This window comes from Diospyros lotus, chromosome 5, assembly GCF_014633365.1.
Source record: "Diospyros lotus cultivar Yz01 chromosome 5, ASM1463336v1, whole genome shotgun sequence".
Taxonomy (NCBI): Eukaryota; Viridiplantae; Streptophyta; class Magnoliopsida; order Ericales; family Ebenaceae; genus Diospyros; species Diospyros lotus.
The window spans coordinates 26,291,982-26,435,262 of record NC_068342.1 but is presented as its reverse complement, the minus strand read 5'-3'; the positions used below and the strand labels follow the sequence as shown (position 1 = coordinate 26,435,262).

At 38.1% G+C, this 143,281-nt stretch overlaps 2 protein-coding genes across 7 annotated transcripts; one reads left to right on the top strand and one right to left on the bottom strand.

Annotated features, from left to right (window-relative positions):
- The first annotated feature begins 62,390 nt into the window (after positions 1–62,390).
- On the top strand, positions 62,391–66,551 carry LOC127802452 (probable protein phosphatase 2C 34). 3 transcript variants are annotated; one of them, XM_052338284.1, is made up of 6 exons: positions 62,393–62,590; positions 63,063–63,117; positions 63,215–63,485; positions 63,604–63,918; positions 65,760–65,877; positions 65,993–66,551. In XM_052338284.1, exons 3-6 carry the CDS (start codon positions 63,243–63,245, stop codon positions 66,424–66,426), a joined length of 1,110 nt encoding a protein of 369 aa, XP_052194244.1. In that variant the 5' UTR covers positions 62,393–62,590; positions 63,063–63,117; positions 63,215–63,242; the 3' UTR covers positions 66,427–66,551. The 3 variants fall into 3 exon arrangements, with proteins under 3 accessions (XP_052194245.1, XP_052194244.1, XP_052194243.1); XM_052338285.1 differs by lacking the exon at positions 63,063–63,117 and having other exon boundaries at positions 62,391–62,590; positions 63,727–63,918; XM_052338283.1 differs by lacking the exon at positions 63,063–63,117 and having other exon boundaries at positions 62,394–62,590.
- A 128-nt stretch (positions 66,552–66,679) lies between these two features.
- Positions 66,680–137,875, bottom strand: LOC127802451 (phospholipase D zeta 1-like). Of its 4 annotated transcripts, XM_052338279.1 has the most exons (20): positions 137,561–137,871; positions 133,160–133,261; positions 132,815–132,930; positions 132,582–132,723; positions 129,970–130,131; positions 120,001–120,174; positions 117,771–118,013; positions 117,566–117,682; positions 116,897–117,036; positions 116,597–116,746; positions 107,480–107,636; positions 106,864–107,400; positions 101,085–101,195; positions 76,061–76,207; positions 75,766–75,963; positions 75,267–75,368; positions 68,231–68,362; positions 67,933–67,998; positions 67,482–67,543; positions 66,680–67,323 (listed from the first exon to the last, which is right to left on the bottom strand). In XM_052338279.1, the coding sequence occupies exons 1-20, from the start codon at positions 137,756–137,758 to the stop codon at positions 67,074–67,076; spliced, it is 3,306 nt and encodes a 1,101-aa protein (XP_052194239.1). In that variant the 5' UTR covers positions 137,759–137,871; the 3' UTR covers positions 66,680–67,073. The 4 variants fall into 4 exon arrangements, 3 of the variants coding, with proteins under 3 accessions (XP_052194239.1, XP_052194240.1, XP_052194241.1); XM_052338280.1 differs by lacking the exon at positions 101,085–101,195 and having other exon boundaries at positions 137,561–137,872; XR_008023286.1 differs by lacking the exons at positions 66,680–67,323; positions 67,482–67,543 and having other exon boundaries at positions 68,231–68,352; positions 137,561–137,875.
- Between the last annotated feature and the right edge of the window lie 5,406 nt (positions 137,876–143,281).

The following is a 143,281-nucleotide window of genomic DNA, read 5'->3' as shown; positions in this document are numbered from 1 at the left end:
CTATACTTTGGTCGAGAGAATTAGCGCTTGGGAGAGTTTGTTTTTTCCGTTGAGGGTTTTAGGAAATCTTGTTATTATCACTTGTACACATTAATGAATTTATTAACTAGAAATATTTTCGTCAAGCGAAAGATAAAGTCATTGCATAAACATTCTAATACCTAACTTAGACACTAAAATTTTGAAGGCCATATTGAAATTAATATCAGAGACATATCTTTTTTGAATAAAGGTTCATTTATTTATAAAGGAGTATGAAGGTTTCTCAAATCCTTTTGTGTTAGAATTCTTCTAAATAATGTTTATCCTAATATTTTAAGATTCACTATGATTAGGATTTTTATAGCTAACATTTATTCTAACATTCTGAGATCCACTCGAATTAATTTTTTTATAAATAATGTTTATCTTGATATTTTGGGGTCCACTATAATTAGAGAGAATATGTTTTTTCCATTGAGGGTTTTGAGAAATTTTTTTGTCGTCGCTTGTACACAATAATGAGTTTATTAGTTGGAAATGTCATCGTTAAGCTACTTGAACTCTGCAAGAAAGAGAATGATTAGATGGCGCAGGGAAATTCTCGTAAATATTCTAATACTTAAATTAGATATTAAATACTTGAAGGTCGTATTGGAATTAGTATCAAAGACGTATTTTTTTTGAAATGGGGGTTTATTGTCAAGACCCTAGGGTTTACTAGGGTTTGAATAGGAAATTGAAGAAGAAAGAACAAAATTGGAGAAAGAAAACATAATAGAAAGAAGGAGAAATGGAGAAGGAAATAAAGGTTTTAGACGTATAAAGGGAGAGAGAATAGTAAGGGAAAAATTGAATGTTTTATTTAATCATTTGATGATCCTTCCTATTATTATTGTAGGTCTCTTATAGAGCCTTTAGCAACAACCCTAATAGTACCTCTAATAATATAACAACACTCCTAACTAATATAACAACAACATCCCTAACTAACATAACAACAAGGCAATACTATTAGTTAACTCCCTAACCTCTTAACCCCTAACTAGATAACAACTAATGGCTACTATCGGTTCATTTTACTAATTTATCCTTAGGGTCGTTACAATTTCCATCCCTTTAAACAATTCTTATCCCTAAGAATTGACAGCTGCTAACCATGTTCTTCATCAAGTTCTAGCATTCACAATTTGAATTCTTCTTTGCCTTTTTTTGTTCTTTTTTCTTACTTGCCTTTGCCACTTTTTCTTTCTCTTTCTTGGTTTTATCTAATGAATGAGAGATAATGCATCTCGATGTTCAACAAGTATTTCAAGCTCTCTTGAAGTCCCTCATTTCTTTTCCTCTAGTAAAATCAACACCAACTTCGTTGCATTAATCCAACAATTGATTTTCTTGGTAGTGTCTAAAAGACCAACAAAATCTTTTGCCACACATTGACATTGTTTAATTGTTTTTTCCTCTTCTTCTTTGGCTCTATTCTATAGATCCTCAAAAATTAACTTTGTATTGTCATTAATACTAGTACCCCCTTTTTAAAGAGAAACAGACTTGAAATCTTCAAAATCACAGTTGTTGTGATCATATCCCTTCTCGAATTCACAACCTCTTTTACTTCCTCATCTTCCATAAAGATCTCCTTATTGGGATTATCGTTTAATTCTTGAATTTCCTATTCCATTGCGGAAAATTTATTAACTTCTTGTTGTAAAGTGGGGGTAGTCATAGAATTACCTTTGTTTTGCTAGCTGCTCTTAAGAAAACTTTTAAGCGGCAACCCATATTTTCTACAAATGGCTTCTAATGTCAATTCTTGCAGGCTCTCCTTCTTCGTCACTTGTTCCACCGTAGTAGGACATTAACATATTCACCATAAACCTTAGCCTATCATTAAGACCATTAATGAATATTGATACGAAATAAGACTCATTCAAGGTTGGATGGGAATGGAGCGCCCGTGCTTTCAGTTTCTCAAACTTGACCAAATACTCCATAACTGAGTCTTTGTGTTTTAGCTTTTTAAACTCATCGTTGTAACTCTTGTCTCCAACCTGATTGTTCTTGGTAGACTTAATAAAAAATTCTTCTAAATTACTTAATAAACCTTTTCAATTTGTTGTCAATACTATCCCAAGTATATGCAATTCATGTATCCATCTTCTCGGTTCAAATCCTTGCAAATTCGCCTCCAAACAGCATTTCGTCCTTGCTTCAGAATCACACCTTCAAGATTGCATGGAATCACCCAATCATCGTCCAATTTCTGGAATCACTGAAATTTGCTTGTCCGACTTCTGCCAAAATCCTCTTTTGATCACCACCACAGTCCTTTCAAGTCCAAGTTGAGAATCTCAATTGGAATAACAGCAATTGAGATTCACCATTTGTCAGAATTTGTTTCAGGAATAGCTAAACTTCTCAACTAAGAAGCACCGGTCTTGAACTTCAATCAAGATCAATTCTTGAACCTTTGCCTATTCCCTACTTTCAATCAAAAGCGATTCTTGCTTCGGAATCACTCATTCAAGATCATCTGGCCTACTTCCACTTTGCCTTCAACTTCTGAGCCGTGCTTTCCTTCTTGCCTTGGTCACATGCAATGACTATTGATTTGGTTCAAATAGTCACTCACTATGCTACGACTTCAATTCCAAGCCGTCGTTTGGGGAATTAGCTTCGCTTTCAATTTTGACCCAATCTCATCGGAATTTACTCGGGTATTAAATGTAATTGACTCCCAAGAAACGTTGTGTCAACTGAGGGAATTCCGATTGCATTTCAAGAAAGAAATGAATCTAGAAAGACAGATAGAATGAGGTAGGGAGAAATAAAGAACAAGAGAGAGAGAGAGAGACATAAATGAAAGAAAGACTTTTATATTATTCTCCAATCCCCTTTCTCATACTGTTGTAGGTCTCTTATAGAACCTCCTGTAATTATAGCAGCATTCCAACACTATAACAACTAACTAACATAACAACCGAAATAGTAAGCTAATTCCCTAACCACTTAAGTCTCTTAACCTCTATCTAGTTAGCAACTAATAGCACATACAAGTAGTTTTTAACGACCATTTACTGATTGACTCCTAGGGTCGTGACAATCTCTACCCCTTCAAACAATTATTGTCCCCAAGAATTAACATCAAAGGCTATGATTCAACCAATCCCTACCTTTAATACTTGTTTCCTTCTTATGTTCTTCTTACCGTTTTACTTTTCCCTTTTGAGTAGTAGAAGTGTAGCAGCGTCTGTCACTGGTTGTTCCGCTACTGCTTCAACCTTTCTTTCAAACACTAATCTGTATAGAATGCAGCTCTGATTCCTCTTCGATGATCACCCTGCACTCACCTATTTCCTCATGGGAAACATCTTCTTCTTCTTCCCATCATAACCTTCCATATTCATCAGCTACCTCTTACTTTGATGGCCAGGGTTATATTTGTCGTCACACCTAAAGCATAGCCCTAGTTGTCTCATACGCTCTATCAAATTACCCTTTGTGCCATTATTATAGGACTGTGCTTTGGTTGCCTCTTGATTATGCCTTGCAAGCAAAAGCCTAGAATTACCACCTCCATACTGCCCGACCAATAAACTCGGCTTGTAGGGAAGATTATGCTTCTTGAAAATACCTCTAGGGTCATTTCTTGCAACCTAGCTTTTTTCATAGCTTGCCTCACGGACGAGGGTGTCATCATTTTCATCATGGGATGCAGCTCCTCCTTCAATCCACTAATAAAATTGGATACCAAGTATTGTTCAGTAAGCTCTAGTTGCACAATACATACCATGGATTTTAACTCCTCAAATTGAGTTTGGTACTCCATTACAGTCCCTTTCTGATTTAGCTTACTGAATTCTTCTACAACACTTACCATATTCTTCTCCCCAAAGCGCTCACATAGTCCTTTCGAAAAATCTGTCCAATGCTCTTGCAACCCTTCATCTTGGACCCACCCCTAGTACCAAGAATCTGTTACTTCTTTAAATAGACTATCACTAGAGTCACTTTTTGATCCTCGGGAGTTTGGTAGAGTTGAAAGAATCATTCACATTGCCTTAGCCACCATCTTGGGCTCCTTCCCTTGAATATGGGTATCTCCAGCTTTGGTATGGGTGCATGGCTGTGCGCCACCGGTTGCACATTCCTTCCTTGATTTTCTAGAACTAACTATTACCCCACCTCCTCTAGAACTCTTTTCGACCCCGATCGATTGCCTTGATGCGACAAGTTCGACTCCGACGCCTTCCTTGGCGGAAATTCCAATGGCAATCGGAACTGAGGCAGAGATGCCAACATATTTAACATACTGTTGATCTTCTGCCCTTGTTATTCCACAATTTCCTGACACCTTTGGACCAATTCTTGACACCTTTGGACATATTCTTGTCATCTTTCGACTGTTTCTTGTTACTTTTCCGATGCTGCTTGCATGACTTCCTTCCACTTAGCCAATTCTTCCCTTATTTAGCGCATGGCCTCTTGGGTGTGATTCATGCCAAACTCCATGGTTTCCAACCTCCCCTCCAATTGCCTCAAGTGTGTTCCATTAGCCATCGCTTCTTGTTCCTCAATCACACTAGGCCCCGCAATTGTTGGCTCTTTCCTTTCACACCAAAGCGGCAATTGATTGCTGTTGTCGCCACTTCCATTGCCGGACCAACTGGCTCTACTTCTTCTTCCCTTGCTGGAATTACAATTGTGGGCCGAAAATTCCAAAATTCACTGTTGTGAGACTACCTCCTGCTCTGTTTTCTGCTTTCGACCCTCAAGATCGTCTGGCTTTGCTCGGGTCTCCTTACCCAATCACCGACCTTCTTGAAATTAGCAGAATCTTGAATCCGCCAGCTTTGTAATTTTTGTAATCACCAGAATTCATTACTTTTTGAGTTGCCACCTGTAACTGGTTCAATTTGGCACCCAAGAACTTTTGACTTTGCCTACACACACTCTGCTGAGACTTCAATTTTGAGCCGTCCTCTGTAGAATTAACTTTGTTGGCCTGCTTCTTGTGGCTCAGTCACTCCTGACACTACTGGTTTTGTGTCAGATCAAACCCTCAATGCACTGCTTAAGGGTTTTTCCCAAATTGAAAAATTTACAGCTAAAGATTGCATGGCTCTGATACCACTTTGTTAAGCCCTTAGATTATAGGCTATAATATTGAGGGAATTTTGATTGCATTCTGAGGAAGAAATGAATGTAGGAAGACAGATAGACTGAGAGAGGGAGAGAGAGAGAGAGAGAGAGAGAGAGACTTTTGTATTATTCTCCAATCCCCTTTCTCATACTACGGTAGGTCACTTATAGAGCCTCCAACAATCATAACAACATTCCAACAATATAACTAACATACATAACAGCCAAAACAATAAGCTAATTCCCTAACCACTTAAGTCTTAACCCCTATCTAGTTAGCAAGTAACGGTACATACAAGTAGTTATTAACGACCATTTACTAATTCACCCCTAGGGTCGTGACACGTTGGAATTTAATTTGTAACAATTGGCCTTCCGAAGCTCCTGCTAGCATAGGAGATCCGTGAGAGAGTCGTCAAATATGAGGTATAGAAGCACAATCTAACAAAAGCCAACCATAACCCTAACTATATATGTATGCATCATCATGACATTACAACATTTCTCTCAGGCTTAACCACCCATACATTACAAAATATTAGAAGGGGTACATAAATTACAAAATAAAACTCATCATCATGCCCTCAAAACAACCTCCAAGGATCTTCAAGTTGGGAAGACATCTGTACACATGTCTAATACCAGATTCACCAGCGGCTAGGTTCGTCACCTTCCTTAGTTTTCCCCTTTTGCCTCGACTCGGAATGGCACAATAAACAATATGAGCCACAAGGCTCAATAAGTCTATAAAACAAGTACGAATCACAACACAATGAGCAGTATACAACAACCATAGGTACATAAGATCATCTCACCGAGGAGGAAACCACAGTGGCCAACAATATATACAAGATCAATTAAGAATTCTCCTATTGTGCGTGAAGATACCCACGGACACATATCATATGCAAGCTAACTCGCCTACACTCACCACTAAGTCCATGCTAGGTGGCATTAAGAGTCGGATCCCCACAATTGGTCATAAGAATACAGTACACGGACTCACTGTCATTAGAGATACACAGACCCATCATCATTAGAGATGCATGGACCCACCGTCATTAGAGACGCATGAACTCACTATCATTAGAGATGCACAAACTCACCGTTGTTATGAACTAATGGGTGCACACGCACCTGCCCACACACCACACATTTCCACGCATACCCACAGGTTTATTCCCATCATTCGCTTCAAGAGTGTTTTATGCAGGCACTACCCTCTTCATATCCTCCTACATCCATAGCCCCCAACACTCCATTTCATAGGGTATTTATACAAGTGCACACATAGCTGAACAACCCTTTTCCCCACCCTCCAAAGATGATAACAAGGTTAAAGCATATGGAGGGGCTTGCTAGAAGATTGGATAATAGAATGAGGGCACATGGGAAGCATAAAATAAAGAATCAGACAACCATGGGAAGCAAACTGTCGACAGATGGAAGGAAGCTGTCGACTACCAGAAGCCATGCTTCAAACTATCGACAAATGGACCCTTATTTGTCGATCGATTGCCCCTCATAAGACCCAATCTATTAACAGATGTCTTGCATTTGTCGACTAACAAAATACTATTTTGCTATCTGTTGACTGATCCACCCCATTTAGTCGACAGACAGCCTTTCCAACTCTAACATCAACTCATGAAAGACCCAAAACTCATGCAAGCAACACCAAATTATTGCATGCAACTACATCCTTGCATCAAATACGCCATTCTTTTTTGAAATACGGGGTGAATCAAGTCCCCTCTCAGATAATAGGCATAGTTTACCAAAAGTACAAGAAAAACAACACGAGCTACAAACAATCAAGTTATACAAAGCCCCCTTCCAACGAAGGGTTTTATGAAATCTTTACTTGAAAATAAATGACTCAGGATTCACGAAAGAAGAAGAGAATCAAGGCATGCATCAACAAGAATCCAAAAGAGAACATGTCATGAAAAAGAGATAGAATAAGAACTTAGGAGAAGGAAGGAATTGAAGAGAATTTTCACAAGGCCTTCTTTTATACTTCTCATTCTTCCCATTTTACCCTTGCACTTGCAAGAATTTACAAGGCAGCCACTCCCTTTTCTCATTCTTTAAATTAAATAGAAATAGCTTATATACATACACCCTCACACACACAACCGGCAATCCCCATTTCCTTCCCAATCTCAAGGCCCAATTTTGACTTTTCCACTGCATTTGACCTTCTTCCCAATTCCATTTCCTTGGACTTTGAATATTCAACACATTTGCTTCTCATTTAATTTTCATCTTTCACAACACTTGAAATATTTTAACCCTCTAAATCAATCACACCAAAGTGTAATACACACACCAAACAAGGTCGACATACTCTAGACCCTACTATTGGGTTGTTTCATAATTGGCCCCAAGAATCGCCTCCACTAAATCTGCTAAAATTTGGGTCCACTATTGGATTTTGTCGTCAAAATCATTTGCTGGAATTAATTGGATCCACAGCTAAGAACCATTGGCTCTAATACCACTTATCACGACCCCAGGGTTTACTAGAGTTTGAATAGGAAATTGAAGAAGAAAGAACATAATTGGAGGGAGAAGACATAATAGAAAGAAGGAGAAATTGATAAGGAAATGGAGGTTTTAGACGTGGGAGAGAGAACGAGGGGGGGAAACTGAATGTTTTATTCAATCAATTGATGATCCTTCCAATTACTATCGTAGGTCTCTTATAGAGCCTTTAGCAACAACCCTAACAGTAAGTCTAACAATATAACACCACCCCTAACTAACATAACAATAAGGCAGTACTGTTAGCTAACTCCCTAACCTCCTAACCCCAGCTGGATAACAACTAATGGCTATTATCATCCCCTTTACTGATTTACACTTCGGGTCATGACACTCATCTATTTATAGAGGAACATTGAGCTTTCACAAATCCCTTAGTATTATTATTCTTCCAAATAATGTTTATCCTAATATTTTGAGGTCCGTTAAGATTTTGGATTCTTATGGATAATGTTCCTGATGATATTCTAGGATATACATACTAGAATTAGTATTATTATGGATAATGTTTATCTTAACATTTCATGATCTATTAAAATTAGGGTTTATATGAATAATACTTATCTTGATATTCTGTTATTCACTAATAATTAGGATTTTTATGGTTAATGTCTATTCTTTTTATAAGACTCTCAAAGAGATTTTCAGATATTAGAACTATTATGTTTGCGCTTTATTCGGAACACCCCCTAATTCCCCTAATCAAGGGAATTTTACATCATTTTAACTCAAAAAGTTAGTTTGGGCTTTTGGTCTTTTCTTGAACTTTTAATGGGCTTTTGCCTATGAAACATCAATTGTTTCACATTCTTTCATTTGATTTTCTTGGAGGGAAGAATAAACTGTGTTACAGCCTACCTTTATTTCTCTCCACTTCTTTTTTTTTTTGGTTAGAAGAGAAGTATTACATTCAATCCCCAATCCTTTGTGGTTGATGAACCCCAAATCGTTCTCACACTTTTATATTTTTTGTTTTAATTCAGTCTCATGCATTTTGTGCGTTTGACTCATGGTTATTCTAGATTATTCTTATGTATTAATTGCTTTTGATTTTGCATTATTTTAGACCATTCTTGTGCTTTTGCGTTTTCGGTTTTTAATCTGATCTCACTTATTTTGCACTTGATGCTAGGTTTTTCCTATATTATTCTTGCGATTTTTGTATTTTTAATTTTTGGATTGTTTTCACGCTTTATGCGCTTCTATATTTAGACCGTCCTTACACTTTTGTTATTTGATTTTTAGATCGTTTTCATGCTTTTGCCTTTGATTTTTACACTAGTGCCCTCACGCTTCTATGCTTCTAATTTTAGATCATTCTCACACTTTTTGCATTTTTTATGCTAGATCATTCTTACTCTTTTTATGTTTCTGATTTCAGATCATTCTCACACTTCATGTGTTTTTTATTCTAGATCATTCTCACGCATTTTGCGTGTCTGACTCCAGATCATTCTCACTTTTTATGCATTTCTGATTCTGAGTCATTCTCATGAAAATAGGAATAATCATTCATCCAATTACGCCGGTCCATAATCGATAATCATTTATAATAATTTAATCACATACATCACGAGCAATTAAATTATTTTACTTGATTAACAATTAATCAAAGGATTAATTTGACATAAAGTCAATTTATAAATCCTAAACAATTTAAGATTTATGTTTTTCTAAAATAAAATTTCAACTTAATCAAACACTTTGATTATATATCAAACTCCTTTGATTTTGAAGTTTTAATTTTAGAAAAATTGAGGCATAGATAAAAATAAAAACCATAACTTATTAAAGAAAAGAAAATAGATTTTTATTTTTTAATATTTATTTTATTTTTTGGTGCAATGATTACATCGAGGTTGCCCTTGGCCTTAAGTGTCCAAAAACTTGTTGGGTTGCTGCTTGCACACTAGTGAAATGCCCATTTTGACTACAATTATAGCATTTTACTTTTGAGATGTCCTTCTTCTCGCCTCGCTTGCCTTTTTGGCGCGAGTTGGCCTTAGGTTTATTCTCGTCCAGTTTTTAAGCCTTCTTGCCTTAAGAACGTTTTCCTTTCCACTTTTTTTTTGTGAAATGACTTCTTAGAGCTTGATTCGGCATTAGGAATTCTAGCAACCTGTAGGCGCTTATCTTCCAACTCCAAATGACGTGTTATATCATCAAAAGTTTTGATGTTATCATTATGTGTTATATTTACTTTCATATGTTCCCTAGTAGTAAGGAGATATCTTGTAATAGCCTGAACCTACTGCTTGTCTAAGTTGTGCCCCGCTGATTGGAGTTCTCTAATCATATTTGATGAGTCTAGATCTGTTATCCCTTCCCACTATCCCTTTGGTTGTCTCTCTAATCAAATTATGCCACCTTACCAAATCAATACACATCACCAAATAATAATATGTATTAAAAATGATAGAATATTTAATGTTCTTCTAAAATTCTTTTTGTAGTTAACAGGAAAAAAACTCATCTCTTCTAGATGAAGAAATGGATTTTTTGGGGGACATAATTCTTCCAGATAGGTATTCTATTTGGAAAAAATCTATTTCTTAATCTAAAAAAGATGAGTTTTTTCATGTTAATTATAGAATGAATTTTAGAAGAAGATTATTAATTTTTTTATCGTTATTAATAAACATTATTATTTGGTGATGTGTACTAATTTGGTGAGGTGACATAATTTGATTGGAGAGATAGCTAAGGGGATAAGGGGAAGGGATAGTAGATCTTAGCTCATTTGACATCGCCCTGAGATGTTTTCTCATGTCATAATTTGGACACATCTTGTAAGTGTCAAATTTGATTGTAAAATTCCTCTGCCTTGACAGTGAGGTATTGCCAGATCTTTCTCTTATGGCATTTCACATATCTTTAGTAGATTCATGATGTTCAAATTGACAAAGGGTCGGCCAAGATGATTAATGACTCAAGAGAAGAAGGCGACCATGGTGAGCAAAAGGCAAAATGGTTGTGACCATGGCGAACATATTAAGCAATGGCTGTCGGCAATGGGCGAAGGCAGCTGATCATCGGTGACAGTGAGCAACAAAAAAAAAAAAAACCCGACGGCGACGACAAGCAATATCGACTACTCGATGCCCACAGCCATGGTCGATTTCTAGTCATGCCTGATTTCTAGTCATGTGATCACAACCTTGGTCGGTGACGCCACGTGGTCACAACGGACACCAACAATCACAATCACGCCGCCCCACATTTAGCAACGACATCAACTCCATGGTGAGAAAGACCCATGAGTAATCAATATGTCTTATCAGTCGTGATGCACACGATCGCTGATGACACAACCTCGGCCATGACTAGGCATAAGGCCATAGCTGAAGAATGCCAAGCAAACACAAAAAATAAACAATTCCTTGTAAAAAAAAAAAAAAAATCACGAGTTTCTAAAATTTGGCTTTGATACCATTTGTTAGTTATTCTATACATAAATTATAAATATCACAAAGATAAATACCTAATCAACAACAAAAATTTTGGATCTTTGAAATTTATCATGCCATGAGCCTCCTCAAACTTTTAGATCAAGTGCACAATCACATTATGAAAAGTGTACTCAAGTCACAACCCAAATACCCACTCTTCTCTAAGAATACTCACAATATATTATGCTCGAGGATTTTCTATTTGTCCCAAATCTTACGCAATGACCTCTATTTAGAGAGGAGAAAACCTTAACTGATAAGGTTTAGGAGATGGAGATTAATTGGAATTCTAATTCTGAAATTATCTCACTTAGAGATGATTTTATTTTAGGATGAGAACTTATCTCATCTTATTTTATTACTGATTAAATTGATTAATTTTAATCATTTTTTAATATTAATTAATTATTATTAATTATAATATTTATCTACACGAGGAAGATCAGAAAGAAGCAACCACATGCACCATCGTAGCTTGTCCTCGTTATCATTAGTCACTATCGTCGGCATTGATGGGGGTGGTCACCATTGTTATTAGAGTCGCTTTACAGGGCCCAACGGGCCTACAGAGCGGCTCACAGAGAAGGGGCAAAATGATGATTTTGCCCTCACCTGCTTTGCAAATTTGCAAAGCGAGCCACTGCCTCCCCCCGCTTTATGCCTTCCTTGCCTGCCATGGCCACCGCTCGCCTCTCCGCCGTGCCTCGCTGCAGTCGCCTCACCTCGCTGCTATCGCCACCTCGCCTTGCCGACAATCGCTGCATCAACTGTCGGCGAGATGAGGTGAGGCGGCGAGGCGAGGCTGGGCGACTGCAGCGAGGTGTGACGGAGAGGCGAGCGGCGGCCATGGCAGGCAGGGGAGGCGCAAAGCAGGGGGGGAATCCATGGGAGGGGGAGAGTAGGGCGTGGGGGCAAAATGGTCTTTTTGCCCCCTTTCGGTAAACCCGTTGGGCTCTCTAACATTTTCCTTGTTATTAAAGCTACCAACATAGAAAGGGCAACTAGCATTTTCATAGTGTCATCATACTGGATTCCTATGATATAGCCATCAGTGCCTAGGCAAATTATTACCACCAGTGATCATCTCAAGCTCTATCACTGTTGCACAACCATTGGCACTAGCAGAGAAGCAGTCACCACCACCATCACTGTTACCAACGTTAGAAGGCCAAATGTCACCATCGTTGCACCACTAACATTGTTACAGGTTCCTACATTGCAGTCACCTACACTAGGGAAAGGTGGACTTCACCACTAACACAATTGTTAGTGAAGGAGAGCGCGATTGTTGTCAACATCATTGCTACAATACTGTCCTCCAGCTTCTCCACCACTACTCACATTAGGGTCTAGGAAAAAGGCAGCGACAATCACTTTGACCTTTAGCCTCCTCGTAGCCAGCGCCATCCACACCAACATCGATAGACTCCACCGCCATCGAAGAACCATCATAGTGACTACTTGGAATTGCCTGTACAAACGCCTGCAATCACCATTGTCGTTGCAATTAACTGACATAATCCATGTTACAACTGCCGCTAGCGAGCCCATAAACCCAATACTTGTTGTTGTGATCCAAATCCAACCATGATAAATATTACCTGGACCAGCGATGTCCTCGACATACTGGTGAAGGATCATGAACGAGGAAACAAAGCACGCAGCGGAAGCGGTTTAAAATCAAAATCGTTCCTCGTATTGATAAGAATCTAAGAGACTTACTTTTGCGGCGGATTACCGGACGGAATGGAGCGATGGGAGCTTCCTCGCGTTGTGGAGACGACGGCTGTCCTGCTAGCCTTCGACTTCGTCGCATCAGAACTCAAACGCACCCTTTCGATCTTCCGGAGTATGACTCGAACTCGTGGCCTTTCTTCGGTGAAGAAGAATGAAAAACGACTTAGATGAAAAAACAACTAAAGAGAGATATATATAGGGAGAACCCTAGGGTTAAAACCCTAGTGGGCCAAACCCTAATGGGCCAAGACCTTTTAATTAATTTTCTAATTGGGTTAGCCCAATTAATTAATTAAAAACCCTAATGAACTATTATTTTATTCTAGCCCAATGGACCATTCTGAATAAAATAATTCTCTCTCAATGTAATTCATCCAACAAGCCAAATGTATTAAAAAATACATGAGTTACATCGAGCTACCCCGGGGACCAAAAGACAAATTATTCACGGCTACTAAAATGACCAAAATATCCCTGCTACCTAGTAGCTATATTTTGTCATTCTAAGTGTTCCAATTATCACCATATGGTAACACTGACCCCACGAATAATTTTGCATATGCCATGTCTTTGACCTACTAGTGTAATGACAAAAATACCCCTCTGCGTAACACCCATCATTTAGAAAGGAATAATGTACTAACACCTTTCTAAATGACTTCTACCATCCTTAGATCACTAGTCCAATAATCCGTGACTACTCGAATGTACTTGCTTATCACTGGGAGCTACCCAGAAGCACACACTCTTAAGTCACGTTCCCAGGGCCCTGGATTATTCGATTATTCTTGGACAATCACAAGGGGGTGAATCACAGAAACTATCTTGTAGTAGTCTGTCTTAGCTAATTAGAAACCATACTCCCAACTCAAAAGGATATTGATCTTTGACAGACCTCACCTACAATGAATCTAAGAATATAGCTCTAGGTTCACTAGACCACCAACTAATACTCAAGTATTAGAGTACTCGTCCACGTAGTAGCAGTGATAGACTAGCTCCATGATAATTAGTACTTTGTCATTAGCTTCTATCACAGGTCCACTCTACGCATTCCAAATGCGCTTATACAATTAGAGCAAACGGACTGTTTACTGGCTAAGGCAAGCCATCCTCCATTAGGATCTATTGCACAATGATCTTATCATGATAGAATGCCCAGTTCTATCAAAAGATCAAGAGTTATATTTTCTTGCTTATTAAGTACCCATGATTCATGCCTAACTGTGAAGAACGACCCATCACATGAATCACTTACTTAATAGCATGGACACCTTTCCAACAATTAAATGCAAATAATATATGTGCCATAAACTGAATAAAAGAAACATCATTACCATAAATTAAACAAAACGTGTCTTTAGGGCATACATTTCCAACAACTGGTACCCAAATGTTGCATCCCTTGAAACCCATTTTTGGTGTTATCTTAGCAAAGATTTGGCTTTCGACAACGATTCATCTTTCAGCAGGTGATTTAAAGTAGTTATGACAACTTTACCTCTTTTTCATCCACTCCTTTTACAAACAACAAACTATACAAAACATATGAATGTATATTTGTATTAAACAAAAATCAATGCACAAATTTAACATACATACAATGTCTCATATAAAAATTTGAGACCACATCCTCTAATACCAATGAAGGGAACTTAATTGCGAAACCTAACAAATATAAAGTGGAATACCTATGAAGAGAACTGAAATGCAAAACCAAAAAATATAAAGTGAAATACCTATTCTTCAGATCTTTTTACTTCTCATCTCACTAATTTGTGGATGCAATCACCACTAGAAAGAAACTTGATTTTCACTGCTCAAATACCATTGCTCAGACTCAAAAGGGGAAACAAGAACATGAAAACAAAAACTTTCCCTATCGGATGCTTCACAATAATCACAACAATAGCCATGGGATCATCATGTGGAGTGATGATGTCCCCTTTGTCAGTTGGCGTGAACACGATGCACTCCTCATTTTCTTGCACCTCCGTTACCAAATTAACTTGATAGGCCTAACGAGCATAGGCCTTTTGGGTGGTTGATGAATCTCTAGCTAAAGTATTGCCTCCCAAAATAATTGTGAATGGCCAAGTGGGTTGGTTCGTTATCTGGGAGAGGAGCTTGTTTGCCATCTTTCCTTCTTTTGTTCGGCCTCTGATCATGTCTCTCTTGTTTTTATACCTTCCTTCCCTTTTTCGAGGCTCCCTATCATCCCTTTCTTTTATCTTCACGTGTCTTCTCAGATCTTCTTGGATGGGTGCCTCGATTTGGTTTTTTAGCTCTCAACATTAGTTAGTGGTGTAACCACGAGTTCCGTGGTATCTATAGTATGCCTCCATGTGTTAGTGTAGGTGCTCTAGACCCAATCAAATTGAGAAAATTGTACACTGACATTTGTAATCATATTTATTATTGAATAAAGAGTTATTTAATTTTACAATAAATCGTTCTATTAGTTTCTTGTTATTAATGTAATGATCGGATGAAACTAGATAGAAGTCCATATGATGTATAATGTGATTAATTTATAAAGATGTGAGATAATGTATCATAGTTTCTATACATCATTAAATGTCCCAAGTCATAGTAATGTCAAGAATAGATATCGACAATTGCGGTAAGACTTGTATGTGCTGTGTTTTAGCTATGTGATAGTAATGGGAGTCTCACACCCATAGGCGTGGAGATGCCTAGATAAATACATAGATGACCAATGTTGGAGAACGTGTCACTAGACATGATTCATCATGAGAACCTATTTTGATTATATGTTGATGGTATTCTTATACGAGATAACTGTAACTGATCCTTGGACCTGAGGTTGTCACGGTTATCTCATAAGAAGACCGGTACGCTTTGACATCGTTTCGATGGGCCTAGACAAAGGTTGCACATGTGCGATCGTTGGGCATATCGTGAGGCTTATGGAGATTGGTGCATAATCAAGATGGGACTCGTCTATCCCTTGATAGAGGATGATGTATCTAAGGTTCCTTCGGTGGATATTCATTTTAAATCCATGGCCATGGTGAAAAAAGATCAATAAGGAGTTATTGATTCACTTTTTATTAAGTGAAGATATCCGAATGACTGAAAAAAACTCATGTGATTATAATCAAGCAACACATCGCCAGACTTGAGATCACATAAGATACATTGACGAGAGGATCGAATTACGCGGTAACCATGCTCGTGAAAGGTTCTTTACGGATTATGAATCTTTCTGAATAATTGGGTAGGCATGATGCCTTGCTAGAGACCAATCTTGTCTTATGTGTTCATATTGACACATTGCCAGCATATTCAGAAGCCTAATGAGTCATACGCAAAAGGTACGATCCCTGACTTAAACTAGGAGAGCGGATGTATGGTTAAGTGGGACACTTCAACAAAAAGTTGTGCCATCGTAGGTTCTTACGAAAAAGGAACAAATAGACGTAATGATGTCGATATGACAGGGTGTCGTCAAAAAGAAAAGAGTTTCCTAAAATGACAATTGATTAAATTAGAAAATAGTTTCTAATTTAATAATTTTCTATTTGTTGGAATGGCAAATAAGAAATAAAATATATTTGGGTTTAAATTAATATTTGGGCTAAATAAAGTATTTTGGCCAAATATTAAGTTAAATATTATATTTGGGCTTGAATTAGATTTAGGCCAAATATTTTATTTAAACTTATAATTGAATTTGGGCCATTAATTAAGTTTCTAGTTGGACTAGGATAAACCCACTTAAGATCGTAGTTGGATTAGGATAAATGGGCTGGCTCATGTCCATTAGGGTTGTAACACCTTGTACTGGCATAAGGTTGCCACGTAATTTTGAGGAGATTGGGATACCAAAAAGTGAGTTTGACGGTAAAATAAATCGCCGAATCAGCTGTAGGGAGTACCCCGAGACTTAGATGCCTAAAGAAAATGGTACATCAGTATCGAGTATTCCGAGATATGATTTATGGCATGGAAAGAAATCAGATTTGAAACGGTTTTCGGTACAGCTAGGATTTAGGCTGAGAAATCGAATTCCCGGGAAGTCAACAAGACCCCGAATAGGGCGATATTAAATATAAGAAACAACCCTTAAAAGGTTTCGAGAAGAAACATAAAGATTTTCGGTCAACATATGATCCTACGTATAATCGGGTTTAAGTGTAATTTATTAATTTTGGTGGATGGAGGTCTAAACGATGGTTTTTTTTTGTTTTCGAGGGTGGAATGAAGAGTTTAGATCTTATGGGGCTTAGTGGGATAGTTGGATAATTCAGGGGCTTGAGGATAAGGGCCAAAATGTAAAAGAAAGTTTCAAAGGGGGCTAAAATGCAATTTTCAAAAATCTGCTCAAGCATGGCAGATCTGGTCGCGATTCTGGCCGAAAAATCTAGAGAAATGGCAGCCCAATCTCGTCAGGGCATGGCCAATGATGGTCCAAGAGGCGTGTGGGAGAAGGTATGGCCGAAGATTGGCCACGTGGGGGTTGGTTTTGGTTTATAAATAGCGAAGGTTTTTGGCCGATTTTGGAGCAGCAAATTGCTCGAGTTTGAGGGCGAATCAAAGGAAGCCGATAAGGGGCTTTTGATTCTTGAGGGAAGAGGAGCGTTTCTGGAGATTTTGAAACATTTTGGAGTGTGTTTGAAAGGTGTTCGAGGGTTACCGAAAAGTTGCGTGCAGTGGCCGGGGTGGGTCTGATTTTGCTCGATTTGGAGGCTCTCCCGTGGTTGGTTCGGGCACCCAAGGGTACCCCCGTGATCAACTTGGAGAAGGCTTTCTGGTGGTGTGATCGAGGGAGGATTCCGGCACCGGCCGGCAAACTGCTCGTTGGAGAAGACGACGTGCGTGCAGTGCACGCACTGGCTTCACTCGCAGAGACGCGCCTAGGCATGTGGGGGCGCGTGCAGGTGAGTTATTTTCCAAATTTTTTTGTATTATTCCTGGAAAATTGTTTTAGGAATTGTTGTACAAAAATATTTGGTGAAAAAGGTTTGTAGATATTTATTTCGGATTATTAGTGAGGAAAAATGAGAGAAAAAATAGGAAAATGTGAGGAAATTAAGGAAAAATTATATCTTGACGATTATTGGATAAATATGATGATCAGGGCACCTTGTGGCTTAAGGTGAAGTGATTTGTCCAAAGTTTTAGGTTGGTACACAAATCGAGGAATTACACGCTTTTTAAGAAAATTTGAGTTGCGTTAAAGGTGAGTAATTCTACCGAAAAAACTTGTTTGTGGCATGTGAATGATTTACTATGAGTTGTTCAATCCAATTCTTGTGCATATTCTTGTTACTTTGATCACTTTTGATTTATTGTAAGCGGTTGGTTTTGTCCAATGGTTCGTCCAAACGATTATTTACACATGCATTGAATTTCGTACGATAAATTGCATACATTGAAATGTTGATTTTATGTTATGCATATTATGATTTTCGGCATTGGTATGCTATGTGTTATCCATGTAGGACGTGAGTTGTTAACTTGTAACGTGGCCTTTGAGTGACAACACTCGGGATGAGTGCCAAGGGTTAATTCTATGTGACCCACTTGAGACGGGGCTGAGACAGACTTCACCCTATGGTACTCAAGTGGCGGGGCTGAGAGTGGACACCACCCCAGTTGTTGGCTCAAGTGGTGAGGTTGAGAGTGGACACCACCCCAGGTTCCTTTGAGCAATAGCATTAATACCGAGATGTCGTTGATTCTGGGGATAGTGCTGAGGTGATACTCTTGGGGCTAGGGTTGCGTTGGGTTTTGGAATGCTTTTGAGTAGGAGCGTAATGCTTAACAATGACAATGGGGTGATTCCCAGGTTCATATGTCGAGGTGGTCCCTCTTAAGCAAGATTGTGTTTACCAACGGGTCGATGTGGTCGTGTTGCCTTTAGAGAAATTGCATTTTCCCCGGTTAGGGCTAAGTGCTATGTGGGATTCTCTTAGGCTGGGGCATGTCAGGATTTGTTGTTTTTATATATGATTTTGCATATATTCATGAAAATATTTTTAAACTCTTACTTAGATGATTCAGCATCTAATTTAGACTATATCTCTAGAATATTCAAACGTTCCAGGTGAAAGCAGTGGCGCCAGGGGAAAGGATGTCGTCGAGATGTAGCTACTATGTTTAGTTTTCGTAGGTTATGTAATATTTTGATATTTTCATGTGAAACATCGATTTGGTTATTTAATTGTAAAAGGAATATATCATTGAGGTTTCGATCCTTGCTTCTGCTGATGTGATTGTTAATACCTGTCTTAGTCTATTAATTTTTAAATTTTGATATGCTGAGAAGGTATAATCGGATTGTCGAGAAATGATTATGATGAGGGTATGTATATCGAGGAGCTTATGTCGTGTGTATGATGTTGAAAAAAAAAATATTCTCGAAATCTCGAGGTAACTCACGTTCAGGGAAAATAGGGCGTTACAAGGGTTTAGAAAACCCTAGGAGGTTTGATCCTCTATAAATACCCCTTTAAGGGTTGACTAAATTAAGGTTTTATTTTATAGTTTTCAAGAGTTGAAAAATTATTATTTTTTCGTCTATACACAAGCCATGATAGGAGAAGGAGCTAGCATTCATATTCCGCTCTTCTCGCCAAAGGATGCGTGCCGTGTATCATAAGTTAGAGGTTGGACGCTTGAACGGCTTAAATCTACGAACGACTCGAAAAATCTAAATATTAGATTTATTTTATTTTGTATGTGAATGTTATAATTTTGACGTTGATCCAATCGCCGGGATCGAGGTAAGGTTCAAATTTTTTTTTTGAACTAGGCTACTTGCCCCGTAACAATCTTGCTAAACTTTCACCATGTTCTTCCCCATGGGTTGCTCAACCTTCTCTATTCGAGTGAAAGAATAAGCATCACTCGATTGATACCTTAAAAAATCACAGTAGCTTGATCAAATACTATTGTATTCAATAAGCTCTAAATTATTTTAAATACTTGAATACTTTTGCTTATCAAGCAACAAACATTTAACTTTGTAAGTTCTTCAAGATGTCTTTCTTGAATTTCAAGACTTGAGAACTTTAGGAATTCGATATTAAATATCAAATTATTAAACCACAAATATTAAGAATATATGTGTGTGTGTGTGTGTGTGTGAGTGAGAGAGAGAGAGAGAGAGAGAGAGAGAGACAGATTGCTTCTCAAGAAATGCTACCACATATTTTGAACACTCAAACTACCATAAGCTCCACATGATACTCATGTCTTATGGATATTTAGAATATCTTTTGAAATCCTGGAACAATCTCTTTATAGATAAAACATATTAACATATGAGAACATTAAAATTTTGGCATAAAATAGTCATTATCAAAACGTTTTAACAACAAACTCAACAAGTACTTATTCAAGCTTGCTTTACTCTTCGGTTGGAGATTGATATAGTTGGCTTTGAGTTGGGCACAAGAGGAGCTGCAGAGAAAGCTCAAGGCTTCTCGATAACAGCAAGTGGAAGACCGAGGCTGTTAGGGAGTTTCAGCTCTCCTACAACTATTTTGAGAGGAAAAAAGGATACATTGGCAGTTTTGTGAAGCTTCTCTTTTATTTAGTGCGCTCTTTCCTTGAGGCCTGGAAAGTCCTTTGATGGTTTAATTTTCTCTTTTGAGGCTACCCTATACGCAAATTCTCTAAACTAGCAAAAATATAAGCCAGGTGTTGAGAACCCTAACACTTTTCTCAACTCTTCTTTAATGGATAACTTAGAGAATCTGACAGGTCCTTAGGAGCCATATGAAGGTAATCTAGGAGTTCTAGAGCAGATTAGTGCCCTCTCGGGTTTTGATATTGATGTGATTGATGACTCAACTCATTCTTTAGTAGCCTTGGATCTTTCTCCTCTTCTAGTTGCGAATCCCTCAATGATGCCATTGATTCCTAAGCCTTCTTTATTTTCTTGGATTTTTGTTTCTTTTGTAAAAATATTTATCTTTTTGTGTATTTAACATTTTTGTTTGTAAAAAAACTCCCATATTGTAATGATTTTGTTGTTTTGGTGATGTTGCTATCTTTTTGCTTTGCTTATTTCGCTTTTACTGTGATGCACAACAAATTATTTATAATAATTATCCATTTATAAATTTTTTATTTTACCCTTAGCTTTATCACACTCAACTTATAACACAAGCCCTCTTTAGACTTTTCATAACTCATTCTTTTTTATTAAATAAATTTCACAAATTTTATGCACATGAGTCCAATGCCCATTTCACTAGCCTAACTCAAAGGACCAACAAATCCTTAGGCCTAATGGGCTTCACAACTATACTTCAAATAAAACACCATAAACTTTACCCTTGGCCTCAACTCAAATTTCAAGGCCTAATCCATTAAATTAGACCTAAGACAATATCATATGAAGTTAAACCCAATTGGCAACACGAAATATTTTTCCCTTAAAAAAAATAATTATTAGTATAATATATATATTGCATATTTATCTATGTAATTATCACCTAGCATGTGCCAATTTTCATCCACATAATTTTTGAATTTGCCTTCCCTAGAGACATCATTTGCTCCACTTTAAATCTTTACTTGGCCACAAAACAATTGAACAAATCTCCAATTTGAGACTTTTCAAGCATAATCATGAGCTTGCCAATTTTCAAGTGTAATCATCAGTTTTGACTTTGCATACACAAGCATCCATAAAATATTAATTTATTTTATATACATATATATTGCATATATACTTATGCACACTATTGCACGACACTCCTACTTTCAATTCCTCCCACTCTTCTTCACTTTATTATTTGTTTTCCTTCTCACTTACAAACATAATAAATTCAATATTCTCAATTAATTTCCTTAAAACTATGAATTCTAATTAAATCATAAATAAATCACCTCAAATATCATAATTAATAATTATTATTTATTTTCAAAATTCTGGGATGTTACAATGACAGAGCATTACTCGACTGACTCACAAGCCACATAGACTTTGCATTAAGCACTCAATTACTTGGCTAGGCTTACTCGACTAACAGAATGATATACTCGAATATAGATAACTGATACTCAATTGAAATTAATCAAGAAGACTTAGCCATATTCTATCAAATCTTTACTCGATTAAAACATATAAATACTCGATTATAATAACACATTAGTCGATTAAGAGAAAGATATATTCGATTAAGGAGATTCTTGGAGTTTTGATACTAGGAGCATACTCAATTGAAAATATTCCTTCATTGACTAATTTTGAAATACAAAGGGTTTGCATAAAATACTCGAGTAGGAAATTTTAATAGTCAATTGTGTTAGAACGGGAGATGCTATGGCTCACACCAAGAGGGGGGTGAATTGGTATAATTAAAAAGACTTGATAGAAACTTGAAAACTTTTTAACCCAATTGAGGTTTTAGTGACTTAAAACATTGAATATATGAGATGATAAATGTAAAGTAAGAAGAATAAAAGACACAAAGGATTTATAGTGGTTCGGCTTAAACCAAGCCTAATCCACCACCTTAGCTCCCACTAAGGATTTTAAACCAATTCACTCAAACCTCTTACTTACACAAGTAGGCCCTCTAGCTACACAAGCTAGGAAATACAACCTCCCAATTTAATGGGCCCTCTAGCTATTGTTAGGAAAAATACAGCCTCCCAATTTAATGGGCCCTCTAGCTACACAAGCTAGGAAAATAGAAACGATACAAATGAAAGAGATAAGCTAAGAGTTAACACTCTTAGTTACAAGTTCTCTCACAATGAAAAACAAGGTTTAACAATAAATTTACAATGATAGAACAGCCAAGCCTTGGAGAGAAAAATAAAACAATGAAAGCCCAAACACTGTAAGCTCGAATAAAATTATTTGCAATTGCTAGATCATCTCGTTTCCGTCCATTCGCCTTCTCTTGATCATCTATGACATGTATATATAAGTGTCCCACAAAGTTGAAGAGAAATATAGCCGTTTGGAGTCGTTGGGATTTGAAAAAATAGCCGTTGGAGCTTTCTGTAAAAAGAAATAGTCGACAGAAGAAATGCATAGTTGACTATTTTTACAAGTAAAGCAAGAAATAGTCGACAGACAAAACGAATAGTCGACTATCTTATAACACAAAATTTACAATAGTCGACAGACACATTTGAATAGTCGACAGATGCAAAAATGTGAAGAAAATTTTGAAACTTCTGAATAAAAATAGTCGACAGACCAAAAGGCATAGTCGACTATCCTTACTCGATAGTCGACATATGGTAAAAATAGTCGACAGATGCCTTGAATAGTCGACAGAACAACCAAAATAGTCGACTATTTTGAGGCATAGTCAACAGAATGAAAAATATAGTCGACTATCCTTTTGAAAAGATTGAAAATTTATCAAATCCTTATTTGATTCTTTTGAATCCTCATTTTGATTATTTTGAAAGCAAGTTGAGATCATCAAAAGTATATTTTGAAACAAATCACTCTCAACCATACTCAATATTTCTTCTATAAGTTTTCATATCTTGCTTCAAAACTTATATACTAAAAATTCATTTTCTCATTCATATAATCCACATAGTAGAAATTGATTTTCATATAGTCATTTATCAAAACCATTCATTACCAAGAGATATTAGATATCAAAATACTAGGAGATAGTTTTCTAAAATGAACACTTTCTAAAATGAACACACTTTCAAAAACATGTTCTAGTTGGTCTTTTGCCTTAGAATTATTTTGACCAATGATTTCAAGCAGATTCTTTTTAGATCTTAAAACTTGTTTATGCTAATCTCCAACTAATATAAAAGATCATAGATCATTTTAACAAAGCACTTTGAAATTGATTTTTGTTTCCAAACCATATGCTTTGATTGAGAAAAAAATACATTTGAAATTTTTCATCATCAAAACTAAACACAAAAGATCATAGATCATTTTAATAAAGCACTTTGAAATTGATTTTTGTTTCCAAACCATATGCTTTGATTGAGAAAAAAATACATTTGAAATTTTTCATCATCAAAACTAAACACAAGAGTAAAATATCAATGTCCCCCTTTTTGATGATGACAAAACTTAAAATCAATTTCAACATATATCTCTCCCCCTTTTTGTCATAAATCAAAAAGGTAAGTCTTTTGAAAAAATTGGACTCTTCCTGGAATCAAAAGATAATCTCTCTCCCCCTTCTAAACTCTCCCCCAACGATTGTTTGAAAAACTTCATATTTAAATAAAAATATTTCAAACGATTTCACAAATCTTAAAATAAATAATCTCCCCCTTAAACCAAAATCTTTTCAATAGAAATGAATCATAATCAAGTAAAGATAGTTTTAAGAACTAAAGATAACTCCCCCTTAAGATGACATTATTAATATCAAACATAATTTTTGAGCACGTCATATATATATATATATAAACTTTTTCATGAGATGCAAAAAAAAATTTCATACCATTTTGGGAACTCGTGATCATATCAGAGCCAATCTATATCTTTCAAAGTAATCACTCATATTTAAACAATCAAAGCACTAGATCAAATGCATAGCCATTCATCATATAAGAGGCATATACATTAAATGATCAATATAGGAGTGAAATAGATCATTTCAAGCAAATTGAAAGACTCTTTTTGAAAAAGACTCCCCTTTAAACTTATACGGGAGTTTTTAAGATATAGAGACATTTTTCATATAAAAATAGAATAGCAATTTGTCTCAATTCAAATGATTTTCGCAAGAGTAAAATATGACAATGATCATAAATTTGAGAAATGAACCACATGCACTCATATATATATATATGTTCAAAGAATAAGTAGTCATCCAAAAGTATAAATCTAAACAAGTTATGGCAGATTTAATGCAAGACATATTAAGGATAAGCTTTAAGAACATACATTTATCTTTTAATAATCTTAGCCATACTTGTAATCACATAGGATCATTACATATAGATAACTTCAAGAAGCAAGATGATCCTTTAGCAAATAAAGCATGATTTCATACTCAAGTATTCATTTGTCACACAAAGATAATCAAGTTATTTCATACAAGAAAAATAGCATTATAAATGATTCAAGACATGAATACTATATGCCATCAAGAATATATCATTTATCAATTTTATTTGAGATCTAAGAAATTGGCGGCCAAGCCCTTTGATTTAACCAATGATAGATTTGAGAGACATGAAGGATCAAAATTTCTTCAGATAAAATCACTTGAACACAAGGATTGATAGGGATTTATCTAAATTTTGATTTCCAATAGATTTGGACATGATACCAATTGATATTTTCTTTTTGAGCAAGATTCCTTTAATTTTTGCTAGGGCTATAGCATTTGTATTGGCACATTTGATTTAGAATATTGTGGGGATTTATGCCATAGTCTTTTTATTCCATCCATAAGATTTGAGCAACTACATATTCACCTTTAGTGAAAGAGAATAAAATGAAAATTCACTTTCTTCTAAACAAAGACACTAGGAATTTTCTTAAAACTTGATATGGATCACTAGTGTTCTTTTTAGCTATTTTTCCTCCAAGATGGAATTCATTAGGATTGGATTGAAGTCTAGCTCATAGGTAAACATTAAACATGATGTTCATCCTAGTAGCTATCAAATGTAGCAATAGTCCAATCATATATCTATATAGCTCATTTTCCACCATTTGGCTTTTCCATAAATGTCTAGGCTTGATGAACTGCTCTTTTGAGAGGTTGGAAATATTAAATTTCTTAAGAAGATGTATTTTTCTTAGACATGAGGATTATATTCATCTCAAGTTCCCTTTGCATTAGATTGGCAAATTGATTCCATAGGAATTTATTTGAAGATGCTGCATAAATCATTTGTAAATTCATAAAATGTCCTTATTATGAGGCTTAGAAACAATGTTTTATCTATTTGTCCTCTTTTAGATTCTTCCTCTAGAATAAACTTGCTAGGACTTTCATGTTATGACTTAGAGGCTTGTTTTCAACAATATAGTGCCTTGGAGAGTTTGAGCACATGATTCTCATATTTAGGATTCTTAAGATTGGGAGTTTGTTCCGCATATACTTCCTCATTTATAACCACGTAAAGACACTCTTGACATTCTCTTGATGAGCTTAAAGGATTTGTGGCATGCTAATGCCAACAACATTCTTATGGTTTCTAAACTTACTACGGGAGCTTAGGTTTCATCATAGTCTTTTCCTTTTTCTTGACTATACCCTTAAGCTACTAATCTAGCTCTATTCCTCTTTTATCCATTAGAGCTTCCTTAATATTTTTAGGTTCTATTTGAGAAATGACAAGCTACATATTTTCTCTTTTCATGAGCTACATTTTCTTCATTAAGCATTTAAACAAAATATCATTTGATAGATTTGATTCCTTTGATCTAATGAGAAATTTTCAGATCTTTATCCTAATTCTTTATCACCACCTTCCTTGGGTTTTGGAACTTCAACCCTCATATAATTAACTATAACTAGAATAGATTCTTCTACTGTTAGAGTTCTATAATTAAATACTCTATATGCTTTACTTTGAGTAGAATATCTTAAGAAAATTCTTTCATCACTCTAAACATCAAATCTTTCCTAAAGAATTTTTACCATTGTTAAGAATAAAGCATGTACTACCAAAAATATGAAAATATGAAATATTTGGTTTATAACTCATAGGGGTTTTCTTTAAGATAGGCTTTATAGAAATCCTATTCAACATATAGCATGAGGTGTTGATGGCTTAGACAAAAAAAAAGGAATTTTATCACATAGCACAATTCTAGCCATTTATTGTAAAGATCTATCTTTCTTTTCAACTACCTCATTTTGTTCTAGCACTAGAAAATTATGGTCAATACCATTTTTATCACAATAGTGCTTGAATTGTTCATTTCAAAATATCCCCATGATCACTTGAAATTTTTGAAATATATATATATATATATTCATTTATTAGAAGATTTCAAATTTGTCTAGACATTTGACTCTTAGAAGCAAGAAATATTATCAAGTGAACCTAGAGTAATCATTCATAATAACTAGCACATATTATTTTTCACCTAAGTTTAGAGTTCTCATAGGACCACAAATATCTAAATGAAGTAAACTTAGAGGCCTAAGGGTTGAACCACAAATGTGGTTTCTTTCATATTTGTTCTTAGGCAATCTCTCAACAAAATCACGTTGGATAGATAGTCAACAACATTCATGCTCACATGACCTAGTCTTTTATGACATAGCCAAGTTTTGAAGGCTTAAATGATATACTTATTTGTTAGCCTTTCATGCATGCCTCACAAATATTTTTCATATTTAAGCTTTAGGCAATTTCTCAACAAGATCATGTTTGGATAGATTATAGAAGCATATTCATATTTGCATGACTTAGTCTATTATGCCATAGATAAATATTTGAGATATGGATTATACTGGGCATTTCTCTTATACTAGACAAGAATAAGTCTATGCACAAATTCTATCCTATTTTCTATGATCTTCATTTTATTTGTGACAAGATATTTTCACATGAATTATCATTAAAGCATACTTTATATCTTTATCACATAATTGACTTATGCTAGCTAGGTTATGCATAGGAGCATTTATCAAGAAAGTATTTCTAGCATATATCAACAAACTTCGTTCTTCCCTCACTCAATGCACATATCAAAGCATAATAGAGTGCAAGCATATCATTCATTTTTATCAAAAACTAATAAGCATAGGGAGTTAAGGGATAGAAGCATACCACCAAGATTTTGATTAATAAAATCTTTCTTACACTTGGTTGGCAAAATGAGGAGTGATCTTCTTGTCCACTTCCTCCTTCCTTCATGCTTGATCCATCCATAAAGATTTCTCTTTAAAGTTCATTTGGATGTCAAGCAACCTACATAAACACTATCCATAAGTTTTTGGTGCCCAAACCACCTTGGGTTCACCCATGTTAGCATAGAGCTCCTCCTTAGGAACCCAAACTTGTTTTAGCTTATGTGGATGTTTTGTTATGAAACCTTTATGTTCAAAATGATACCAATGACTAGGATGTGTAGCAAAGGGTTTTTGTTTGAAATTCATTTTCCTTTTATCCTTATGCACATTCCTCTTAAAATGATCATTTTTAGGTTTCAAAACATACTTGGATCCTTGGGGTTTAATATAGGAAGTATTAGATACTTTAGTTCCCTTAGGAATCCATTTCATTTTAGGACCACTAGATGATTTCCTCCTAAAAGGACAACTAGATACAATGTGGCCTAACTTGTAACAATGAAAACATTTAATATCATGAAAGGTGTGTATAGATGAGCTTTTGAAATTTGCTCTTTGATTATAAAAGTTTTTAACACCTTTAACATGATCACAAGAATTTGAAATCTTCCTATTTAAAATAGGTTTCTCATTTAAAGGAACATTAGGAGATTTCAATTGATTTTCATTCAAATCATTTTTCATTGATAGTTCATTATTGGAAGCAAGCAAATATTCATTTTTAGATTTTAAAGCTTCCAATTCATTTGACAACAAGTCTAATTGATCTTGAAGAGTTTTGTTTTTCAAACATAGTTTTTCAAAGTTGGCATGTAAATCATTAAAAGCATTTAACAACTCTTCATTTGAAAAAGTATCATGATCATCATTTTTATCATTCAAAGAACTAGATTCATGATCATTTTCAATATCAATAACAAGAGTAGAAGTAGAGGTTACCTCCTCTTCTTCATTTACCATGAAGCACACGTTTGAGCTTTATCACTAGAGACATGGGAGCTTTCTTTCTCCTCTATTTGTTGATGGTTCAAAGGATTTTCAATCTGTATACTTTCATCAACATTCTCACAACATTTGTTAGAAAGATATAATGAATCAAGAGTGTTTAGAATATCTTTAGCATTGGAGCATTTAGAAACTTTAACATAAATATCATCATCACTTAGGGCATGCTGTAAAATATGCATAGCTCTAATATTTAAAGAAAAATTCATTTTATCACGATCATCCCATTCCATCTTTGGTTTTAAAACAAAACCCTTTTCCACTATATACCACAGATAACAATCGATGGATGTCATGAATACACAAATTCTTTTTCTCCAAAAATCATAATAAGAGCCATCAAAATAAGGTGCCACATTAGTAGGATACCCTTCCTTAAGAACCATAGATCTCTCATCAGGTTGTTAGACCTTGAATTAAGGAGTTAGGCTCTGATACCAATTGTTAGAACGGGAGATGCTATGGCACACACCAAGAGGGGGGGTGAATTGGTATAATTAAAAAGACTTGATAGAAACTTGAAAACTTTTTGACCCAATTGAGGTTTTAGTGACTTAAAACATTGACTATATGAGATGATAAATGTAAAGCAAGAAGAATAAAAGACACAAAGGATTTATAGTGGTTCGGCTTAAACTAAGCCTAATCCACTACCTTAGCTCCCACTAAGGATTTTAAACCAATTCACTCAAACCTCCTACTTACACAAGTAGGCCCTCTAGCTACACAAGCTAGGAAATACAACCTCCCAATTTAATGGGTCTTCTAGCTACTGCTAGGAAAAATACAACCTCCCAATTTAATGAGCCCTCTAGCTACACAAGCTAGGAAAATAGAAACGATACAAATGCAAGAAATAAGTTAAGAGTTAACACTCTTAGTTACAAGTTCTCTCACAATGAAAAACAAGACTTAACAATAAATTTACAATGATAGAACAGCCAAGCCTTGGAGAGAAAAATAAAACAATGAAAGCCCAAACACTATAAGCTCGAATAAAATTATTTGCAATTGCTAGATCATCTCATTTCCATCCATTCGCCTTCTCTTGATCATCTATGACATGTATATATAAGTGTCCTACAAAGTTGAAGAGAAATATAGCCGTTTGGAGCCGTTGGGATTTGAAAAAATAGCTGTTGGAGCTTTCTGCAAAAAGAAATAGTCGACAGAAGAAATGCATAGTTGACTATTTTTACAAGTAAAGCAAGAAATAGTCGACAGACAAAACGAATAGTCCACTATCTTATAACACAAAATTTACAATAGTCGACAGACACATTTGAATAGTCGACAGATGCAAAAATGTGAAGAAAATTTTGAAACTTATGAACAAAAATAGTCGACAGACCAAAATGCATAGTCGACTATCCTTACTCGATAGTCGACAAATGGTAAAAATAGTCGACAGATGCCTTGAATAGTCGACAGAACAACCAAAATAGTCGACTATTTTGAGGCATAGTCAACAGAATGAAAAACATAGTCGACTATCCTTTTGAAAAGATTGAAAATTTATCAAATCCTCATTTAATTCTTTTGAATCCTCATTTTGATTATTTTGAAAGCAAGTTGAGATCATCAAAAGTATATTTTGAAATAAATCACTCTCAACAAGCAAGTTTTTCAAATCACTCTCAACCATACTCAATATTTCTTCTATAAGTTTTCATATCTTGCTTCAAAACTTATATACTAAAAATTCATTTTCTCATTCATATAATCCACATAGTAGAAATTGATTTTCATATAGTCATTTATCAAAACCATTCATTATCAAGAGATATTAGATATCAAAATACTAGAAGATAGTTTTCTAAAATAAACACACTTTCAAAAACATGTTCTAGTTGGTCTTTTGCCTTAGAATTATTTTGACCAACGATTTCAAGGAGATTCTTTTTAGATCTTAAAACTTGTTTATGCTAATCTCTAACTAATATAAAAGATCATAGATCATTTTAACAAAGCACTTTGAAATTGATTTTTGTTTCCAAACCATATGCTTTGATTGAGAAAAAAATACATTTGAAATTTTTCATCATCAAAACTAAACACAAGAGTAAAATATCAAATTGAAAGAACGATTTGGTAAAATATATAATCGACTGTTTTTGAAAATAACACAAAGCAATAAAACTCGGTTAAAATTATGCTCAGATTTTAGTTTCTATAAAGATACTTGATTATGTAAATACCATACTTGATTGAGTTTAAGGAAAGCATAGGTTTTTGCAAAATATGCTCAAGTAGGTTTTTATGAAACACATGATTGAATATATTGAAAATTATACTGAGCAATACATAATTAACAAAGCTATTTTTGATCGAAGGAAGTGAAGAAGATTTAAAAAAAATATTTGAATACTTTACCTTCAAAAGTTTCAAAATACATATACTTAGTTTAACAAAATGGTTTTTATACTTAGCCAAACTTTTCAAAATATTTTTTCAAACATTTTACATCAAACTCAAACATTGTAAAACCATGTTTTTATGTCTTAAAGAATAGAAGAATATATGAGTATGAAGTTCTCTAATTTAAAGAAATATATTTTTATAAGCTTCATACTTTATCAATCAAAAAACATATTTAGGTATTTTGAAAGACATATATAACTATATGAATATGAGGTTTTTTCAATATACATATATAAAATGACTTTTATAAAATATTTTGTAAATCATCTATAAACCAATTTTACTAAAAATATGTTTTTCAATATTATTTTCTCCATAAATCAAAATACAAATTTCTCAACAAAATCATTCAAGTGTTCAATTGTTCTATACTTTTTCTCTCAAAGGCTTTATATTTAAGTTGTATCATTTAATTTCAAGGCTTGTATTTGATTTTTTAAAGATCTTGTAACTGAGAAGATTTATCTCTCAACTTCTCTCTTATCGTAAAATTCTTGTATTTGCTTAGCAAGATTGTTAGAAGGTCTACTTGGATAGTAGTAGGTTGTATTTCCTAGTCTTGGGGACTAGAGGGCCTACCTATGATCAAGTAGAAGGATTTAATGGATGTTGAAAAATCCTTAGTGAGTAGGTAAGGGAATGGATTAGGCTATGTGTAGCTGACCTATTATAAATTGCTTGTGCCTCACTTGCATTTATTTTGGTTTTGCTTCTTTATTTTCATATTTCTCTTTCAAAATCACCACAAAGTTTTAAAATTTTAAAACAACCAATTCCCCCATCCCTTTCTCTTGGGTTGTGGTGCCATTGCTAGAAAAATCTATCAATTGGTATCAGAACCAAGTTCTCTCTTTTTCAAAGGTCTAAGAACCTAGGGTAAAAGATCCACTTAATGGCACACATTTTTGGTTCATCCCAATTTTAGGGTCAAAGCACCTCTCATCCTCCTTTCTTTGACGGTTCTAATTATGGATATGGGAAGAAATGTATGTCTTATTTTCTTATGCAGGACATCAATATTTTGCAGTCCATTAATAAGGAAACAAAACTCTCAGATATGGAGAAAACGAAGGAGTGGATGAAAAAGGACAAGCGAACTGCAGAGACAAATACAAGAACCATGAATACTTTGTTTTGTGCTCTATGCCCCGAGGAGTTCAACTGGGTCTCTACATGCAAGATAGCTAAAGAAATATGGGACAAACTAGAGGTAACACATGAAGGTACAAAATAGGAAAATGAAACTAAAATAAATTTACTTATTCATGATTATGAGTTGTTTAGTATGAAAGAAAATGAATTTATGAAGGAAATGTTCACTAGATTCAATGACATTATCACTAGTTTGGATTCATTAGGAAAAACATATACAAATGGTGAAAAAGTAAGAAAAGTTAGAGAAGTCTCCCTAGGGCTTGGGATCCTAAAGTCACAGTTATAACCAAAGCAAAAGATTTGGATCATTTATCATTTGATAATTTGTTAGGGTCATTAATGACTCATGAAATTATGATGAAAAGAGATGAATGGGAGGATTCAAAGAAAAACAAAAATGTAGCATTCAAAGTTGAGAAAGAAGAAAAAGAGTCACAAGATAGTGATGAGGATGATTTTGCCATGCTTGCTAGGAGATTTAGTAAATTTTTGAAAAATGGTAGATTTAATCAAAGAAGAAATTTTAAGAAAGATAAAGAATAAAAAGAAGGTACTAATGAAGTTCGATGTTTTGAGTGCAAAAAGTTAGGTCATATAAGGACTGAGTGTCCTTTGTTGAAAAAGAATGCAAGAAAAGGAAAGAAGAAAGCCCTTGTCGCATGGAGTGAAGATGATTCATCATCGAATGATGAATCTCAAGGGGAAGAAGTGGTCAATCCATGTGTAATGGCCAAGGAAGAAGATGAGGTAAATTTTTGCTCTAATCTTTTTGAGGAGAATAACGCATGGGAAGGGCCAGGGTGGCTTGTGGAAACGTGGGCTTTCGAGAGGAATAGCTCTCGGGAAGGGCCAATATGGCTCACGAAAGCATGAAAGAGGCCTGCATGGCTCATGGATCTTCAGAAGGAACAGCATATGAGAGGTACCTACATAGCTCACGAAAGTGTGGATCTTTGAGAGGAATGGCACGTGGAAGGTGCCCATGTGGCTCATGGAAGTGTGGATCTTTGAGAGGAACGACACGCTGGAGGTGAAAGCTGGTGCGCAGAAGGGGTAGCTCTGGGAGATACCTCACAAGGGGGTTTGGGAGATGATGTGCGCACTGGCGTGAAACAAGTGTGGTAGGGACCTTCGGGTGATGGTGTGCACAATTGTAGGAGATGTTTCACACGACAGGGAGCTTGTGCAACCTGCTGCTTCTAAGAGATGCTTGCTGCTGGGAGAAGCTTGTGACATATAAGAACTCCAGGTGAAACTACATGCATAAAAATAGGTTAGAAGACATGCAGAGGTCCCTCACATGAGTATGCCCTCCAATGTTTAAGTTAATCTGGGAAGAAAAACAAAAAAGAAAGTAGAAAATGTGATAAATATTGCTTGAGCGTGGAAATGTCCAAAATTCCCTTTCCCAAAGCAAGAGGGGTTATTTATAGGTGCTTGTACCACGGTAGTCGAACATGGACACATGTTAAACAAACATGATGACGATTGTCCCAGTCAAGCTCGTAAGGGCTTTAGAGGTGTAACGTCCCATTTCTCAAATATGCAATGATACCAAATATAAGCCAATATCACTTACGAGTGTTATGGAAATCCTTACTACTAGAAGTGAAGGATCAAACCTAAAAGCTAACTGAAGCCACATATCAAGGATTTCCACTACATGTATATATTGATACAAGTACAATCGTGGTACACAACCTCAAAGTAACAAAACCCATAAAGGTAGCCCCCTTTGTTACAACATCTAATTCTAAGAAACGACAGAAACACCCAACGATTTACAATAGTATTTTATACAAAAATTTTAAGTACACAAACAACAGAAGGTAAGTTATGCTTTGACCACCTCTTTGCCTTTTCTCTCACTTGGCTCTGGGGTGCCTGGCACGTTTGATATACCTTGGACGTTGAATATCTCAGGGGTATGAAACACCCAAGTTAGATAATTACATCTAAGTAAGATGGTTTAGAAAAGAAGATACATGCGTGCAAATGCAATATCCAATATGTCATGAAATCCTTCCCCTCTGTGGAAGCCCTAACTAGGATGTTGCAATCACCCTCGCACCAACATGTCCAAACACCTCAGCCCACCACACGGCCACATGGTCCCTAACCACACATGTTGGCTCACAAGCTTGCCACAACCACAAATGTTATGATGCATGGAAATTTGAAAGGAAATGCTAGAAACAAAGGAAACATGAGATGTAAGCCACAAACCACACATGAATGAACCCAAGAATGATCAAGATGAAGCAAGAAGCATGCATGAACCACTCATATTGATTGTTCACCTTACAAGAGCACTGTTCACAGTAGCAGGGTTAAGTTTCTCACAGAAAACACAAGTTCCCAAACATCAAATATATTTACATAATATTGTTTCACATGTTTTGACTTACCTGTGTGAGAAATTTCAAGGAAAACCAAGGCCACATGTGCCTTTATGCGCTCCGAGAAGTGGGTTCACAAGCGTAAGACAGACTGGCGCGTGCACTACACTCTCCGGTTGTTTTTTCTGGCCACGGTGGACACGAACTCCCTGTAGCCTCAGTTTTTCCATGATTTCTCCCTCATTTTAACTTCAATTCGACCCATGTTTGAACCTATGACTTCCTCTTTTCCCCCTCTACAGGATTATAGGCTTAGATTGGGCTTACCTCGTTGTTTTCTATCAGTTTTGGCCTAAACTCCAATAAAGCTTCAAAAACCCTAGTGAAACTCGTTTCTTCCTTGTTTCACCACCGAATTCCTTCCTTCTTCTTGCAAAACCTCCCCCTCTTCCTCAAGAACTTACTTCTCTCCTTACAACCCCTCAACCCAACATAATTTTGGCTTAATCTCCTCAGTATGGCTTGGGGTGCAATTCTTGGCTTATTTATAGAACTTTCCAACCAACCACTTTACACCACATGCCATACCACCTAAGGCCTCATTTATAAGGATTCATGATTACCTCTAATGGAAAATTTGGTCGATTCATTCCTTTAACGAGTTCATTTTGGGTTTCCAAAAATTACACTTTGGCCCAAAGTTTCATGTATTTACACTTTGACCCCCTGGATCTTTTCGGATTTTGGCTATTCACAAGGCTCCTTCTTTCGATCCCAAATGTCCTTAAGACGAGGTTTCTTATGTCTTCTATCGACCTGTAAATAGCTTTCCAATATTTTTAAGAAATCACATCTTTTCCTGAACCTTTCTAAAATTGTATTTTTATCCTTGAATTCTTGTGATTCCTTGGACATATCTTACTTCGTCAAATGCATGAGTGTCATAAAAATCTCGGGTATTACACTCTCCCCCCCTTAAAAAATAATTTCGTCCTCAAAATTTCATCTCACAACTCTGTATTGTTGAAAAATGATGGGTATTTCTTACATATTTCTTTCTTACTTCTCAAGGTAATTTCCTCATAATCACGATGACTTCATAACACATTTACAAGGGATATCGTCCCATTCCTCAAATCCATATATAGTGTGGTAACACCAGGATGGATAATGTACCTGGCTTGGTGTGTGTCATCTAGTATGGTTTGTCCTAGTCTTTTAGCTTTAAGCACATAAATTTGATTCAGAAATCAAAGTATTCCATCTGATCCAAAGGTCAGGATTTTTTACCTACCTTCGGTTGCCAACCCATGGCCTCACCTTCGAGTCTTCTTAGAGTAGCTTGTCGGATCTATTCCAACAGATGAGAGTGAATCGTCAAGCCAGTGATGTAAACAGACGTTTCCTTATGAATCACATATACTATCAACAGGCTAAAAACCACCACTAATCCCCACTCCTGGGCCATCAGATCGGCTATCAAAGCAAGCTTATCCTTGCATAAGCCACCACATTTGGCTATTAGAGTAGGCTCATCCCTGCATCAGCCACTGCACATTTGCTCTACCAAAATGGTACTAGATCGAACAATCGCAATCCTTCAAAAACTCCATTCACCGCCACTGCCTCATACTCAAGTCTCTTTGAAGGAACATGTACCTCAAGCTTTCACGATCTGCAAAGACCTCAAATCTTTCCCCCATACAAACAGTGTTGCCAAAGTTTCTAGGCAAACTCAACTGCTACCAACTCTAATTCAAAGGTGATAAAACGTTGTTCACAATTTTCAGTTGCCAAAACCCATACATCTCCCTGAGGACACACCCTTAGCTTAGTTTTGAAAGTATCAGCATGAATCGTGAGTCCACCCTGTTCCACGAGGCATTACTAAAATATGAGTATAGGTAAATTTCCATTTCATTTATTAAAGTCATGCTCACCTTGCCTCGTTTTGCTCAAACTTGGCTTCTTCCCATTTCTTTGAAACTAATCCTTGCTCCCAAGTGTACCAAAGTAAGCCTACTACTGCACCAACATTTATATTAATAGAGGGGACAATCAGACCAGAACTAGCTCCTCCTGATTACTAGGGTGTACAACTGTCTGCATGCTAAACCAAAGGTCAAGTTAGTAATCAAAATAAATTTTCTCCTCTCCAAAGGCCAAATATGGGAAGTAGAATCCCACTACTTGCTATTCTGGGAAAACACATTTCCTAACCAAACCCACAACGCATTGCATGCCTATATCGGGGAAACATACCACTCATAGTTACGACTTTTTTCCCGACACATGTATGCAACCCTAGTTTCATCACCCCCTCAACTTAGCTTCCTTTTTGCGTTAATTAGGTAAATGGCAAAGCATGGCTAAGAAAGCTTTCAATATATCTCATAGTAACATGCCAGACTCACAAAAATTTCGTACCTTAGTTATCGTTCAAGGCTGCTTTCAATTTCTTATTTCCTCAACCTTCATGGCTAACCTATTTTTCAATGCAACAAAACTTAGAAAAGGTACATGAGTTAGCCAAGACTTGCATTTTGAAAACTTAGCATAAGGTTGATATTCCCGCAATGCCCTTAGAACAAATCCTCAGGTGTTGCTCAAGTTCTTCTTCCTGTTGATTGAGTAAATCAGTATATAATCAACAATCATAAATTAATCCAAGTATCCTTTGAACATTCTTCTCATCAATTCCACAAGGGCTACAAGTGAGTTTGGTTAACCCAAATGACATCACCAGCTACTCATAATATCTATAACAGGACCTAAGGTAATCTTGCTTCATCCTTTCTTTTAACTCCCAATTTGTAGTATCCTAACCTCAAGTCATCTTTCGAGAATATCCTCACTTGAATTTCTTAAAGTCACAAATCTTCAATAAATCATTTTCACATCCAAGGTTTCATTTAACACACGTTGGCCTATAACATTCCTAAACCCATAATTATAGACAACCAATAAACCATCATAATCCCATAATCTTCTGAATATTTGCAGTCCCTAAATACAATAAATCATCTCAAGCAGGATAATTTCACAAAAACCATCATAAATGAAATATCGCATATTCTTTTTGTAATTCCACACATATCCACTGGTAAATAACTAATCATCTTAATTACCCAATTCACTACTTGGCATTCCATCTCTTGCCAAGTTGACATGCCATGTCATCATTTTCCAGTAAAATCCACCGACTCAAAGATCACCTTGTCGAATTGCTAGGGTATTCCCCTTAAATGTAACAAATTTAAGTTCTCTTTAATTTTCTCGAGCCACTAATTATAAATTACACCTTAAATACATAATTGATCACCATACTATTTTTCCAAAAATTCGGGTCATTACAACCTTGCCCTTGAAATCTTTCCCACCTCTTCTAAGTACACATAGTCATCTTACAATTCTACTACTTTGCTTGACCGTTAATCCTAGCATTATATCTGGATAGGAAGTCCATTCCTAAGATTATGTCAAAATCTTAAATCTCTAGTGTTGTAAGTTCAACTGTAAATCCACTATTCCTCAACATTATTTTCCCCATCTTTATAACCCGTGTAGGTTTTCACTTGTTTTCCCCCAAAAGGGTAGCCACCATCATTGGGCAATCTAACTTTTACAATTTCAATTCTATGCAACATGCTAATGCATGTAATATAAATGAATGGGTAGGTCCAGGGTCTATCAATACTCGTACTGGAAGAAAAATCTATGTACCTTGTATGATCGTCGGGTTGGCATTGGCATTTTCTCTTATTAGATTGAAAACACGACCCTATTGCGGTTCTTGACCTCTTTGGTTTGTTCAGGATTGATTGACTTCTCTTCTTTGCGGGCAATCCTTAGAGAGATGGCCAATCAGCTGGTAGTTAAAACACATTAGCCCTTTGAGGTCGTTTTCTCCACAAGTATAACGTCCTTGGTTTCCTTCTTTACACAGTTTTCTAGGATGAAATTTTTAACATCTAGGACAGTTACCTTTTGGCTTGAAATTCCTTCATCGAGTCCCCAAGCCGTATCTTTTCCTAGACTCTTGAGAATGTTTGATATTCACCATCTAGAATAATCATACTCAAAATTATAAGGTTAGTGTTCAAACCGTAGCAGTAAAATAATCCCAAAATATTCATAACCAACTAATAAAACCAAGACCTAGAAATCATTGGTTTTTTGACTTTCCCGACTTTTGTGAACCTAGCAGATTACTAATCCTACAAATCCCAAATACCCATATCCACGAATCTGTATAGAGATCTCACAAACTAGGTGTCTACTAGACCTTCTTGGGGTCTATGACCTTGATTCAAATAATCCCTCCAGAGTTCAAATTCATCAAACACCGGCAAAATATTCATTAATTCTAACGAACTGTAAATTAAAATGTCTTCAAAAATCCGGTTAGTCTCCCAAAATTCCACCTAAAGGTTTCTTCTCCCTAGATACTTACAAGTCTTATCCCATAAAACAAATCAAGCATCTCCCAAATTTGAAACCTCGATTGGACTAACTCCCAAAATTTCTGCAAAATAATCATATAGCAAAATAGTCTCCTGGACATTTATCTTCTAAAATCCTCTAGATTTTGGATCCACCGAGATTCTGCAAAATAAGTAGTCTTCCAAACGATTACCTAATATCCTCGAAACTCCAAGTTTATCAAATCCCTCTAATTTAAATAAGCTTCATTTGAAATATCCCCGAGAAATTTTTTAAGTAAGGAGGATGTCTCCCAAAATCTCTCAAGTTATTCAAGATTTTCTAACAAGGGTTTCATCTTACCAAATAACTAAAATATTTACTCATACCAAGTCTCGTCCTGTAAAACAATTAGGCATCTCCCAACAATCATTACCTAGAATGCTCAAGATTCCAATTTTTTTGAAATTCCTGCAAAATAGTCGTTAATACGAGATTTTAAAGACCCATATATAGAAGTATCTTCAAAACCCAATTAGTCTCCTAAGACCTCAAAATCGTCAAATTTCTACAAACAATTGTTAAAGGAGTTCCAACAAACCATATCCAAAAGTATCTTCAAATATCTAGTATGTCACTTAAAATTCCTGCTAGGGGTTTAATCTCATCAAATCTTATTGGCAATCGTCTATCTCCAAAATTGCTACACAACTTATCCTGTCACCAAGAAGCTCAAAGATTAGTGACTTTAAATATGTCTCATAAACATCTCATATCGCTACTTTATCCTTTATGATCCCCAAAAGTAACCACATGACCTATCATGCCATCACGAAATCCAAGGTTAATAACATCAAGCATACCATAGACGTTCATCCACTATCTTTCCTTTGTACATAGGTGTACATGTACATCAAACGCCCTACTTTACTATTTGTGCATGTGTACAACCAATCGTTAAAACCAAAATCACTCATCTTCGGTCTCGAGGTGGGGGTGTGATGGCTCATTTCTCAGGTTCTTCCCCGGCTTGCCTTAACTTTACGCAAATGAACAGTAAGATTATAAGTTTATCATAGGGTCCTTGTGAAAATCGTTTCCAATATCCTACCACAGACCAAAATATCCTCAAAGTTAGTCAAATCAAACCCAAATCAAGACTATATAACCTATCATGTTACCAAGGAACCTCAAAAGTTAGTAATATCAATTAGATGCTATAACCATCACATACCACCATTTTATCCCTATATGTACATGTACATCTCACTACTTTGTTTCCATTTCACTACTTGTACATATATGTAGTCCTCAAAAATTAAAATCATTCTTCTTGGGTTTTGGATCCTGGCGAGGGTGTGGGGGTTTGTTCTTCGAGTCTTTCTTTAGGTGCTACTTCACCCGAGAGTATGTCCCATAAATCTTTCAATTTCACAAAGGTGGGTGGTAAAAGTCACAAGGTTATCATAATAGGGTCCCTGGGTATGAAGCTCATTCCCAATGTCCTGTCATTCTACCATCAATAAGGAATTCAATATGTTATTTGAAGATTTACAACATAGGGAACCATCACATGGGGTGGAGGTCGTTGCAAGGCTGGGGTAACCAAATCCAGAAAATCCCCCAACACATCCCACGGGTGCATATACCGTCCACCTAAAAGTGTTGTCCATCATCCCATAATGGCACGTCGATGCTAGTTTTCTACTATATCATATCTGCCATCAACCCAAAATATTCTTGAGATTAGTTAAATCAAAATCCAAATCAGCATCTTACATTCTAGCTCTGATACCAACTGTAACGCCTTATTTCTCAAATATACAATGATACCAAATATAAGCCAATATCACTTACAGGCGTTATGAAAATCCTTACTACCGGAAGCAAATGATTGAACCTAAAAGCTAACTGAAGCTAAATATCAAGGATTTCCACTACATGTATATATTGATGTAAGTACAATCATGGTACACAACCTCAAAGTAACGAAACCCATAAAGGTAGCCCCCTTCATTACAACATCTAATTCTAAGAAACGACAAAAAAACCCAACAATTTATAATAGCTTTTAATACAAAAATCTAAAGTACATGAACAATAGAAGGTAAGCTAAGCTTCGAGCACCTCTTTGCCTTTTCTCTCTCTTGGTTTCGGGGTACCTGGCACATTTAATATACCTGGGACGTTGAATATCCTAGGGGTATGAAACACCCAAGTTAGATAATTACATCTAAGTGAGATGGTTCAGAAAAAAAGATACATGCATGCAAATGCAATATGCAATATGTCATGAAATCCTTCCCCTCTGTGGAAGCCCTAGCCAGGATGTTCCAATCACCCTCGCGCCAACAAGTCCAGCACCTCGGCCCACTGCACAGCCACACTATCCCCGACCACACATGTTAACTCACAAGCTTGCCACAACCACAAATGTTATGATGTATGGAAATTTGAAAGGATATACTCGAAATAAAGGAAACCTGATATGTAAGCCACAAATCACACACAAATGAATCCAAGAATAATCAAGATGAAGCAAAAAGCATGCATAAACCACTCACCTTGATTGTTCACCTTACAAGAGCACTGTTCATAGTAGGGGGGGTTAGGTTTCTTGCAGAAAACATGAGTTCCTGTAACCCAAACATCAAATATGTTTACATAATATTATTCTACATGCTTTAGCCCACATGTGCGAGAAATTTCAAGGAAAACCAAGGTCACACGTGCCCTCACGCGCTTCGAGAAATGGGCTCACGTGCCCACATGCGCAGGACAGATTGGTGCATGCAGTACACGCGCCGACTGTCTTTTCTGGCCACGGTGGACATGGACTCCCTACAGCCTCAGTTTTTTCGCGATTCTTGGTAAAGGGTGCAATTCTTGGCCTATTTATAACATGCCACCTAAGGCCTCATTTATGAGGCTTCATGATTACCTCCAATGGTAAATTTGGTTGGTTCATTCCTTTAACGAGTTCGTTTTGGGTTTCCAAAAATTACACTTTGGCCCGACGTTTCGTATATTTGCACTTTGACCCCTGGATCTTTTAGGATTTTTGCTATTCATGGGGTTCCTTATTTCTATCCCAAATGTCCTTAAGAATAGGTTTCTTGCGTCTTCTATCAACCCCTAAATAGCTTTCCCATATTTTTAAGAAATCACATCTTTTCTCGAACCTTTCTGAAATTATATTTTTATCCTTGAATTCTTGTGATTCCTTGGACATATCTTACTACCTCAAATGCATGAGTGTCATAAAAATCTCAGGTATTACAAGAGGAATACCCCCAGAGGACTTAGTATCCTAGGGTGTTATTCGGGAGATGGTGGGCATCATGGCGAGCTGCAAGAATAGGTTCTTGGCCTTTACACGACTTGTCCATGAAAAATTCTAAGGTGAAGATTGGAGAATTTAGGAGCTCTAGGAGAAATAGGAACTCTGGTAAAAAATGGTAACCTTGGGTGAACTCGTGTAGCCAACTGGTGTGCGGGTCTTGCATGGGTCCATGAGATTTGCTGCCACACATGCAGACACGCAAGAAAGGCTGCGAGCAGCTTGTTGACATGTGGGCATTTGGGAATGTGTGCTCATTGGGAACTTCTGGGGATGCATGCGCAATGAAAGCCTTTGGGGGACCTTAGTCATTTGCAGTATAGTCCTAAGCTTAGCCTTGGATTAAACCCGAAACAACTTTTTTTGGCCTATTATGGAAAAAAATTGAAAAACATGCCCAAGTGGATGCTTGACAATTTTGTGGAACAACAATACCCCCCCCCCCCCTCCCCCACTCTTTGCTTTAACTTTTAAGTTAGAGGGAAGATATGCGATTTTCGTGCTTCCACCTAATTTGAAAGACAAAATAATTTTTCGAGAATGCAGATTTGTGTTATGTGATGTGTTTGTAGATAAGTGAGAATGCACGTGTAGGAAAGTAAGCAAGTAATGTAATGGTACCTTGTATTGCCTCTTCATTTTCCTTAAATTTGCCAATTCCATTAGTTAGAGAAAAGTATGGAAAGATAGGATTTAGTATTGTTGTACCTTAACTAGTGCACGAGCATCTTTTTTTGTGTAGTTGGGATGTACCCATATCCTATTAGTAAGTACCTGGCTCCCCCAATTGTAGGGCAGAGGAGCACTAAAAGTCTTAACACAAATAGGTTAGTATGGTTCGAGGTGTTTAAAATAGTAATGTTAAACAAGAGCGCAAGTAAAAGGGGTCCTATATGTACCTTGAATCGAAGATTATTAGCCAGGATGCTAGGATAGCGACGACTAACTAGGGATTATTGCCAATGCTACCTATATTGTCCCTTAACCTTTAGTCGGGCCATTATAGGAGAGGTATGGCCATCTCTAGCTTGACCATCTCGGTGGATTTTGAGCACGAGAGACCCTTAGAGCCAATCTATTAGGACGAATTGGTGCTTAGGCCCGGTATGCCTAGGCTTTAATCATGGAGTAGGTCTAAGGAAAAGTTGCTCGCACTAGATCACTCGAGGGTGGAACCATAGACTGAGCTAAGTTCAGCATAGGGTTTAAGCACCATTTTACTTCCCATGGTTAGGTAAACCCTTATAGCTTGCTTGGAGCGTTGGGCGATGGGTTTTCAAAAAAGCACTAGACATCGACCCTTTTCCAATGCTGGGGACTTTTGCCAATGTTTCCTATAATATCCCTTAGTTGCTAACTAGGCTATCATGGGGGATTTAGGTGTGGTTATATCTAACCTAACCATCTTGGAGGATTTTGAGATTGAGGGACTTGGAGCGAAACTATTGTGTTGAACTGGTGCTTAGACCGAGTAGCCTTGACTTTAACCACAGAGTAGGTCCAAAGATTAATCACACCAAGTCACCGAGGGTGGAATCAAAGGTTAGGCTAAGCTCGTCATAGGGATCTAGTGCAACTTAACTCCCTAGGTTAACGAGGATAAAAGTACTTCCGATGCAGTTCAGCCCCCCAAGCTTATGTCCATGAGAGTACAACAAGGGATGATTTTATGATTTTGTTTATGCGGTTCAAAACAACTTGCCTGCATCCATGATAAGATAATTTAGAAATCATTTTGTTAATACAATTTAGTCACCATCTACATCAGCAATGAGAATAAGAAGACCAGAATTTTGTTGATGTGGTTTGGTGTATCATTCCTACCTCTACCATAAGAATACCATTATTTTGTTGACGAATTTTGCCTACATCCGCAATTAGATAACTTAGAAATGGCCTATATGCAAGCATTTGAAAAGATAACCATAGATAGGAGCTTCTCGAGAGAATATCTCACACATACTTTTGTTAACACGGTTTGGTCCACATCACCTACGTCAACAATTTGCAATCTTCATAGGGATATTTTGTTTACACAGTTCATCACAACTCGCCTAAATTCACGATTTATAGTCTTTTCAAGGATGTTTTGTTTGCACGATTTAGCACAACTTGCTTACATTTGCGATTCATAGTTTTTGCATGGATATTTTATTCAAGCGGTTTGACACAACTCACTTATGTCCGTAATAATATGTGGGCACTTGCACACACCCTCACTCTACTATTTTTAGTCTTTACATGATTGTTTTTGTTTACACAATTTGGTGCATTTCACCTGCGTTCGCAATAATACATGAGTACAAGCAAGTTATTACATTTTAGAAAATACCTAGGGCTTACCAGATGCTTTTTTCCTCCGGCGACCATTACTTTCACTTCACTTCCCTTGGTTACTGTGACTAAGTGAGGAAGTTTGTCTTCGTTGATCCATCCCCAGCCTTTTTACTCAAAATTGTCATGGGCGATCAAGGATGAATTAATCAATCTTGCCTTCACGAATCAAATATTCCAGTTGGTTCTTTAGGTCACAACATTTCTTGGTTGACTGTCCCTAGCATCTGTGGAATTCACAAAAAGTTTATGGGTTTCTTCCTTATGTTTTGCTAGCATCAAACTCTTTGTTTTGAGAGCAAAACAACTATATAACTGTAATTTACTTCCTTCCTCTTGTTTAATTTCCTTGTAAATGCTTCCAAGGGGACTTTTTCTCCCTATTTTTCTTAGGAATGATGCCTCTTTCACTAGGGTGAAGATTTGGCAAGAGTTTAATCCACTTTACCATGGTTTCGAGTGTAAGAAGCAGAGAATCGGGGTGTTTTTTTGGTTCTGCTAGTCGATAGATTGGGGGCAATTTGTAGATAGATTGCCTTCTAGAGAGCAATCTGTCGACATATGCCAATCTATAAACAATGTATCTATCAACCGATTTTCCTTAGTTTAGCCCAAATGTTTCCTGCAACCTTTGAAACCCCGTTTCTCCCTCTTAAATCATGTTTCCCCATCCTTGAGGGTATTCCATGCATTTCAAACATGGTTATATGATTATGCTTAACCTTGTGCATGTTGTTTATAAATGGTCCAATGCGTGGGTTTTGTGAAACATAGTGTTTATGCTTGTACATGGCATGGTTTGGGAGAGCATATGTCACTTGATGCGCGTTGCAAACAAGATTCGCTAGGATATATCCTTTATAGCGTTAAGCTAGAAGCTCAAGTGGGCTATGATGCCAGACTCGTGTCAAGCTCGAGTGGGCTATGATGTTAGACTCGTGTGGGACTTAGATCCCTTGATATGTTTATGCTATAGTAGTGTTGTGGGAGCATGCATCTTTTTCTCTATACATGTTCACTTGTGGCTTGATGCTAGCATAATGTGGATGCATGTTGTTATGTGCTCATGGTGCTTATGGCTCAGTTCCACTCTTTCATATGTACATAAGTAGGGATATTCATTATCATCTATGATTCAGACCTTGATACTCTTATCACCCCTCTTAGTTTATATTGCTTGCTGGGCTTTGTAGCTCACTTGTGCTTGCAACATTCTAGGTAGAGACAAGTCTAAAGAAGATGAGGAACCTAGAAATATGGGGTCCAGTGTCTAGACTAAAAGGTTATGATGTCGCCAAGAGGGGCACACAAACGTTTAGCGGCAGATGAAAGAAGACAAACTGATTTTTAAAAAAATTTCAAAAACCATACAAATAAATAGCAAAAGTTGATCGCTTCTTACATGACATAATCATAGTATCCATATGTGTATATAAAGACATAACCATTCATAATGGAAATGCAATAAACGATAAATGATACCTCAAGCATCAAGAGCATGCCGGTTGCTTCTGTGTGCATTTGACCCGAACTCTTCGGTCTCCCGATTAAGCTCTCACGATCCATCATGTATCGGCTCACCATCCTACTTCTTGAATTAGCTCCTCGTCTTCTCCAGTACTTGATCTTGGCTGACTAAGCCACCCCCACAAGCGTAGGGGGCCAAGTCAGTCCACCCATAGGCCGCCCTGAAACCCTTCGTTGGAGCCGTGTTAGGACCATCTCAACGAAGGTGAATGAGAGCTGAGACCGTTCCTCCAAAAGATAATGTCTACCCAATGGACCTATAGCTAGATATTACAAAAGGGGCTCCAACTATACATCCACCTTTGACAACAATTGTCAGGTAGTCGTTAGGAAACCATCGAAAAACCCAACCGCTGTACCAACAACAACCCTTGTCGTCATAGCTATTGGGACCGTCAAAGAGAAAACCATGATCATCACGTGCCATCGACAACTACCTACTCATGGCTATCGGCATCTTTTGTCACACCAGAGATGCTCTATTCGGCTACCTGCGTCGATCTCTTGCAACAGCCATGACGAACGCTTTCGTCGACACCTCGTGTTGTTGTCCATTCTATCGGGTATTAATATTTTTGGCCATGAGCTTCTGTTTGTCCATGGAGCATCCGGCGACTACAACTCCTCGCAATCTGTTTTCTTCTCCTCACCGAAGGATCCAATCAACTAAGGAGAAGACTGGATCTGCTCCAATCTACCACCAGCGTACTGCATCCTCCTTCAAATATATATACCCAATATAAATTAAGCTGAGAGAAGGAGAGGGAGCGGTGCACCTGCTGCTAAATATATATATATATATATAAGCCATCGGTGGATTACACTGACAGAATAGAAGGAAGAAAGGAGATGAAACTGAGGGCTGCTAAAATTTTCGAGAAGAATAACGCACCACTGTGTGTCACACACACAACACGTTCTACTCTGAGAATGCAAGGGAGAGAGGAAGAGCAAGTGTGGTGTCCTGGCCCCACTACTGGGTGCCATTGTAACCCGAGGTTACGCCACAGCCTATCCCAAAGGTCAACTATGCCCTACCAACAATAAGAAGTAAAATAATTAGGGCGCCCTAGGTAGGGTCCAGGCTTCGTCGTCTTCGTCTGAAGAGAACCCAAGTCCAATAATATATTAGCAGCAGGGAGCCACTCAAGTCTCATAACTGACCAAGCCTTAAGATTAAAATTGATTAGCCGTAATTTAAAATTAATTCCCAACCATCACATGCAAACTTCCAATATCTTAAGCCTCAGTTGTCACCATCAAGTTCAACATAAAATAGTTAAATTATAGTAACCACAAACACGCTTGACCTAAACTCTTTCATGGCTTGACACTCTCGTCAGCTGGCGAGTCGCTAACAAGCATCGCTCTTCCCTTATTAGACCCCAAGTCATCTGTGTGGTTAGTAGGGAAAAATGGGTGAGTTCTAAGACTCAATAAAGGCAATATATAATGCAGTAAATTAATATTCATGGAAAATATAAATAAACATGAAGTGAATCATGCATCGGGCTTGCCGATGCTCTAGACCCAATCAGATTGGGTTTATTGTACACTGACAATTGTAATCATGTTTATTATTTGAATAAGGAGTTGTTCAAATTTACAAGAAGTCATTCTATTAGTTTCTTGTTATTGTTGTAATAACCAAATGAAACTAGATAGAAGTCCATATGATGTATACTGTGATTAATCTATAAAGATGTGAGATGTTGCATCACAGTTTCTAGACATCATTAAATGTCCCAAGTCGTAGCAATGTCAAGAATGGACATTGACAATTGCAGTAAGACTTGTATGTGCTATGTTTTTGCTATGTGATAGCAATTGTCTCACACCCATAGGCATGGGGATGCCTAGACAAGTACATAGGTGACCAATGTTAGAGAACGTGTTACTGGACATGACTCGCCATGAGAATCCATTTTGGTTATATGTTGATGGTATTCTCATACAAGATGGGTGTAACTAATCCTTGGACCTGAGGTTGTCCCGGTCATCTCATAAGAAGATCGGTATGCTTTGACATCGTTTCGATGGGCCTAGACAAAGGCTGCACGTGAGCGATCGTTGGGTATGTTGTGAGGCTTATGGAGATGGGTGTATAACCAAGATGGGACTCGTCTATCCCTTGATAGAGGATGATCTATCTAAGCCGCCTTCGGTGGATATTCACTTTAAATCCATGGCCATGGTAAAAGAGATCAATAAGTTATTGATTTACTTTCTATTAAGTGAATATATCTAGAAGACCGAAGAAAACTCATGTGATCGTTATCAAGCAACACATCGCCATACTTGAGATCACATAAGATACATTGACGGGAGGATCGAATTACACGGTAACCATGCTCGTGAAAGGTTATTTGCGGATTATGAATCATTCTGAATAATTGGGTAGGCATGATGCCTTGCTAGAGGCCAATCTTGTCTTATGTGTTCGTACTGACACATTGCCAACATATTCAGAAGTCTAATGAGTCATACGCAATAGGCACGGTCCTTAGCTTAAACTAGGAGAGTGGACGTATGGTTAAGTGGGACACTTCGGCAAGAAGTTTTGTCGTTGTAGGTTCTCACGGAAAAAGAATAAATAAACGTAATAACGTCGATATGACGAGGAGTCGTCATAATGGAAAGAGTTTCCTAAAATGGCAATTAATTAAATTAGGAAGGAATTTCTAATTTAATAATTTTCTATTTGTTGGAGTGGCAAATAGGAAATAAAATATATTGGGCTTAAGTTAATATTTGGACTAAATTAGATTTGGGCCAAATATTAAATAAAATATATTTGGGCTTGAATTAGATTTGGGCCATAATATTTTATTTAACCTATAAAAGGATTGGGCCATTTAATTATATTTCTAGTTGGACTAGAATAAGGCCACTTAAGATTCTAATTAAATTAGAATTAATGGGTTAGCCCAATCCATTAGGGTTTTAGAAATCCTAGGATATTTCCCTATAAATATCCCTTTATGGGTTGCCCAAAATAAGTGATTTTTGGTGTCTTTTTTCAAGAGTTGAAAAACGTATTGCCGCTCACTCTTCCCCGTTTCTTTTTGACATTGATTTGAAACGTGGACATTCTTTTACCGTCCATACACAAGCCGCGCAAAGAAGAAGGAGCTAGAACTCCTATTCCGCTCTCTTTGCCAACGGACGCGTGCCACGTATCACGAGTTAGAGGCCGGACGCTTGGACGGTTTGAATCCGCGAACGACTCGATAATCTAAAGGTTAGATTTATTTATTTTTTTGTGAATGATTTAATTTCGACGTTGATCCAATCGCCGGGATCGGGGTAAGTTCAAAATTTTGAACTACACTGTTTACCCCGTAGCGATCTTGCTTTACTTTCATATCGTACCTTAACTCGGATTTTGGTGGCCCTCAGTGGTTCATTCTAGGATCTCATCTCGAGACTCACATGGTAAAAAATCCACAACCTCATGCCTAGGTACTCCTTTGACATCACATGTAAAACCTGACAAATAATTTACACACAAAACATATTAAACCTTTACCAAAATTAATTAACCGCCTGCCCCGTTAAACTGATAAACGCGCTGCAATTGCGTCCCAAAATTTCATTAACAAATTAATTAAATAATAAAAGGTCATAGAGTTAATTAAACGCAATCATTATCACATGTTTTCTGCATTATATTTACTTACTGTCGTTTGTCAAAATTGTTATTTCCTTTACTGTCGTTCGCCTAGAATTTCAACAGTGTTTCTGTAATTTTTTTCACTATTTTGACACCTTACCTACTCTTATTTATAGGCAATTGGAGGGGTGAATTTGGCCTTTGAAAATGGTAAGATTTGGCTGAATTTTTAGCAAAATTGAAGCAGTTTGGCGGCCAAGGTAGGAAGGGTTCCCAACGCACGCCACGTAGTGCCACCCAGCGGCCGCGCATGGCTGCCACATGCCCTTCCCCCCCGAAACGATGTTGTTTGACACCTTACCTGGCTAGAAAAATTCCAGCCATTTTCCCTTGCGCGCGTAGGGTCTCGATCCCACGCTAGTTGCTTCCCTCACCCATATATATGCATATTTTAATTTTAAAGTGATTATGCCCCCATTTTCTGAAATCACACTTAAACCCCTAAATTCCTCAAACTTTCAATTACTCCCTAATTCCAAAAATACCTTAACACCACTAATTCTCAATAAATCATAAATAAATTGATGTTTTGCCTTTGATTTAGTTTTGATGATGAAAAATAATTATATTTTGTTGATGAAATTATTAATTATTATTATTTTGATGCTCCAAATTAAATGAACTCATATTATTTCCCCAAAGTTTTTCATATTGGTTCTCAAGTTTAAAAGATAGTTGGTCCAAGTATTTTTCAATATATATGTATTGTTTATGATTTAGGAGATTGGAAAAATAAAATATTAAATTTTAATTAAATCTCAAAATATTAAAAAATGAAGTTAAAGGCAAATTTGTAACATTTGTCGACTAAGTGTTAAGTTATTCTAAGAGAATAGTCGACTATATGCCTTACATCTGTCGACTGTGCCTTGCATCTATCGACTATTTTTTGATTTGTCGACTATTCTCGTGGTTCTGTCAACAGAATAATTTGATTTATCAACTATCAGTGTGTATTTTAAAAGGTGATTTCTTCATATTTTTGTTCTATCGACTATGTCTTGTTTTGTTTATGAATCTGTCGACTATCTATTGTCTTTTGTCGACTAACTCTTTTTGCAGAAAGGCATAATGACTAGTTTTTCAAATCTCAACGGTTATAAACGGCTAGTTTTCTCTTGAAACTTTCAGGATGCTTATAAATACAACTCAAGAATGATCAGGAAAAAGCTAATGGATGGCAAATAAATTGATTTGAGCTTATATCTTATACTTATCTATATTTACATTAACTGTGCTTTAATTTTCTCTCTTCAAGACTTTAATCTTCACTTGTAATTATTTACTTCAAACCTTGTATCATTTTGAGAGACAATGTAACTAAGAGATTCATCTCTTAGATTCTCTCATGTTGTACATTTCTTATATTTCCTAACTTGTGTAGCTAGATGGCCTACTTGTATAAGTAGGAGGTTGTAATTCCTAGTCTTGGACTAGAGAACCTACTTGGTTTAAGTAGAGGGTTTTAGTAGATTGTTTGGAAAATCTTTAGTGAGGAGTTAAAGTAGTGGATTAAACTTGGGTTAAGCCAAACTACTATATATCTTGGTGTTCTTATGTGCTTATGTTCTTTAAATTCTCTTTATTGTCAAGCATCTATCCATTTCTCACTTGTTTCACATATCAATCTTTCATTATATTCTTATCTGTTTTGAAAAGATTTCAAGGTTTTCAAGCTATTTTTAAAATAAACAATTCACCCCTCCTCTTGATGTGTGCCATAGGATTTCAAATTTATCATAAATTACTTTAAATACATAAATTAATTATCATTAGTTTTACTCAAAATCAGGGATGTTATAGCAAGCTCTCTTGCACACGGCATACTTCTAAAATTAAAGAAACCGCATACACAGTGAAGAAAAATAGGGAATTCTATCGTGCGCCTACCGCCCTTCTTGCTATTGCCTTCTTAATTCTTATTTTAATAATAATAACAATAATATGCAACGTTATTTATATATATATATATACGACAATGCACCTCCTAATTTCAATCAGCCTTCCCCTTTTTAATTTCAATCTCCCATGCACATCAGCCCACTACTCCCTTATCTCCCGTTACTCCCTTTAATCAATTACTTTTTATTTTAATTGTTGTTTCCTAGATACAACAATGAATTTAGTTGACGAAAAATGTTGTCATCAAGTCGCCTGAATCTACAAAAATAAGAAAACAATCAGAGGGCGTAAAAAGGTCCTTGCTCATGCACTCCGATATTTAAGTTAAATATTGAATATGATGAAATAAACTATATTGAAATCAGTATTAAAGACGTAGTATTCATAGGCTTTTCGAACATTTCCCATATACAACGTTAATTGTTATTGTCTAAATACAATGAATTTAGTTGATTAGAAACGTCATCGTCAAGCCGCTTGAATCTGCAAAAATAAGAAAACAATCAGAGGGCACGGAAAGGTCCCTGCACAAACACTCCGATGTTTAACTTAGATACTAAGTATGATGAAAGAAAATGTATTGAAACTAGTATTATAGATGTTGTACCTTTTCAGGAATGAATGTCTGCTTATTTATAAAAAAAATATGGAGTGATCTAAGGTGTAATAGAATTAGGATTCTTGTAGATAACACTTATCTTAATTAATTCTAGTCTGGCTGAGACTAGATTTGTTACAAATGACATCTATCTTTTATATATAATGTTTATTCTACCCTTTTTTGGGGATGAAATTTATTAGGAATGATATTTGTCCCAATATTCCAAAATCATTTTAGAATTAGAATTCTTTTATGGATAATTGATTATCTTTTTGGAGAAATTTCTGGATGTCAGAGTTATCTTGTTTGCGCATTTGTGTGGGACCCCTCCTTGGCATATGGGAAATTTATGCCTTTCAACCCAAAATATCGTTTTGGGCTTTTAATGGGCCTTTGTTTATGACACAATATTAATAATTGTTGTTGCCAAAATACAATAATTAAAATTTTGTGATGTGGCGTCCACTCGAGCTCAGTGTCGGGTGAAGTTAGGTTACCGTAAGAGATGTTGCTTTAAGGGAGATTGCCGTTAGGATGCTTGCCGCAAGGATTTGCCGCTAGTTCTCACCACTAGCTTTCGCCACTAGCTCTCGCCACTAGCTTTGCCACTAGGCTTCGCCACAAGTTTCGCCATAAGGTCTTGCCACTAGGTTTGTCACTAGGCTTCGCCACAAGTTTCGCCACTAGCTCTTGCCGCTAGGTTCATCGCAAGACTTTACTTTCGCCGCAAGACTTTTCCCTCGCCATTAGGTTCGCCACAAGGTCTTGCCACTAGGCTTCACCACAAGCTTCGCCGCTAGGTTCGCCACAAGCTTCGCCACAAGATTCGCCACTAGCTCTCGCCACTAGCTCTTGCCACTAGCTCTTGCCGCTAGATTCGCCACAAGACTTTACTTTCGCCACAAGACTTTTCCCTCGCTGTTAGGTTCGCCGCAAGGATCCGGCCTTGTTAATGCTAAGAAAATAGGTTAGAAGGCTCACGGAAATCTTCCCCGCAAAGGCCCTCCGATGCCAAAGTCAGTCCCGAATCCCAATGAATATCCACACAAAAAAAATAGTCTAAGTGTATTCAAAGTGATAAGATTTACCAAAGTTGGAGGTCCCCATTAATGTCCTATAGCTAGGTATTTATAGGGCACGATTCTCAAGGGTGGCTGGTGTCGACACGTGGCGGTTGCTGAATGGGTCAAAGCCAAACCAAAAAAAATAGGGGAGCTCGTTACGACTTAGCCGCGGGCAGCTGGGCCTCGCGGCAGCGTGCCTTGTGGCCCATACTGCCGCGAGGCAGCAGCACCTCGCGGCAGACAGCCGCGAGGCTGTTGCTCCTCGCGGCTGCTGCTACTTCCAGCTGCGAGGCAGTCGCAAATTTAGCTAGTTGGCGGTAATTGTTGCCGCCAGCTCTCTTCAACTTTTTTTTTTCTTTCTTTTTATTTTTTTTTGTTTATTCCTTCTTTTTACACGGCACAGCAATTGCCCCCTACTCTTCTGTTTTGTCTTTAGACAAAATTGAAGAGTAAAAAATATTAGCCAAGGAGTCGGGTCTGGCACTTTGACTCAACCAAGTGTTTCAGAATGCCCAAAAAGATCTTACCTCGACCAAGGGTTGAAGTACCAAATTATCTCTGGGCAACCATACCCCTGGTAGATAGACTTCACTGTAGAATTCTTGTCGGGTGTCCGAGCTTACCGAGAGGTCTATGCGTCAGATCAGCTAAGGAGTCGAGTCTAGCTCGGGAGCATAGCACCAAACTCAATCAATGGATCCCGATGACCCACGGGCACAGTCTCTGGAGCATCCGATGATACCATGATGGGTCATAGCGCTCTGGCTATTGTGTTCTCCATGTCTGTCTTTCAGGGTTAGCCTATTTCAGGGAATCCATGTTTAGCCAGTTGTTCGGCACGAGATTCCGGCCAGACATCCAAGTTTGCCGGGAGACCTAGGCGCCAGATCTACCAAGGAGTTGGGTCTAGCCAAAAAGGCATAGCACCTAACTCAAGCGAGGGATCTGGGTGAGTCTGAGGGCATAGGCATCGGATGTTCTGGTGATCCCAGGCCAACTCGTGGTCATAGGCACCAGATTCCAACTGGATGGCTCAACTCTGATAAGCGGGGTCATGACAGAGTTGTCACAGGGTTGTTGTCTTTTCATGCCTTCCTTTGGCTAGTCTACCTCAGGGGATCTGGGTTTGGCCAGTGGCCAGGCGCGGGATTCCTACTAGGCATCCAAGTTTGCCGGGAGACCTAGGCGCCAGATCAACCAAGGAGTCGGGTCTAGCAAAAAAGGCATAGCACCGAACTCAAACGAGGGATTCGGGTAAGTCTGCGGGCATAGGCATCAAATCCTCTAGTGATCCCGGGCTAGCTCGTGGTCATCGGCACTAGATTGCCACTAGGCGACTTGACCTTCGGGAGCGGTCTTATGCTGGAGCTATCAGGTGATCACTTCACTTCTTTTCCGCCTTCCTAGGGCCAGTCTACCTCAGGGAATCTAGGTTTGGCCAGTGGTCCAGCATGGGATTCCTACCAGACATCCGAGTTTACCGAGAGACTTAAGCACCAGATCAACCAAGGAGTGGGGTCTAGCCAAAAAAGCATAGCACCGAACTCAAACGAGGGATCCGAGTGAGTTTGCGGGCATAGGCGTCGGATGTTCTGGTAATCCCGGGCCAACCCGTGGTCATCGGCACCAAATTGCCGTTAGGCGACTTGACCTATTGGAGGCGAGCTGTGCTTGAGCCGCCATACCTGCAAGACACATACAAATAATCTGGGCTCCTACAGATTTTACGTGGTTCGACTTATAGTTTTTGCCTACTCCACAGGAATACATGGGATATATTCTTTTATTTATCAGGGGATGTTATTACAATGGAAAATTTAAAGACAATTTCGGCCTCTAATCGGGTCGAGGAATGCTTCTGACGATAGGCTTGACTCTATGTCTCGTGCTTCGTCCCTTCCCCTGGGGCTAAAGCCGAGAAGTACCTCTCGAGGCGTACGGTGTTCCAAGCTTTTCCTATCGCCTCGCTTTGTGGTGTTGGTAGTGTGCACCTGTTGGTGTCTACCATCTTCTGGATTTTGTAAGTCCTTCGCACTTCGGGCTGGGTTTCCCTTTCTCTTCTATTACCTTCCCCTGCGTCCAAAATTTCTATTTGGGTGACAAACTGTTCTGCTCGGTTGAACAACTCAGTCACTGAATTTGGCTCAGAGAAGGCTAGGGATCTTCTAAACGGGGCGTAGGTAGTTCCGTTTAGCAGGGCTGACGCTGCCAATCCGATTGAGAGATCCCTTACTTCCTGCGTCGCAACTCTAAACCGCTCGATGTATTGCTTTAGGGATTCATCCAACTTCTGTTGTAAACTCATTAGATATATTGCACTCTTCTTCTTTAGAAGATAAACACAGAATGCATTTAGAAATTCTTTCTTCAACTGTTCGAATGATCATATATGTCCTGCCAGTAATTCAGTGAACCACTGCTGAGCTTGTCTTGCTAGGGAGAGTGGGAAAGCCCTGCACCTAGTGACCTCGTTCCATCCATGTAACACAGCCACTGCGACAAAATGTTGTAAGTGTTTCTTAGGGTCCTCCCTTCCTGAGTATACCGAGAGTTGTGGTAGTTCAAACCTAGTTGCACTAGTCGCCTCTAGAGTTCCTCAGATAGAGGGAACCCTTTCGAGGGAGTTACCTTTGGTATCATCATTACCTGTTTCTATTCTAGCACCTCCTCTATGAGGCGTTTAATATCGGACATGCTAAGTGTTTCTTGCTTCCCTTCATTTTGGCCGAGAGATGGGTCATAAGGCGCTCCCGAGTAGGTATTTTGTGTTGTCTCTCTATACGTGGGAGCTTTTCTTGCCCTCATGTTATTTTTTCTTCTCGAGTTCGTTACTTCCGGGACTTGACTATTCAGCCCTGGAGTTCTAATTATTATCCCCTATCGAGGGGCTCTTGAAGGGTTGCCTTGGGATTTTCAATGTTCTACCCTTGTATCGATTTGTTCCATGTGGGGAATGTGAATGTCCAGCCTTAGTTCACGTAACAAAGCAATGACTTCCTGTAGTCTTCTCATATTCTCCTCATTGGACATTTTGAGTTCGTCATTCTGTTTCTTCAGCTCCTCAAAATTCTTCCGCAATAATTCATAATCTGAGAGTAAGACCGTGGGTGGAGCTATTCTTGAAGTTTCCACGAGGTTTCCGTTTGGAATTGAAGATTGTCCAAATGAGCGTGGTTCCCGACTGGCAAGCACTGCATAGGGGACTTGTTCCTCTCGCCCTGTTGCGTATCTCCTCAATTCAGCTATGTGTGCTTCTCCTTGCTCTAAATGCTCCATGCCCCCTAGTCCGGTGGTATGGTTGCATTCGAGCACAGGAAAGTTCTTGGAATGCACTTCGTTGTTAGGGTGATCTACTGAAAATTCTGGTACTGTAGAGTGCACCTGGTGGGAGCTTTTCGTGGCTCCCGTCCTGGTACGAGCGTTCCTTCGGGTAGGGTCAGGCGGGCTCGTCCAACTGGATGATCTTGTCCCTCTCGGCATTTTGCGCTGAAATTAGCTATTTGTTGCGTTTCCCACAGACGACGCCAAATTGTTGTTGCCAAAATACAACAATTAAAATTTTGTGATGTGGGATCCACTCAAGCTCGGTGTCGAGTGAAGTTAGGTTGCCATAAGAGATGTTGCTTCAAGGGAGATTGCCGTTAGGATGCTTGCCGCAAGGATTTGCCGCTAGTTCTCGCCACTAGCTTTGCCACTAGGCTTCGCCACAAGTTTCGCCACAAGGTCTTGCCACTAGCTTTGTCACTAGGCTTTGCCACAAGCTCTCGCCACTAGCTCTTGCCGCTAAGTTCGCCACTAGCTCTTACCCTAGGTTCGCCGCAAGACTTTTCCCTAACCGTTAGGTTCGCCACAAGGTCTTTCCACTAGCTTTGCCACTAGGCTTCGCCACAAGCTTCGTCGCTAGGTTCGCCACAAGCTTCACCACTAGCTCTTGCCACTAGCTCTTGCCGCTAGGTTCGCCACAAGACTTTACTTTCGCCGCTAGGTTCACCGCAAGACTTTTCCCTCGCCGTTAGGTTCGCTGCAAAGATCTGGCCCTGTTAATGTTGAGAAAATAGGTTAGAAGGCTCGCGGGAATCTTCCCCGCGAAGGGCCTCCGATGCCAAAGTCAGTCCTGAATCCCGATGAATATCCACACACAAAAAATAATCAAAGTGTATTCAAAGTGATAAGATTTACCAAAGTTGGAGGTCCCCATTAATGTCCTGTAGATAGGTATTTATAGGGCACGATTCTCAAGGGTGGCTAGTGTCGACACGTGGCGGTTGCTGAATGGGTTAGAGCCAAACCAAAAAAAGTGGGGGAGCTCGTTATGACTTAGCCGCGGGCAGCCGGGCCTCGCGGCAGCGTGCCTTGCGGCCCACACTGCCGCGAGGTAGCAGCTCCTCGCGGCAAACAGCCGCGAGGCCGCTGCTCCTCGCGGCTGCTACTACTTGCGGCTGCAAGGCAGCCGCAAATTTAGCCAGCTGGCGGCAATTGTTGCCGCCAGCTCTCTTCAACTTTTCTTTCTTTCTTTTTAATTTTTTTGTTTATTCCTTCTTTTTACACAGCACAACAATAATAATATATATTATGTATTATATATATACGTGGCCTCCAAATTTTTCCCAGCCTTCCTTTTCAATTTCAATTGAATAATCCCTTTTGCTTTAATTAATTCTATTAATATAATATAATAATATATAACCATTATACACAAAATATTATATAAGAATTAATTAGTCAATAAGAACTATTCGCATAATTAATATCCCACTAAAATATCATTAACTCTTTAATGATATTTTCATCAACCATTAACAAGATGATAATTTAGTTTGTATTAATTCTTAGTGGTGGAAGTATAGTCAACCAGTTTGGATTCACTAATCCAGAACATTATCTACTTAGGGTGTGATCTTTTAGCTTCACAGTCATATAGCAATCAGAACACGTCAACCCCTTGACGCTGGCCGAACCCTTTAACCTACTAAGAGAATCTCTCCAAATCCCCAAAGCACCTTGAAAAATCCTGAGTATCCTCCAGGTAGGACTTAGGACGATTCTTATGGCAATAAAGTCAGATCTTCTTGCAAACCCATTAGGGCTCTCAACTACCGTGCATTATAGTCCCTCCACTACTGACATCACGATTAAGTGAGATTCATGGACTAATTAAACTCATAGAATTCGGTAACTATGTTGGATCTAGTCTAGGGTGATCGAGATGACATATCGAAACTCTTTCTGACATCAAAAACTCCTTTTTTATCTTACGTGGCTTGGCCAAGGACTCTCACAATCACCAACCAACTCAGAACGCATATGACATTCACCTCCAACTGATGAAGGATAATGGATCTCATTAACGAGCATCTGCTTCCATACACCACTACACAGAGACCACACAAAGAGCATTCTCACCTCTCACATCGAATGGTTTCACACAATGGAAAATCTCAGACATTAGTGTAAAAGACAACTATCACTTCTGGTCAAAAGGACCAGATACACAATCGAGAACCACCAACATATCATTAATTCCCAAAGTCATGTGATTTATCACAAGCATCATATTCAGTAGATGTTCAACTATTTCCCACCCACATATCTACTATACGCATCCCATGTAATGTGGCGTGTGACTCACCACCCTATCCCATTAGCATCCCATGTTAAACAATGATAGTAGCCCATATGCCAGTCCATTAATCAACAAATCATAGTCCCCTTCTGATAAATCTAAGGATTGGCAATACTTTTAAGAAATCCTGAAGTAGAGATCCACATCACATAGTCTCAACACCTCGAGAGTAGGACCTCTATCAGGAAATCTAGGGACTAATTCATAATAATGAGATGGAGAGTTATAAATGAAGATATGACCATGTAAGATTATATCATTAGGCCCAATACTCATACTAGACGTTATCTAAATCTAGCATTAAGGGCACTGACACCAACATAGATGTGTACATAGTTGTTCTGGCTAGAAGGTCTTTGGGGGATTTTGGCATAGTGTCTGTTTGTAGATATTTTGCTCTTTTGAGGACCATGTGTTATCTTTCTTTCGTGATGTTATAAGTGTATGGTCCCATTATATATGTCAGTACTTAATATTCGATTTTATATATATAACATTGTGGTTGGTTATAAGATGATTTGTTGTTCTCCATTATGACTCCAGCAGGTACCATTCCTTTTTGACATTTCTCCCTTGGTTCCCTCGGTCGGGGCCTCCAAGGGTGGGGTCGTCATACAACTCATACCCATTTTTAATGTCTCATGTTTGTGTGATGATTTGATTTATGTTATCTTTAAGGGAGAGGTTGGTTTAAGAGGGAGTATATGTGTTTCAATCCAAAGATTTTCAAAAATTCCTTTTTGATATATGACAAAAAGGGGGAGATATGGTCTATTATGTTGAAATTGATTTTAATTAGGTTTTGTCATCATAAAAAATGAGGAGAATGTTGTTTTGATCTTATGTTTTGGGTTTTGATGGTGAAAAACATTATGTTCGTGTTTCTTCTTCTTATTATGCCCTAAATCATTTTATAAGATGTTTTGGATTCAAAATAAAGATCAATTTCAACTCATCTTAAAATGCAAATTATTTCATTCTCAAAAAGATTTTAATGGAGATTGGAAAAACAAAGCCTTGCGTTCAAAAAAATCTCCTAAAAATATGATTTGAAATTGGTTTTAAAGTGTTGGATATATGAAGAAAATTTTTAAAAGCAAAGGACAAATTGTTGATCAATTCTAAAGGATATGTTGACCATTTTGGTCCTTGCTGTCGACTGACCTTCATAGGTTATTGACCGGTCAAATGGTAGGTCTCGGCCAAGTGTGGTCGCTACTGCATAAAAATTGGTTAACCATTTTTCACTTCTCACATCGACCGTTTTTCAAATTTATGAACTAACATGTCGATTCGATTGTTAGAATCCATCAATCATTTTTCTCACAAAATTCTCCAATGACTAGTTCTGGAAGCTCATTAAGTGCTCCCAACTAGCACTAACGACCAAGTTTTTCAAATGACTCGCCATGCTCTATAAATTGAAGGTTGGTGGATCATTTATGACTCTTAAAGAATGCAAAGTTTCAGTGAACAAATCATTCACAAGTGCCCAACTATTTTAAAATTTCTCTCTCTTAAGGCTTTTTTCTTCATTTATATTTATTGCTTCAAACTTTGTATTATTTTTTAGAGATCTTGTAACTGAGAAATTTATCTCTCAGGTATTTTCCTAGTAAGATTGCTAGAGGGCCTACTTGGATAGTAGGGGGTTGTATTTCCTAGTTTTGAGAATTAGAGCGCTTACTTGTGATCAAATAGGAGAGTTTAGTGGATGTTTTAAAATCGTTAGTGATGAGTTAAGGGAGTGGATTAGGTTGGATTTAGCCGAACTACTATAAATCGCTTGTGTCCCTCTTGCATTTTATTTTAATTGTGCTTCTTTACTTTCTTATTTCTCTTTCAAAATCTCCACAAAGTTTTCAATTTTTAAAACAACCAATTCACCCTCTCTCTTGGGTTGTGGTGTCGTTGCTAGTCAATTCTATCATACCATGTAATGCAATCCTTTCATTTAATATCCCGATCAAGTGAGAATCATAGATTGATTAAGCTCACTAAACTCAATGACTATGCTAAGATCTAATTTGGTATGATTGAGATAATATATGAAAAACTTCTTTTCGGTCATTCATATCCTGGCTAAGGATTTTACCAATCACTAACAAAGATTGTATAGGATATTCACCTCATGTTGGAGGTTAATGGATCTTACCTAATAATCACCTGTCTCCATATACTAATAGAAGAGAGATCACACATTGAACATTCTCATCTTACAATTGGATGGTTTTGTTCACTGACAAATCTTCAACATCAACATACAAGACAATTGTGTCGCCTTAAGTCTGAGGATCAGTTACATAATTTCAACCAATAGCATATCATTAATCTTTTTAGCCATGTGATATATTATTCACATCATGTTCAATAAATGTTTAACCAATATCCATAGACATATTCATTATTTGCATCTTATGCAATATGACATATGACTCATCATTCTTTATTATTAATATCTCATACTAGTCAAAGGTAATAAACTATGTGTTAATTCATAATTAATAAATCAAAGTCCTCCCTTGAGAAATTTGACTAGGAACACTTTAAGAAATCATGTATTAAAGATTCTAGTCACAATATTTTTAATAACTTAAGAATGAGGTCTTCAAAAGAGGTCTAAGGACTCATTCATATGAAAAAACTAAAAATAATGATCATTTTATTAATTTACAAAGTCCATATATATATAAGTGACACTTTCCACCACCACCACCACCAAAGAAAATAAAATAATAATAATAATAATAATAATAATAATAAACAAAAGAAAAATGCTTAAATATTTAGTTCTCACTAATAATAGCCTTTCCATTTTATAAAGAAAAATGCTTACCAACAGAAGAACAGAAGAGTATAATCGTACCAGCCAAATATCATGTAATTTCCCATACATACATACGGGTGGGGACAGACAGATAGTTACATAATTTAATTTCCCATAATAGCCTCGCCAAAAAAAGGCATGCGTGATTCATGCTTAGGGCATGGAAAGAGGGGTAAAATTGGAATTCTGGAAACGTTCAGAGTGTGTTTGATTGCACATATTTTTCCTAGAAAATGTGTAATAATTATACATTTTTTATGAAAAACAATCAAATACTTTTAATTTTTTCATGGAAAAATATGTATGGTACAACCATTTAAAATTTTTTTTCATGAAATTCATTTTTTAAGAGGGTGAGATGGTTTTTGTTTTCTAAGTAATATTACTTAGAATTAAATTTTAGGCAAGGCAAACAAGCATTAGATAGATGTGGTGGTGGTGGTGGTGGTGGTGGAGGAGGAGGAAGAGAGTTCTTGGAAGACCAAAAGCAGTACACACATTTAACACATACATACATACATACATACATCATATTAATTAATTAATTACGTCGTCTTTGTATTCTTCTCCACGCTACACAACACAAATACCCAAAAAGATCAGACGAGAAAACACCCAAATCATGGATTGCCCACAAATTTCTCCCACTCTCAGCTTCGGCAGCGTTCCGAATTTTCTGTTTACACCATCCTTTTTCCGGTCATCATCTCCGTTTCCGGCCTAGTCTACTACTTCTCCCACCGGAACAAGGACAAGGTCTACCTTTCTTTCTTTCCTTCCTTCCTTCCTTCCTTCTTGTTCCGTATGGGTTTTGTTTTAAAAAAGTAGACTCAAGACGGTTATCTGGTTTACTTTCCCCTCAATTAGCCCCTGTTTGGTCACTGAGAAAATGGAGGAAAAATAAGGAAAATGTCTGATTTCTGCTTTTTGCCGTTGCAGATTGTTTATTGATTATTTCTATTGTCAGGAACTGAAAGTGGGAATTACTGTTTTTTTTTTTTTTTTTTGGCTTTCCCTCTCTCTTCTGTCGTACATTTTTCTGAGCTATCAAACAAGAGTTTCATGTGCTATTGGAATTCCATGAATATTCTCTGCTTTTCGTGAACTCAGAATTGTTCTTTAGTCGTCTCCACATTCGTAATTTCTGTTTGTATCCACCCCCACCGGTTTTGTTTTTTTAATCCTGTAGATTCTTAGCTTTCTGAGTCATGTCTAATATTTTTCTCAGCAAAGAAAGTATTACTCAATTCGGTTGTATATGTGCACATTTCTGATGATCTGCGGTACGTAGAAGGCAGGCACCAATTTTATTTATCCAGAATTCTGAATCTGCAACCAATCCCTTTCCTCATTGTACTAAGTGGAAAGTGAATTGTGCAGAGATCTACTGTTATAGGGCATTCGTGAAATGGGCCACCTTTCATTCATGTTCAATGGACTGGTGAAATCTCTATCACTCAAGAAAGGCCGAAATTCAGGGAATTGTAGCGCACGGGAGGCAGTGGAAGCCATGGCAAGAGATGCCAAGAAGAATGGCTTGATACTGCGGTCTTCAGGAACTGTTAATGTTAGTGGATCTAACAATTTTGCATCACAATTCTCCAAAAGAGGCGAGAAAGGAGTGAACCAAGACTGCTTCATTGTGTGGGAGGTAATTAATTAATGAATCAATGCTTTCTCTTTGCTGCATCAGTTTAGGGAAATGAAGATGTGATTTTATTTTTTGAACTAGTGTTTGTTGTGTAAGTTATGTTTGGTGGGGGATTTAGGAATTTGGGTGCCAAGAAGACATGATGTTTTGTGGGATTTTTGACGGGCACGGTCCATGGGGACATTTTGTGGCAAAGAGGGTCAGAGAAGTGATGCCTTCCTCCTTGCTGTGCAATTGGCAGGAGACGCTTGCTGAAGCAGCTTCGCTTCATCCTGATTTTAATTTGGAAGATGATGATAAAAAGCTCTGCAGATTTAATATATGGAAGGATTCCTACTTGAAGACTTGTGCTGCAGTTGATCAGGATCTCGGCCACCACCGGAAAATCGACTCCTTCCACAGTGGAACCACTGCTCTCACAATTGTTAGGCAGGTAATTAGTTCTGAAAACTTAATTTGCATTATTGCATACGCCGTCTTTTTAGTCCTCATATGTCTGAAGCTCCAATTTGAATGGTTCCAATCGGTGCATTAGCTACAGTAATGTGTTGTGGCAGTGCTAGACACGTCTTCCACACAATATTCACTCTTGCAAGGCAAGTCGGAATCCAGAAATGAGGCCTAGCCACATACAACTTGTGAGACATGATCTCTTACAGGAATCCAGGAATGAAGCCTGTAGCTTGTGTAGCCAAGCTTAAGCATAGAATACCATAAGCAACCAAGCGTGTTGCTGAAGCATACTCATGCTAGCAAAACTAGATAGCCTATAGGTCAAGTCTGAACGCACCCAAGCACAAATCCTACCATAGCACGACATATGTAAGATAACACATGCCATTTTCAGGATATGTATTTTGAACCATTGTCTATGTGATATGGGAAAATATTATCTTTGCTCTAGTCACGGCAGCCTTAGAAAATTTCACATATCTTAATTCTGCTTCTATCAATTGCATTGGACTTCTAATGGCTTCAACGTAGTTGTCAAAAATCGGGAAAACTACCCCAACTTCCTTTAAGGCCAAGATATAGAGAAACACACAACTGCTTAATAACACTCTCCAAGCATCTTGCTGGCGTGTGCTTCCCAATGTTCTACTTGCTCTCAAATGTACAATTGAGTACTTAACTCTAACCACTATGGCCATGGAACTTGTAACATGCAATGTTGAATTGTTAACCACTATCTCATCTAAAAGCTTAAGTTGTTAGATACTGGATTAATTTTATCTTTTATATTATCATTTTACTCTCAACAAGTATCAATCTGTGGCATTTAGCCAAGTACTTGCAGACTTGTGTCAATAAACCTACCATGCAACGAGTTTTGCACTATATATATATATATATATTGACGCTTCATCTATAAAGAAAGTAATGATAATAGAGGAATAATTTCCTTAGGAAACAAATTGTGTAACATATGACTTTTGGGCACAGCTGTTGCAATTGATCCTCAAATTTGTTGGTGAAGGGGATATAAATTCCTTTTACAGAGAGGTATGGCTGCTTTGTGGTGGTGTCCTTTTTTGGTTTGGCTCACTTGGGAGAGAGTTCCCTCAAATTTGGCCAACTCAATCTCAACTAGTTGGGTTAATTTCTATTTCAATCAATTGTCTAATTCCCTGGTTGTATTTATGGAAGTTTTACCTCATGTAACCAACCCTTCAGATATATGCATGCATGTTTCTGATTCATTAAAACAAAAAAAGAATGTACTTGGAAAAAGTATTTTGTTTAGGTAGGAATTGGTTTTCAACTACTCCGAATACTGGCAGAAGAATAAGAACCAAATCATGGAAGTAATCGGAGATGCAAGGGGACTGTAATGGACATCTTAGTAACAAGGTAATGGTGTAACATACTTGGGTGGTCAGAGTTATTTGTGAGAGGATGTAACTGGATTATTGGAGTGGTGTGAGTTGAGAGAGTTAATAATTTTGCTGTTCAAAGGCGCTGTATCTTTGGTGATAGTAAATGATCCTTTTTTAAGAAATCATGGACGTAGATTTAATGAGAGACCAAATAAGATTAAATATTTTTACATCCTTTATTTTTTTTTCCTCTATCTGTGGGTTCGATTTCTCTTAGATATTGTATCTCCCTAAATTCCAGCAAGTGGTGTAGAGGTCTAGAACTTTTTTTTTTTCGCAAAAAGTTGTATGATATCAGAGTAATACAAAATTTCTATTTGATCTTTGACAACTTATTTGATCGGGAACATGACATTAGGATGATTGTCTTATTATCCCTTAATTGGGTTTTTGCTAGGGTGAACTTATATTCGTGGCAAATGTTGGCGACTCCCGGGCTGTATTGGCTGCCACTTCGGATGATGGCAGCTTGGTGCCAATTCAACTTACTGTTGATTTCAAGCCCAATCTACCACGTTGGCTCTCTTTCTTAACATCTCTAATCTGTCTCCGGCTCATCTTGTGTTTTTTGCATCGATGATGACTGACGATAAAACCTGTTTGTTGCCGATGATGATATACTAACAACAGAGGAAGCCGAGAGGATAATTCAATGCAAGGGGCGAGTCTTTTTTTTGGAGGACGAGCCAGAGGTGCACAGGGTGTGGCTGCCGGATGAGGAATCGCCAGGGTTGGCAATGTCTAGGGCATTTGGGGACTACTGTGTGAAGGATTTTGGGCTCATTTCTGTGCCAGAAGTGACACACAGACGCATAACCAGCAAGGACCAATTTGTTGTGTTGGCCACAGATGGAGTGTGGGATGTGATCTCCAATGAAGAAGCTGTACAAATTGTGTCCTCCACGGCAGACAGGGCAAAATCGGCTAAGCGTCTGGTGGAGCTCGCTGCTCGTTCATGGAAGCGCAAGAGGCAAGGAATCGCAATGGATGATATTTCGGCTATTTGTCTTTTCTTTCACTCTTCTTCTTCCTTGTTTTCGCACACTGTAACAAAGCCAAGATAGCAGCAATGAGAAATGCAGAAGTATAAGCAGAAGCAGAACCACCACTTCGTTCACTGTTGTATCAATCAACCATATATGCTCGCTTCTGTTTCTTTCTTTTCCTGGATGCAGCAGGCGAGCTTCTACTTAATAATTGGTGTAATGCTAGAGGAGCCCATAGGTATGGGTCATGGCAACTAATTCAGATATGGGTAATTTTAGCTAGTGTCCCAAAGTGGTAACAAAATGCACTTTGTTTTCAGACTATCACTTATTTATCATATTAGTTTAAAACATTTTATCAATTAATAATGAAATTGTTTGAATTTGGAAATAATATGCAATAAATTGTACCTTAACCAGTGCCCTTAACACGGATTGGCATTACTCATAAAATATTTTACCTTAAAACTAAAAGAATAAAAAGATTGATTACATTATTGGCACTCTGATGTGCATACATCTAGAGGTTCATAATCTCCCAAGTAATACTGATTTCTAGACAGCTGAACATGCAACAAATAAGTAGGGTAGAAGCGGCGGCGGCGGCGGCGGCGGCAGCAGCAGCAGTGTCTAAAATTTTGTCTTACTGCTTTTTGAAGAGCAATCAAATGGATGACAAATAATAGTTGGTCCATCCATGTATGTAAGTGTTTCTGTATGGTTGGTTAGTGGAAGACTTGGGGGGACGTATAAAACTCGGTCTCAGCAAACATGGGTCTCAAATCTTCTTGAGACATGAACTCCAGGGGATATGAAACCAGATATCCTCTGACTGACTTCAATTTTTCCATTGGATCCATCACTTTGGTTTCTCCATCTTCAATTATTTCTAGCTCCTTAGGAGCCACTCCTAAATCAATTGTTGTGTGCCCGATCTTCTCTTTCCAGTAGCTCATGCTTTGTCTAAGCTCAGACCTTCATTTCACACACACACACACACACAGCAAAATTAAAATCATCATACATATATGCCAATAACCAAAAAATCACATTATACACACACACACACATGTATAAAATCAACAGCATTCAGTAACTATGCAGATACTACTCTATCTAAGAATTAGTTGTACCTGGAGCTAATTTGATCGTTGGGGACACACCCAAACACATCCTGATAGATTCTGGTGTTTTTCTATCAAATCACAAGAATTGCTTTTCAATGTTAGGAAGAAACTGAAACATAAACCAACTTCACCAAAACTAAAAACCCTAAACTTGATCATCTTCGACAAACACCTTTGGTCTCATACACCTGGTTATATGGGTGGATCCATAAAATCAAGTGCAAGATACAACTCTTTATGCATATGCAATAATTTTCCGGAGAAGACCTCTCAAAAATAAAGTTTGAATCCTTAATAGAGTTTGCATCCTTGATAGATTAAAAGTGAACTTGATGGTTGCTACTGTAGTGATAAAAGAGAGAGAGAGAAAAATCCACCTATTTTCAAGCGTTTCTTAGCACAAGAGTTCCTTTCATTTTTCTAAACAAACAAATGGAAAATACAAAATCATTATCACCTTTGCAGTTGCCATCCACAAATCCTTGTATGTAGATTCAGCTATGGGATCTCTGATTTGACTAATCTGAAACAAAACAAAAAAAAAAAGAAAAGAAAAGAAAAAGAAATGAGAGCACGAGGTATGAAAAGCACATTGCTACCGGTTACTAATAATAGTGCGGTTTAAATTAAAGCAACAGCAAGAACAAAGAGGGGAGGACAGGTTTTTGTGTTTTAAGTTTGTGGCAGCTTAAGCATAGACCCAAGGGAGAGAGAGCGGGAAGAGCTCTTGTGCTTCAGATTTATCAATCACGTACCTCTCCCACATGAAGACCAAGGTGCTCTGCCCAAAGGGAAATCCGAAGACTCAAAGTAAATTTTCCAGCATCCCAACACTCCCCATTCATTGATGACTTGATAAACTCTTTATCTTCAATAACTACAGCAATCTGAGAGCATTTAATGTCAAAAAAAAAAGAGTGGAGAGAGAGAGAGAGAGAGGTATGAATCATTTAGCTAGCAAGACAAAAAGCATCTTGTGGAAAGTTAGGACCTGGTTTTGTTTCTATTTACAAGATCTATATCTCAAGTGACTGTATTCAGAAGGTGATGTGAATTAAGCAAAAATACAAAGTTAATCATCTACTTCTACCGTACTTCCTTTAGTACCATGACCTTCCATTAAGTCTTTACAGTTTGATTATGACATTAGGTGATATTTTTAAGAGCGATTCAGACATGCCTCCTTGGCACTTTCAAGTCATATGATATAGACCCCCAAACATATGGGGCCGTACAAGCGGAGGAGAGTTTGGAGCAAAATTGAAGAGAATCCGAAGGCTCAACTTGTTACACTTCAAAGTATTTTGGAATAACTTTTCATGTTGTATTTGAGTGAAGCTTCAACAGCAGCGTTTTGCATAAGGGCAAGAGGGTCTTTTGGCAACCCCCATGGCTGCCCAAAACGGCAGCATTTTGGGCCCTGGGTGGAGGGCTAAAACGGCAACCGCCTTTTCCGTTTCATTTGGCGTGCTTCTCTTTATCTTTTAGCCTACCTCTTCCCTGATCGTCGATGCTCTGCTGTGCCTTTATACGATGCAATTTGCACCGCTTGTGTCTTCTTTATATCAGCTACAGTCGCCTCGAGATGGTAAGCGAGACAGCCTCCGATTATCTGCTTCATTTAGGGTTTGTTCGATCATTCTCTAGTTTATTCTTTCTGTATAGATGATTTGTTCGTTTTCTCTCTAAGGTGTAAGACTCTAATCTGTAGCTTGTGGTTATGGTGCTGATTTAATTTGAGAGTCAGTTTTGTACAGTGAGATCAGAGAGTGTTTTTATTTGTGATCCGAGGCTGTAATCAAATTTTATCCCGATAGTGCAGTGAACTCCCTTTGTCGAAGCTCAACGTGGACGTAACCCTCTTTAACGGGTGAACCACGGTAAATTGTTTGTGTTCTTGGTTTTTGATTTGTTTTAAGTTTTTGTGTATGATTTTGTCCATTCATTCGTGTATGAAATTGGTCTGTTTATTTACTTTATAAAGGGTTGATTTAGGGTTGAGCTTCGTCTCATCCCAACAGTGGTATCAAAACCCTTATACTTGCAGTATCCATGACTGAGTTTTATCTCAGTTAGGGTTTACTATTGTGGTGTCATTTTTCTGGGTTCCTAGGGTTTACTGAAAGTCTCTCATCGGTCCATTTTTTTTTTTTTTACTGAGTGAGTCTTGGTTAGCGTCTAGGGTTTCCTAGGGTACCTTTGTGCAAGGCGAAGATAACATCAACTCGATTTGAAATCGGTACATTCGAAGGTAAAAGCGATTTTGGTAGTTGGAAAAAGAAGATGAGAGTCCTGCTCTCTCATCATAAAGTGTTTATTGCATTTGAAACCGATAAACGGAAATGGACAGCAGAACAGCTCGCAAGAGCTGCTGAGGTAAGGGAAGAAGCATTCAATCTTATTTTTCTGCATCTTGGTGATAGTGTTATACGTAAGGTAGATGGCATGAATACCCTTATTGAACTATGGAATAAGCGTGACTCATTCTACTCTATTTTGTCTACTCCGAACTTAGTTTATTTAAAGGGTATGCTATTTAACTTTAAGATGAATGTTTCTAAATCTATGGATGAAAACATAGATGAATTTACCAAACTTAGTTTATTGTTAAGAGGAACATATCAAGCCCTTGGTGATACCAGTGAGGCTATGATCCTTTTAAACTCACTGCCTGATGAATATAATGGGGTTAAACATGCTTTGCAATATACTGGTATTGTGCCTAGTCTAGATCTTGTTATTTCTGGAATTAAGGCAAGAGAGTTAGAATTAAATTCCTCTAAGAAATCAGCTAACAACCTGTTTGTTAAAGGTAAATCTGATAAGAGAAATAACACAGGGAATAGTAACCAAACTGTGGGTTCAGGATTTAAGGGTAAAGGTAAAAAGGGTAAGCAAAAGCCTAAATAGAAATGCTATCATTGTGGGAAAGAGGGTCACATAAAGAAATATTGTTATGACTTGTTAAAGAAACAAAAACAAAGGGGGGATGCATCAATAGTTGCTAGCAGCTCTAATAACCTAGCTAAAGTTCTTACTATTTCTAGCTCAACTGTTGCTAATGAATGGATAATGGACTCTGGATGTTCATTTCATATGTGCCCAAACATTGAGTGGTTTCAAAATTTTAGTAACAAAGAAACATGAACTGTTTATATGGGTAACAATAGAGGTGTCAAACGGGCCGGGTCGAGCCAACGGGCCAGGCCAAAGAAATTGGGCCCACAGCTAGGTCCAACCCGGCCTGTCTAAGGGCCCGACCCGTGGCCCATTGGGTCCTTATGAGCCGGGCCCATGAGGCCCTTATGGGCCCATCAGTTAGGCCCTTACTCATTTTTTTTTAATTTTGTTATTCTTTAGTAATTATTGATATTGTATACTAAAAAATTTACATTTCGCAATATATATAAATAAAAACCATCAATTTATTTAAAATTTTTAAGTTAAATTTTGTATATATTTAAATTATAAATAAACATTCTCTTTTTTATATGTACATTATTTTTCATATCAATTCACAAGAAAATTTATAAGGCATATAGAATTTTGAAATATAAAATGATGAAATAATATTTAAAACTTAAGAATTAAGATAGAAAATATTTTAAAAAGAAAAAAATTGATTTTTATATATGTATTATTTTGATATTTATATATGTATATATTATATGCATTATTTTTAAAAAAATTATTTAAAAAAAAGAAAAAAAGGGCCAGGCCCATCAGGCCCGGCCCGCTAGGCCCTGTGGGCTAAGGGCCCGACCCAGCCTTCTGGCCCACGGGCTGGCCCGGCCCGTTTAAAAAGCCCATGGGCCGACTCGGGTCGGCCCTTTTGACATCTCTAGGTAACAATCAAACTTGTTGTGTCCAAGGCATAGGTGATATATCTTTTAAAGTGCATGATAACATAATTAAAATACTCACTAATGTTAGATACGTGCCTGGATTAAAAAGAAATCTTATATCTCTTGGTACCTTAGATGAATTAAGTTATTCATATAAAGCTGAAAATGGGAATATGCATGTCTTTAAAGACAAACACCTGATTCTCACTGGTACTAAGAAGCATGGTCTATATGTTTTAAACGGTTATTCATTATCCCCTGTTAATGTTTCTACTACATGCATGGCTAAAGCTGATAAGACAGATCTTTGGCACTTGAGACTTGGTCACATGAGCTAAAAAGGTCTGAAGGCTCTGTCAAACCAAGGCTACCTTGGTCCAGTGCCTACAGATCCTTTGAACTTTTGTGAGTCATGCATTTTAAGCAAGCAACACAGGATGAGTTTCCATAAAGGAACTCACCTGACAAAGGTATGCTTAGAGTATGTGCATGCTGATTTATGGGGTCCCTCTCAAAAGCCTACTCTCCGTGGGAACAGATATTTTCTATCCATTATGGATGATTTTACAAGGAAGGTTTGGGTTTTTCCTCTTAGAACTAAGGATCAGACTTTAGACAAATTTAAAACATGGAAAGCCTTAGTAGAAAACCAATCTGACAAGAGGGTTAAAACTCTAAAAACTGACAATGGATTAGAATTCTGTAATAGAGATTTTGATGAGTTTTGTGACTCTCATGGCATTGTTAGGCACAAAACAATGAGAAACACACCCCAACAGAATGGGGTGGCTGAGAGAATGAACAGGACCTTGTTAGAAAAGGTTAGGTGTCTTCTGTTTACAACTGGCCTACCAAAAACTTTTTGGGGAGAAGCCCTCTCCACTGTTGCTCACTTGATTAACCGGAGCTCTTCCATTGTGTTAAACTTAAAGTGCCCTGAAGAAAAGTGGACAGGTAGAAAACTAAATTTTAATTACCTCAAAGTTTTTTGTTGTGAGGCATATGCCCACCAATCAGTGGGAAAGTTGGATCCTAGATCCATCAAATGTGTTTTTGTGGGGTACCAAGATGGAACCAAAGGATATAGGTTGTGGGATAAGAGTTCAAGTGGAGTTAAGATAATTATAAGTAGAGATGTTATATTCAATGAATCCAATTTTCCCTGTAAATCAGAAAATTTGGAAGACTATCCCACACCTAGCATCCCAGATGATTTCCTTATAATTGGTGATACCCAAAATGAGGTGGAGCAACCGGCAGTAGTTTGGCTACTTCCTCCTCAAATGTTTCTAACCCTGAAGTTGACCTACCCTCTGACCATGAAAGTGATCATGAGCCATCTGTAGTCCCTGAAGGTGAGGAAGAGCAATATGACTCTCCTCAACAGAACCTAAGGGACTATCAACTGGCAAGGGACAGAAGCAGGAGGACTATAAGGCCTCCTGCAAGATATTCCTACTCAGATTTAGTTTACTGTGTCTTAGTGGCAGGTATGGAGATGTGCCTTAGTCAGCTCTCATAACTGTTTAAAATGGCAGCAAGCTATGGACGAAGAGATGAACTCTTTGATAACCAACAACACTTGGGAACTGGTCCCAAGACCTCAGAAGCAAAAGCTAGTAAAGTGTAAGTGGCTGTTCAAAGTCAAAGAAAGTATGTTACCCACTGATCCCTTAAGGTTTAAAGCTAAATTAGTAGCTAAAGAGTTTACTCAAAGGGAGGGCATTGATTATACTGAAATATTTTCTCCTGTTGTAAAATTTAAAACCATTCGTATGATGCTTGCAATAGTTGTTCAGCATGATTTAGAATTAGAAGAACTGGATGTTAAAACTGCCTTCTTGCATGGAGATTTAGAAGAACTAATTTACATGGAACAACCTGTTGGTTATGTTAACAAAAAACATCCTGATCATGTTTGTTTGTTAAAAAAGTTTTTGTATGGGTTAAAACAATCCCCACGACAATGGTATAAAAAATTTGACAATTTTGCAACTGGGATTGGTTTTATCAAAAGTGAATATGACAATTGTTTCTATTTCATGTTATCTGATACTCCTATTTACTTGTTGCTGTATGTTGATGACATTTTATTAATCAGCAAGTCTAAGTCTAAAATATGTGAGTCAAAATCTTTGTTGAATACCAACTTTGATATGAAAGACTTAGAACTTGCTAGGAAAATTTTAGGAATGATCATTGAAAGGGATAGGAGTAACTCTTGTCTGAAAATTCATCAACATGATTATTTATTAAAATCTGTACAAAAGTTTGGCATGTCTAGCTGTAAACCAGTGAATGTTCCCTTGGCTGGTCACTTTATTTTATCTAAGAAACAGTGCCCTATATCTGATTCTGAAATACTTAAAATGGAAAAAATCCCATATGCTAATGTCATTGGAACAATTATGTACTCAATGATTAGTACCAGACCTGATCTAGCATTTTCAATCTCTTTACTCAGTAGGTTCATGTCTAATCCTGGTAAAATTCATTGGGAAGCTTTGAAATACTTGTTAAGATACATAAATGGTTCCACTGATATTGGGTTAATTTATAAAAGAAAATGTGATCTCTTTGATCTTGTTGGATATGTGGATTCTGACTTTGCTGGTGATAGGGACTCTCGAAAATCTACAACTGCTTTCTTCTTTACCTTAGGAGGTAATTGCATTAGCTGGAAGTTACAGCTGCAACCTTTGGTTGCATTGTCTTCCACTGAGGCAGAATATGTGGCTGTCATTGATGCGTTCAAAGAAGCCATCTGGCTTCAGGGTTTGCCGAAAGAAATTCATATGTTACAAGGTAAAGTTGTAGTGTTTTTTGATAGTCAGAGTGCCATTCATTTGTGTAAGAATCCTGTATATCATGAAAGAACGAAACACGTAGATGTAAAGTATCATTTTGTAAGGGACCAAGTAGCCAAAGGAAATGTAACTATTCAAAAGGTCCAAACAGAAAACAACTCAGCTGATATGGGGACAAAAATTGTGACTGTAGCCAAGTTCAAACATTGTTTGGGCTTGCTGCATGTCACAGTTGGTTGAAAGAACAACCAACATGAGTAATGATGGCATAAGTTGTAGCTTGTTGCACGGTTGGAGGATTGTCCCTTAATGATTGAAGCTTCAAGGTGGAGATTGTTGTATTTGAGTGAAGCTTCAAACGACAGCATTTTGCGGAAGGGCAAGAGGGTCTTTTGGCAACCCCCATGGCTGCCCAAAATGGCAGCGTTTTGGGCCCTAGGTGGAGGGCCAAAACGGCAACCGCCTTTGCCATTTCATTTGGCGTGCTTCTCTTTGTCTTTTAGCTTGCCTCTTCCCTGATCGTCGATGCTCTGCTGTGCCTTTATACGATGCAATCTGCACTGCTTGTGTCTTCTTTATATCAGCTACAGTCGCCTCGAGATGGTAAGCGAGACAGCCTCCGATTATCTGCTTCATTTAGGGTTTGTTCGATCATTCTCTGGTTTATTCTTTCTGTATAGATGATTTGTTCGTTTTCTCTCTAAGGTGTAAGCCTCTAATTTGTAGCTTGTGGTTATGGGGCTGATTTAATTTGAGAGTCAGTTTTGTACAGTGAGATCAAAGAGTGTTTTATTTGTAATCCGAGGCTGTAATCAGATTTTATCCCGATAGTGCAGTGAACTCCCTTTGCCGGAGCTCAACGTAGACGTAGTCCTCTTTAACGGGTGAACCACGGTAAATTGTGTGTTCTTGGTTTTTGATTTGTTTTAAGTTTCTGTGTATGATTATGTCCATTCATTCGTGTATGAAATAGGTCCGTTTATTTACTTTATAAAGGGTTGATTTAGGGTTGAGCTTCGTCTCATCCCAACATTTCACACTAGCATCTGATAAACCTGATTCTTGCAGCAGCAGAAAAAAGACTTAAATTGTTATAAATATGATGTAAAAAATAAATTTGGATGAAGATCCAATCATACCTCAGAGTCTCTTGATCCAAGCAAACTCCTATCATTTATATTGCATGATCCAATCAGGGCAGCACAATCATCAACTATCATCACTTTGCTATGAACATATACCTGCAGTGAGAAGTAACATTAGGAATCTGTAAAGGTGTCAACAAATACTCGTTTAACCTATGATTAACGGAGTCATCATTTATTTGGAAGCTGAATTATAGTGACAATCCCTCAGATTTTTAGCATTTAGATTAGTACGGGAGACAGGATAATCAACAGTGGTGGTTCCAGCTGCATCTGATTATCCCTCCTATTGGAGCAGGAAGGCAGCAGTATCATGAAAGATAAGGTTTCAATCTGTCAACAGCATGTGATAACTTCTAGAACACATGAAATAGAGAAAGTACGAAGCATTGCCTATGGGCTAGGCCTAGAGTGTATGAAGAAGAAAACTTTTAATTGATGAAACCCACACAATGATATAAATCAAAAGGAGACAGATTATATTGGAAACTACCTGACTTGTGACAACAGGCCCCGCATCAGAGAGTGCACCGTATGTCCTAAGACCATAGAAAGAAATATAATCATCTACTTTTGATCCTAACAACTGATTAAGGTTGTACAATATTGAGTTTTTTCCTCTGCAAATTGTTCGGTAGTGCCAGTGCATTACTGCTCTTACGGTTGCTGCACCACCATCATCCACACCCCCCTGTCAATTTGTAACCACATAAAGAAGAAAAATAAATATACTGCTCAAACATGCAAAATTTCTAATTGGTTGGAAAGAAGTAAAATGAATTTACAACCTGGAAACCTGGTAAAAGTGGTATGACAACAACCACCCTGAAACACTTCTGTTCTTTATGAGCAAGCAAGATTCGTCTGTACAATACTTCAAGAAGGCGATTCTGTATGCTTTCATCCCCTGAAAGGCCTGAAACAAAAAACTGATTCTGGAAGCAAGAAGAAGCCGATGGAAAGTTTATCAGCTAGATGGATTTTGATAATAGAAATTATTAAAAAAACACATGCTGCATTCCAACAACTTAAGAGTTAGAAGCATGAAGTCGACAGTCACAAACCAATCTTACATCGGTTAGTCAACCAGAGAGGCATTGGGTATACTTGGTCCCATTAACCCAATAGTCACTTTCAGATGATACTTCTGGGTGAGGATCCGAGGTCTTACAAGAGGTATCAAAGCTAACCTAGGATCACCACCAATTGGGTGAGGGCCAAGAAAGTATTTTGAGACTGACATGGTCTCAGATTAAGAAACGGGATTATGGCCTGGAAGGATGCAAAGAATTAAAGGAGAGTTTGTCAAAACCCAATCTCATACTAGTAGTCTACTAGGGAGGTCTTGGGTATATTTTTAGTGCCATGAACCCAATACTCCCCTTCAACTAGCAATTTTGGGTGAGGATCCATGGTGTTAGATAGACCCTCAGTCCACGTGCACATAAAAAAATTTGTCTTTTGATTGTCTAACTATGACTAGCAGCTAAGCATCATGTCTTCTTCTCCCTCTTTGTCCTTTGCTTTGGTTTTATGTTTTTTTTTTTTTTTTCATTCATTTAAGCGCTGGCTTTCCTTGCAAAATCGTTTCTTTGCAAGAGCCAGACTCCATTGTTGCTGCAGCTTTCACTGAACTATAGTTGCAGCAAGCACTGGAGAAAAGACTTGCTGGTATATGACTCCATCATGCACCTACTTTTCTTTACTTCCAAAAAGAACTTCTTAGATGCATCCATAATTTCCAACTCCAATCAGGCTTACCGTTTAATCACTTTAAAGCTACCATACTTGCATTCCATATTCTAAAGACTAGTCTTTTCTTTTCATAAGCAGTCAAAAGGATTTGAATAATATATGTAATAAAAATTCCAAGATATAGAGCTGTTTTATGAACAAATGTGGAGCAAAGGTACCAATAAAATAAGCTAATGTACATGTAAAGGTCATCAAACCACTAGTTCCCCTAGTCATCTACAGAAATTGACCAACAAATTTGACTGGAAGAGCCTTTAACATGAAGACAGCCAGCCTTTATGACTATGGGTTTACTAATTAAGTACCATGGTTGTAAGCCATTAATGAAGTTGAGAACACATGCATAGGTTGCAGTGTTTCTTATCATGAGCTGAGCTGAGGTACTTGTAAATAAGAGGATGATCAATGAGAAATGGAATGTGTGTCTCAAAGTTATTCACTTAAGGTGAAGAAAAAGTGTTATGTTGGGACATTTTAGTAACTTTGAAGAAGATAGGAATTACAATGGACATCCAAGTGAAATAAAACAAACACTGAAAGAGATGTGGAATAGTAAGTGGTTAGACCAAATAATATCCCTGATGATGGAAAGATCATAAAATGATATTAAATAACAAGGAAGGAGGACAATGGTGAAAATAGATAGGGAAAAAGGACCTCATTGCAAAAACGGGAAAAGAGGTCACCAATTCAATTGTTAATAATTAGAGGAAAATCTCATTTTCACAGGGATATGGGGAAAAGATTTCCTAAAAAGAAAAATCCTCATCTAATCCAGCAAGTCATTTTCTCTCTCTCTCTCTCTCTCTCTGAATTCTAACTCAAGTATCGGAGGGCATTTTCCAAGAGGGCCTCGGGTAGTTTTTATATTGTCTTGCAGGAAGAGCTAAGAGAAGGAAAACTTGCGACTATGAGAAAATGTATAAAATAGGAGTATCTATAGTTGAAAGTAATCGCAAGGTCAATTGTGGACTAAATTTATCATATTGGTAATTCCTTGGCTCAAATTTCATACTTCATCAATCCCAATAGAAGCATGGAAATGCATGGGAGAAGATGACATTTTTTGATTAACAAAATTACTCAATTGGATCCTTATATCAAAAAGGATGAAGAAGAGTGGAAGAGGAACACTTAGAGTCTATGATACGTGCTTCGGAACTCTGACAGCAACTGATGCGAACCCGTGATGGAATGAAGCCAAAGGAACCCACAAAAGATTGAAACGAACCCCAGAAAAGCCAAAATCGGATATAAGGCAAATAATTCTCGACCCGTTGATTCACGAACCAAGAACCTAGATTATGTTAAAATTTAGACCCGTTGATGTGCGAAAACAAGAACCAAGAATTGTGTTGTTGAACGCCACAAAGATTGCCCAGATCTTTGATAAGTTCAGGATTTGAATGCCACAAAGAAATTACTGCTTTGATAAGTTCGAAACTATGTTCATTGAAGAACAATATAGAAAAGAGAAATATCTCAAATTCAATTCATAATCTTCTCTCCCCTTTTTCACAATGGTAGAGCCTTTAAATAGGCCAAAATAATTAAATCCTAATTCTACTTGAAAACTAATAAAAATCCAAATCCTAGTCATAAACTAAATCCTAAATCTAATGGGTTTTAGTTAGCCCACTCCAAATAGAAGTAGGAATAACAATAGTAACCCAATCCAACTACAAGCTGGATTAATAAAACTAAGCTAATCCAAATCCAACTATAAGTTGGAATAATAAAACTAACTCAATCCTAAACTATATAGGAAATAAGTAAATATCTTGTTAAATAAGAATCCTAGTCAAAAAGGAATTAGTATTCATCCAATTCCAACACGGTTGATTGGATTGATTGATTTGATTGCATCATTGTTAGTTGGCCCTCCATGATTCTCATCAGTCTATTTATAAGAATAACAGATATGTTCAAAGTAGTATGGATTATAGACAAATCAAGCTAATGTACCAGACCATGGAATTGGGAGAGTGATCAGGCAAAGTTTAAGAAAAAGGTATCTAAAAACCAATTTGGATTCATACCTGGTAGGTTAAAAGTAGAAGCTATATATACTTGTTGAGACACAAAACAAAAAGATAGATAAAAGAAAAATACATGTGGAGTTCATAGATTTAGAAAAAGTTTTATGACAGTCCCTAGAGAAGTCTTATTCAAAGGTTCAAGATGCCTTTGTGATCTTTGAAATCAAGACCAAAATTGGTTCTACTAGGCAAGGTCAGTTGAATATTACAGAGTATTATAATAGAATGAAGGGATTATGGTTGGAGCTTGATCATTATCAAGATATAAAGATGGTGTGCAGTGCCGATGCTACCACCCCCAATCAAATCTTCGAAAGAGATAGGATTTTTGAGTTTTTAGTAGGCCTAAATTCAGAATTTGATCAAGTAAGAATCCAAATTCTTGGTAAGGATAAACTCCCTACACTAAATGAAGTATTTGCTATTGTTAGAAGTGAGGAAAACAGAAGAGGGGCCATGCTCAATGAGTACAATCCTGAAGGTTCAGCCTTGATGGCTAGCAACAAAGAAGGAGCAAAATTCAGACTGGGAAAGATAGAAGTTCAAACCAAGAACTCAAGTCGTGAAGGGAAATGGTGTTCCTACTGCAAGAAACCGCGACACACAAGGGATACGTGATTTAAACTGCACAGGAAGGATGCAGTCTTAAACAAGATAGGAGGGTTCATGGGCATGAAGCACCAGGCTTACATCTCCAACAAAGAGGAGGAGGTCACTGATAAAGGAGAAGCATCTGGAGTTGATCTGAATCAGTTAAATGCATAGGAGATTAACAAGTAGAAATCGTTTCTAAGGACTATCCAAGATGGAGTAGCATCCTGTTCTCTTGCATAGCAAGGTAAATTCCTAAGCTTTGGTTCTTTTTCAACCTCTAAAACTAATAGCAATAACATGTGGATCCTAGATTCGGGAGCCACTGTTTACATGACCCCAACCTTCATGCTTTTGAGACATATGAGCCTCTTGAAACTACTAAATAGATCACTATTGCCAATGGTACTTCTATTCCCATCACCGGACAGGGCAAGTTCAACCTTAGCCCTTGTTTATCTATTAACTAGGTACTTCATGTACCTAATTTGGCTACCAATCTCATTTTCATTCATCAACTTACTAAAGACCTACATTGCAATGCTATCTTCTCTCCACATATGGGTAAATTTCAGGCCATGGACACGGGAAAGATAATTGGTGTGGCTAAAGAACAAAACGGGTTAAATGTCTTAAAAGGGGAGAGTAATTATCCACAAAGGAGGCAGTTGAGGATTACTTGTTCATCTCAATCAGCCTCGGACCTTTCCACCATTTGGCTCCATCATTTTAGACTAGGACATCCTCCCTTTATTTTGTTAAAAAGCATGTTTCCTGCCTTGTTCAAGACCCTAGACCCTAGTAATTTTCAATGTGATGTGTGTGTGATGGCTAAACACCATAGAGTGTCCTATCCTACTAGTAATAAACTTTCATTAAAACCATTTTATTTAATCCATTATGATGTTTGGGGACCATCCAAGATACCAAACTATTCTGGGGCAAAATGGTTTATTTCTTTTATAGATGATTGCACCCACATGTGTTGGATTTGTCTTCTAAAAGATAAGGTTGCCATTGGGACTGTCCTGCCATATTTTTGCAAAATGATATCCACTCAATTTGGCACCTCTATCCAAAAATTTAGGACTGGTAATGCAAGGGATTATTTCAACAATCACTTGCATCAATTTTTCCAATAAGATGGGATAGTTCATGAATCTTCTTGCATAGATACTCCACAACAAAATGGAGTAGCTGAACGGAAGATGAGACATCTCTTCAATGTGACAAGATCTCTTCTCCACCGTCACCATGTCCCTAAACATTTTTGGGGGGAAGTTGTTTTGAGGAGATAGGGTTCCAGCAACATTTGTGATTAATAGGGTTCCATCTAGGGTCCTCAACAACCAAAGCCCTTTCCAATGTCTAGCTTTTTTTTCCCCAAATTTGAGTTTGCACTCTCCTCTACCTCTTAAGGTGTTTGAGTGTGTGTGTTTTGTTCACATTCCTAAAGCCAATCGAGACAAACTTGATCATAGAGCTCATAGATGTGTCTTCCTTGGATACTCTCCTACCCAAAAGGCCATAAGTGTTACAACCCAACCTTGCAGAAGTTCTATGTCTCCAAAGATGTCGCCTTTGTTGAGTCTCAACCATTTTTTGGTTCTCTTGAAGTTAAACCTCAGGGGGAGACTGGAGGAGATGATCACGACCCTAGGCATTTCTTTCCATCCCTAGAATCAACAACATCAAGCTCCATTGATACAATTCCTAACCTCCTTTTTTGTTCCTTCGCCTCAGCATACCTCTTTACCTAATCCCTCTCCTCAAAATGAAGGCTGCAATGAACAAGCAGAGCAGAGGCTTCCATCCCTAATGAGATTTAAAGGCTCTCCTTACGTATTTAAAAGAAGACAGGCTGATGATGTACCTCAACCAGCATCACCATCAACCCCTAACCCTGGAGTAGAATTAACACCTCAAGCGGATGCTATTCCAGCATTGCCTAACCCTGAACTTACTGCTTTGATACCATGTAGAAGAAAACTGAATAATAGATTCTAGTAATCCATAGTGTACACGGGAAGGTCCTCTTTTAGAGAAGAAGAGGATCTACATACAGAAACCTACCATTTACAAGAAACTATAGCAAAGGAAAGGAAATCATAAGATACATATACACACTATTAGGGAAGTTTCCTAAGTCTGACTTAGGAAACTTCTTATTCTAGTTTTAGGAATGAATCAATCTAATGATTCTAATACTATCTACTGCAATATACATATTACCATCCACATGTATATCTCGTGCTTCAATAGTTTATGCATTCCCCAACTGAACAACATTTAGATACCGTGGGACACATCCTCAAATATCTCAAGGGAACTCCAAGTAGAGGACTGATGTTTCGAAAACATGAAAAGAGGAATATTGAAGTCTTTGCAGATGCAGATTGGGCTAGTAACGCGGAAGATAGCAAGTCAACTTCGGGGTTTTGCACAAAGCTGTGGGGGAATTTGGTCACATGGAGAAGCAAGAAGCCAATAGTGATGGCTAAGAGTAGTGTTGAAACAGAATTTAGATCCATTGCGCAAGGCATATGTGAAGTTATATGGCTAGAGAGACTAATGAAAGTCTGCCATAAACATTGTGAATAATCCGGTACAACATGATCAAATGAAACATGTTAGAATTGACAAAAGCTTTATCAAACACAAGCGTAAAGAAGGTGGTATTGAATTGTGTCACATTTCCACTCAAATGAAGGACGTGGATGTTTTCACAAAGATACTACCCAAGCCTAACTTTTAATTTATTCTTGGCAAGTTGGGAATGATAAACATCAATTCCTCATCTTGAGAGGAAGTGTTGGAGATTTATGATTTGCTAGATATTTATCTCTTTTACTTTCTATATTTTTGTATTGTATTTTTTGGGTGATTAGATTAGATTTGTTGGAGGAGAAGATACGAAGGAGGAGAAGATAAAAAGATAGGAAGATAGGTTTGTTAGGAGAATATAAGGAATAAGAATCTCCTTGATTATAGGAGATATATAGCTTTTTCTTTTTTTGAATTCTTAGGAGATAGCTGTCAAACTTGTATATATACATATGATCAACTCAATGGAAGGATCAAGAGAAGAATTCATTCTCTAATACCTCTTGTTACAAAATCCTTTAATCCTATCTAGTTCTTTAAAAACTGCTCCATGGATCATTGATTAAGGGGTATCTAATCATATGACTAGTTTATCCAATCTATTCGATTTATATATTCATTGTTCTGGTAATGAAAAAATAAGAGTAGCCGACAGTAGTTTTTCACCTATTGCAGATAAATGTCTCATTAAAATCTCAAATAGTATTGATCTTAAATAAGTACTTTATGTTCCTAAACTTGCCCGTAAATTTTGTCTGTCAGTAAACTCTCAAAAAGATTCTAACTGTCGTATTACCTTCCTTGACTCTTATTGTACATTTCAAGATCAAAACTTGGGGAAGACGATTGGTAGTGCTAGAGAGGTAAACGGACTTTACTATTTGAATAAGGATTTCTCTAGTAATAAAAAAGTTCACGGACTGAGTGATACTAGTTCAATCTCTGTTTTTGATCAAATAATGTAATAGCATCTTAGGTTAAGCCATCCTAGTTTTTCCTATTTTAAACATCTATTCCCTAAATTGTTCAAAGGAGTGGAATATTCAATGTTTTAATGTGAAAGTTGTCATTTGTTTAAAGATCATCGTGTTAAATTTGTTTCAAAACCCTAAAACTTTTCAAAACCATTTTATTTTATTCATACTGATGTTTGGGGACCCTCAAAGGTTACCACCTTATCTGGAAAAAAATGGTTTGTAACTTTTATTGATGATCATACTAGACAATGTTGGATTTACTTGCTTGCCAAGAAATTCAACGTGGCCAAAATTTTCAAAGATTTCTTTCACGTGATCGAAGCCCAATTTAACACAAAAGTTTGTATTTTTCAATCTAATAATGGAACAAAGCATTACAATGAATGTTTGGGGAATTTTTGAAAGAAAAAGGTATTTTACATCAATCAATATGTCGTGAAACTCCCTAGCAAAATGGCATCACTAAATGAAAAATAGACATTTACTTAAGGTAGATAGAGCTATTATGTTTTCTATGAATGTCTCAAAATACCTCTAGAGAGATGTTGTTTTAACTGCTTCCTATCTAATCAATAGAATGCCAACTCATGTCTTAAACTTTGAAACTCTTTTGAATTCTCTAAAAGAAAATTTTCCCATGCATTGGTTGCACTCTGAGTTACCTTTAAAAATTTTTGGATGCACTTACTTTGTTTACATTCCCCAATTGGATCTAACAACTGAAAAATGTGTTTTTGTTGGTTACGCTCCAAATAAAAAAGGGTACAAATGCTTTAGTCTTGTGACAAAGAAAACCCACATAAGCATGGATATGTCTTTCATAGAGAATCAATCATATTTTCCCAAAGATCATCTTTAGGGGGAGAATAATGTAGAAGAACCTAATTTTTTGAAAATTCGTGAACCTCTTCCAAACATGATTGACACCCCACTCCACTCTGATGAATAATCCAAAGAAACTGGTGTTAAAAAAAAATAAAGAACTGGATGTTGAATCGAGTACTATGCAATCCTACAAATCTTCATCTAGTACTATGCAATCCTACAAATCTTCCTTAATCCAAAAAGCTTCCATTTCTTGCAATATCTGATCATATCCTCAATTCACAATCATATCCCTATTTTTTTGGAAAGATCCTATTGTATCTTATAAATATTCTTGATTGAATAATCTATTTACTTTTGGCATATTTTTAAATGTACAGATTTCCAGCCCTATAAGAGAAGGGTTCGGTCGTGTAATCTAGGAGCAACAATAATATTTTATCTCTCATTTACATTGCTCCATAACCGAAGACATAACACCATCTCATTAAGACTTTCAAGTTCTTATCACTAGGCTAGAACTTATTTACAGCAGCCATAGAACCAGTCGTATGATCAAAGGCTCCAGTATCTACTATCTAGCAATTCCCATTCATTTTTCTAGATAATAAGGAATATCTCAAATTACCTTCATGTGCCATGGAGACTGTTGAATTAGTTGCTGAGGAGTCTGGCCCCTTAGTTAGTTGTGTACGACTCAACAGCTTGTGACAAAGCTCTAGCTCTTCGGTGGTCAGGTTCATGCTAGTGCCTTTCTTAGTTTCAGGAGCAAATGCAGTAATATATGTTGAACACTCCTTCACCCTTTTATTTTTTGTCTTCAATTTGTTGGCTTGCCATGTATTTTCTAGCAAGTTTTCTTTGAGTGATAGTGTTTATTACAATGGTCACACCACTGTTTGTCTCGAGAAAGGAAGAACTTTCTTCACGCATAAATGTATGTTATGTTAGCAGGATGTTACCTTGGTGTAGGGGCTGTTTGGCTTTGCTAGATACTATTTAGCTTTGTTTAAATAAGTTGCGTTTTTGGCATAGCTAGAGAAATGTTCCAGCATGCACGTGATAGGTGTAAGGCCAAGTGGACTAAGGGCTAACCGTTTTTGGCACCCGAATTGGGACATAGATCAATATAAATTCCGTTGATCTAAGCCTAAGTCCACATGATGATTGAATTGAAAATTAGTTTCCCTCCATCCTTTCCTCCCTCTCATTTCTAAATTCTTTCTCTCTCTCTCTCTCTCTCTTTCTCCCTACACTTCTCTTCCCCCTAAATTCCTTCTATTTGTTTTCTCAACTCCTCTCGAGAGCTAAGGATTTCCCTTGTCAGATCGAAATCTGACAAATTGGTATCAGAGCAGAGACTTGGCCAACAGATTCTGGTGAGCTTGTAGCCATGGCCGACGGCACTTGAATGAAACAAATGGAGATGTAGTTGCAACAAGTAACTGCAATGGTGACGGAGATACAAAGTCGGGTGAGATCGATGGAAGAAGTGATAGGAGATGTTGTTGATAAGAAGTTGGAAATCGTCTCTGATCGGTTGCGAGGGGAGTTGCGTGACCAGATCAGGAAGGAGATGCGAGAACACAACAACATGGTGCGAGACCAAATGCAACAATTCGCGACGATGTTCGCTCATCAGGCACCGATAAGGTTATCCCCTAATTTCCCACCTCGAGAGAGAATGGATCCCATACTACCAGGTATTGGTACTAGACATAGAGTAGTCGGATCCTCAAATTTGGGAACGGATCTAGTAGCTACAGTAGAGAATGTGATAGGTAGGAGGACTGAGGCTCCAATGAATTCCAGTCATTCGAATTTTCTAGTGCGTAAGCTAGAATTGCTCGTAACTCCGCCTGGGGATGTTATCCACTGCCGGTCCCAAGCACGAATAAAAGAGGAGGGTTGTGTTCGGTAGCCGATAGCTAACATAAAACTTAGTCGGATCCAAAACATGAACTCTAGATAAATTATGAAAAATCGTTGGGGCGTAACCCTTCATAGCGATGCGCTACACTACCCCCATGTAGTGTTAAGTGAGCTAGAGCCTTTGCATCGGCACTCAGATGTAGTGACAAATGAGCAAGGGTCCCCGCATTTGCTTGGACGGATGTGGGTAAAGAAGTTAGTCCAAAATCAAAACCAAAACCAAAATCAAAAACAAAAACAAAATCAAATTCAAAGCCAAGGCCAAAACCAAAATCATAGATTAAGAATTGGGTCATGGAACATAGGAACATTAATAGGCAAAGCTATGGAAGTGGTAGATGTGATGATTAGGAGAAAGATTAATATTATGTGCCTTCAAGAGACGAGATGGGTAGGGAAAAAAGCAAAAAATTTATCAGAAACTGGATATAAAATATGGTACACAGGAAATGATCAAGCGAAAAATAGAGTGAGGATTATTATGGATAAAAGCTTAGTAGATGAGGTAGTGAATGTAAAGAGAATAGGGGATAGGATTATTATGGTGAAAGTTAGTCTAGGAAGAATGACTATGAATATCTTTAGTACATATGCACCACAAGCAGGGTTAGTTGAGGAGATAAAAGCAAAATTCTGGGAGGACCTAGAGGGACTCATACAAATGATACCAAGAGGAGAGAAAGTGATCATAGGAGGTGACTTAAATGGTCACGTGGGTAGAGACGGAAATGGCTATAGAGAGGTACATGGAGAATATGGATTTGGGGAAATTAATAATGAGGGTAAGTCTATTCTAGATTTTGTCATGGCATTGGGCTCATCATAACCAATACTAGGTTCAAAAAATGGGACGAGCACTTAATCACATATAAAAATGTTGCATCAAGCATCCAAATAGATTACTTCCTCATGAGACAAGAGGATCGGTTATATTGTAGGGATTGTAAGGTGGTACCAGGAGAGTGTTTGACTACTCAACATAGACTTTTAGTACTTGACGTCCAAGTAAGAAATTGGAAGAGAAAAAATCACATAAAACAAAATCCAAGAATTAGGTGGTAGGATTTAAAAGGGGAGAAACAACTAATCTTCAAAGAAAAATTAAAGGGTAGAAGGGAATGGAATGGAGAAGGACACGTAAACCAAATGTGGAGAGAAATGGCTAATGTCCTGAGAAGCACGACAAAGGTAGTCCTTGGAGAGACAAATGGTAGAGCCCCTAACCTTAAGGAGTCTTGGTGGTGGAATGAAGAGGTACAATTGAAAATAAAAAACAAAAGACTTGCTATAAGGCTGTATATCAGTGCAACAATAAAGAAAATCCAAAAAATTATAAAGAAGCAAAAAATGCAGCAAAAAGAGCTATTAGTGAAGCAAGGTTAAAAGCATATGAGAATCTATATAAACAACTTGATACTAAAGATAGAGAAAGGGATATATATAAATTAGTTAAAGTAAGAGAAAGAAAAACAAGAGATCTAAATCAAGTGAAATGCATAAAAGATGAAAACCAAAATGTATTAGTGAATGAGGGAGCGATTAAAGAGAGATGGAAGGAGTATTTCACAAAATTATTCAATGATGGTGGCAACACAAGAGTTAGGTTGGGACATCTTAGTAACTCCGAAGGGAACGTGAGCTATACATTTTATCAACGCATAAGTTCAAATGAAATAAGGCAAACATTAAAAAAGATGAAAAATCATAAGGTGGTGGGACCAGATAATATACCAATAGAAGCATGGAAATGCATGGGAGAAGAGGGCATCTCCTGGCTAACGAAATTATTTAACACAATCCTTAAATCAAAAAAGATGCCAGATGAGTGGAGGAAGAGTACTTTGATTCCTATATACAAGAACAAATGAGATGTTCAAAACTATGAAAATTATAGAGGAATTAAGTTAATGAGCCATACCATGAAACTCTAGGAGAGAGTAATAGAGCAGAGGCCCAGAAAAGAAACAAAGGTCTCGGAAAATCAATTTGGTTTCATGCCTGGTAGGTCAACAATGGAAACTATATACCTACTGAGGCGCCTAATGGAAAGGTATCGAGATTATCAGAAGGACCTGCATATGGTGTTTATAGATCTAGAAAAGGCCTATGATAGAGTCCTTAGAGAAGTATTATGGAGGGTTTTAGAGAAGAAAGAAGTCCGAATAGCCTATATACAAGGCCTTGAGGACATGTATTACGGTGCAAAAACAAGGGTCAAAACATACGGAGAGGATACTGAACCGTTTAAAATTACAATGGGACTGCATCAAGGTTCTGCACTAAGTCCATACTTATTTGCTTTAGTAATGGATGAATTCACTAAAGACATTCAGACACAGGTGCCGTGGTGTATGTTATTTGCAGATGACATAGTGTTGGTGGATGAAATAAAAGGAGTGAACACTAAGCTTGAGCTGTGGAGAAACAATTTAGAATCTAAGGGATTTAAATTAAGTAGAAAGAAAACAAAATATATGGAATGTAAATTTAGTAAGAATGCAAGAGTGGAGGATGTTATAATAAAATTGGAAGACGAAATCTTATAAAGAAAAGACCATTTTCGATATTTGGAATCAATGATTCAAAAAGATGGAGAAATTCATGAGGATGTTACACATAAAATTAAGGCAGGTTGGCTAAAATGGAGAAATGCATCGGGAGTGTTATGTGATGGTAAAATCCCATTAAAACTGAAAAAAAAAATTCTATAGGACAGCTATAAGACCAGTCTTGTTGTATTGCTCAGAATGTTGGGCAGTCAAATACCAGCATGAGCAAAAGACGAGCGTAGCGGAGATGAGGATATTAAGATGGATGTACGGCCATACAAGAAAAGATAAAATTAGAAATGAGGCTATTTGTAATAAGGTAGGAGTAGTGCCAATCGAGGAAAAGATGAGAGAGACTAGACTAAGATGGTTTGGTCATGTGAGAAGGAGACCAAGAGACGCTCATGTGAGGAGAGTTGATGAAATGGAACAATTAGTCAAAAAAAAAGGTAGAGGCAGCCTAAGAAGACTTTGGGAGAGACATTAAAGTTTGATATAAAGTGTATGGACCTAAATGAAAATATGACAAAAGACAGAAATACATGGAAGTCTAGAATTCATGTAACCGACCCCACATAGTGGGATAAAGGCTGGATATGCTGTTGTTATTGTTGTTAAGCTAGAATTGCCCGTGTTTGATGAGACTAAGCCCCAGTGGTGGATCATGAGGAGCGAGAAGCTGTTTAATATTCATCAGGTGGCTGATGACCAAAAGGTTACTCTAGCAATAGCATACCTAAATGACTTAGGCAACATCTAGTTCCAAGGATGGGCAGGAGTGAGAGATAATTGCAGTTGGGAGGAGTTTGCTAGGGGAATGCGCGAAAGATTTGGAGAACAGAGAACTGTAGACATTATAGAAGAATTTAATAAGCTGAGGCAGATGGGGATTGTGCATGAGTATCAGCTCAAATTTGAAGAGCTGAAATCACTTATACTAAACAAGAATTGATAGTAGAAGCGTTAATGAAGAAACAGAGGGGCCAAATGAAATGAGCTAATCAGGAGGAAGGATGCAGAGCAAGGAGAATTTCATAGGAGGAACCGAGGTGAGGAATATGGCCAATTCAATCCCAAATCCGAGTTTACCACAAAGGGACAAGCTCATTGAGCAAATGAAGGTTGTTAGACTATGTTTCAAGTGTGGGGATAGATATACCATCGGGCACCAGTGTAAGAAGAAGTTGCTTCTACTAGACGGAGAAGAAGAGGAAGAGCTGGCAATGATAGAATAAGAGGACGAAGAAGGGAAGGGGGGTATTTCCTTACACACAATCAAGGGAATGGCTAATAGTAAAATTATCAAAGTAGAGGTAAAGGTGCAAGACAACACCCTCATGGTCTTGATAGACAATAGGAGTACACACAGTTTGTTTCATCGACGAGGACACAACTAAGAGGATGAAGTGGCCATTGGTCAGCACACATCCAATGTCCGTGACAGTAGTCAATGAAAGTAGAGTGATCAACAAATCCACATGCTTGAGATTTTGCTAGGAAATGCAAGGGGAAGAGTACCAAGCTGATTTGAGGCTACTAAAGTTGGGAGGATGTCACATTATGCTTGGGGTTGATTAGATGAGAGGAGTAAGTCCAATCAACTTTGATTTCAATAAAATGGAGGTGACCCTAGATAAGGAAGGAGAGTGGTGCTGCAAGGGAATATGGAATTGGGAAATATATGCAAGTTGATTAAGGGCAAGAAACTACAGCAACTAATCAGAAGGAAAGTGTCCTAAGAAGCTCAGTTATTTTCCATTGAAGCAATTGAGCAGCTGGAGGAAGGGAATGAAGGGGGTCCCGAACATGGAAGTCCACCATCTACAGCCATCTGGTAGGTACATGAATTGGTTTGTCTTAATGCATTATTGGTTAAATACCAAGACCTCTTCATAGAACCTAAGAGCCTACCCCCCAAAAGATCCCTAGACACAATACCCCTCCAACTTAATATTGAACTAGTGAACATTAGGTCCTACCATTATCCCCCTAAGCTCAAATCCGAGATTGAAAAACTTGTTAAAGAAATGTTGAACCAAGATATTATCAGACCTAGCCACCGCCCATTTGCTTCACCCGTCCTATTGGTGAAAAAGAAAGATAGTACATGGCATTTTTGTATCGATTATAGGCAACTCAATGCCACCACCATTAAGGACAAATTCCCAATACCAATCATTGAGGACCTTTTAGATGAGCTCAAGAACCCATCTTGTAAAAGAAATCAATCTAATTCTTCATATAAAAAACTGATACAAGGGCTTTCTTATAGACATACACTCTTGGACCCTAAAGACTCCTACTTCAATACTACTCCCTAATATCTCTCCTAATTTGTAGGAAGAGATCAGATTACAAAAAACAATAAAATAGAAAATAAGAAACTGATAATACATATGAATAAATACTAAGAGAAGATAGAGATAAAAGTCTCCCTTTGATAGGACTCTCAGGAATCTACTATTGCCAACACTCCCCCTCAAGCTGGGGAATGTATATCACTCATCCCTAACTTGGATACTAGGTCTTCAAACTGTGCGGTAGGCAATCCTTTTGTTAGAATATTAGCCACTTGACACCTTGATGGTACATATGAAATATTGAGGAGACCTGAATCAAGCTTTTCTTTGAGGAAATGACGATCAATCTCAATATATTTTGTCTGGTCATGTTGAACCGGATTATGAGCTATACTGATTGCTGACTGGTTATCACATAGCAACTCAATGGGTCTCTGTACTGGAATTTTTAGATCTTCTAGTACTATTTGCAACCATAGAAGTTCGCATACTCCTAGAGCCATAGCTCGAAACTCAGTTTCTGCACTTGATCTTGCTATAACTCCTTGCTTCTTACTTCTCCAAGATACCATATTACCCCCTAGGAACACACAATACCCAGTTGTGAATCTCCTATCAACTAGAGACCCCCCATAGTCAGCATCCACATATCCTTGAATCTTTAAAACATCCCCTGGGGTAAATAAGATTCCCTTACCTGGTGTAGCTTTAAGATAATTCAAAATCCTCCTATTGATTGCATATGTTTTGAGGAGGGATTATGCATAAATTAACTTACAAGGCTCATTGCAAATGCTATATCAGGTCTAGTATGTGAGAGATAAATCAGCCTACCCACCAGACATTGAAACCTCCCTTTAACTATCACCTCATCTTTGGTATTTGCTTGCAACTTTAGGTTTGGATCCACTGGTATGCTAGATCCTTTTCCTCCTAGAAGCCCTGTTTCTATAAGTAAGTCCATAATATACTTTCTTTGTGACAAGAATATGCCATCTTTTGAGTATGCAACCTCAATGCCCAAGAAATATTTCAACACCCCAAGTTCTTTAATTTCAAATTCTTTAGCCAAGTTCTGCTTTAAGATTACCTGTTCGACAGTATCATTACCAGTAACCACAATATCATCCACATATACAAGTAAAGTTGTCATCGGATCACCATGATGCTTGATAAAGAGAGTATGATCCCTCCCTACTTTGATGATATCCCATAGATAGCATAGCTTTAGAAAACCGGCCGAACCAAGCACGTGGAGATTGGTTAAGCCCAGAGAGGGCATTTTTAAGTCTACATCCTCTTCCTCCCCCTTCCTGGTGAAAACCAGGAGGTAGTTCCATAAATATCTCCTCCTCTAAATCCCCATGCAAGAATACATTTTTCACATCAAATTGCTGGAGTTGCCACCCATGTATTGTTGCCAATGAAATAAGAACCCGAACAAAAGTCATCTTTGCGACCGGAGCAAAGGTTTCAAGGTAATCAATGCCATAGGATTGGGTGTAGCCCTTGGCAACCAACCTTGCCTTGTACTGGTCAAGAGTACCATCAGCTTTGAATTTCACATTAAATATCCACCGGCAACCAACTAGCTTAACACCTTTGGGTTTGGCCACGAGATCCCAAGTTTGATTTTTGTTAAGTGCCCACATCTCCTCTAACATAGCTTCTTTCCACTTAGGGTTCTTTAGAGCTTCTTCTACTGATGTTGGGATAACAATAGCATCCAATGAAGAGAGAAATCCTCGATCGCTAGATGATAGGCAATGATAGGATAAATAATTGAACATGGGATGTTGAGTACAGGATCTAATTCCCTTCCAGAGAGCAATAGGGAGATCAAGGTCAGTAGGTTCGGGGCATGGACTGCACTCTGCTGGAGCATCATCTTCACTTGATGTAGGTTCCAGGGCTGGACAAGAGACTAATGATTGGATAGGTTGCTGAGTAGAGATGTGCTGTCGTCTTTTGTAAACAAATGGAGAACCCTTGTACCGAATTGGAGATGGCTGGGAAATGACATGGGCTGGTTGATGGGCACTGCTAGACATTGGGAATAGAGGCTGGTTCATGATGGAAGGGCAGTGAAAGTCCAAAGGGCTGGTTTCTACCAAGGGAACAGAAGTTTCAGAGGCTGGATTTTTGCTGAAATTAGGCTCCCCCTGACTGCTGGCTTGAAGAGGGGCAAAGTATGACTCATTTTCATGGAATGTAACATCCTTAGACACAGAGAACTTTCTTAGGGTAGGACAATAGCATTTGTAGCCCTTTTGAGTAGGAGAATAGCCTAGGAAGACACACCTATGAGCACTTGGATCAAACTTGTCCCGGTGGTTTTTAGGAATGTGAACAAAACACACACACCCGAAGACTCTAAGTGGCAGTTGAAAATGCAAAGAAAAATCAGGATAGAAGGAGGCTAATTTCTAGAGAGGACTTTGATGGTTTAGGACCCTAGATGGCACTCTATTTATCACATAAGTTGTTGTTAGCACAGCCTCCCCCCAAAACTATTTTGGAACTTGATGATGATGAAGAAGAGTGCGGGTGACATTGAGAAGGTGTCTCATCCTTCTCTCGGCCACTCCATTTTGTTGGGGGGTGTTCACACAAGATGATTCATGAATAATGCCTTATTTTTGGAAAAATAGATGCAAGGAATTGTTAAAATAATCCTTTGCATTATCAGTCCGAAATTGTTGAATAGATGTGCCAAATTGAGTAAGAATCATTTTGCAAAAGTGTTGTAAAGTGGACCCAATGGCAGATTTGTCTTTTAAAAGGTACACCCAACACATTCTAGTGCAATCATCAATGAAGGTGATGAACCACCTAGCTCCCGAACAGTTTGAAATTTTAGATGGTCCCCAAACATCCGAATAGACTAAGAAGAATGGTTTAGAAGATAATTTATTGCTGATAGGGTAAGTGACTCGATGGTGCTTCACCATGACACACATCACATTGAAAATCACTAGGCTCTAGGTTTCTAAACAAACTAGGGAACATGTTTTTTAATAAAATGAAAGGAGGATGGCCTAATCTAAGATGGTGGAGCCAAATTGAGGAGAAATCAATAGAGGTTTCAGTGGAATATGCCATCCCAAGCCTTCCTCTTTTTGTGTTAGGATTCTCCCCTTGCAAAATGTACAACCCATTATAATCTTTAGCCACACCAATCATCTTCCCCGTGTTCTTGGCCTGAAACTTGCACAAATGAGAAGAAAAAACAGCATAGCAGTTTAGATCTTTGGTTAATTGATGAATAGAAATCAGATCTGTAGTCAAATTTGGGACATAAAGAGCATGACTGAGGGTTAAAGAAGGGCTGATGTGAATGGTACCTGTACCGGTAATAGGGACTGATACACCATTTGCAATGGTGATTTGTTTGGCAATGGTAAGGGGCTCATAAGTCTCAAAAAAATTGGGATTAGGTGTCATGTGATCCGTGGCTCCTGAATCAAGGATCCACATGTTATCCCTATCAATTTGCGAAGCTGAAAAAGAACAATTGGTTAGAGCTATACTTTGCTGATCAGTGGAGCATGAAGCTCCATCTTGGAAGGTTCTTAGGAAAGCTTTTAGTTTGCTAAGTTCTTCAACATTTAACAGCTTTAGATCAACCTCTGTTAGCTCTTCTTTTTTACCCTTTTCTTTCGGATCCTTGCTTGAGAGATAACTTTGAGATCTCATATTCTTGAATCCTCCAATCTTCTTCAACACAGCCTCCTTTCCATGTAATTTAAAACAAGTTTCCCTGGTATGCTGGGGCTTCTTGCAATGAATACACCTCTTGACTTGTATTCCTTGTTTGGGTGACTGATCTCCCAAACCTCATCCCATCTCCCTCTTTGTTTTTGATAAAGAGGACTGATCCTTCAGGACTATAATCAATAAGCATTGCATTTCTTCTATTCTCCTCACTTCAAACAATGGCAAAAACATCATTTAGGGTAGGAAGTTTGTCCCTACCTAGGACTTGTACCGAACTTGATCAAACTCTTGATTCAAGCCGGCTAGGAACTCTACAATTCAATCTCTCTCCACAATCTAATGAAGGGCAGCAGCATTTGTTTTGCACACCATTTTAATTGCTCGATACTGATCGAGTTCCAACCATAAGCCCTTCATTTGGTTGTAGTATTCAGTCACTGTTAGCGGCCCTTGTTTAGTGGAGTTGATCTTTGTTTTTACCTCAAAGATCACTGATGCATCTCTAACCTTGGAGAAGGTTTATTGGACGGTTTCCCAAACTTCACAAGCAATATTAAGGAACATGAAGTTCTTACTGATCTCCAACTACATCGAACCCCACAACCATGACATGATGCAGGAATGTTCTACATCCCATGTATTGAAGCTGGGATCGTTAGCTGATGGAGGGTTTGCTGACAGGTGGCTGCCTTTTCCTCACCCTTTAAGGAGTGTTTTGACCAGCTGAGACCATTGTAGGAAGTTCCTACCATCTAACCGATAGGATGGATGAATGCCTGGTAACTCTCCAGCAATAAGGGGCTAATCCAATGGAAGGATGTCTCTGGTGGTGACTGTTGGAGTTGGATTTGTTGTTGAAGTGTCCAACATGATGGACGAGCGAAACAGACAGTTGAACACAAAGATACGAACACAAAGGAACACGAACACGATTGGAAGGCACGAACACGAAGGATTTCAACACCAGGGATGGGCTTAAAAGATGTCAGAGGATAAATCTGGAGGAGCTGGAAGCGAACGACCAGCGAAAGCGCCTTCACATGCCAGTGCGTGGGGTCAAAGTGAGCTTGAACGGCAGTGCGTCGGTTGGCGCATGGCGGCGTGTGGGGTTCCAGTTGCCAGTGATTTTTCTGGGGTTGGCCGATCTGGAGATGGCGAACCTAATGGTGGTGGTGGTGCTGCAAGATGATGGCTGAATAGAGGAGTTCCGACTTGAACAGTGCAATGAAGGCACTTTGGAAGAATGAAGTGGCTGTACAATGAAGGCACTAGGGTTTACTGTATCAGCCTATTAACGAGGCTCTGATACCATGTAGAAGAAATCAATCTAATTCTTCATATAAAAAACTGATACAAGGGCTTTCTTATAGACATACACTCTTGAACCCTAATGACTCCTACTTCAATACTACTCCCTAATATCTCTCCTAATTTGTAGGAAGAGATCATATTACAAAAAAAAAAAAAAATAGAAAATGAGAAACTGATAATACATATGGATAAATACTAAGAGAAGAGAGAGATAAAAGTCTCCCTTTGATAGGATTCTCAGGAATCTGCTATCGCCAACACATCTATATACTCAAAATTGGACCTAAGGTCAAGATACCATCAAATTAGGATAGATCCAAAAGACATCCCCAAAACAGTCTTCAAGACTCACCATGACCATTTTGAATTCACTATTATGCCATTTGGCCTAACCAATGCCCCCGCCACATTCCAAGCCCTCATGAACTAGATTTTTTAACCCTACCTTAGAAAGTTTGTGTTGGTCTTCTTTGACGACATCCTAGTCTATAGCCCTTTCTTTGATTAACACCTAAACCACCTTAGGGCTACATTTGAGATCCTGAGATTCAACCAATTGTACATTAAATGGTCAAAGTGTTCTTTTGCACAAAATCAGGTGGAATATCTGGGACATGTGATTTCAGGGGCTGGAGTGGTGTGGCCTAAACCCACTAGCATCTGAACACTAAGAGGGTTCCTAGGGCTCACCGATTACTATCGGTGATTTGTGAAGAACTATGGGCTAATCAGCCAGCCCTTAACAGAGTTATTAAAGAGAGAAGGTTTTAAGTGGAACCCCAAGGCTGAGGAGGCCTTTGAGCAGCTAAAGAAAGCATTGAGTGAAGTGCTAGTGCTAGGTCTTCTGGACTTTAGCAAACCATTCATGCTAGAGACCGATGCTAGCAACCAAGGCATAAGGGTTGTCCTTTCACAAGAAGGTAGGCCTTTAGCTTTCCTAAGCCAATCCCTAGCCCCCAGACACCAGGGTCTCAGTATCTATGAAAAAGAATTGATGGCAGTCCTTATGGCAATAGAGAAGTGGCGACACTATCTAGAAGGAGGAAGGTTTATTATTTGGACAAATCATGAAAGATTGAAGTTCTTAATGTAGCAGAGATTAGACACCCAACTACAGAAAAAGGGGATGAAAAAACTCATGGGAATGGCCTATGTAATACAATTCAAGAAAGGAAAAGAAAATGTAGCAGTTGACACCTTGTCACGCTACCAAGAAGAAGGGGAGAGTGCAGCTATCTCAGCAGTGGTACCCAATTAGCTCTAGGAAGTCACAAACAATTACCAGTAAGGAGAGCGAATTAAAGGTCTGCTAGAGCAGCTAAGCCTAGATGCTAATAGCAGGCCGGATTACTCATTTAACAATGGGGTAATAAGGTACGAGGGTTGGCTAGTGATCGGGGATAGTGAGGAGTTGAAGAGAAGAATATTACAGACACTACACGAGTCTCCTATAGGAGGTCATTTAGGGATTCAAAACACTTACCACAAGGTACAATAGGTGTTCTTCTAGCCTAAGCTTAAAAAATGTGTGGGATTACGTGTGATGTGCGTAGGAGAAACAAACACAAAACAGTAGCCCATTCGGATTTACTCCAACCCTTAGCCATTCCAGACCAAGCATGGGCTCACCTAACCATGGATTTCATTGAAGGACTCCCAAGGTCGAAAGGGAAGGACTACATAATGGTAGTGGTTGACAGGTTCTCCAAATTCAGCCATTTTATTGGCTTATCCCACCCATTCACAGCACAAGAAGTAGCTAGAGCCTTCATGGATAATGTAGTGAAGATGCACGGTATTCCTCAGTTTATAGTCTCAGACAGAGACAAGATATTCACCAACATGTTTTGGAGAAAATTGATGAAATTTCTAGGGACAAAGTTACTCATATCTATTACATATCACCCTGAAATCGATGGTCAATCAGAAAGGGTAAATCAATGTTTGGAAGCTTACTTGAGGTGCTTTAGTTTCCTACAACCACGAGTGTGGCATAAGTGGCTAGCAGTAGCCCAGTGGTGGTATAATTCGAGTTTCCATAGCTCGATCAAAATGACTCCCTTTAAGGCTCTCTATGGTTACAAGCCAAGGTTGCTATCAGCCATCAGGGGACAATCTATAGTTGCTGCCGTGGAAGCCTATTTACAGTAGAGACAAGACACAATTAGGATGGTGAAAGTGGAGTTGGCTAAGGCCCAAAACAGAATGAAGCAATTGGTTAACCAAAGAAGAAGTGAGAGAGACTTTTCAATTGGAGAGAATGTCTACCTGAAGCTGAGCCAACAACATCTCAAGTCCTTGAGCCTACAACCCATATCTAAGCTAAGCCCTAAATACCATGCCATTCCTTATATTGGAAAAGATAGGTGTTGTGGCCTACAAGTTCCAACTGCTATAAGCAGCACGCATTCATCCCCGTGTTCCATGTTTCCCTTATCAAGAAGGCCCATTGGAGCACAGAGATCCCTACCTACACTTCCCCTTATGAGAGGAGATGAGATAAAAGAGGCAGTCCCTACAGCTATCTTGGATAGAAGGGTGATCTGCAGACATGGTGTTTCTCTCACCCAGGTGCCAGTTAAGTGGTCCTCACTCCACGAGGACAACAACACATGGGAATATCTATCAGATCTTCTCCAACAATTTCCCAATTCAGCCAACTTACTACACATTTCTTGAGGACAAGAAATGCTTTAAGGGGAGGGGATTGTTACATTAGCAGGATGTTAGCTTGGTGTAGGGGTTGTTTGGCTTTGCTAGATACTGTTTAGCTTTGTTTAAATAAGTTGTGTTTTTGGCATAGCTGGAGAAATGTTCCAGCATGCACGTGACAGGTGTAAGGCCAAGTGAACTAAGGGCTAACCATTTTTGGCGCCCGAATTGGGACATAGATCAGTATAAATTTCGCTAATGTACGCCTAAGTCCACATGATGATTGAATTGAAAATTAGTTTCCCTCCATCCTCTCTTCCCTCTCATTTCTGAATTCTCTCTCTCTCTCCCTACACTTCTCTTCCCCCTAAATTCCCTCTATTCGTTTTCTCAACTCCTCTCTAGAGCTGAGGATTTCCCTTGTCAGATCAGAGATCTAACAATGTAGAAAGTGCAGAGCTTGAACTTGAGTCCACAAAGAAGTTGGGTATTACATGTTTTTTGCTCTCTTCTCTTCTAACATCAACAAACACTTCTCAGAGGGATGGAAGCAGTTTGGTGCCTAGTAGTTGGTCACATACTTCATCTAAATCAGCATTGAGTCTCGGAAGAAAATCAAAGATCTTTTCATTCTCTAGCATTTTACTGTATTTCAAACTATCAGTAAGACACTCCCAACTAGAATCATAAAAAAGATACATCTCCTGCCATAACTCCATCAAAGCATTGTAGTACTTAGTGACACTAAGATTGTCTAGTCGAGTGGTGCGAATAGTAGACCAAATATCAAAATATTGGGATGTGTTTTCAAGATCGGAATATATCTCCTATACTGCCTCCCATTCTTCCTTAGCAGTTTTGTAAAACTGGTAGGTTCGTCCAATCTTTGACTCCATTGAGTTAATAAGCCATGCCATGACAATTGAATTTTTAACCTCCCATGTTTGATAATCCATTGTATCCACAGGTGGAGTTGAAATTGCTCTAGAGAGATAGACAAACTTTCCTTTGCTTTTGATTACAAGAATAACAAATTGAAACTATTTCTGAAAAAAATTTCAGTTCAATCTGTGTTGAGTAATCTGCAAGGAATGATTGTTGAAGGATAGAGGGGTTGATAGGATACTCGCAGATGGTGGGTTGGTGGTGGCAGAGGAATCTGCAGTTGTTTGGACTGCATTCTCAGGGTTGATGCCGGCCATGGTGATTGGTTCTTCTAGGTATGCTAACAAGGTTGAACCGAGCTCTGATACCATGAAATGAGCCAAGGTTTTGAGGTGAATAACTCTCACACAAATCTCATTATTCTCTAAGATATATACACAGGAGTAATTTCCTAATCTAGGATACTATAAGATATATAAGATTAATTTCCTAATCTAGGATGTTGTAAGATATACAAGATTAATTTCCTAATCTAGGATGCTGTAAAAATGGAAATAATTCCTAAGCTATAAGAGAATACAATAGGCAATATAATAACAGAAGATAACTTCCTAAATACTGTGATATTAATCCCACTAATTTTGGATTCTACTAATTCAAGATTCTTCCTACAATTCTCCAACAAACACTTATTCAATTGGCCCTTCAAAATCACACCTAAAATCTGCTTCAGGACAATTTCCAAATTTTCTTGGACAGTCAATGGCGCAATCAACAGTCAACTTGTGCCACGGTTGCTTGCCTCCTCCAGCTTCAATCAAGGTCAACAGTCTACTTATCCCTTGTCATTTGACCTCTTATTCTGTCCTTCACAGCCGACCTTCAGTTGACTTTTGGTAGGCTGCTCACTCTGCTCTGGCTGAGTCAACCCAAAGTCGACTTCTCACTCAACTTCTTTACACCTAGGCCTCAATTGACCTTTTACAACCCACAAACTTCTGTTATTATGGAATACATGTCCTACCTTAATTATTCAAATTAATCCCTCATAAAATAGTTATCATTCTTGCTAATTGACGGGTCATATCAACCAGGTGCACAAGAGTTTTCATCAAAGAAAACAATTTCTTTATATAACTGCAGTATGTTTACCTAATCAATAGATATCTCAGAGACGTGACTTTCATGAAAGCAACCAAGCAACAGATTTTCTTGCTAGGTTGGCTTGTCCCCATTTCAGAATGTTTTTCATCACTTCCTTCTCACATTCAGCAAACTGAAAGGTTTGCTCATGCTCTATAGAATTGGTTGTCTTTATCTTGATGTAATTTCAATTATGTGTATTCGGCCTTTACCCCTGTCCGTTCACTTAAACCTATTTACTATAACATGATCAAGGTCAGAGTACCCCCCTCTAGATGTAGGCGTGTGCTACTAAAGAAACATCAGTTTAAAAAGAGGGGGTGGGAGGAAGGTTTTTTTTTTTCCTGCCCCAAATTCCACAATCGACAAATCAGATGCAGGTTATGACTAGGTTGCAATTATCACTTGCTGCAGCTATTTCATCAGATGCAGGTTATATGACTAGGTTGCAATTATCACTTGCTGCAGCTATTTCACTTTGACAGGACATACAAGTTAACATAAACTGGAGTTCTTCTCATGATTATATTACCTCTATGTAAACAAAGTGCTGTGCTTTCTCAATGAGAGAACAATATGCTTTAAGAATGCTATCTTCTGTTTGACTGGTTCCGGCAGACCACTGGCCAACACTTCTGACAACCTGATGGACAAGGTCGCAAGGGAAAAAATTATCTGGTAATACAAGCATGATGTTCAGTATCTTGAAGAATCATGATATTAATGAAATATAATCAGACTATAACAGCCATCTAGCTCAACAATTATTGTTCTTCCAAACTTTTAAACTATGTTAACTTGTATGTCTATTATCATTTCCGAGCTTAATCTCTCTTCGTCATCAGCAGCTTGTCCATTCATACAAACTTTTAATTAATTTTAATATTCTAAACCCTAGAGTAGAATGGCATGGGAATTGGAAATTTCATTATATCATCTCATTTTCGGTTGTTTGATAGATTGCCATAATTGTTGAAATATTCACAGATAATGCCTTAATCTATGATTAAGATAAAGCTTTAGCTTTCCTAAATTCTAGAAGGAGATAGAATCTTATCTACTCCTCTAAAAATTAGGAGATTGGTTATATCTATGTTGTTGTATTTTAAATAGTTTTGATTGTATTTAAATTCCTAGATTTTAGGATCTCTTGTTTATTTAGACTCCTCATGGAGTATTCAATAGATTGATCAGGAAGTACGGTTTCTTCCGAGATTTCCCAATCCAAGATTTATTCTTGCTATTCTTTTGTTGTTTCTAACATGGTATCAGAGCCTTCATTCTGCTCTTAGACCTTTGCCAAGCTTTCATTGCACTCTGGTATTTTCCATTCTTTGTCACTCATCCCTTGTGTCCGTCCCAAGGCCTTTATTGCCTTCTCTTGATTCCTTAATTACCAAGGATGTTAGCAATCTTGGATGTTAATCCCAGCCTTGTTACTGGAGAGTCAGAAACGAATTTGATTACCGGTATAACTGGAAGTGCGGGCAACTTCTCTGGAACCGGCAATGGAGAACTGCCTGGAATGCATGTTTCCTACAAATTGGACAGTAAAAATTACCTCCAATGGGCGCAGCTCGTTCGAACCTTCCTCAAAGGACGAGGGAAACTAGGACACCTCACCGCCTCACCCCCGAAGACTACTGATCTAGCTTTTCCAGCATGGGATATTAAGGACTCTCTTATCATGTCATGGCTGTTTAATGCCATGCAACCTGAGGTTAGTAAAAACTATATGTTCTTAGATTCGGCTAAGGCTATTTGGGACACCATTAAGCAGACTTATTCTAAGGTACAGGATGTATCAGTAATCTTTGATATCAAAACAAAGATTAATAGTACTCGACAAGCATCTCTAACTGTTACCGAGTATTTTAACAAGATGAATGGGCTTTGGTTAGAGCTAGATCAATACCAAGAGATAAAGATGATGTGCAGCAATGATGCGGCCACTCTTAGCTGGATTATTGAGAGAGATAGGATTGTGGAATTCCTTGCTGAGTTTGATCAAGTAAGGATTCAAATCCTTGGTAGGGAGAAGCTACCCTCCCTGAATGAAGTTTTCGTTGTGGTAAGAAGTGAAGAAAGCCGAAGGGGAGTCATGCTCAGTGATGGAGGAACAAAAGGATCAGCAATGACCATTGCAAAGAAGGATGGAGCACGATTTAGAATGGGAAAAACAGAGGCCAACAAAAATCGTGAAGGGCTTTGGTCTAGTTTAAGCCTAGGCATACCCGGGATCATTGCTTCAAACTTCATGGTAAGGAGGCTGTGTTGAAAAAGATGGGCGATTTTAAAAGTATGGCAACACAAAAGTGGGCCTACATATCATCCAAAGGGAACGAAGAAGGAGGAACAACTAGTAAGGCAAAATCAGCCCCAGGTACTGAGATTGCACAACTTGATGGTGAGGAAATTAACAAACTTAAGGCTTTTCTTAAGATTATCAACGATGGAAACTGTACTTTCGCCCAGCAAGGTAATTGTGTACATTTGGTATCTCTTAATGCCTTTAAAACTGATAAGAATGACATTTGGATCCTAGATTCAGGAGCCACTGATCACATGACCCCTGATCCATTGGTTTTTGACACTTATGAACCTATTGTTACCTCTAAACGGATTACCATTACTAATAGAACTTCAGTTTGCATTAAAGGCCAAGGAACAGTCACCCTCAGCCCAAGTATTACCCTTCAAAAGGTTCTACATGTGCCAAATTTATCCACCAATCTTGTGTCCATTCATAAACTTACTAATGATCTAAACTGCCATGCCAACTTCTCTCCTAATGTGTGTGAATTTCAAGCCTTGAAGACCAGGAAGATAATTGGTGCAACTTGGGAACAGCATGGGCTGTACTATCTGGAGAAAAAGGGAGGCTATCCTTCGACTGAAAATCGATCCTTCAAGGCTGCTGGATTCTCTCAGTTTACTTCTAATTCTACTGCACATGTTTGGCTGCAACATTACAGGTTTGGTCACCCTCTGTTTCCCCTTCTAAAAACCATGTTTCCTTCCTTGTTTCAGTCCCTAGATCTTAGTGAATTTCAGTGTGAGGTATGTGCTATTTCCAAGCATCACCGAGTGTCCTATCCATCTAGCAGTAAGAGGTCATCTAAACCTTTCTTTTTGGTTCATTCCGATCTATGGGGACCCTCTAAAATACCAAATTGTTCGAGGGCCCGATGGTTTATTTCATTCATTGATGATTGTACTCGAATGACTTGGGTTTTCTTATGGAAAGATAAGGCTACAGTTAGCACCATTTTGCCATATTTTTGTAAGCTAATCTCCACTCAATTCAATTGCACAATTCAAAAATTCCGAAATGATAATGCAAAGGATTATGTTAATAATCACTTGCACCAATTCTTCTAATAAGAAGGGATAATTCATGAGTCTTCTTGTGTCCATACTCCACAACAAAATGGAGTGGCGGAATGGAAGATGAGACACCTTCTTAATGTTGCTTTCTGTCTCCTACATCATCATAAAGTGCCTAAGAATTTCCGAGGGGAAGCTACTCTTACAGTAGCCTATTTGATAAATCGAGTACCCTCAAAAACCCTAAACCATCAAACCCCATTTCAGCTCCTATCTACTTATTTCCCAAACTTGAATCTGCATTCTCCTATTCCACTGAAGGTCTTTGGGTGTGTTTCTGTTGTTCATATTCCCAAACAAAATAGAGACAAACTTGATCCTAGGGCCTTAAAGTGTGTTTTCCTAGGCTATTCTCCTACCCAAAAGGGATACAAATGTTATCATCCCACTACAAATAAATTTTCTATTTCCAAGGATGTTACATTTGTTGAAACCCAACCTTTTTTTCCTTCACATCAAACTGGTCGCCAGGGGGAGTGTTTAGATGGTGAACAGACAGTTGGGGTTGGGGAGGATATCTTTCAAGCACTATCTCGGCTTCCTCCCTCTCCGCTCTCTTCGTGTCCTTCATCTCAATCTAGGCCTCTCTCATCTCAGCCAAATAACAACAGTGAGCAGATTGTTCCTCTCTCATCTCAACCAAATAACAACAGTGAGCAGATTGTTCCTGCCTCTCATAATATGCAATCCAGCCAACAACCCTCAGGACAATTCAAGGGATCTCCCTATGTTTTCAAAAGAAGACAGCCTGTTCTGGACTCATAGCAAGCACCATCATCTGATCCTAGTCAAGGTAAGGAATTTATACAACCTTCTATTCTAGAAAATGACTCTTAGCTCTCAGTTTCAGGCTGTTTTAATCTTTCTAACCCAAGTTATGATGATTTAGATCTTCCTATTGTTGTTAGGAAGGGTGTCAGAAGTTGTACTCAGCATCCCTTAACTAATTTCTTATCCTACCACCGATTGTCTCACAAACACAAAGGGTTTCTAGCATCTTTGGATTCAATTGTCATTCCTAATTCAATAGAAGAGGCCCTAAGAGATCAGAATTGGAAGCAAGCCATGATGGAAGAGATGAGAGCCTTAAAGAAAAATCAGACTTGGGAAATAGTGACAAGACCAAGAGGAGTTTTGCTAGTAGGCTGCAAATGGGTATTCAATGTAAAATACAAAACTGATGAAACATTGTACAAGGCGAGGTTAGTAGCCAAAGGATATACCCAATCCTATGGCATAGACTATTTTGAAACATTTGCGCCAGTAGCTAAGATGGCAACAGTAAGAATTCTTATCTCTTTGGCAGCATTTTTTGGATGGACATTGCAACAGTTTGATGTTAAGAACGCCTTTTTTCATGGAGACCTAGAAGAGGAAGTTTTCATGGAGTTGCCTCCGGGATTTCAAGGAAAAGTATGCAAGCTCAAGAAAGCTCTCTATAGACTCAAACAGTCCCCTAGGGCTTGGTTTGGCAGATTCTCTAAAGCCATGAAAACTATGGGATATAATCAAAGCCGAGGTGATCATACACTCTTCATGAAACATTCAAGGGAATGAAAAATTACAGCCTTGCGAGTATATGTGGATGACATAATCGTGACAGGAGATGATGAGGAGGAACAAATGCTGCTAAAAAAGAACCTAGCCCACGAGTTTGAAATCAAGGATCTTGGTATTCTCAAATATTTCTTGGGCATTGAAGTGGCTTACTCTAAGGATGGTATCTTTCTATCTCAACGTAAATATGTTTTGGATTTACTCACTGAAACAGGACTTACAGGAGGCAAGGGATCTAGTGTCCCAGTGGAACCTAATGGAAAACTATGGAAAAATCCTGACAGTCAACCAATTGACAAAGGGAGATATCAAAGGCTAGTGGACCGGTTGATATATCTCTTACATACTAGACCTGATATTACATTTGTTGTTAGTCTTGTGAGCCAATTCATGCATAACCCAACTAAGGAGTATATGCAAACTGTAAGGAAGATACTTGGCTATCTCAAGACTAATCCAAGTAGGGGTCTATTGTTCAGAAAAGGAAGGGACTTAGATGTTAAAGGCTTTACAGATGCTGATTATGCAGGATATATCAATGATAGAAGATCAACCACATGATATTGTGTATTCCTAGGTAGGAATCTAGTGTCCTGGCGAAGTAAGAAATAGAGCATTGTGGCTAGATCAAGTGCAGAATCAGAATTTAGGGCTATGGCCCATGGGATATGTGAATTGTTGTGGCTCAAGATTATCCTAGAAGACTTGAAGATAAAAACTCAGGGGGCGATTGGGTTGTCTAGTGATAACAAATCTACTATAAGTATTGCACATAATCCAGTTCAGCATGACAGGACAAAACACATTGAGATAGACCAACACTTTATCAAAGAAAAATTGGATGCAGGAATAATCAATATTCCTCATGTTTCATCCGAGGAACAGGTAGCTGATGTATTCACAAAAGGTTTGGCAACCAAGAGGTTTGAGAATTTAATATGCAACCTTGGAATGATAGATATCCATTCCCCAGCTTGAGGGGGAGTGTTGAAATATTCAAAGATAATGCCTTAATCTTTGATTAAGATAAAGCTTCAGCTTTCCTAAACTATAGGAGATAGAGTCTTATCTACTCTAAAAATTAGGAGATTGGTTATATCGATGTTGTTGTATTTTAAATAGTTTTGATTGTATTTAAATTCCTAGATTTTTGGATCTCTTGTTTATTTAAACTCCTCATGGAGTATTCAATAGATTGATCAGGAAGTACGGTTTCTTCCGAGATTTCCCAATCCAAGATTTATTCTTGTTGTTTTTAACAATAATTCTACGCCACCAAACAATAATCAGACAAATAATTCAAATATAATGACATCCAAAAAACAAAATACAGAAAATTTTGATAAACTTTAAGAGATACAACTAACCTGACAATAGCATGGAGTACGAGGGCCAACAGGTGCAGTTTTATCCAAAACATTCTGATAACCTCGCTCTTGTTTTTCCCACCAATCATTTGAAATTTGCATGCCAGGCTTTGGCGCAACATCCAAATTCATTTCCCTTTGAAGGTCCATGAAATTCAGATCATCAGCAGTACCTTTCATCTGTCTATCTGGAATTGAAGATTCACCCTTATTTGATCTTTGAAAGGGGAATGAAATACTTTCATCAATCTCAGTTAGCAGATCAAATTGATGTTGATATTGATTTTTGCCCGGTCTAATTAACTGATCATTCAGGTAGGAAGTATCTAGCTCATCAGCTTCATGGGGCAAGAGCACTGGAATATCTTCCACTGGTGATTGGCAGGGCAAAGAATCCTGTCTGCTAATGCCTTTCTGCAGTACTTCTCTATCACTCTCAATATTTATCTCTCTGTTTCTTCCCATGTAATGTGGGAGCACCATGTGGTGGTGTGGCATTAATAATGGAATTGCTTGTTCATTTGGAGCTTTATTTCTCTGGGACCATGTGAATTGGTGTTAGGCACCAAAGTTAAAGAAAAGATACAGTAATGGAATAAAAGTTACATCAGACAACCTTAGCATGATTCCAACGCTGAACAAAGTGTCTGGCAATATCACGACAGGCTGGTCCCCACAGAGCACAGTGGACATCATGCCAGGGCATGCGAGGATATTTTTCACGCTCCAGTTCATCTTTCATGGTGTCTTCCCAAGAATTTGGTTCAGATTCTCTATCCCCAAAAAAAAAAAATTAGAGAAGAAAAAAAGAAGTCAAAACTGAAAGAACTGATGCAAGCAAAATATATTAAACATAAGTCAATCAAAGAGGTCAAAGTATCTGAACTCTCCTTTGAGAACCTATATTAGTCTTTACTTGTTAAAACTGTTTCCATCTACAGTTATCCTATCTAGACCCACCATTCTCGTACATATATACCCATCTTGAACCTAAAACTCTTAAATGTGTGTTTGTAGACTATTCTCCTACCCAACAAGGATACAAGTGTTATTATCCTTACACCCAAAAATTTCTTGTTTCTTGTGATGTCTCATTTTTTGAGCATCAACCCTTTTATCCCAATATCTCTCCGTAGGGGGATATATCCAGTACAGAGCAATATTGGGATCCTACTATTTCTCTTTCTACATCAATTCCTACTTCTTATCCTACTCCTTATCTGCAAACTGAAATTGGGACTGAAACAATGGAAGCAGTCACGATCCCTACCCAAATCTACGTGACCAATTAAGGGGGAGAACAAATTCCTAGAAAACCAACATTGGTTTATTCTAAACGGCCTTATGATCCTCAACAAGGTCCATTATCAAATCTGGAGAGAAGTCCAGAGAATGACAGTGTGGAAGAGGTAGTAGCTGCAGAATTTGATGATTTGGACATACCAATAGCTCTTCAAAAAGGGGTAAGATCATGTGCTAAATAACTTAGTTTCTAACCACTTGGTATATTCAAAATTATCTCCACAATTCAAGGCATTCACTACTAGTATCGATGAGATCAAGGTTCCAAGAGATATATATTGTGCTCTACAGGACTCACAATGGAAGGTAACAATTATGGATGAAATGCAGGCATTAGAAAAAAACAATACTTGGGATATTGTGGTATTACCTTATAACAAGAAGGTAGTTGGCAACAAATGAGTGTTTACAGTTAAATATAAGTCAGATGGAAGCATTGACAGATATAAGGCTAGACTAGTAGCCCAGGGCTTCACACAAACTCAAGGACTGGACTATGAGGAGACTTTTGCTCCAATTGTTAAGTTAAATTCAATACGAGTCTTACCTTCGCTTGCAACTAATCTAGACTAGGAATTACACCAACTGGACATTAAGAATGCATTTTTTAACAGAGAACTAGAAGAAGAAATCTACATGAGAATGCCTCCTAGTTTTGAGACGAAAGACAAGAAAGGGAAGGTATGTAAGCTAAATAAATCCCTATATGGCCTTAAATAGTCCCCTAAAGCATGGTTCAAGAGGTTTAGTATCACTTTGGATTAGCTTGACTACAAACAGGGGCAAGTTAATCATACATTGTTTACAAAACATGCAACAGATGGAAAGAAGACAATTCTGATTGTTTATGTAAATGATATTATCATCACAGGGGATAACAATCAAGAAATAGGGCATCTCAAGAGGCAATTAAGGAATGTTTTTGAGGTTAAAGACCAAGGAAAGCTGAGACATTTCCAAGGGAAAGAGATGGCTAGAAGTAAAGAGGGTACTTCCATTTTTCAAAGAAAGTACACTCTAGATTTGTTAAAGGAGATAGGCAAACTTAACTGTAAACTTACCAACACTCCATTGGAATCAAACTAGAGGTATAAAAAAGATGACATAAATGAACATCAAGTGGACAGGGGGAGATATTGTCACGAAATGACCGGTCATTCCCGCATTTATTTCCGTTGCATTTTTTAAATTCCAGCATTATTGTTCGGTAGTAGCTAGTAGGTTAAAACGCTGCCATTTTGGATGATTAGGCATTAGCTGAATTAAGGTGGTGATCGGCTGGGTAGGAAGAAGACAAAAAGGAATATAGTTTGTTAGAAGTTGTACCAAGTGCAGGCCCACCTCTGACAGGGGAATATTCCCCCAAACGGCCTATATTTCTGTACCCCTCCATCGTGAGGAAATCATGAATGAGAATTATTAGAATCTGTTTCCTTCCTATTTCTCTCTCCTCTCTAACCTCTCTTCTCTACTCTCTACTCTCTATTCTCTACTCTTACTCAACCACTAACCCTTCACGGAATTCTTACCGGAGAAAGGATCAATTCCATCCTCAAGAGCGGGGTTGTGACATCTTGGTATCAGAGCAAAGATTCTCGGCCAAAGCTCGGTGACTTAGAACAATGGCGGAAGGGACTTGCATGAAAGACATGGAGACACGGCTCCAGCAGCTGGGAGCAGCAGTGACCAAAATCCAGAATAGAATGGATAGGACAGAGTTGGAAGCTAACAGAAACCATGAGGCAATGCTCGCCATGGACCGAAGGATGGAAGACTCTATGGAGGGGCTTGAAAGGATATTAGAAGGGTCGATCGCACGGGTGCAAGAAGAGCTAGGAGCTCAAATACAGCAGTTCCATGGTGATGTTTACCCAGCAAAACCGGGTCAGGTTAGCTCCAAACTTTCCACATAGAGGGGAGAATGAACCTCTCCTGCAAAGGGTTATGATTAACCCAGAAGAAAGAGGTCGGGAAGGGTTAGAAATAATAGGAGGAGAAGAGTAGAACCACCACCCTCCAGGATTTCCTATGCCTCGGATGAAAATTCCGGTATTCGAGGGGATACATCCTCGGTGGTGGCTGAGGAAGTGCGAGAGATTGTTCGAATGGTATAACGTACCCAGAATGCAGAGGGTGGGCTTAGCCGCTGCATACTTCAATGAGGTGGTAGACGCATGGTTCCAGGGGTGTTTGAGTTTAAGGAAAGAATACACTTAGGAGGAATTCTCTGAGAAGTTATGTGAACGCTTTGGGGAGAGAAGTGTGGCGGACACCATCGAAGAATTCAATAAGCTGCGGAAAACTGGGAGCGTGGGATCCTATCTCAAGAAGTTCGAGGAGCTTAGATCGTATATGGTTAGTCATAACCATCACCTCTCAGAAGCTTATTTCGTATCAAGCTTCATGAGTGGACTGAGTGAGGAACTCAGACCAATGGTTAAGATGATGAAGCCACAGACAATTGAACAAGCTTCAGAAAGTGCTTGCTTACAAGAAATGATGGTGGAGGCCTTGATCAAGAAGCAAAGACAACTACCCAGAGGAGCTAACACCGGAACAGCTGGTATGGGGCAGAAGGGGTACACCCGTGACGCTAACAGAGGAAACACTGGAGGAAAGCCAATTACGGGTACAAGCTCCATTCCCTATGGGAAGCAGCTACGTGAACAAAGAAGGATGGCTGGCTTGTGCTTCAGGTGCGGGGATAGATATCACCCAGGCCATCAGTGCAAGAGGCAGATCCTACTGTTGGAAGGAGAGGAAGAAGGGGAGCAGGACGAAGTCAAAGAAGAGGGTGATGAAGAGGACAATGGAGAGATCTCCATACACGCCTTAAAAGGGGTGGCCGACAACAAGATCATCAAGGTGGGAGGCCAAGTTAAGGACTGCAACCTCATGATTTTAATTGATAGCGGAAGCACTCATAGCTTCCTCGATGAAAGCACGGCTGAGAAGTTGAAATGCCCGCTCACAGGAACCACCCCCCTAAGCGTGACAGTTGCCAACGGTCAGAGGGTGTTGAGTAATTTTACCTGCAAAGGCTTCTACTGGGAGATGCAGGGGGAGAAGTTTGAGACAAACCTGAGGTTGCTTCAACTAGGAGGGTGCCATGTGGTCTTAGGAGTGGACTGGATGAAGGGGGTGAGCTCTATCAGCTTCGATTTCAATAGGATGGAGGTATCATTTGAAAAAGATGGTAGGAGGATGACACTGACTGGGAAGAACGAGATGGGGGTTTGTAAAATGATATCAGGGAGGAGGCTGCAAAGAGTGTTGAAGAGCAAGTGGAGTCAGATAGCTTACCTCTTCTCAGTGGTAGCAACCGAAGGGGATCACACAGAAGCCGCGATACAAGGGGAGGTGGGGTTGACAGTAAGCACACCCCAGGGAATGCAAAACCAGGTATGCCACTCGGATGCCCTTAATAAATTGTTGGTGGATTACAAGGATCTCCTTAGGGAACCAAAAACTTTACCCCCTACCTGAATGTTTGACCATAACATTAATCTCAAACCAAGTGCCAAACCCATCAATTTTAGAGCGTACCGATACCCTCCCAACCAAAAGAACGAAATTGAAAAAATGGTGAGAACCATGCTTGAACAATCCCTCATTAGACCCAGCCAAAGTCCATTCGCTTCCCCCGTCCTCCTAGTTAAAAAGAAGGATGGAACATGGAGATTTTGTGTCGATTACCGGCAACTAAATGCCATGACTATTAAAGACAAATTTCCCATACCCTTAGTGGAGGACCTACTAGACGAACTTAACCAAGCCAGATTCTTTTCTAAGCTGGATCTAAGGGCAGGATACCACCAAATCAGGATGAAGATTGAAGATATACCAAAAACAACCTTCAAAACCCACCATGGCCACTTTGAGTTCCTAGTGATGCCCTTCGGGCTCACAAATGCCCCGGCAACCTTCCAATCCCTCATGAACAGAATTTTTGAACCCTACCTCCGCAAGTTTATATTGGTTTTCTTTGATGACATACTTGTTTACAGCCCTACATTCGACCAACACCTAGCCCACCTCAAAATTACCCTTGAAATCCTGAGGACCCACTAGCTTTTTATTAAGGAATCCAAATGTTTTTTTGCCCAAAGGCAAGTGGAATATATCGGGCACCTCATATCAGATGGCAAGGTTAGTATCGATTCCAGGAAGGTGGAAGCAATGCTGTCTTGGCCGAGGCCCACATCCCTGAAGGCCTCGAGGGGATTCTTAGGACTGACCGAGTATTATCGTAGGTTTGTGCAAAACTATAGAATTATCAGCAAGCCACTGACCAATTTACTGAAGAAGGGAGGATTCAATTGGGGGCAGGAGGCAGAAGAAGCATTCGAGAACCTTAAGGGGGCTATGAGTAGAGTATCGGTGTTGGGTCTCCCAGATTTTGACAAGCCTTTCACTCTAGAAACAGATGCTAGTGGAACCGGGGTCGGGGCAGTGCTGGCTCAAGAGGGAAGACCCCTAGCCTTCTTGAGCCAAGTGTTGAGTCCAAAACACTTAAGACTCGGCATCTATGAAAAGGAACTTCTGGCTGTACTCATGGAAGTAGACCGTTGGAGGCACTACTTTGAGGGCAACAAGTTCATCATAAAAACGGACCATGAGAGCTTAAAATTCCTACTGCAACAAAAGCTCCAAACGCAGCTACAGAAGAAGGGAATGACCAAACTAATGGGTCTAGATTACAGAATTCAATACCGGAAGGGAAAAGAAAACAGGGCAGCTGATGCATTGTCCAGACGTCATGAGGAGGGAGACTTAGCAGCCATAACCACCTTGGTGCCTGAATGGTATCAAGAAGTGATTGACAGCTACGAAGGAGACAGCAGAATTAAGTCAGTGGTGGAAAAACTGACGATGGGAGCCCAGGAGGTAAAGGGCTACACCCTGAACCAAGGGTTGCTGAGGTTTCGCAGGAGGATTGTGATTAGACAAAATCCGAGGATCAAGGAAAGGATCTTTCAAGCACTACACAAGTCGCCGCTGGGAGGACATTCGGGAGAACATAATACTTACCTCCGGGTTAAGCAAGTGTTCCAGTGGCCGAGAATGAAGACAAAGATTAAGGAGTTGGTCCGAAGATGCGACACATGCAGGAGGTGTAAGTCAGAGACAGTGGCCTACCCGAGGTTACTACAGCCCCTACCCATCCTAGACCAGGCCTGGACTAGTGTCTCGATGGACTTTGTGGAAGGGCTTCCTCGATCGGAAGGGAGGGACAGCATCCTAGTCGTAGTTGACCGGCTAACTAAATTTGCCCACTTCATCGGGCTGACCCATCCTTACACGGCTCAAGATGTAGCTAGGGTCTTCTTGGATAGGGTGATCAAATTGCATGGGGCTCCTAAGGCTATAATCTCTGATAGGGACAAGATTTTTACCAGCTTGATGTGGCAGGAGCTAATGAAGTCCCTCGGAACAAAACTAAATTTGTCCACCGCATATCACCCCCAATCTGACGGGCAGACCGAGAGGGTGAACCAGAGCCTTGAAACATACCTGAGGTGTGTCTGTTTGCTGCAGCACAAGGAGTGGCATAAGTGGTTGTCACCAGCGCAGTGGTGGTATAACACCAGCCACCACTCGTCGATCAAGATGTCCCCTTTCGAGGCCTTATTCGGGTACAAACCACCCTTTCTGCCAGCAGTAGGAGGAAGCTCTAATGTGGCCTCAGTGGAGGAATATTTGCAACAAAGGAGGGAGATGACACAGCAGTTGAAGCAAGAGCTAGCCTTGACCCAAAACTGTATGAAACAGAACGCGGACCGAAGGAGAAGCGAGAGGGAGTTCGAAACAGGGGATCGAGTGTATCTCCGACTAAGATATAGCCACCTAAAGTCAATTTCTCAAGGGAAGGTTACTAAACTTAGCCCCAAGTATTATGGACCGTTCCCTATTGAGGCCAGAATCGGGAAGGTAGCCTATCGATTGAAGCTTCCCCCAAGGTCACAAATTCACCCTGTTTTCCATGTTTCACTCTTAAAACAGTCTGTAAGAGCTCAACCCACGAGTTCAGTGCTACCAGCCCTTCCCAAGGAGGTCAGTGCAAGGACCGAGCCAGAGGCTGTTGTCGATAGGCGGGTGATATACAAGCACGGGGCGCCACTCATCCAGGTATTGGTCAAATGGTGAGGGCACACTTCAGAAGATAACACGTGGGAATACCTTCCAGAATTCCTCAATCAGTTTCCACAAGCGGCCAGCCTCCTTAGCATTTCTCGAGGACTAGAAATGGCTAACGGAGGGGGAGTTGTCACGAAATGACCGGTCATTCCCGCATTTATTTCCGTTGCATTTTTTAAATTCCAGCATTATTGTTCGGTAGTAACTGGTAGGTTAAAACGCTGCCATTTTGGATGATTAGGCGTTAGCTGAATTAAGGTGGTGATCGGCTGGGTAGGAAGAAGACAAAAAGGAATATAGTTTGTTAGAAGTTGTACCAGGTGCGGGCCCACCTCTGACAGGGAAATATCCCCCCAAACGGCCTATATTTCTATACCCCTCCATCATGAGGAAATCATGAATGAGAATTATTAGAATCTGTTTCCTTCCTATTTCTCTCTCCTCTCTAACCTCTCTTCTCTACTCTCTACTCTCTATTCTCTACTCTTACTCAACCACTAACCCTTCACGGAATTCTTACCGGAGAAAGGATCAATTCCTTCCTCAAGAGCGGGGTTGTGACAGATATTAACAGTTAGTAGGGAAACTAATCTATCTATCCCTCACTCGCCCTGATATTGCATATGTTGTGAGTGTGGTAAGTCAATTTATGCATTCTCCTACTAAAAGACATCTTGATGCTACATGTCATATCCTTAGGTATCTTAAGGGCACACTAGGGAAGGGGAAGTTATTTCAAAACTAAAAAGAGTGAGGATAGAGGAATTATGGGATATGTAGATGCAGACTAGGCTCGTTCAATTGAAGACATCAAGTCTACATCCAGCTATTACGCAAAATTATGGGGTAAGCTTGTAACATGGAGAAACAAGAAACAAACTGTGGTGGATCATAGCAGTGCAGAAGCAGAATATCAAGCCATTGCTCAAGGTATATGTGAGGTTATCTGGCTTGAGAAACTAATGAAGGATCTACATATATCTATATCTACTCCAATTAAGCTATACAATGACAGTAAGTCAGCAATCAATACTATGAATAATCTAGTGCAACATGATTGAATGAAACATGTAAGAATTGACCAGCATTTTATCAAGCAAGAAATTGAAAATGAAGGTATTAGTCTTTCCTATATTCCTACTAAGTCTAAAGAGGCAAATAGGTTCAAGTTGTCTCTATCATGGCCGGAAATCAAGAGAGAAGGTTTTTGGGCACAAGTGATAAGAGAATTACAAACTAAAATGATAAGAGGTAAAAGAGATAAATCAATGCAAATAAGAGATGAGAGATGAATTAGTTCTAGGAAGATAAGAAAAGATCAGACTAGCAAGTTCAAAAATTTCTCTGTTTATCTGTATCATTCAAGTCTAGTTTTAAATTTGTTTTCTTGTATTTTATCCCTGTATTTTAGGAGACATTCTAGAAGATCTCGTGTATATATACCCATCTTGAGTTCAATGCAAGATAAGAAAAACATTTTTCACAATTAGTTGAGTAAGTTTTTCTTCTACCCAATTACAATCTCCAAATACTCGAGATAATTCTCCTATTAACTCGAGTAAATCTTTTATCCCTCAAATTGTTCAAGTTTGTTCATTTTTCTATATATATGAATATATAGATTTGGGGTTCAGGGCGCACCACCAAATCTTGTGGATGAATGGGTTTGAGGCATCCCACCCCACTCTTACCAAATCTTATGGGGGAATGGGTTTGGGGTGCCCCACGACCCGTTAGGGTAAGGAACAGGATGAAAACCCCTGCCCGCTAGGGTACATTGGGGTTTGGGTTAGGGGTTGAGGGCTGCCTTGGTGCCACCCTATTTAGGCTTGTACAAGATGTATATATAGGGGTCAATCCCATTGGCATAATATGAGGAAAATTTCTCCAAATATCTTTGAAATAATAAAAACACATTTAAGTAAATAAACCAATGAACTCCAGGTATGGACAAATATATAAGTCTTGTAAAATTAGGTATGATAAATAATTATCAAGTTCTCACCAGGTGCAATATGTGGTGATGCCTAAGGTCATTATCTCATTATCTACATTACCTAGTACTGAAGGGTAATCATTTATCCATGAAAGTTTTCTTAAGTTGACAAGCACATCAAATTAGATTTATTTTGAGTGAATAAAGTCTTTACTCTGATCTTTGTATGATCAATGTTAAGTAGGAAATAAACTTATTAAAGTTCTCATTCAAAAGTTATATTCTCCTATTAGGTTCCAATCATGTCTATAGAAACTTCCAAATTATTTCCAGTCATGGAGATAGGATAATAACTACCTAGGGTTATAGTAGTCCTTTCCAGGCCATATGAGAGGAGGGCAATCACCCACTTTATGTTTAGTCGTGTCATAACGCCCAAAGCATAGATCTAGTCCTCCAATAAAGCAAATCTGGTAATCGATAATCACAAGTTTCTCATGGTGTGACCTGTATGTAACCAACAATGTTCAGTCAATGTTTGCATAAAAACAAGTAAAAAGAAAATACTAAAATGGACAGTATTGATGAGGAACTTTCAAATGCCCCCACATTTAACGTTCACAAGAATGTTGAATGGTCATAATGGAGTATACATACCAGAAATAAACGCCTGTAGAGAAATGGTCAGGATAGCGCAATACTTTCACATTCTTGTGAATATCAAGCAACCTCTTCTTACTGTATGAGCTGTTAATTTTTAAAGCAAGAGAAACTTCCTTGTAGAGAAGAATATAAATCTGCATTTTATTCAACTAGAAGTTAGTTCAGAACCATGATTACTTCAATAGGTTCAACAACTAGAATGCAAATTAAATACACATTCCTCCAACTATATAGTGAGAGACAGGCATACATCAAAAACTGCATGAAAATTTGAAGGATTCCATGATAGTTTATTGAACCAACTAAGCAACTAAAAGTTTCTCATATGCTCCTCCTTATGGTTTGGCAAGATGTTGTGTTTAGGCTTGTCTTAAGGGGTGTTGATCTGGATCGTAATACAACAAAAAGTCAGGTGCCAATTCCAAACAAAACCATTGATTTAAGAAAAGAAACTAAACAAACTTGGAAATATTTTCCACTAAGCAAAAATTTTTTGTAAACAAAACATGCCAGTTTAAGTAGATAACTAGCAAGAGTAGTCTAGCATGTACTGGAGTTGGCTTATATTGCATGTCTGTCAGCAGCTGCTGCAAAGATAAATGGGTTTACTGGTGAAGAAGCAATACTGTATCAGCAATTACAATGGATTATTCACACTTGCACCTGGACCCCCTGCTTCGCTTTTGCTTCAAGTAAAGCATCAAGTCTGGAAGAACCATGACTGTGAAAAGGACGTCTCAAGTACAGTTCTGGGCAGATCCACCACCCACATATGTATATCTACACACAACCTCAGTCATTTTAGTATTTAATGACAACAGAAACAAAACCAAATTTACTGTGAGGCTTGGTAGTTTGAGAGTTCAACCTCTGATTTTGCCTTCTCTATAGAAGAAGCAATTGCTTCAAATGCTGCTTGGCCATCTATAAACCATTGAGCTTGACTTCCATCTTCAATAAAACCTCTTGGAGGAGCAAAAGAACCAAAGCGGTGAGGATGACTCCAACCCTTGGGAGGTTTTTGAGAAGCATTGTTGATGGCAGAAACCCATACTTTGACTTTAGTATTATTTGTGGTTCTGAACTTTATGCTCCGGTCTCCACAAGAAACCTTTCAACAGTTTTCAATGATAAGAAAGTAAAAGAAAAAGACCCAAAGCAAATCCAGAAAAATTGAAAAAATAAGAAGGAACAACTATTGTAATTATATGCCTGATGGAGAAATACATCTGTGGATTTTTCAAATACTATACACATGAAATAAATTGAGTGTCTCAAAGAATCATTGCAATGGTAAGAGTTCATTGTTTATTTCTAGGTAAGACTCATAGAAGATCCTTAAACAGATTCTAATGATTGAGACAGTTCATTGTTCATCTTGTTTTCTATTTTCTCCTGAAATCTCTAAATATCCACCCCTCAAAACCTTAGAATGGCATTTAATTACAACCAATTTCTTGCCAATGATGCCCTTAACTCCAACTCCCTCAAAACATCATTGCTGTCATTGAGAAGCAGTCCAAAACAGCCTTCTCCTTACTTTGAAATCCGGATACACTTTGTTTTGACCACTATAAAAACATTCGTAAAAAGAAAAAAAAAAAAAAAAAAAAAAAGATGTGGTAACAAAAGCCTTTCCTGTAGCCCCCCTAATGTGATTATGAGCTCTAGTAGGAAAGTGATTTCATGTTTGTTCTCTATCAATAACAATATCCTTCAGACCAAGAATCTGTAAGGGGATTCTCTCCATTGCCCAGAAGATATGAAAAAATTATCAAGTTCGATACAAGCCTCAGAATATAGATCTTTTGAGCAAAAAATATAAGTTCATTCCTCGGGAAGGAGAAAATCTGAATAAAAATCATAGGTAAAGTATGAGCATCTCTTTACAAATTGACCCAGGCAATGTAATATTATATTTCATCTTAATGACTGAAAATATAAGATGACTTAGAAACTTCCGAAATTTACATATTACAGCTTCTGCTTTGAATAATTTTGTTATGAAAAGACTTGTCATTGACAATGCACATCCCTAGAAGGAAAATTTGGCTCTCATTGGCAAGCCTTAATATAATTTTAAGCTCGATTGTTTTGACTCATATAACCTTAAACCAACTAGTATATGTCATGGGTGTTTATAGATGGACTGCAAATTTTCGTGTCTGATGAAATACAATTTTGCTATGTTAATATGATCACTTCCCTTAAGGCCTGCATCTTGACAGTTTGCATAAATGTGAATCTCATAAATATAGTCTTAGACCTAGCAACATCAAAGAAAAAAGCTGCTAATCCTTCAGTAAGCCCATACAGAAAGGGATCATAAATTCACAATAACACTAGAGGGAATTCTGGTAGTGAAATGTTGCTTCTTATAAGAAGAAAAGTGGACAAGATCAGTGAAAACTAAATTGGACAAGATCAGCGGAGGACTGAAAGGGTAGTAACCAAGCCATTCCATAAGAGTCATCTCACAACAAACTGAATTTTGTATTTGTTTTGTCAAGTAATTGCAGTGTCAGGTATCCTCACAGCACTAAATTTCTACATAAATTGGAAAGATGAAGCATTAAAAATGTATTGTAGAGAAATGATATTCAAAAAGCTAGAAATCAGTTATACAATTAATTAGCTGTGTCAAGCTTTTGCAGATGAGTTATCAGATACATTCAGTTATCAAGCAAAACCTGAATACAACAAGAAGAATCACAAACCTTAACCCCAGTAGGTCTGGTCCACTACACGAATTCTAGACCACTACATGAATTCTACACCACTAGCTATTTCTATCCACAGGCATAGTCATCATTAAAACAAATGTAGATGGTAGTCTCCTGTCAAAATCAAAATGCTACCACGGATATATCTTTAAAGAGAATTTAAAATAGAACCAAACACAACATAAAAGTGAGTAATAACAACAAGAAGCCTTAATCCCATTAGGTGAGGTCAGGTACATCGATTCCAAGTTGCTAATCATATAGCATAGAAATTAAATTAAAAATAAAAACAGCAGAAGGGTCTAAAGCCATTATAAAATGTTAAAACATATACTTTATAAGCTCAACAAATTAAAATGATTGGAAACAGCAAACCTTAAATGAATGTCGTAAAGGGTTGCGTTCCTTTATCTCCTCTGCCAAATGTACTTGGTCCTTCCCATCTTTATCTGAAGCTGGCAGCACATCAAAAATGATTATATCTAAAAGATTGGTATCAAAAGGGTCTTCCAGCAAGGCCAGGAACCCAGGTTTTAATACAGCCCAAACCTACAAGGGAAATGAAGAGGGGTCATGTAAAAACTAAAAAAAGAAAAAGAAAAACAGAAATGTAACTGCAGTGATCATATACAGGCAGCACATAACACATACCAAGATGATAAATAAGGGCTTTGTCTAAGATGGGGCATTAGAAAATTAATAAAGCTCACAGCATTGTTAGTGGAGCAGTAATTATAATGCTATTTTCTCTCTTAATAAGAGTCCAGAAAACTGCTGTCTGAGTTTGAATTGCATCTGAGGAATTTCAGCTCTACCCAAGCTTTACTTTACTTAACTTGGGCATCCCTGTTGCTGATACAAATTGAAGAGTTATTTAAAGCAGAAAAAGCTTCCAAGCTATGGCAATTATAGAACTTTTCAAGGACAATCTATTTAACTCCACATAACTTAGGGTGCCCATCAACTAGATTTGTGAAGCCATATTCCTTTATAAATCCAACAACCCATGATTCAAGAGATTGTGTTGAAACCTATTCATTACTAGCAGAAAGATTATTAGCAGTAACCATTCGATTTAGGACATAGATTAGGTACAATAGTCAACTCACAATAGTTATATATAGCCTAGGTTACTTGGTATAATTTTGATAATGCAAAGATAATAGACAATATTTAAGTGCACATTTTCTGATAGCACTGTGAGTGGATAGTCTATGTTTCGATGGCTTTGTTTGCATCTATTATCTTTGTATGCATATCATTTGTTGTTTTCCCCTCGCATAAATTCTTATGAACATACTCCTTTCACGTATATATATACACACATGTACATCTTAAATATTGCATGAAGAACTTGTTTTCTACATACTTTAAATTTCAGTGAACACTAGGGGAACAAGCTCACATAGATTGTACATGGATTATGATTTATTATGATTCCATAGTTACTAGGACAGTTTGATAATTGATGTTTAAATTTGCATAATTTGATGATGTGAAAGGATGGAAATGTTGCACATAGATTATTAGTATTATTGGACACATTATTGGATCATATTGTTTTGAACCCTCACACTTGCATCTTATGAACATTACTTGGGAAGAGTCCAGTTAGGACATTATTTTCTAACAATGGGCAATGTTAGTCATTGTTGCACCATGTCCACCCTAGTTAGTAGGCCATGTGTCAGCCAACACATGGATCGGTTGATACATGCAATGTTTATGAGTCAACTTAAAGATGTTATCCTTTAAGTGCTCATACCAATTTTACATGGAACTGTATCTGTTGTTACCTGACTATAACAATAAATTTATAGTGCAAAAAACCGTCTTGATCAGATGTACGAGTGACCCCTTTGTTTAACAAGTGACCACTCGTCGATAAACCCGAGTGATCTCTCTTGGAAACCTCTCTCAACATCACCAAGGGACCCTTCCAGGAGAGTTTCATAGGTCACTCGATCACAAAAAGACCCCTGTTCAAGAGACTCTCATGGGCCATCCAGACTTGGAAACCTCTCTCCAGACCATGCAAGAGACCCGTCTAAAAGACTATAGACCTCAAGAGACCTGATCTCCAGATATTACTCACATGAGACTAAGTCAAACCTACCTCCGATGTGCCCGCCAACAAATCCCAAAGGGTGTTTGATATGCTCACTGAAAAATGTGGTCTTTTTGGTATCTTCCTCTTAATAAATAAGAGAACTCTCTTCTAGTTTAGATATGCTGAGAACTATACACTTATTATAGCTCTATTTGCTCTGCATTCTACACTCTCATTCAAAGACTGACTTAAGTATCAGAGGGCTCGCGCGAGAGGTTACTGTCATGAACCTAGGGTTCATAACGGGGCTGGATTGGCAATCGGAAGAATCCGATTGAGTAGAACTAAGAACGGAAAGTTTAGAGGGATATTTGGACAGAAATAGGGGAAGGATGTAGAGAGAAATGAGGGAGAGAAGTAGAGAGAAAATGAGAGAGAATCAGATATTCAATTCAATAATTTTCAGCATACCATTCCCTCCATTTACATCAGCCTTATATAGGCATATTTGTCCCCTAACAGCCTTGCACATGCAGTCATGTGCACCTAACTAATTGTTAGAATATCTCTAACAAACTATTCTACCCTATTACAATAATACCCTTTTATTACTCATAGGGTCATGACAATTCCCCCCTCCATAAGAGAGTTCTTGTCCCCAAGAACTTGCCACAAGTAGCCATTGCTCTTCATCCAATTCCAACCTTCTCTATGCGGATAATCCTCCTTTCTTTCTTTCTACTTCTAGGTCTCTTCTTCTTCATTCTTAGGTTTTCAAGATCAATTCCAAGTATGAATTGGCCCAGAATTTCAATGGGGAAAACTTCATTACCATCCAAAACAAGTAAGAAGCGCAGATCTTCAGCCATTATTGTTGTTACTCTATCCCCATTCAACCCACAGCCATGTTTTGCTGCAGAAATATCAACAGCAGCCTCAAAATGCAGCAATAGAGGTTTGTATTCTTTCCTTGAATACTCATACCAAGGCTGTTTGTGAGCATTAACATTAGGAGATGCTGCAACTTCACTTCCAGCCAACAATTGCTCAATAATTGACACCTGGCCAAGTGTTTCAGCACTAGTAAGAGTGCTTGAGAGGCTGTCAATTGATTGAGTGTCATCCTCCACTCCCTTTTCCTCACTTTTTTCTTCCTCCTCCTCTTCCCCTTCTTCCTTAAAGTTGGACTGCTCTTGTTGCAGAATCCCAAAAACATCACCATCGAGAATTTCTTTTCCAAAGGAATCGGTGTGTTCCTTTAATTCTCCTTTTGCCCACACACCGTGTATCGAACCCCCGCAAAGTCTGCTATTGCTGCCAGCATTGTCATTATCGTCACCTTTCTTGTCCATTCCACCTAAGCCAACATACTTCTTCCACTCCGTATTGGAGGTAGGCAGTGAATCTGCTTCTTGCCTCCTAAATTTCTCCTTCGGCTGCTCCATTTTAAGGAATTCATCTTTGTTAAAACTTTCGTGATAATCATCAAAGTATTCCACCGGAAAGTTGTAATGATACTTCTTAATTAGTATCATTGCAAACTCTTGTAGCTTCTCGCGGAACATTCGACCGAATTCCTTGCACTCTTCTTGTATTACACTTCTTGTTTCCTTGTCAACTTGGCTAATCTCTTTCTCAAAATCCGTTCCCCATGTTTGATGCTGCTGGTCAACTGAAAAGGCAGCCCTCTTTGGCTGCCATTGAGGCTCCATTCCAACTGAAAAGGAAGCTTTCTTCTGCTGCAATTGAAGGCTCATCTGCTCCATGTATGTACTGCCTCCCCTAGCTTCACGAGTAGGACACCCCACTGAAAATGCAGCCTCCTTTGGCTGCCATTGAGGCTCCATTCCGGCTGAAAATGAAGCATTCTTCTGCTACAATTGAGGCTCCACTGATCTCCTTCGTGCACTACTCCTCCTAGTCGAAATCTCACTGGCTGGAAAAGAAATAGGCTAAGAAATTGTAGCTCTTTCCATCATAATTCCCCACACTTCCCTTCTGATAACTGCCTCACCCAATCACCTCTAAAATTGATCCACTAAGTGGCAAATTACAGCCACTGTTATGCTTCAAGGTCAGGTTTATTGTAGCAGTGGGAGAAGTCGCACAATTACAGCGACTTGATCAGCCTTCTAGAGTCGCCTAAGGCTACCAAATATCCTGTCTTGCTTGCCGCAATAATACCTAATACTTGCTGGAATCACCGTCGGAAACACCGGCCTACTAGCCTCCAAAAGTTAGACTGAAATTTTGATCACTAGTCCCTTACAGCCACGAAGATAACCTCACTTTGTGACTCCTTTCGATTCAGACCATGAGTTGATCGGCAATCTCTAGACCCCAGTTCTCCTTACTTGGAGATACATCAGAAGTGAGAGTCTAGGACCGATCGGACTTCACCTGATTAGATCATTGACAAATTCCGCCTTCCGAACATCATCAATTCCGCCACTGGACCACCTTCGTAAAACAATGTTGTAGATTACTTTACCTCCAAACATCCACCGCCTTCCAGGTCACTGGAGTCGCCGAACCTACTCTGCCTAACCACCGACCGCAATTGACAACAGTCGCATCTCCTACTTCCTCGTCTGACTCACTTGTGAACCTCTTGGTCGTCTGTGTCACCGCCTTCGATGGACTCCCACACCAATCTAACGACTGGCCGAGGGTGGTAAGGCTCTGCTCACGATTGCTACGGATTCACAATCGCCTCCCACTGACTCCTTCTTCTCACCCAATCACCGACCACAAGCTAGAGGATCACCGCCCTCCTTGAGTTCGCCTTGATCGACAAGTCCTCGAGATCCAATTACGATCGCGGTAGGCTCCGATCGCACTACTGAAATGGTTCGACTCCATCGCCCCGTCAATTCGATGTTGTTTCTGGAATCGCCTTCTGCAACTGGTTCCTTTCCACCACCGATCGCTGGTCAGCTTCGACACCTATAGTAGATTGGTGTCCATCGCGGCTCTCCTTCAGATCCGAGTTGACACTCACCTGCTGCGCCTTCCAATTCCGAACTGAGGGGGCTTGCTGGCTTGGAGATTAACACCTTCCAACACCTAATCACCTTCCAGATCTCCAGAGTCCCTGGAACACCACCCAGCCAAGTCGCCTCCAAATCACCAACGAAAATCACTTGCTCGTTGCTTCAGTCGCTGGTTATGGGCTCGATTCTCTCTGGGTTAATTCTTCTATAATGGTCGGAATCCCCTTCCGAACAAGGTGGACAGCTCGCCTCACCCGAACGGTCAAAATTGTTTCTCGACCCAAAAATTGCAGCACCACCGTGCCTTTCGATCCAGCGACCACACCCACAGAATTCCAAACAGAGTTCCCGATCAAAACTGCCACAGTCACACCTATAGGAAGCTTACCGGTCTGGGTCGTAATGGTTTGGGCCGTCGATATCCATCTAGCCTTAATCAATAACGAAATTCGCCGAGTAACGATGCTCTGATACCATTTAGCATGAACCTAGGGTTCATAACGGGGCTGGATTGGCAATCGGAAGAATCCGATTGAGTAGAACTAAGAACAAAAAGTTTAGAGGGATATTTGGACAGAAATGGGGGAAGGATGTAGAGAGAAATGAGGGAGAGAAGTAGAGAGAAAATGAGAGAGAAACAGATATTCAATTCAATAATTTTCAGCATACCATCCCCTCCATTTACATCAGCCTTATATAGGCATATGTGTCCCCTAACAGCTTTGCACATGCAGCCATGTGCACCTAACTAATTGCTAGAATATCCCTAACAAACTATTCTACCCTATTACAATAATACCCTTTTATTACTCATAGGGTCATAACAGTTACTTGCGCCGCTAACCGATTTCTTCCTTGTAGGTCACCCGTAGATAGTGACTCGCAGATTCTGATCGAGACACTCTCCCACTACAAATAAATTTATTGTTATATTTAGACAACAACAATTTGTGTTGTTTGTGGGAAACTCAATCAAAAAGCCAAAAAATCAGTATGTGATGGGCCGAACAAGAAGCACTGCTAACCGACAAAGTCCTGAGGAAGCAAAGGCTTAGTCTCCTAGGAACCCGCTAAGACCGTGACAAACCCTCCCTCGCTCCACCAGACCTTAGCAAGAGACTTACTCTCATGTCTCGTGAGAGACTCACTCTCAGGTCCAGCAAGAGACTCACTCTCATGTCCCACAAGAGATCGACTCTCATGTCTCGCTAGAGACTCGCCCTCAAGTTGTGTGGGAGATTCACTCTCATGTCCCGCGAAAGACTCACCCCACTAGTCTCTTGAGCATGTCCGAACCAGTTCCTCTAATGGTTCCTCGTGCAGAGTACGAAGCCCTGCAACGACAACACGAAGAAGGGATGCAAGCACTCCAAGAGATGGCAGGGTTGTTGCAAAACATTATCCCTGGCAATGCATTGCCACTAACAATGAATAAGTTGTTGCCGCACTTGATCCCTTTCCCAAGCATACAAAAAGATAGCTCTTGCTCGGAAGCCACCCCTTGGAGCCGCAGGGGACTCATTTGCAGTCTCCTCCTCCTCAAAGACTCATCCACAGACTTACCCTCCTTGTTAAACTCACCTGACAGCTATCTAAAACCGAGAGAGAGAAGAAGTCCACAAACAGCTGAGGGATGATCGAGAGAGTCCTTGAAAAGAGGAGTGCCCTAAGACTATGGAAAGTGCATTCACTGACGAAGATCAGGTTCCTGCAAAGGGTTTATCAAGGAAGACCTATGAGATTGAGAGCCCTTCGGCGTTCAACGCCCAAGAAACAGCCAATATGAGAAGAATGATTGAAGGGGTGCTAGAGCAGAAAAGATTGTTACCTGCCTCTGAGGATCAACCCTGAAGAAGGATCCCTTTTTCCCTGGTTATAATGGAGAAATCCTTGCCAAAGAAATTTAAGATGCCCTAATTATCTACACATTCAGGCAAAGGTGACCCCCAAGATCACATCCAAAATTACGAGTCCCTTGTGTTGCTCCATGGATGGGAACACGAAATTATGTGCTAAGCCTTCCCCTTAACATCAACGGAGCATGCTCAAGCATGGTTCAATGGCTTGCCCGAAGGGTTAATATCCTCTTTCGAGCAACTAAGGTCTAAGTTTATTAAAGCATTCATAATCAACAACCAAAGGAAGAAGGATGTAACTCACCTACTAAGTGTACGTCAAAGCAATAAGGATACCCTTTGACAGTATGTTGACAGGTTCCGTAAAGCTACCTTGGAGATACAGGACCTACAAGTGGGAGTAGTTGTGGCAGTCATGCTTCCAAGGACATGGTCCACTCCTTTGCAAGAATTTTTGGCCCTGGATCAACCAACAACCCTAGTAGATCTATTTGTACAAGCCAAAAAATATATACTCCAGTCTAAAGTAAAGAGGATGGTTAGAGCAAATGAGGAGAAAGATAGAAAAAGGAATGAAAGAAATGCTGATGAAGGAATAGGCTGGAGGCAAGACAAGGCTAGGGAGCTTGAGAGATCTTATGGGGCACAATACATACCACAATTCCATCACTACACCAGGCTTACTAAACCACAGCCTGCAATCCTAGTAGCAATAGAGGGGACCAGCTTGCTCACTTTCCTGAGTAAAATTGACTGGCCCATGGGAAAAAACAAGGATGCATATTGTAGATACCATGGGACACATGGTCACATTATAGATCAGTGCCGGAAATTGAAGGATCAAATTGAGGCCCTTATTTGAGTAGGCCATCCAAGAAGATATGTAAGGATGGAAGAAAGAGAAGACAAAAAGCCTCAAGGAAGAGCTATACTACCTTTAAGAGATGATCGGGCCTAACACATACATCTTGCAAACACTTCAAGGCCAAACAATAACTAATATTTGGAATCCCAATCACCCCAAATTGTACTTCCCTCCAGATATGTAAAGACCTTGTATAAGAGCCCTAGATAGGACCATGAACATAGGCACATTTAACCGAACCACGTAAAAAATCTTTGTGTCTATATGTATAGCATGATTATCTCTACTAATTGTGTGTCTTATTTTTCAAGAAAAAGGAAAGGCATATGACCAAGCTAGATGGTTGAATGATTCTAAGTCATCGCCTCACAAAGTAAAGATAGCCATGCCATACATACGGACATAGATTTTTTATGTGGTTCGGTTAAATGTGTCTATGTCTATGGTCCCATCTAGGGCTCCTATAAAGGGTCTTTACATATCTAGAGGGAAGTACAATTTGAGGTGATTGGGATTCCAAATCTTACTTAATATTCATTGCCTCGCAAACAAGTTGACTTGTTTAGCCCAACAATGAAGCAATTAAAGCTCTCAAAGAAATAAGAAGATTCGTGTCCCGCAAACAATCTACCTTGTTTGCCCAACAACGAAGATATTAAAAATTGGCCGCAAACAATCTACCTTGGTTTTCCTAGCAACAAAGAAATTAGAAATTGCCCTGCAAACAATCTACCTTGTTTTACTGGGCAATGAAGGGATTAGAAATTACCCTGCAAACAGATTAACTTGTTTAGCCCAACAATGAAGAAATAAAAGATTCGTTGTCCCACAAATAGATTAACTAGTTTAGCCCAGCTATGAAGAAATAAAAGATTCGTTGTCCTGCAAACTAATCAGCTTGTTTATCTCGAAGATGAATAAATTAGAAATTGTCGTGAACAATTCGACTTGTTTAGCCCGGTAACAAAAGAATTAAAAGTTGTCCTGCAAATGCTAACTTGTTTAGCCCAACAATGAAGGAAACAAAAACCAATAAAAGGTTATCACTTGAAAATTATTAAAGGCCCACCATGGGGTTTAAATCCTACATGCAGAGATTGCTAAGATAGGTTAAAACCACCCATGGTCCCTCGACTAATATAATTTAGACAGTTTAAGCCCAAGGCGAGAAAAACCTTAAAGTCAAAATATGACCCATGGTGGGTATACTGACATAAAAGGGTCACCTCTACCTCAATCAATTTATTGTCACTAACACATACGTGAGTTATTGTTATTTGTTATTTTCCTTATATTTTTGTGATGAACTAACATTTAGATGCAAAAATAATCAACCACACAAAGAAGCAAGGAAAGAGGAGCTAAAAAATGACTTATATTCATAAAGGAAAGAGTAACAATATAATATCTCGAGAGCAAGCATCGAGAAAGTCACAAGGTAGTCTCTCAGAAACATCATGATGAGAGGGACAGATACTCCTCCTACTAGGATATCGGATCGAAAGAGTAGAGAGCAATTGTTATGTTGAAAGTTGGGCCCAAGCCTAAAGAAAGAAGCTCACAACCCATCAAGAGACCAAAGCATGACAAGAGACCAGAGTATGATGAAAGACTAGAGTATGACGAGAAATCGAGTGACCTCAGAATAAGAAGACCAACTAAGGCTCAAGTGACCTCGTACCGAGAGACTTGAGTGACCTCTCCTGGAAGGCTCTCTCAACGTTACCGAGGGACCATTCTGGGAGAGTTTCATAGGTCACACGATCACAAGAAGACCCGATTCAAGAGACTCTCATGAGCCACCCAAATCCGGAAGCCTCTCTCCAGACCATGAGAGAGACCCTTCTGGAAGACTATAAAACCTGAGAGACCTGATCTCCAAATATTACTCACATGAAACCAAGTCAAACCTACCTCCAATGTGCCCGCATATGAATCCGAAAGGGTGTCTAATATGCCCGCCGAATGTGGTTTTTTTGATATCTTCCTCTCCATAAATAGAACTCTCTTCCAGTTGAGGTATGCTAAGAACTCTATACTTACCACAACTTTATTTGCTCTACATTCTACACTATCATTCAAAAACTGACGTAAGCATCAGAGGGCACGCACAAAACTCACTCGCCCCTAACTGATTTCTTTGTTGCAGGTCACCCATAGACAGTCACTCGTAGACTCTAATTAAGACACTTTCTTGCTACAAAGAAATTTATTGTTGTATTTAGGTAACAACAGTATCCTTTTTAAAAGAAACAAAACATAAGGTTTTTACTACTAAACCTTTTTTCTTCATATTTTATTTTCTCGTTTCCCAACCATCTTAATATAGGTTCTGCTCACTGGCATTAGTTGCAGTGTCCTGCCCCTATAACAAAGTATGCCATTCCAATGCCTGTTCCTTGGAATGTGTTAGCGTAGTTGCAACTTGCCATGGAAAGTTAACAAAACCTACAAAGATACTTACATATGCATCTGAAACACCTAAAAAAATTACACACATGCATGTGAATACACTTCTTTGTCAATTTTTGTTTATGAATACAAGATGATAAAGCCTAATTTAACAATTTGTTCAGTTACCTTTTGCCAACTGGTGTTACAACAGCCAAACCAACAACAGATGTGACATTCATCACCCTTTGAAACTCTTGCCAAATGCTTGACCATGACATAACCTTCTTTCATCTTTGGACCATATTCTTGCAAAAATGATAACTTAGAGACCTCCAAAAACTTGCAGACCTACAATTCAAAAGGACTTGTTATGGACTAGATTAGTGGGAACAACTGACAATACAAAACTGAGCAAACTAAATACGATATACAATGGACCAAGTACGCATCAGAAAAAAGTTGGGAAGTTTCATGTAATCCAGTTGACAGCATGGTACTCCTTCATTTTGCTAAAATGGGCTAACAGATATAAATACAATGTTCATGTCAGAGTAAGAGAAATTGATAAAATGCATGGTCAACTAGTTAAAAAGAGTCAGATGTTCAGGCATTAAAAAAATATTAGCAACACACGAGGAGTAATTTGAAAGATATTAGAGAGGGAGATTTGGGAGAGGGGGCTGTGAAACAGAAGTTGGAGAATTCATTCAGAGGCTGGTGAAATTTTATAATTAATACTCCTCACCCAAATTGAAGACTTTGTGAATATTCAGAAAGAGGATATTTTGGTTTTCCTTGTTGAGGTCAAAGTATTTTATGATGTCCTGAAATGTTACAGAAATATCAAAGTCAATGCAATGTCCATATATGTTAATGAATTTCAGAGATCTTCAAGAGTACTATCAAATTTTTTATGACCTCTATATAAGCATTGACTTGAGAGATGTTGGTATTGCAGGTGAATTCTATGTTTAATTGCAAAAGACATAAACAAAACCAAGCCTTGCACATTGTACACTTGCTTGACAGCGTGGTGCATAGAAAAAGAGATTGGTTGGAAAATATATTTTATTTGGACATATATGCAAAAACAAATACACAAAAGGAAAAAAAAAGTAGTTTTTGTAACTCATCAAATGATACCAAATTGTTATGTCCATTTAAGTAAAGATCAAATAATCTTAATTCCAAATCATAAAGTGTTAACTATTCCCACATGGAAAGATATAAAAGGTGTATCTGATTATTCAAATTTGAAGTAATCAATCATGACATTCTACCTCAAAAAAATAGAATTTACATCGTCATTAGAATTGACTTATTTACTCAAATTCCCAAATAGATATAACTATCAGCTGCCAAACTAATTGTCAACTCAACATGTTAAGACTAAGACATTGGTTCTCGGGGGCAAGCACATTTCTCCATTCACCAAAATGAAAATAAAAATAGATAAGCAAATTGTTCAAAAACTTACGCACATGGTTGCAACTATAAAGATTTTCTACATTCGAAAATAACAGTCATTCATTGAAGGAAATTCAGTTGTGGAAGGAATCATAGTAGAGAGAGAGAGAAGAAAAAGAAGAAGAAGAAGCAATTTGAGTTACCCATGTGATGTTTTTCAAATTCTCAAACCCATTATAGTAGGAAAAAGTTGGTCATGATGAAGTCCCATCAACATGAATTACCTAATTATTCCCTTCCATAAAATATTAATCATTCTATGAGAAGTCAGAAGTAGAACTCCAACCTGAAAAGCCAGCTTAACAAGTGGAGAGATCATCCTCCTTATATATAGCCCAAGTCTTACTTACTGAGGTGATGTGGGATTCTCATACTTCCCCCACGCCAAAGCTTCTCCAGTAACTGATACATGCCCAAGTGATCAGGCAGGGTACTGGTCCATGACCATGACCGAGGGTAGTCCCCTAGCCAAGGGTTGGCTCTAATACCATGTGAGAAGTCAGAGGTAGAATTCCAACCTGAAAAGCCAACTTAACAGGTGGAGGGTCCTCCTCTTTATATATAGCACAGGTCTTCCTTACTGAGGCGATGTGGGATTCTCACACATTCATTTATCCTACTTTAGGAGAAGGACAATTTTTATGTTGCTCCATTAAAAGGCATAATTGTTCTCAAACTGAATTGCATTACTAGAAGCATCTGCCACTCTGAAGAATTAATGTCAAATGGTTGGGTAATTCCATACAAAAGGACATAATTTGGAGCAATTAGTCACTTAAATATGATAAGAAAAACACTATCATCAATGGAGAATATCTGAAAGCTCAGGCACCACGCTAATTGAAGTGATACAAGCATCAAGAAATTTGTCTGGTCATATGAAATAGTATAAAGTGAGGAGATGTTCAAATCCATGGCTATTGTATTGGTACCTAGCAAGCTGCTTGTCTCTGCAAACTAATCTTGAATGGTGTTTAAGAGAAATAACTCAATCCCTAGTTTCATTTAATTCTTAATGATTACTTATGAAAGGATTAAGTCCTACCATTACTGAAGGATTCACCCCAGCTTCCTATCAACAGAGGAGATTTTGAATCACATCAATGCTAAAAGAGCCATGAATGAAACTTGGTTTTTAGACACAAACAAATAGAAGTTACAACAATAAGTAATTAGAAGTCTGGAGGGCCATCATGAAGATTTATGTAGATTGAATTGAATTTGATTCCATAGTTTGCAATCTTGACAAGGGAAGGGGAATAAACAATGGCAATTGTGAAGACATAGGAATAGGAAGAATAAATGTTGAACAGAAAATTTTCTTTACCCACCTCTCGAGAATTTACAATATTTATGTTTCCCAGAAAGTGATTTAGATATCCTTGCATTGCAACTTTTGCATTTTCTGAGATGCTCTTCTGTGCTCCCAGGGCTGGATGAATGATTGGCAGTGCAGCCCTGGATGGAATATGTCTGCACAAAATCCAGCCCATGGACATCACTGTTGTTGCAAGCTAGGGAGTACAGAAGTAAATGGAACAGGCAATAAAGCATTAGCAATCACCTATTTTTAACACCATCTTCATGAGGTACGGAAACAAATCCATCATCAGGTTCAACAATATCATTCACAGCTGCTGTCTGATCTCCTATTCCAATGTTGTGAAGCCATTCTTTCACCTTCCATGTAAGATTTAAGGGGAAAAAGTCTAAGATCCTAACAAATATAGTGGGAATTCCCCAAAGCATAAGGTGCTAAATCTGAATCCAAGACTTCATGAAACTCTATTTAAAAACCTCCAGTGCCCAGTCTTCTTCCCATCAATTGGACAAGGAGGTCTTGGAATACAGAAGACCGAGCATAATGAAAGGGCAAGGAAGAGGAATAGGCACAAGTCAAAAAGCAAACCTGCTCCTGTTTCTCATGTAATTCCTCAAGTATAGCTCGCTTCTTCAAAGAAAAATGTAAGTAGATAACTTGCGAAGCTTGTTTCAGCAAGTGCCAGTTGAACTGTTAAACAGAGAGAATGAGTTTTTCATGGCAGTGACATTGCTTAAGAAGAACAGAAAATTAAGGAGGTTGAGATTTTAGGCCCCTTCTTTAACACTTCAACAGATCATAAAACTTGAGAAGAGAGCAAACACAAAACTACTACCGTAACATCCCCAGATAAAGCTCAGAGGACAGGCAACAACATCCAGAAGAATTAGGAAAAGAGCTTTCAAACATGAAAGCATCTGTAGAAACAAGCGATGAGAATATGTGCAGTATATTAAAATTACTCTTTTTCCTAATAGCTTAAATTGTTAGATGAGACAGTGTTCAAAGAAAGAAAACTACCATCATATATAGGTAGTATATATTTATTGTGTTCAATCTCGACAGGTGTTCCGCCTGCTAAGCAGACACAGACCACACGTGGGGAGGTATGTTGAACAATTCCATAAGGCCATGGTTATAACTACATAAACTAACAGTAACAATAAAGTAAATTCTTCTCACCCATTATTTATGACTGAACACAAGGACTAAGGTACTCAGGACAATCATCAAACCATACACAAAGTCTAAATACTATTAGCACATAGTCATGAGAAAAAGTAGGATTATAAGCACATTCTGATAGCACAGAGACTTCTTGGAAAAAATGAATAATAATAATAATAATAATAATAATAATAATAATAATAATAATAATAATAGTAGTAGTAGTAGTAAAAAACAAAGACCTAGGAGTGTTGAGATAGAATGAATCGATCTACAATTTGTAATATTGATAATGTAGTACTTTCATATACAAATATGGATAAGACCTAAATGAGCAGCTTTCAGGTGCTCAATGCATAAACATAAAAATTACAGAACATAAGCTGAAAAATTACAGTGTCTAAAACGTATAATTACTTACTTGATATTTCTATATGTGAAAAAGCGTCTAAAATGTTGAGACTAAATGTTATACTTATTAAAGAATTACAGTGTAGGCTAAAATCATGAGGGACGCCTAACACATTTGAGAAAAGCCACCTAAAATCAAAATAAACTCAATGTTCTCATTACAAAACTTACGATTCCAAGAAGATCTTATACACTGTGTCACTAGTTTCTTATCAAATATTCATTTATAATAAAGAAACTCAACTATTTTTCTAGGTAATGATATGTGCAATGGATCAAGGGAAGACAGGGAGTACCCTAAACCCAGCATTTCTGGAACCAAAATACATCGCCATTTTCCATTTATGCACCCTGAGCTATGACTATAAGAACTCAATAAAGGGCCTTTTGGCAGACTATTACATTCAATCCTAGCTATCAAAAGTTACCAACAATAACAAAAAATTCCAAAACAAAGAGCCAGTATTATGCCGAGCAATTTGTTAAGTCTGTAAACATGACTACTTTCATGACTCAATTCCCATCTTCATGCTTAATATAACATTCAAATGACCATTGGTCCACGATAGATCATCTATGATATACGGGATAATATTTTTGGTTTAAAATTTGGTTGCCATTTCCATAAAACCCAAATGCAAAGTTCTGATAACGATCTCCCAGCAACATTTACAATTCAACAGTAAATCATTCAATCATTATAATTACACAGTATAAGCAAAATAATCGTTTCTTTACCACATGAAATGAAGCTCCCAACATAGTCAAACATAATCCGAACTTAATAGAGAACACAATAATTCAATTAGTTTCCGAAAATGAAAATCGTATTTATCCATTATGCATATAGAAAGAAAAGCGGGTGGAGAGCCTAAATCCATTCGAACCCAATTCAGAATTTTTACAACTCGGTATTGTAGAGAAATTTGATAATAATTGATAATTGTCAATTAATATTCAAAAACGATTACAATGAGTCAATCTGATCAAGAATAAAATAAGATGTGATAAGTTCCTATCCTAAAAATAAAATTATCTCTATAAGAGATAATTTCAGAATTAGAATTCTGATTGATCTTTATCTGCTAAACCTTATTAGTTAAGGTTTTCTCCCCCATAAATAGAGGTCTCTACATAAGGTTTGGGACACACAAAAAATTACTGAGCGTTGTATATTGTGAGTATTATTAAAGAAGAGTGGGTATTTGGGTTGTGACTTAAGTGCACTTTTCGTCCTATGATTGTGCACCTGACCTGAAAGTTCGAGAAGGCTCATGGTACAACAAGTTTAAAAGATCTAAAATTTCTATGATTAATCAGGTATTAATCTTTGTGATATTTACGATTTATACATAAAATAACCAACATATGGTATCAGAGCATAGTGGAAGGTGCGATTGAAAAGAGATCTGTAAGGTAATAGGAGTGATATACGCCCCTTAGTGGGAGGAAATCACCATAGCATGTAATTCATATTACATGTGCTTATGAGTATGACCAATAAGGGAAGTGAGTACAAATTGAGATATCCCATGTCACTCCCATCATTGTACGGATCTCTTTTCAATCACATCTTCCACTATGCGCTAGATCCGGCTCATATCATACTTACATAATTGTGATATTATCTTGTTTAGACGTTACAAAAATAGCCTCCTCTTGGTAACTATCCAAGGCGACACCAATATTTATGTGTATGGTATACTCCAGTATACTTGGTCCCAAAAATATTGCATCTCATCTCTATTTGCTATTGAAGTGATAGAGGTGATCATTTGTGTGAGGGAACCAATCCTTATTTGATTGACATATTTATGCTAGCTTTTGATCCTTTTAGTCCAAACACAATAGAAAAATTTTAGACAATACTTCAATTTATTAAATAAATGAAAAGTCACATATGCAATAAAGAAATGAATTGCAATCTACATAAGCCTAAAGATCTAGCGTGATCTCTATAGCAATCTCCAGTGATGGGCTTTGCAAGAGGATCAACAACCATCCTAGGTGTAGAGATATATTGCAATACCACTTCCTTTTGCATTATAATGTCTCTCACAAAGTTGTACTTTGTTTCAATGTGTGTGGACTTCTTGCGATATTTTGGATCTTTGGAATATGCAATCGAAGCTTGGTTGTCGCAGTAGAGTGAACAGGTCTTGCAATGTTAGGATTGACCCCAAGGTCAAGGTCAATTAGAAATCTCCTTAACCACACTGCTTCTTGTACTGCAGCTGAACATGCAACGAATTCAGCTTCCATTGTTGAGAGAGTTGTTCGTGTTTGTTTCTTGCTATTCCAAGATATATCACCTCGGCTGAGCAAAAACGCATATCCTGAAATTGATTTGCATTCATCCAAGTTTCCACCCCAGTCGGCATCTGTGCAGCCAGTTAAATGCATATGTCCACCTTAGTACCAGATGCAATAGTCTACAATTCCTCTTAGGGATGCAAGGATTCTTTTGACTGCATTCCAGTGCTTAGGTCTTGGATTTGATGGGTATCTACTTACCAATTTGACCACAACAAATATCCGGTCCGACGCACATCATGGCATACATCAAATTTCCAATGGCACTTGAGTATGGCATGTTTTTCATTTGAGCTTTCTTTGTTGTAAGTCGAGGGACACATTTTCAGGCTCAAAGTTTATCCCTTAGCTATTGGAGTGTCCATGGGTTTACATCTACTCATTTTCAGGCTCAAAGAATTTTTTTTCAATGTAAGATTCTTGAGACAATGCTAGGAGTTTTCTTGAATGATCCCTATGGATCTTAACTCCAAGAATATAAGAAGTCTCACCCATATCCTTCATCTCAAAATTGGAACCCAACCAACTTTTAATAGGTAAGACAAACTCTTTGTTATTTCCGGCCAATAAAAGATCATCCACAAATAATGTTAAAATCACAAAGAAATCTTTTGACCTTTTGACATAGATGCAGTGATCTTGTTGAATCATTACTAATCCATTAGAAACAATTGCTTGATGGAATCGTATATACCACTGTCAGAAGACTGTTTAAGGCCATAGAAAGAATTTTTTAATTTGCAAATCTTTACTTTTTGGCCCTTTTTCACGAGACCCACAGGTTGTTCTATGTAGATTTTTTCCTCTAATTCTCCATAAAAGAAAGCAGTCTTTATATCCTAATTGAGAATTTTTGCGACTGGGTATTATCACACCATGGCTTAGTTCAATTAAACTGTCTGGAGTCAAACCAACTTCCAGGCAAACGAGAAGCTCTTTCTCTTTTACCTTTCCTAATTATCTCAACATCTAAAGTGTGCACTGTACAGTAGAAAAGAAAAGTAACAGGAACGCGTATATTTTGTTCGATACATAGATACAAATACAGGCGTGTATGAGAGAGAGAGAGAGAGAGAGAGAGAGAGAGATGGTGCGTGCCTGTTTGTATTGGAGGTGAATGGTGTAAGACAATTGGAGGGGACTGATATTATTGGCGTCAGGTCTAGACACTGACACCACCGTCGCCTTAGGAAGCTCGTCGAAGATTCTTGGTGGTGGCAGCTCGGGAGCACTGTAACTACGGAAGGATTGAGACGACGACGAAGTCGCCGCCAGAATAAGTCTTTCCGACGACATTGGTGCGCTGGACGACCACGCACTCTCTTTTCTCTGCTCCGGCTCCGACCACCAGCCCCCTTTGTCAAGTCCTTTTATCCTTTTTCTACAGCCACCCGAAGTCAGCGTTTTATAGATATAAATAGATTATATTTATATGGATAGTTTGATACAGAAACAGGAGGGGGAGAAGAAGCAACTCCACGGCTCTTGTCGCCACGTTCACTTTTGGAGTGGGAACTGGAAATGATGACGACGGGTTCATGGAGAATTGGTGGAGGCGTGTTGTGATGTTGACACGTGCAGTGAGGGAGGGGTTGTGGAAGAATCGTCACCGAAGGTTGTTCATAACAGCCCTCAGTATGCCCAAACCACGTGAAACGTGAGTGACGTACCAGATGAGGTGATTTGGAGTGGAGCTGACTGAGAAAATTTCCCAGACAAACTAATTAATTAAGATCTGTCATTTGTTATTTGTTAGTGAGTGGTGGATGGGGTTGGGTTGGGTTGGGTTGGGTGTGCCTCAGAGCTGCTTTAATTTATTTATTCAACAATTTAGGGTATATTCGTTATAATAATAATATTAATTAATTAAATTATATTCTTAATTTTTTTTTAAAAAAAAAAAAAAAAAAAAGCTTGAGATTTTTTGGGGGCCAAGGCAAATGGGAAGAGTGCAAGCAAGGGTGGTAGAGTTGTAATTTTTTGTTTCTTTTTTGTTTTTGTTTTTTAGTATATTATTATGAGCGGTGTCGTCTTGTGTGTCGGCCGGCACGCTCAACTTCAAGTCAGTAAAGTCATAAAAGTGGTGGTGGAGGTGGTTTCCATGTGCCTGCTGGCAGTAAGTAGCCTACTAGCAGGAGCACCCAATTCCTTCAAATTAAAAGATAAAAATAAATAAATAAATAATTTGTATATTTATTCACACTCCTCCTCCAAGTCAAGTCTAACACATGGCGATTTGAGTATGGATGGAATATGCTTGAAGGCTTTCTCACCACCTAATATTAATTATATTTTATGCTTTTTATTCCCGCAAGCCTGCCCTTTCCAGTTAAAATTATAATTGTTAGCTTAACGGGAATCATGACTAAATATTAACAAATATATTCTATTTTTTAGATTATCTATATTTATTATATTTTATTTTTAATATTTAGATAATTTGATTAAATGTAGTTATGTTATTATCTAAATATAACAATAAATTTATAAATATAGCATAGTATATATCTTGACCTTTTAGTTTTCAAAAGGCCTATGAAACAAAAAAAAATTATTCAAGGGAGCGAGGTGTCTCCCATGTGGACGGTAGACCCTCTAATGCTTAAATCCATTCCTAAGAGAACATGTAAAAAGTAAATAAAAATATAATTTGAATACAATTTTGATTATATCTTAATCAAAAGAATCACTCCCTAATTATAGAGTTGAGAATGACACGTGGGGGAGTATCCAAATCTTCCGATATTGTTTGTCACGGATCTTCAAGTAAAAATTTTAAAAGATAGGTGAAATATTCTTGAACCCAAAAGAGACCCTCAAGAAGATTTCCCCACGGTACCCATGAATGACTTTCGAAAAAGTCTCTTAGAGACTATTAGTGTCACAAGCTTCCATCTTTGGGCTTCCTTCTCTTAAGCTTAGATTCATCTTTTTTAATATAACAAATTGAAAATATGATTAATTTATTATTAGTAAATAAAATTATTTAAATATTAAAAATAAGATATAATAAATATAGATAAGAACAAAGTGCATTTATTAATACTTAGCATTACCCTAAATTAATAAATATCGCCTTCAAAGATCCATACAATAAGCCAATGCTCCTACGTTTAGTTCTTAGTTTAAATATTCCTTCTATTATTCTTCATGATGCTACAGTCATAAAATAACGTCTTTAATGACCCAAAAAAGTGTCACTAATAAATTTGTTAACAGGGAGAACCAATATGAGAGTCACTTCTTAACTAGCTAGGTTGGTTTGTGCTTGTTAGTGTTATGCCTTAAAACTATAGAAGAGTTTATTTAAAATATTATTTTATTTATGTAATTCAAATTCTAACATAATATTATTTATCAATGAACTTTCTTTAGTACATATTTGTATATTTGTTTGATAAAATTCTTAGAGCGAATGTAGTATAGTTGAAATCAAAAGTATTAATAATGGTGAGTGTCCTTGTATACAATGTAATGCTCTAACAGATCCCTAGTCATTGTACTATCACTATTAAGAAAAATGTTTTTAGATGAAAATAATAGAAATGAATTTAGACACAAAATTTACATAGGTAAATTTTGAGGCAAATGTTTTAGAGATGGCTTTAGAAATTGAACTTTTTTCATCTCTAAATTAAAGACGGAATTAGTGATGGAAAAATTTCATCTTTGAACGTTTTTTGAATCAGAGATGAAAGAAATTTTGTCTCTAAAATTTTTTTCAATCAAAGACAGATTTTCCATCAGAGATAGAATTAAAAACGAGATTTTTTCTTCTTTGAATTCAAAGACGAAAATATTTCCATTTTTTAAGGTTTTTTCGAAATTAGAAAGAGAATTTTTCTATCTTTGAGTTATGCCCGCTCTCATAAACAAAAAAAACTTTTCATCTCTAAATTTTTTTCATTAGAGACAGAAAAAATTGTCTTTGAAAGTTATTTCGAAATCAGAGACAGAATTTTTTCATCTCTAAATTTTTTCTACTTTAAGAGACGGAAAAGTTTTCGTCTCTAAGTTTTTTTTTTTTTTTTTGGTCAGAGATGAAATTAAAGATGAAAAGTTTTCATCTCTAGTAGTGCCGTTGCCTATAACACCTGATGTTATTGGTGTTAGAAATATGAAAGGTTAATAGAAAACTTTCAAAAATGTGCCCTTGAGATAAGTAGATCTATCGGGGAGAGGCATTTTGATAAATTGGGTAATGGGACCCAATAAAGGGTAATTGGAAAATTTGAAAAGTATTTTCCTAGTGGAATGAGAATTTATTGGGAATTATTCCCATTTGTGCAATTGAATGAAATTGATGGAATTGTTAATTCCTAAGGCATTATGATAATTTGGATTTTATCCCATTAAAGGTGAATTGTTATGGGGGAAAATGTGTAAATAAATCCCATGTAAATTATTTAATTTTGTGTAATTTATGGAGAAATAAGTAATGGTCAAATTAAGTGCATAGATAACACTTGGCAAATTCTTGTGAGAAGAGAGATATAAATTATTTGGTGAGAAATCACATATATTTATATATGTGGGGGCCGGGGGGGGGAGGAGTGCGATTTTGTTCACCCTCTTTAACGGGGGTGACCATCACCCTCACAATTTTTGTGAGGGTGAAAAATAACGAAACGGCAATTTTGTTCATCCCATGCCGTTTCGTTATTTTTCACCCTCACAAAAATTGTGAGGGTGATGGTCACCCCGTTAAAGGGGGTGAACAAAATTTCTCGGGGGGGGGGGGGAGAGGGGGCGGTGGATATTTTGAGTAAAAATGGGTGATTTAATTAAATCAAAAAGGATTGAAAAATAATCTCTCTAGCATTTAATATGGGTAATCATTATGGTGAATAAGGAAAATGGAAAAGAAATTGAAAAATTGTCATGCATTTATGATGGAAAATAGTCTTATTAAATTAAATGAAAAATTATGTGAAATATGTCTATCAAAGTGATGTATATGAAAATAGTCTCATTTAAATAAATGATGAGAAAATTGAAAATTAAGAAATCCAATGGTCGAGAATTGATCTTGGAATGGGATTTGATCCAAGAGCCATATTGATTCTTGAAGATTGACATGGATTGCCAACATAATGAAAAATTAATTTTAAATATAGGAAATGGATGGTGGAGATCTTGTTGGATAAAGAAATCAAATGCCAAGATTTCATTTTCTCTCTAGCTAAGGATTGTGTTTCCTCTCAATGGTGGAGATTGCATCTTATGTGATCAATGGGATTAAAAGTTCATTAAGCACATGGATTGCGCTTGTAATGAAAGGTAGAGATTGGTTCTCTTAATTCCATAAAATTCAAGAGTTTGGATGGAATCTTGAGTTGAAAATAGAAATTAAGAATGAGAAAATAGGAGAAATATAAATAAAAATGAGGTGGAGAAGGCCAAATCTTTTTGGCCGAGAGTGAACTTGAAGAAGAAGAAGGAAAGCTCAAGTTAAAAGCAAGAGGTAAGCCTTGAAAGCCTTCTAATTGTTTTAATCTATAGTCTTAAAAATGGTTTTAATAATCCAAGATAATTTTTCTTTAAGGATTGAAAGCAAATAAGTCTTGGGAACCAAAGATTATGGAAGCTTAAAGAAGTTTAAGGTAATGGATGACCCCAAGTGGTGTGGTCTTGCTTGCATTTGTTTCTTTATAAGTTGCATGTAGTGGTCAACATTGCATGATATGTGTTCTAATGTACCTATAGCTATATGGAATACTAGTGTTATGGGAGGGGTTGGTTGATGCCTTAACTTATGGAGGTTACGAGAGCATGGAAGACTACCCATTTGCATTGCATTTTGCATTACATGCTCTCTCATACTTCATTTACTTATACATTGCACCCTTACTGAGCTTTATAGCTCATGAGGTTTTCATCCTCACTTTATAGGTCTTTATGTGTCAAGAGGTTAGGAATGTTGCAAACTTGAAGCCTTGAAAGATCTAAGATGATTTAATGTATCTTTATTTTGTTGGTTTATGGGTTTATGGAGCCTAAAGCACGTGTTGTAAATTTTATTTTGATGTTTGTTGCGTAAGGCTCAAGAGGGTTGTGTAAGCCTCATTTGTGGAAAAAAAAAAAAAAGGAAAAATTTGAGGGGTGTTTGATGTTTATTTTTGGTGTTGGAATTGGAAGAAAAGTTGAATTTTTTTTTTTTTATGTTTATTGAGGTATTTTATTTTCTGGAAAAATTTGGGCTAAGAAAAAAAGGGGTGAAGGATGACAGTTGGGACCAGTAGATGGCCCATGGAGGGCCACAACAAACAACAGGAAGCAGGCGTGCGGGCCCGGGCCTGTGGGCACTGAGGCACGTGGGCGAGCGGCCGCGCGGCTCACGGCCAGCCCACACTGCCAGCGCATCACTGGACCTCATGCGGGCCCCACCGGCCAATTTTCTTTAAAATTTTGAAAATTTGAAATTTTTGGGGCATTTATGGATTAATTTTTTGCCTAGAGGAAATTTCAAAAATAAAAGGGGATTTTTGGACAAAATGCCAAAGTTTTGGAAAATTAAAATATATGAGATTTTCCTCGAAATTGGAAAAATCAATGAGTGGTTTAGAAATTTTGAATTATATGGAGCACAACAGAATTCTTGGGAAAGAAGTAGAAATATTATAAATAATGAGATTTTGGGCATCTTAAATGGAAATTATTTAGTCGAGTGTAGAATTTCTGAAACCCAAATTTTCTAGTCGATTATGGGGTAAAGGGAATGGAAGGACGAAACATAATTCTCACCTAGGGCGTTTCGTGTTAAAACATAGTCCGCCATTCACGAATGGCCGGACATGTGAGCAATTCGGTTGATTATTT

What these genes read in the sequence shown, in the direction of transcription:
- LOC127802451 (XM_052338279.1), bottom strand. Translation starts at nt 137,758, where the DNA reads ATGTCGTCGGAAAGACTTATTCTGGCGGCGACTTCGTCGTCGTCTCAA. An exon ending in TTGGATCAAGAGACTCTGAG is followed by an intron (nt 68,363 to 75,266) that starts GTATGATTGGAT and finishes AAATGCTCTCAG; the next exon opens with ATTGCTGTAGTTATTGAAGA. An exon ending in AACGATCAAATTAGCTCCAG is followed by an intron (nt 67,324 to 67,481) that starts GTACAACTAATT and finishes TGTGAAATGAAG; the next exon opens with GTCTGAGCTTAGACAAAGCA.
- LOC127802452 (XM_052338284.1), top strand. Translation starts at nt 63,243, where the DNA reads ATGGGCCACCTTTCATTCATGTTCAATGGACTGGTGAAATCTCTATCA. An exon ending in ACTGCTTCATTGTGTGGGAG is followed by an intron (nt 63,486 to 63,603) that starts GTAATTAATTAA and finishes TGGGGGATTTAG; the next exon opens with GAATTTGGGTGCCAAGAAGA. An exon ending in TTTCAAGCCCAATCTACCAC is followed by an intron (nt 65,878 to 65,992) that starts GTTGGCTCTCTT and finishes TACTAACAACAG; the next exon opens with AGGAAGCCGAGAGGATAATT.